Source organism: Cavia porcellus, unplaced genomic scaffold, assembly GCF_034190915.1.
Source record: "Cavia porcellus strain 051 isolate PalLab524CR breed Dunkin Hartley unplaced genomic scaffold, mCavPor4.1 scaffold_16, whole genome shotgun sequence".
In the NCBI taxonomy this organism is placed as follows: Eukaryota; Metazoa; Chordata; class Mammalia; order Rodentia; family Caviidae; genus Cavia; species Cavia porcellus.
The window spans coordinates 23946433-24083850 of NW_026947499.1; the positions used below are offsets into that span (position 1 = coordinate 23946433).

Sequence of the window (137418 nt, forward strand, 5' to 3'; positions counted from 1 at the left end):
TCCTCCTATGGCATGCTAGGCTATAGGCACTGTCCTGGAACCCAGAAATGAAGTGACGACCTCCATGTCCTCCCAAAGATAAGAGATGAGCACCCATCACTACAATACAAGACAGAGAAATGTTCTGAGGAGAGGCAGCAAGTGTCTGGAAGTTTAAAAAGGGCAGAATTTGGTTTAGATTGGACGAATCATAGAAGATGTCACGAAGGGAGTAGCATTTGACCTGGGCCTTAAAATATGGGGTGGGAGGGGACATGGAAGAGCCGCTCATTCATTCCATACTAACTTAATGACACGGAGCTAAGTTTTGTTGGTTGGTGGGAGTTGAAGCAACAACTAGAGAGATAAAGAGAGTGAGAGTGGCAGGGAGGATAGTCTGAGCCTTATGGGGCTGTGCTTAGTAGCATCTGCCCTACTAGATCTCGAGGTGCTTGGACTCAGTGCCTTATCTCACTCATTCATGACCCTACAAGTCCCACATCCCCAGCACAGCAGCCTGCACACAGGGATTGTCAATAAACATACATCAAATGCACGGATGTAAGAAATGCTCTAATATGCAGACAGGTGCTGGGGATGCCTTGGAAGGGAGAAATAAGCATAGATCATTGAAGGCTCACACAGCTTGTCTCATTTAGCAGTTTGGGAAACTGAGGCCCAAAGAGGGCACAGCCTGCCCAAAATTGTTAGTGGCATGACAGATATGGAGTACCAGAGCTGGCATACAACTCAGTCATACCCTCCCCTTTCTGGAATTAATGTAGACGTGGGCCCAAGAAATTTATAGGCATCCCATCTCCCAGATCTGTGCCCAAACTACCTCAAAACTCAAGTCTTCTAGGAGAAAGCAAAATGTTCCCTATCTCTGACCTTACCCAGAGACAGCAGAAGACAGGCAGGAAGCAGCAAAACTATTGAGGACACCTGGAAAACTTAACCCTGCTTTTGGTACCCCACTACCCCTAAAATCCACCCTGCAGCTGGGAGGCCCCAACCTTCTCCTTTATAACGAGTTTTCTGAAAGTCCCAGCAGTCCTGCCCTAGTTAAAGCTCGTCAGCTTCTGGCTTGGGGCAGGGTAGAACTGCCTTCTTTCACTGGATATGTTTCGAAGGGATTTTATTTTTTTATGTAGTGCTAGTGATTGAACCTAGGGCTTCACACTGAGCTATATTCCCAGATCCTTTTTTTTTTTTTTTTTTTTAACTTTGAAACCAGATCTAAGTTCCACAGGCTGACCTTGAACTTGCAACCCTCCTGCCTGCCTTATCCTTATCCTCTCAAGTAGCTAGAATGTCCTAGGTGTGCACCACCATTTTTGACATGGCTAAAATCTTTAAGACTCTCCCTGAGGTAGTCTTTACAGAACAGAGTCTACTCAGAAGAAAACATTACAGCCCCTGTGTTGGCTCAGCACTTTATAATATACAATGTACTTTCAGGTCTAGCTTCCCAGTTAAGGTAAGACAATGCTCTAAAGTGGGCAGATTTCTGGGCATGGTGGTGCATACCTATAATTCCAGCACTCAGGAGGCTGAGGCAGGAGGACTGCTGCAAGTTTAAGGCCTAGCCTGGGCTATTAGTGAGTTTAAGGCCAGCCTGAACTGCACAGCAAAAACTCTCAAAAATAAATAAACAAACAAGCAAATAAATAAATAAATAAATAAATAAATAAATAAATAAAAGTGGGCAGGTCAGGATCCCGCAGGCCAGGGTGTGGACTGGCCTGCAGTTGTCTGCAGAGGATACATGGGAAAACACAACAATAGTCACAGTCAGCCCACAGGAAACAGTCCCCCACCCTACCCAATGCCCTCACCCCCGAATCTAGAGCTACTCAAAATAAGAGCCCACACAAAGAACTCTCCATTCTGCCCCTTGCAGGTTCTATGGCTGCCTGCTTCTGATAATCTGATAATATGAATCCTAGATAAACAATCTGCTCACCTTCTCCGAGCTGGTTATTAAGAGAGAGCATCTCCTTCTTACTCTCACCTTTTTCTCAATTTTTCAACCCCTGTCCTTTAAGTCTGCCTCCCTGCTAGCAATCTTGGAGTCCCTCCCTGGAAAACTGTTAATGACTTCCCCGTTCCTTCAGAAGTCACCCAGGCCCACTGAGCTGCATTCAAGGCCAACTCCTCGCCTCTTCCCGGTATCCCAGAAGCCTCATCACCACTCACCCCTTTCCATATATTCTCATTTCAATCTGAGCCGCTCCCTGCTGGCCCTCAAACACACCGCTGCCCTCCTAACTATCAGAGTTGTCCTGTTTCCTCCTACCACATCCCCCTTACCCCTCAAGGCCCTAATCCCCATGCTATTCCCATAAACTTCTCCCTGATCTACCCAACGCAGCGTGAGCTCTGCCAACCAAAAGTGCCACCTTCCTGAGCCCACAATACATGGGCTCTTTTGTATTGTGCTAGGGAACATCCTGGCCCAACAGGAAGAAACTGGCCTCCAGGGTCAGGCGGGCTGGAGGTGAGACCCTTCTACTGTTTCGAGCACAGCCTGGATGGAGACTGTCCGGGAAGCATATGTGGGAAGCATATGTGGGAAGCATGTGTGGAAGTCTGCTGGAGAACAGGGATCAAGGAGGGGAGTGGGGTGTGGGTTCTAGTTTTGGAAGTTAGGGCCTCAGAGTTTAGATCCTTCTGGGAGGCATGTCTAGCCACAGGAGCGAGTGCTGGTGTGGGCTCCAGAGTCTGGGCTGTACACAGACAAGTCTCTCAGATCATGTGCCACAGTGACTATTCAGCCACCAGCAAGCGTGGGGTCTCTTCGGGCTGCTTGTCCATGCTTGCTGGGCCTTGGTGGCTGCCCTGCTAAACGGAGGGCAGTGGCTTGAGAACAGCCCCTATCACCTGTGCCCTGAGATCAGCTCTGGTGATGCCAGTGAAAAAGGAGGTGACACAGAAATCAGAGAAATGATTTGCGAGTCTTGGCAGGGTGTGGTGGTGGTACATGCCTATGATCCCAGCACTGAGGAGACTGAGGCAAGAGAATTGCTATGAGTTCAAGCCTGGACTCCATAGTGAAACCCTGTCTCAAAAAGACCAAAAAAAAAAAAAAAAGCCTTTTAAACTCTTGAACAAATATTTGTGTAACACTCATTTCCACTGGGTCAGGGCAGCGGGAACTCTCTGGAAAACCCTTGTGCTTGCAGGCAGCAGTACAGAAAGGCCCCGGCCTGATCAAGCCTCCTCCCCTCCTCCCAGCCCTGCCATGTGGGCCCCAGCTGCCTAGGTCACCTGCCTTCTCCGGGTGCCGGTGCCATGCCAGGCCCTGGGGAGGGAACTAATCCTTGCCTCTTTTCCCAGGGGCCACTGTGAGAATTCCAAGTAACACAAAGCAAAGTGGCAGCCCCACAAGGATGAGGGATCAGTATTATCTCTATTGTGGGTTATTTGTGAAGGCACAAACTGGGAAACTGAGCCTTTTCCGCTCCTCTCTGGGAGCCCCACTTCCTCATTTCCGCAGTCTATCCCAGCTTTGTGAAGACACAAATCCTCTCCCAGCCCCACTTCCCACACCCGAACCCCCGATTAAGTCCCTTACCTTCCTGGGTATCAGTGTCTAATCCCTAAGCCCTTTCTCACCAGTCTCCAGTTGTCTCAGAGTCAAATCCCTTTAGAATGAGGTGGCCCAGTTAGCTGTGAACCAAGAGGCTGGGGGCAGGGAGCTGGGGCTTCCTGACTCCCCCAAAGGGAACAGAAAAGCAGCAGCAGCAGTGTTGAAGACCCCACTCCCACTCTGGCAAGAACTGGCACAAGCCCAGAGACTTCCCTTGGGGAACGTAACCTGCCACTTCTGTTCCCACCCCCTGCAGCCAAAATGGAGCTCAGGTTGTACTGCCAGTCCCTGTGAGAGACTCAAAGCCACACTGAGACTGAGGTGCAGGCTGGTGTAGGGGTGAGCCCACCAACTCTGGGGTCAGACAACCTGGATTCGAGTCCTAGGTTTATGTTTGTATTGTTTTTATTTTTTTGAGACAGGTCTCACTAGGAAGTTCAGGCTGAACTTGAACTCACTATGTAGCCCAGGCTGGCCTCAAACTCATGGCAGTCCTTCTGCCTCGGCCTCCCAAGCACTGGAATAACAGGTGTGTACCACCATGCCCCGTTAAATCCTGAGTTTATGCCCTTGAAAAGTTACCTGACTTCAGGGCTTGAGCTTCTCCTCTAGAACATGGCAATGATAACCTGACTATCTTGTGCGGCCAGGATGAGATGAAAAGAGTTAACAGATGGAAAGGGCCTGGAACCTAGAGAATGTGGCGCTACTTTCTATTTGTATTTCTTCTTTCTTCCCCCAGCTATTCCTGCCATGCAGGCGTCCACCCACACACCACCTCTCAGAGCTGCCTTCCTGTCCCTGTGCGGAGGCTAAAGTAGCCCTGGAGCTCTCTCCGTGCCGTTTGTCTCCTTCATTTGTCACTTATCACGGCCCAGAGAGATCCTGTGGTATATGTGGTTAACTTTTACTCTCAGTTTTGAAGGACAAGAGCCATTTCCAGTCATGGCTGCTGTCTCTGCCCAGAGCCTGGGACCCAGCAGATCAGTAGAGGCCAAGACCTGATTCTCAGCTTGTCCTCAGAGGGCTGGCCAGAGCTGCCCTGCCAGCCTTCCTCCCCGCCACACCACAGTTGACAGCTGCTACGCTGCTTCTGCCTCGTGTGATCTTGAGTGAGCCTCTCTGGGTGTCTAGATGAGTGGAGAGGGATAGTGATGAACGGCAGCTAGGAGACAATCTGATTTTCTGATGTATTTTTTTACCATCTTGGGAACTCATAGTGACAAAGTGGTGGGACTTCAGGGACCACCAAGTTCTAAAAATATTGCCCTTCTTGGCTAGCCCACTCTGGCTGCCACTGAGCCCAGACTAGTGAGATCCTGTGAGCCCAGCACTTCCTCCTTTTTGTACAGAGACCAACCTGGAGCCCCAAGGTGGCCCCTCCCCCAAGGACCAGCCTGCCACCTGGTGGCAATTTGATGACATTGGCTCTCCATGTTCACTGGAACAAATACTGTGGATGTGGATCTGCCTTCCCTGCCCTTTGATCTTTTGTGTGAGCACCACCATCTGTAGAATCGAGGCATACCCCACTCTCACTTCTTCATTTTGTTTTTGAAGTACTGGGGATTGTACCCAGGGCTTTCATATTGAGTTGCCTCCCCAGATCTTTTAATTTTTATTCCTACCCTCTCACTAAGGCATTAAATTGCCCAGCTGGGCTCTAACTTGAGATTCTCCTGCCTCAGCCTCCTGGAGTGCTGGGATTACATGATCTCCACACCTCACTCTCCTGTGTTTTTATGGCATCTGCACAGCCTGGTGTCTGATCAAAGAACTTACTGCACAGCAGAGACAAAGGCTTGTGCTGGTGGAATTCACTGGCCTATGGCCCTGTCCCAGTAGCCCTTCTAAAACATCGCTCCACCCACTTCCAGCCATCACTAGGGAAGCGATTTTGTGCCCCACTCTCTCATTAACAGCTTCATTTCTTTCTAGTTCCCTCTATAACTTTGGGGGTTGAAAAGAGAGAGGAATTGGCATTTCCTCCTTCCAAGTTAGAGTCCAGCCCAGGGCCAGGAAACCTCATATTCCAAAAAACAAGCTAGTTGGAATCACAGTACTTCTGATGAAAAATCTTCCCAAAACCTTTTGTCTAAGTGCCCATGTTACAGCTGGGAACACAGCCCAAAGGGAAGCAGCTTGGCTGGAGAAGTATGGTAAAATGACAGTCCTCTCTTCTGTCCCAGAAGTTAAGTGTGCTGGGATCTGTAGACTTGGCTCCTCCCGGGGGGCCTGAAGGGCCAAGCAACCTGCCTGTCCACTCCTGGGAGTAAGTAGGCAGCCTGCCACCTAGAGGCCTCCTTGCATGTTCTGCCCCAGGCAGGGCCTATAGGTTACTTATCTTCTTTCAGTCAGTTCTCTGTCCTGGCTGCCTTCCTTCCTGGGCTTACACCTCCTGTACCCCTAGAGGCTTCCCTGGTCTTCACTGCTGGTCCACACACCCGCTATCCACCACACAGCAGCAAGGACCTGGCTCAGCTGGACCACACGGGACACCCTCCACCTCCTGCCTTCCAGGAAAACCAAGTGATACCCTGTAGGAAGATGGACCATAGGGTACCTCTGGGCACACCAAGTTTGAGGGAGCTCTGCTATGCTAATGGAAAGCCAGGATGTGGACAGGGGTGCCAAAATGTGCTCTAGGGAGGGACAAGTGTGAGCAAGCTTCTGCACCCCAGTGTTGTGTGGGCTGCACAGGCAAGTGGGCTGGGGATTAGGGAGCAAGTAGTGGAGCAGACATAGGTAGATGGTAGAGCCAACAGGCTGGCTGATGACAGGGTCATCCTTGCAGCCCTTTCACTGGGGCTGACAGATGGGCTTGTTGTAGCTTGCCATAATTGACACCAATTGTAGCGTGCCCAGTATTAACTCGTGTCCTGAATTTGACCCAGAAGAGTAAAAACTCCAGGTACAAGTCCCATGAGCAAAACAAAATCAGCTGCACCTACAAGAGAAAAAAATTAGCCTGCTCAATAAAGAAGCAGGATGCAGGTGTCAACCAAAATTAATGTAAGATTCTAGCTAAATTGTTTTTAACAGGATGTGTTGCTTTGCAGTTTTCTGCTTTAAATGCCCTGTAACCCTCCAGTTTGGGGCCACTTGGTTTGACTCTGAAATAGGGGTCTGTGTGAGTGGTCACTGAGCTCAGCTAATAAAATACCCAAATTTATTAATTTGGCTGCTTAGATTCCTATATTGTTTACAAACCCACTTCAGGCTGAGACCTTTAGCGAATGGGACTCTTCAGGCAAGGAGAGGCATCCAGAGTGCATTTTGCAACTTATAAAGAGTGATTTCTGGTATATAAAAGAATATTGGTCACATATGCAACAAACACAGACATTTAACAAAAGAGTTCCATTCCTGCAATTAGGTCACTAAATGAGTTGGTCGCTAAATGAGGAACTGTCTATAGGATGTACATTACAATATTCAGAACAAAAAAGTGGTCAAAGAAAACTCCAATTTGATGACTATGCTTTTATTTGCATAACTCTTACATGCAGTACTATAATGTATAACAGAAAAAACTGTAGGACTATTTTGTATAGTACAATCAACAAAGATTACAGTATTGTATGAACAAGGTATACTGTACCAAAAAAGAAACATCATTGAAGTTCTATAAACAAGATGTATAGAATTGTACAAAGAAAATATAGGTCATAGGTCTGAATGGCAAGTCATAAATCTGAACAATCATTACATCGGTAGGTCATTAAATGAAAAATATCTGTAAAGAATGTTGTAATGAATACTCACATGACTTAAAAGCAGCATGTTAGAACCAGACATGGTGGTACACATCTGTAACCCTAGCAATCAGAAAGCTGAGGCAGGAGGATTGCCATGAATTGAAGGTCATCCTGGACTACATAGTGAGTTCAAGACCAGCCTCAACTACATTTTGAGATCCTTTCTCAAAAAAAAAAAAAAACCTAGACAGAATGTTAGGCTGGGGTACAGCTTAGCATAGAGTGAATACTTATTGTGCATAAGGCCTTGGGCTTGATCTCTAACACTGCCAAAAAAATTTTTAAAAGAATGTACCCAACACCATTAAAACTACCTAGATTCTTCTCCCTAATTACATCCCACTGTGGTGAATTGAATTTTGTGTTTCTCATTCCTTTGATTTCCCTCATAGTTTTGTTACCTGTGAAAGCGATCGTAAATAATATAGACCATACTGCATGCTAGTATTTTTAAATTGAAGTAAAATTCATAGAACACAAAATTAACCTTTTTTTTTTTTTTTTTTTTTTTTTTTTTTTTGGTACTGGAGATCGAACTCAGGACTGCACACTTACCAAGCAGGCGCTTGTGCCACTGGGCTAAACCCCCTGCCCCAAATTAAATTAAGAAGCTCATTTAAATTCAAAAGTTCATCGGGGAATGGTGGCACATGTCTGAAATTCTAGATACTCAGAAGGCTGAGACAGGAGGATCTCAAATTCCAGGCCAGTTGAGAAACTGCCAACCTGGGCAACTTAGCAAGGCCTTGTCTCAAAATAGTAATTTTAAAGGGCTGAGATGTAGCTCAGGAGTAGATTGCTTGCATAATGTGTGAGGCCCTAGGCAAGAAAGAAAGAAAGAAAGAAAGAAAGAAAGAAAGAAAGAAAAAGAAAGCATTCAGTGGCATCTATTACATTCATAATGTGCAACCATCACCACTATGTAGTCACAGAAAGGAAACTATACTACAATAAACAGTCTCTATTCTCCCTAGTGTCCTGGTCATAAATAATGTTTCAGTCTCTACAAATTTGCTAATTGTTTTGTTTTGTCTTTTTGAGACAGGATCTCACTATGCAGTTCAGGCTGGCCTTGAGCTTTTCACTGGGTAGCCCAGATTGGTCTTGAACTCACAATGACCCTCCTGTCTCAGCCTCCCTGAGTGCTGGGATTACAGGCATATGCCACTCCGCCTGGTTTAAATTTGCTAAAATTCTGAATGTCTCATATAGAATAAATCATAAAACATGTGACAGGCTGGGCATGGTGGCTCACAAATGTAATCCCAGCACTTGGGAGGTGAAGCAGGAGGATCCTTGTGAGTTTGAGACCAGCCTGGGCTACAAAGTGAGCTCAAGTCCAGCCTGAACTGCACAGAGACACCCTGTCTCAAAAAAGGAACACCCCCTGAAATGTGACATTTTGGGTCTGAATTCTTAGTATAATATTTCCATGGTTCAAATATGCTGTAGCATGTATCATTACTTTATTCCTTTTGTAGCTGAATAATATTCCATTGTGTGTGTATTGTGAATTGTTTGTTCATTTGTTTATGGACAACTGAGTTGTTTCCACCTTGTGGCTATTATGTGTAATGCTGATATGGACACTGGGGCACAAGCATTTGTCTGTGTAGCTGATTTTAATTCTTAAGGGTATATAAGTAGGAGTAGAATTGCTGAGTCATATATTAATTGTTTTAACTTTTTGAAAAATTCCCAACAATGGACAAGGATCTAGATTTCCCCACATCTTCACCAATATTTATGTTTTTTTCTTTTCTTTTCTTTTTGAGGAATTGTCATAGTATTTCTTCCCTGATGGCCACTAGTCTCTTACTGTTACTTTTTGGATTTTTTGTACAGAGGATTGAATTCAGGCCCCGAACCATGCTAGGCATATGCTTTACCACTCAGGTGCATTATTCCCCCCTTTTAATAAATTTAAGAGGCAGAGTCTCACTAAGAAGTTGCCCAGTCTGCCCTCAAACTTGCAGTCTTTCTGCCTCAGCCTCCCGAGTAGCTGGATCACAGGTGTGTAACACCACACCTTTCTTTGTTGTCGTCTATGAGACAGGCATGTGCCACCATGTACAGGTATGCCTGGCCTTTGTTAATCAATTTTAAGTTAATTTTTGTATCTGGTGCTAGGTAAGGGTCCAACTCCATTCTTTTGCATATGGATAGGCAGTTGTCCTACCATTTAAACAGGAGACTATTCTGTCGCAGTCACGGAATTTTGTTGAAGATCAGTTCCACAGAGGTTTATTTTTGGATTATCAATCCTATTCCACTGGTTTCTATGTCTGTCTTTATTTCAGTAGCACAATGTTTGATTATTGTCATATCATAGGGTGAAAGCTTTTCTCTTTCTCCTTCTCCTCCTCCTGTTCCTCTTCCTTTTCTTTCTTTTTTTCTTCACTATGTTTTGGCTATTTGGGGGTCCCCTTAAAATCCATATAAATTTTGGGATAGGTTTGTTCCCATTTATTAAAAAAAGATCACTAACTGGCCCTGAATCAAGGCCGGCAGCTTCCTGACGCTGTTGGTTTCAAGCAGGAGCCTAAAGAGATGTCTTTCTATGGTCTGCTGGCCATTTCAGAACTTGAGCAGTAAAATGGCCAATTCATTAGACAGAAACAGCTTGACACCCTCCTCCCCGCAGTGGCTGTGAACATGGCAGGCTGCAGCGGCCCAGGACAGGAGCCACCAGCGTTTACTGGGACCTGAGCCACCCTGGGACCTGGAGCGCTAAGAAACCAAGCAACCCCTCCCCACGTGGTAAGTGGCTGTGATCGTGGCAGGCTCCATCGGCCCAGAAGGGAGCCACCGGTGTTTACTGATGTTTACTGGGAACCGCCATGCTGGGACCTGGAGCCCTGGGAAAACAAGCAACCCCACCCCCACCCCACCCCAGTGAGCAGCTATGACCATGGCAGGCTCTGGTGGCCAAGGATGGGAGCCTCTGCCATTTACTGGGACCCGTGCAATGCTGGGACCTGGAGGGCAGGGAAACCAAGCAACCCCCACCCTAGCCTGTTTTGTTTTGCTGAACTTCAACATACATGAAAGTACGAACAGCTATTTTGAAGAGAACGAGAGACTCTACGACAGCTATTAGTGACTTCCCTCTTGTCTGGTTTTGAAGATCTAAATCGCCCTCCTCATTCTGTTCAGATCAGTTTTATACTATGTTGTTTTGTATGAATTTTCTGTATGCAAAGACATGGACAACTATTTGGAAGAAAATAAGAGACAATATGATAGACAGTGAAGATCTCGGGTCATATAGCTTTGAAATTTATATCTCTTGCATTGCTTTCTTATGTCCTATTTTGTTCTTTTTTGTTGTGTTTAATTTTACCCCCTTTAAAATAAAAATTTAAAAAATTTTAAAAAAAGATCACTGGAACTTTGGTATGGATTGCATCAAACCTGTAGATTGTTCTGAATCATACTGCCAACATCCTAACACTGTATTAGTGAGATATCTTTCCTTTTATTTAGGTCATTAATTTATTCCAGCAGCACATTGTACTTTTCAGTGGACAAGTCTCTCACTTCATTGTTTATATTTATCAGGAGATGTTTTATTACTTTGGGTACTATTATAATTGGAACTGTCTTCCTTTTCTCTTCAGATTGTTTCATTTTTTTGGTACCAGAAACTGACCTCAGGACTTGTGCTTGCCAGGCAGGCACTTATGCCATTCAGTGTATCCCCAGCTCTCAGATTGTTTCTTGCTGGCCTATAAAACCAAACTGATTTGTGTGTGCTGATCTTAGAGGTCATGATACTTTTGATCTTACATAGCATGTATTATTTGGAAACTTGCATTTTTGTGCTCAGCATTCTGTGCGAATTATCCATGGCCCCAAACACAACTAGTTCATTCAGGTTTTTCTTCTTGTATGAATTCTGAAGATACCACAATTTATCTCTTCTCCTAGTTGGGCTATTTCCAGCCTTTCACAATGCAACAGTGCTGCTCTGCGTATTCGTGAGGAGGGGCAGGGATCTGAGTCAGGGCTGCACAATTATCTGTGCAAGCCTTTTATAACTAACAGAAACAAAGTCCCATCTCCAGGTATAATGATTCAGTTGATCCCATGTTGGTTTTCAGTACTTTTAAAAGATCCTTAATGTTTAGTCTATGTGGGGAATTACTATTCTAGAACATATACTTCAGAGTGGAATTCCTAAGTATGTTCACTTTCAGTTTTATCCCATACAAAATAGTTTTCCAATATAGCTATATTATACCAGCATCATCGGCAATACACATTGCTCCAATACTGTCAGACTTTTACATTATAGAAAATGATCATGAAGTAATCAAAATATTCTCCTGTTCCTTTATGAGAAAGGTCTAAAGTTTTACTTTTTTTTTTTTTTTAAGACAGGCTCTCACTGCATAGTTCAGGCTAGCTTTGAACTCACTATGTACCCTGGACCATCCTCGAACACACTACAATCCTCCTGTTAGCCTTCATAGTGCTGGGATTACAGACATGCACCACTACACCTGGTTTAAAGTTTTACTTCTCATGTTTAGTTTTGTTTGTTTTTGTGGTGCTGGGACTGAACCTAGCACCTTTGCCCTGAGCTACATCCCCAGCCTTTTTATTTTGTATTTTACAGTAGGATCTTATTAAGTCACTAAGCCCCAAGCTGAGCTCCAACTTGGTATCCACCTGCCTCAGTTCCCCAAAGTGCTGAGATTACAGGCATGTGTCAGCATACCTGGCCTCATGTTTCAGTCTTTAATGTAGATGGGGTTTTTGCTTTATTTCTTGGTGGTTAACAAAATTTCTTAGAAAAATTTACCTTTATACTGTTCCCTTTATCCATTTCCCCTACTGCAACAATGCCTCTGACATATAACAGGTTCATTCTTGTCTCATGACCAATTTGCCATCTTTGGGGGCTAATATCAGAATATCTTATTTTCTCCATGTCCCTCTTCTTCAGTAATATTTTGGCTACTGCACATTGGTAGCCAGACGAAAGTTTACAGTAAAAAGTTTTCCATTTTTATACATGTATGACTTTTAAAAATAATAAACTGTTGGGGGAAATACAGCTCACCTAGCCTTAGCCCTTTTATTCAATTGGAACCAGGTCCCTGTTGCCTCAACCTTAGAGAAAAGGGTAAATATTAGTGCAGTAATTAAAATTTCAAATTCTAGCTGGCAAGAGTGTTGCGGTGAGACAGTGCTGTTTTATGTCGCACCTACTTCACAGTTGAGAAAGTGTCCCAGTCTTTCTGCGCCACTAAGGATCGGCTTCGTTTAGCCTCGCGCCCCCAGCCTGCTTGCCTCAGTCCTCTCCATTTGCCTCCTATGTCAGCCTGTGGTCCTTTGCTTCTTGTTGTCTGAGGAGAAAAGGATGTCCAAGAAAGAGAGGGGCATGACACCGTCCTGGTCACACGATGCGACCCTTGTGCCGCCACAGAGCAAGAGCCACTCCCACTCCTTAGCCCCCGAATGTTTCACGCTCCTGGCTTTTTCGGGCTCTGATTGTCTCTCTGCCTCCCCATGCCGCCCTTTCCTGCTGCCTTCCGCGGTCTACTTCGTGCAGAGCTCCGCAAGCTGAATCACACACCCGGTGGCGGGCAAGCACCTCCGCTAACTTTCCATTCAACCCTGCGACTCGGGCCCCGCCCCTTCCCGCTCCCAGGCCGCCAGCCGGTATTCTTCGTGGCCACTAGGGGGCGCGCGCGACCCAATGTGGGCGCGGAACCACCAAGGGCCCGCCCTGTCCGGCCGCGGTCCCGCCTCTCCAGACGCCCGCCCAGTCCGCCGCGGCCTCCCAGCCTCTCCTCCCCCTCGCGCCCGCGACTCCCTGTCTTCGTGTCGCGCCAGTTCCGGCCATGGGCTCCACCGCTCACCCCGTGGGGAGGTCGCTGCCGCTGCCGCTGCCGCCGCCTCCTCCGTCGCCCCCGTCGCCGCTGCTGTTGCTGCTTCCCCTCCTGCCGCTGTGGGTGGGCCTGGCGGGTCCTGGGGCCGCAGCGGACGGCAGCGAGCCGGCTGCCCGGGTGGCGCGGGGCGGAGCCCGTGCTGTGCGGGTGGACGTGAGGCTGCCGCGGCTGGACGCTCTGGTCCTGGAGGGCGTCAGGATCGGCCCTGAAGCCGACCCGGCGCCCCCGCTGGGCGGCCGCCTGCTGCTGGTGAGCCTGCCTCTGACACCCCGGCATAGACCCGGCACCCACACCGCGCCTTGCTCCTAGAAAGGAGCCCTAACAGCCCAGCCACCCCTCCCAAGGCTGCTTTGCAGGCTTCCAAAACCTGAGATGCCCTGCTCTCCATATGCGCTCCCCAGACCCTGTCCTTGCATCCTCTTGTGCCCGACCCCATCTCCCACTACCCGCCCCCCCCCACCTCACTCTGCTCATTGATCCTTGCTACACAGATGGACATCGTGGATACTGAGCAAGAGGTGCCCGTAGAAGGCTGGATTGCAGTGGCATATGTGGGCAAGGAGCAGGAAGCCCAGTTCCACCAGGAGAATCAGGGCAGTGGTGCCCAGGCCTATCCCAAGGCCCTGGTCCAGCAGGTGCAGAGGCTTTGTGAGGGAGGGAGTTGGGGGGAAAGGTTCCCAAGTTATCTGCTAGAGCCAAGCCACCCTAAGGAGAATCCCTTGGCCTGTGTTCCTTAGGGAACTGCAGTTCGAGAACCAGGCTGTACTGTGTGAAACCAGGGAAGTGGGAGAAGGCTCCTAGTTGCTCTGGAATCTGTATCATTGTGAGAGGGGAGTTCTTGGAGGGCCAGGCAGAACTGCCTTGTGGGAACCAGGGAAAGGGCAGTTATTTGGATTGTACAGAGCAGGAAGTATGAGAGCTTTTGCCCTTGACCTCAAGAAGCTTATAGCTCTTCCAGAGGAGAGGCTTACAGCAGAAAGGAGAGCTAAGAGCAGTGGGACTGCAGGAAGTGAGACAGGTGTGACAGAGTACATGCCAGCCTCCTACCTGTCCTGCAGATGCGCCGGGCCCTGTTCCTGGGAGCCTCTGCCCTGCTGCTTCTCATCCTGAACCACAATGTGGTCCGAGAGGTAAACCAGAGAAAGCTTTGAGGGTGGGCTGTGAGGGTGAGGGAGGGGAAGGGAAGACCAGAGCCTACTGACCTCCCTGTCCCCTCTAGCTGGACATTTCCCAGCTTCTGCTCAGGCCTGTGATTGTCCTTCATTATTCTTCCAATGTCACCAAACTGTTGGAGGCACTACTGCAGTGAGTTGGGGTTTGGGATCCAGAAAAGACTGGGTCTGGGAGCCTGGGTGCTGATGCTCCCTGGCTCTCCTGCGGGTTCGGAGGACTCAGGAGCAGGGCGGCTGTCACCTGTCTTAAAAGTATACACTCCTGGGCTGGCAGTGAAGAGGTTGGGAAGATGGTAATAGGGTTGTGTGAGAACTGGAAAAATCAAGTGGGAAAGGACGGAACCAAAGCAGGCCTGCAGGGGAGATGTTTTGTGGATTCCACTGCAGGGCTGGGGTGGGTGAGTCTGGGTCTCCTTCTGCCTGTCTCCTTTGTTACTTTCCTTCCCAGGAGGACCCAGGCCATAGCTGAGATCACCAGTGGAGAATCCCTGTCAGCCAACATTGAGTGGAAGCTGACCCTGTGGACCACCTGTGGCCTCTCTAAGGATGGCTATGGAGGATGGCAGGACCTAGTATGCCTGGGAGGTAGTCGTGCCCAGGAGCAGGTAAGTGCAAGTGGATTCTGTTGAGTCCTAGGAGGGGCAAATCCTGCAGGGTCTCCTTGCCTTGATGGTAAGGGCAGCCTTTCCCACCTCACAGTCTGATGTGTTTAGTGACACAATGCAGGGGGCCCTTCATGAAGCATCTGGCTGAAGGTCATGTGCAGCCTGTCTAACCTGCTGTCATTATGCTGCTCTCCCACTCAGTAGTCTTCTTTGGCTCCCTATTGTTTTTAGGATAAAGTTCAAACTCCTTAGTCTGGCTTTTATAGCTCTTCTCACCACTTGACTTATTTTTCTAGCCTTTTCTCTATGCTCTGATCACCCTCTGCTATTTACTGGCCTCCACATGTGCTCTGGTCCTCTGCTTCTGGGTCTTGTTCATCCTTGGCCCTAGGCATCGATCCTTTTTTTCTCCATCTCCATAGGGCCCAGTCCAGCAGCACCCTCACAGATCATACTGCCTGCCTGCTTTGGACTGCTCCTCATATCCTCTGCTCGAGGTTCTCTCCCTCTGAGGAGAGAGGTTCCCTCCTCTCCCTCAGGGTAGCCCACCCTGTTTGTGTTAGGAAGCATGGAATATGTTCTCTTTGTCTATAGATTTACAAATGTTTGACATGAAGGGGCTCAAAAGTATCCATTAGCATTTCTCGAACCCTGTATCTATGCTAGGCAAGCATGCCTGATGAGCAGCCATTAGCAGGTGTCATCAGCATGGGCTTTAAATGTTCAGCAGCTTCAAATCAGGCAGACTGGGCTCAAATCTTGGCTTTAAAATCTTAGCTGATGAGGCCGGGGATTTAGCTCAGTGGTGTGAGCGCCTGCCTGGCAAGTGCAAGGTTGAATTCAATCCCTGGTACAAAAAAAAAAACCTTAGCTGAGTGATCATACATCAAGTGTTTAAGCTCTCTGGTCTCATGTTCCTCATTTGTGAGTAGGAATAGTACAGTATACATATTGAGATATATGTATCTCCCTACTGGGCATCCAATACAGATCTTTGGACAGGGTAGGGATTTGATGTAGGGCTGAAGAAAAGTCAGCTGGGGAAGAAGAGGAGCAAACCAAGGAATGGGCTTCAGGAGGCCTGAAGTTTTGTTGTTGTTGTTTTGGTACTGGGAATCAAAGCCATGACCTCCTGCTTGCCAGGCTGGTGTTGTGCCACTGAGCTATATCCCCAGCCAGGCCAGGAGTTGAGAATGTCTACAGTCTGCAGTTAGGACTGGCTGATAAGAAGGCAAAGCTGAACAGCCCTGGGCATACTGCTAGCCAGGGTGGGCCTGGTCCATATGAGTATTAGGTGGCCATGGAAGCCGAGGTGGCCAAAGGGCAGCTGCACAAGCATCTCAGCTAGCTGGCCTGATAGGTACTAGACCCTCAGCCCTGACACCTGGGCCCAGGTGCCATCCTGAGCCAGCCTCTTAGTAGTCTTTGGGAATCCAGAGCTGGATACCTATGTATCAGGAAGCTCAGACCAACGACATTCTTGATAACAAGCCCCACCCACACCCTCCTGCCTTTCCTAGGGGGCCACACACACACACACACACCCCGCCACAGCCAGGTGCACTGAGCTTGGATGTTCCAAAGCAGACTGTGCCCTGGAGAGTTCATGCTGTAGTGGCCACTCAGCAAGTCCTGCCCTGTGTCAGCCTGTTTCAGAACACAATGGTACACAGAACAGGGCAGCTGTAGTACTGGGCTCATAGGACCCAAACTGGGGAGTGGATAAGCTATAAATATTGTTCTTCTAGAGTAAGGGCTGAGCTGGTAGTGGGCACAAGAGTCTCCAGATTATAACAAAGGCACCTGAGCTCAGCCTAGGGTTTGAGGGGAGCTTCCCAGATCAGGTGCCAATACCCCAGTGAGACAGGAGGGAAAATGGGGGCAGGTGCATAGACCTCTCTCAGTAATGGTCCCCAAAATACCTCCACCTCAAGAAAAGCAATGTCTTGTAGCACTAGCATTCCCCAACCTGGTTTAGAGTAATGCCTTTTTATCATGAAAAATATTTCTTATCTCTTCCTGTCATGATGGGAGTTGAACTTTAGCATTCTTTGTTGGCAGAGAGCAAGCACCAGGAGTGCTGAAAGCTTTTAAGTGAATGTGTTTATTAGTCATAACACATCTATTGGCTGTGTGAAATAAGCTTGCCTGTGTGGGAGAGCATGTCTGTCTTACTGTGCCACGTCATTTCCTGAGCTAGTTCTTCAGTGGCCAAAATCTAGAGCCACACTGCATGTGGTGGGAGCTAAGTCAAGATCAGTGCAGTTCCCCTAGCAATCGGAAGCCCCTTGGTCATTTTACAATGACCTCTCAGTTGTGTTTCCCAATTCTAGTCCACAATTGAGCTGCTAGATGGAAGTGAGTGGCGGATAGTACAGCCCAAGAAAGCAGACCAGGAGGAAGTGCAGGATAAGGATGGGGTAGGAGCGTGCGAGACAAATGTGGCTGTCCTTGCACCAGAGTGAAGCAAAGGCAGCTGGGACAGATCCTGAGGAGGACAAGGGTGGGAAGGACAAGGACTTGGAAGAAGGAATCCAAGAGTCCACAGAGGCCTTTGATGCATGTGACTTCCCTGTTCATGGGGGTGGGTGCTCCCAAGGGAAATACAAGGAGTGGCTCCAGCACCCCTGACAGCTGCTTCCCTTCCCTAGAAGCCCCTGCAGCAGCTGTGGAATGCCATTCTGATGGTGGCCATGCTCCTGTGCACAGGACTTGTGGTCCAAGCTCAGCGGCAGGCATCACGACAGAGTCAACAGGAGCCTGGAGGCCAGGTGGGAACCAGATCACAGGAACCCTGGTACCCCCAGCCCTCAGGCCTATGAGACTGTGGCCGTCCTCTTGCCACAGGTGGACCTTTTCAAGCGCCGTGTGGTGCGGAGACTTGCCTCCCTCAAGACCCGGCGCTGCCGCCTGAGCAGAGCAGCACAGGGCCTTGCAGAGCCTGGCACTGAGACCTGTGCAGTGTGTCTGGATTACTTTTATAACAAGCAGGTTAGTGGCCTTGGCAAGACGAGCCATCAGCTGAGCTGTGACTTCCCCCACTCTATTCTTGGGCAACCTTGGGACCACCCCAACCAGGCCCTCTGCTTTCTGAGCAGGACTACAAACCAGAATGAGGTTGGGCCAGCAAGTAGAGGTTGGGGGAATAGGGTCTAAGAGGATTCAGTTTCCCAACTTAAGTGAGGGGTATGGGCCCAGACTTCCCACTTGGAGCCCTGCTCCTTGACTTGAGCCCCTCTCCCATCCCTGTAGTGGCTCCGGGTGCTGCCCTGCAAGCATGAATTCCACCGAGACTGCGTGGACCCCTGGCTGATGCTCCAGCAGACCTGCCCACTGTGCAAATTCAACGTCCTGGGTAAGTAAGCACTGGGGTGGCACCCTTAGGCCCCCGTGGCTGTCCCAGTGGCCCTACCTAATGTCTCCCCTCCCTTTCTTCCTCCTCCTCCCCTGCAGGGAACTGCTACTCAGATGACTAACTGCCCCACTGGGGATTCTGTGTGCAGGAACAGAGCCTTCCGCTGTATCCGGCCCTTAGCCTGGGCTCCTGGACAGAACAGTGGAATGGACAGGGCAGTCAGCCCTACAAGTGGAGGAAGGATGTGGGTCCCAGCATACCATGCTGGGAAGCAGCCCTGGCCAAACATGCAAGGCCAGGACCCACTAGGCCAGGGTGAGAAGTCACTTTGTGGCCCTTTTCTCCAATCTTGGGATATGTGCAGCTTCTGGGACACTGTAGAGAAAGTATGGGACCAGTGTAGCCAGGATCCCTGCAAGCTGGGGTTGCAGTGGCTATCTTATGCTTATTTATTGGGGGAGGGGTGGACTGAGGAACAGGCTGTCTGGCCTTGGGGCACCCTGGCTTATCTCTCAAGATAGTCTTTTATTTTGTTTTGTTACTGGGGGATCCAACTCATGACCTCATGCTTGCTAGGCAGGCACTTATGCCACTGAGCTAAATCCCCAGCCCTCAAGATAGTCTTAATTAAGGCTGTTATGTTAAACCCAGAGACCCCTCTACCACTTGCTGTCCTCGGTCATTGGGCACTGGGAGTCACAGACCCTGCTGCTGTCCATCTGGGCTCCCAACCCAGACCTGGCTGGGATGAGGCCTTAGAATCTACCCAGTCTTTTACTTCTTGGTTGAGCTGTGTTACTCACCAAGATACAGTACTTGAAGCCACAGGATAAATGTGGTGCATCTTCCAAGGGCATCCATTTTTTTTAAGAGTTGGGAATGGGAAGTTTTAGTAGTAAAATAAAAATGGGTATATTTTAACATAAGATACAAAGTTTATGTGCATGTTTTAAGATTTTTTTTAAAAGTTGCTTTGGGTTTTACTGCCCGTGGTAGGTGAAATTCTCAGATGACTCTTCAAAACCCCCACTCCCACTCCACCACGAACACTCTCTATATAATCTATGGGATGGTGACTGTCACATAAACCCATTATGTGGCTGGTCGAAGTCAGGGACATGAAGCACAAAGGGGATTCAATGCTACAACATTTTCTGGTGCTCACTTGAAGATGGAAGGGCCATGAGGTAAGGAAGATGGAAATGGAGACCTCAGTCCTACAGCCATGAGGACTGCATTCTGCCAGCAACCAGAATGAGCTTGGAAGATTATTACCCAGGGCTAACAGAAAGAAACACGCCCTGGATTTCAGCCTTGAACCCTAAACCAAGAACCCAGCCGTGCAGGGCCTGGACTTCTGATTTGCAGAACTGTTAGCTGACAAATGGGTGTCATGTTGGGAGAGGCCTGGGAGTCATTCAGCTGTGAGAGGGCTTCTCTCTGAACTTGGGCCAGACCATCTGCTCAAGGAGCCACCCTTAATGGCTGGCTCTCCCCTTGGGGCTGGGCTGGGGAATCCCAGCCTCTTCAAGAACCCTGGGACTTGTCAGAAGCCAGAGTTAGGAAGACTTAACAGTGCCAGCCGTGCTACATATGTGGACCCCTTGATCCTTCTCTGTAAACTTCAGTGTTCCACCACCTGGTGGTCTCCTTACCATCTTCACCAGGGAAAATGCAATAGAAGGCTGAGAGCCAGCCTGAGAAATTCTTACTGAGGAGGGCTGGGGGGTGTAGCTCAGTGGCAGACTGTTTGTCTAGCATGCATAAGGCCATACGTTTAATCCCTGGTACTAGAAAAAAAAAGTCCTCAGTGAACTTATGTTTCACAGATAAAGGGAAAATTGACGGCGCCAGGTCTTCCTTCTTGAGGACAATGACCACTGTGTGTCAGGGGTGCTTCATGACATGAGTGCCCAGCCACATGGCACCCTAGGTTGAATAGGCCCCAGGGTCTAGGTCTAGTAAAGTCAGGACTGGCTAAACTCTCCAAACACCTGGCCCTACCTTTGGTGGCCTCTTTGGTTCTGACCTTCAGGATGTACAAAACTCCTTTGTGAGTTCCTTGGTGAAAGGATTCCTGGTGCTCTTGAGTCCTTAATGTCTCCAGGCCCAAGTTTAAAGCCAGGGTGGGAGGCTGAAGGTGTCACTGTCCTCTGCCTGCTTTGGTGCACCATGAGCCAAGATCCTGGCCTTGGATTCCTTACTTGCTTCAGATGTCCTTGCTGGCCCTTCCCCAGTATAATGTTACTCTGACACGGGTGCCAGACTGTGTTCAGCTTTGCCCCTTGACCCTTGCCATGATAGTGGAAGGTCTGCCCTTCACCTGGCCCAGGTACTAGAAGCTTCTTTCTGCCCTTGATGTGTTCTCTCCCATAACCCACCCAGATGGGGCAGAAGGCTCCTCCTTACCGAGGACCCACAGTGCCAGGTCTCTGCTGGCCATGTCTTTCCTGACCAAGGTCCTGCAAAGGGAAGGAAGGACTATCCCCCCAGTTCAACCATGCTGTCAGGCCAAGAATGCTATAGGAAGATGGCTGGGGCTTTATTCCATTGGGAAGTTGCCAGCCACCTGCCCTGCAGCCCCATCTCAGCTGCAAGTTATGTGGGCCGCTCCTGGGACTGTTGTGCAGAGCTTGCTTGGCCCGGATTTGGTGAGAGTCTCTTCCTCAGCCTGGCCAAGGCCCGGATGGGATTCTGACAGATAGCAGAGTGAGTCACATCCTCGAGGGAAGAATTGCTGGGCTGCTGAGGAGAGGATCTTTGGGGATGACCTGGTGGGGTCTTGCCTGTGCTGCCCATCCTGCTGCTAGGAAGGTGCCGTCTGCTCAGGGGCCTGAGGACCAGTTTACAAGATCCCCTATAAGTGAGGGGGAATGCCACCCATCTGCCCTCCCTTGGGCAAAGCCTTGCTTACCTTGGGGAGATTCTCTGGGCCTGGGCCAAAGGTGCTGTTCTCTGGGTGCCCTTGCCAGGAATGGACCACAGCTGATCCTGTGGGATGAGCTGCGAAGAAAGCCAAGCTCAGAAGGGCCTATGAGCCCCCTCCCCACTGCAGAGAAGGTCTCACAGTAGGAATGGAGGGAGAGCCCAAACTCATACCTTTCCACTTAAGGGGCAGGGAAAGCTAGCTAGGGCTTCTTCAGCTGCAAACTCTTGGGCAGGCAACACATGTGGGAAAGTTCTGAGAAGGCTCCCAGTTGCACTTAAAGGTGCAAAGGGCTCTAGGTCTATTTGGAGCCAGAAGGCACTGAATCTGTAATATCTTCACACCTTCTTGATGTGTGGTAGAAGTTTCACAAAAGCACAACGTAAATCCACATGCCATGAGGCCTGCTCTCAGCTCTTGACAGGTTCCTCTTCTGGGGAGGGGCCTCCTCCAATCCCCTAAAGTCTACCCACACGTCTACCTTGAGGCCCCCCTGCTCGGCCACTTGACGGATTTTGGATAGCATTGACTGGAGCTGACCATTCTCCTCCTGCAGGACCCGGATGCGGATGTTATTAGCCTGTATTTGCCCCTCCATGTCATCTGTGACGTTGCCAGAGCCTGTGGGGACATGATATAGTACTTGGGACCCTGCCTTACCCAGGTTAGCCTGTGTCCAAGGGACAGACCTCAGAGGCCAGGCACAGGCAGCTGGATAGTACACTGGACCTCCCATCACATCTTCCTCCTCTTGAAGCTTTGTTCCCTTTCCCTGTTTCCCCATCTGCTGTGAAGGTGACAGCACTGTCATCACTGAATAAGAGCACTGTGTGAGCCTAGAACTCATGATGATTTGGCAAATTATCAAGAGTGAATCTTATCCTCATTGAGAGAGAGAATGAATATGAATCTTCCAAGCTACCTGTTTGGGCAAGCCAGAGAGACAGTGAGTTGTCCAAAGAGTCACAAGAATTCAGGCAGCTCTGGAAATGAGTCACAAGAATTCAGCAAGGATGTTCTTTCCTATGCTATGGGGATGGATACTTACTTCCAGCTCTCTAAACTTTGGCATGTTCTGGTTCTGTTTTCTGCTTTATTTTATTATTATTATTATTATTATTATTATTATTATTATTTTGTCTTTTTCATTTTTATCGGTACCAGGGATCGAACTCACGACTGCCTGCTTGCAAGGCAGGTACTTATGCCGCTGAGCTAAATCCCCAGTCCCTCTGCTTTATAAAAAATGGATTGCTGCTTGCCTGATAGGACAGTTGTGAGGTGACAGAAGGGTCTGCCACATTAGGAATGATGACTTGTGACCACTAAATAACAGAAAATCTTCCTGGCAGCTCTGAGAAGGGATTCATCACAGGGATTTAGAGGGCTGGGAGCAAAACTCAGAATATCTGACATCTGCTTCTGAGCCAGTGCAGGTACCTAGCACTCCTAACTATGGGGATCACAACAGCACCCTGCCTTGTGGCATGGGGAGGGACACAGGGAAGTCAACCAAGGACTGCCATGGTAAATGGTGAAGTATGTACCCTAAAGGTAATCAGACCTATGATTAGGCAGCTTTGACAACCAAGGGCAGTCACCTTACCTCTGGACTTCCATTTCCCCTCTGCATAAAGGGATGGACAACACAGGAAGCACCTGCACGCTGACTGTCCACCACCCCACTAGTTGTCCTTCCCAGCTGAACCCTCAGCTGTCTGCCCAGGCCCTCTTATGCCCTAGATGTCAAGCTCAGGCCCTTACTTTTTATTTGGGCCTCCATGGGCCTGTGCAGGTCAGGGAAGGTCACCAGCAGCCGCTCCTGCTCCCTCAGCTCTGCCATCTCCTGTTGCAGGTCCAATATGGTCAGCCGCAGGTCTGTTGTCACCTGTTCCAGGTCCTGCTTCTCCCGCTGCAGGCTCTGCAGCAGCTCCTGAGGTATGGAGAGGCTCAGACCTGGCCCCAGCATGGCTCCTGGCTCCCTCCTCCCCTGGGGACACCACCCCACCCCCAGGCACAGGATAGACATGCAGGGGCTCAGCAGGTTAGAGGCTCCTCTGCTGAAAGGGAAGGATCATCCCCACCCTCAACCTGTCCACTTGCACCTGCTGGGCCTGGAGCTGGCACTGTCCCTGGTCCTTCTCACTCTGTAGGCTTTGGAGCTGCTCCTCCATCTGGGCCCGCTGGCCCTCAGCCTCATCCAGACCTCTCTGCAGCTCTTCACGCTCCTGGTCCAGGCTGTCCAGCTGCTGAAGCAGGGCCCGCTGTTTGGTCTGCAAGGACTAGTGAAAACAGATGGGGTGTGAGGCCCTCAGGGCTAGGCCAACAGCCAGATGGGATGAAAGAGGCTACAGTATTCCTGTCCCTCTGAACCTCCGTTTATGGCTCACATCTGTGGGGAGACCACACACACCTAAAGGGGGAGAGGTGGAAGGAAGACAGCAGCAGATACACACCAGCCTGGTTTAGGCTTGGGCCTGCAGCTTGCAGACCCCACTCTCTTGGAAGACAGTTGGCTGAGCGTGGCAGCCACATCCACACACACACTCCCACACACTTCTTTCCAGTTGGATATAGTCCCCACTACAAGAATTCTGGGAAATAAACTTCTTCTTACATCTTCAGTGGTACATTAGCCAGTCATTAAAATCTACATTGCCAACATTCACTGAGTATAAAGCAGGAAAAAACAGTGGGGTTCTGCTGTGAATCCTGGCTTCATCTCCTGCTACCTGTGTGGCCTGAGCCTACTTCCTTCACAGCCTCAGTTTCCCCGTTTATGAAATGCAAATGACAGGAGTATCTCCCTCCTCTTGTGATGGCAGGGATCAAGGACAGGGCTGCCCACACAGGCTAAACCTCAGTATCTGTGCATTGGGCCTTACCTCCTGGTGGCGAACCATGCTGTCCACACGGGCCTTCTCCTTGTCGAGCTCTGTGCTGGCCCATCGGATCTGCTGGCCGGCTCCATCCAGCCGCCCTGCCAGCAGCTGTACCTGCTCCTCTAGCTGCTGCACTTGCCTCTCTGCTGCCACCCTGTGCTCAACTTCCTCCTGCAGCTGCTGAACTTTTGGCTCTGCAGGATTGAGTGAGTAGGCATTGGGGCCAGGGCAAGCAAGTAAGTCCCTGCACTGCCCCAGACCTAGGAAGGGATCCAAGGGGAGGTCCCCATCATATCTCTGAGCTTTAGTGTTCTCAGTGCAACATGGGGCTCTGGACCCCTTAGAGGGTCTGGAAGAAAAGTGTCCTTTGGGAAGGAGGTAGCACATAAGCTTAGGTGGTTGCCTGACAGTACTGGGTCACCCTACTATAGCAATCCTTCTCTTTGTCTCAGAAATGTGGGAGACAGAGATGCAAGACACTTGTCCAGCCACATCACTGGACTGAGACATGGCACAGGGATATAAAACAGGGCTTCTTACCCATGGACTGCACGGACTCCTGCTGCTGCTTTAGCTCTCCCTTGAGGTTGGTCACCTGCATCTTTAGATCATGTATTTCTGTAGCAGCCAAAAGAAAGGCCGTTCAGGGTGGCCCCTTGGCCTGACCAGGAACCCTCATTCTCAGAGCACCCTGCAGAATGGAGGCAGCTATGCTATGTGGAGAGGCCACAAAGGAACACTGAGGAGGTGTGCAGGTCCCTGGGACCTTGTCCTGCCTCTCACTGGCTGGCTGCCACATGCTGATATCTCTTTGGGCCATGATGTCCTCCATACAAGCAATGGCGAGGCTTGGGAAGGGCAGTGACTTGCTCTAACCCTCCAAGACTCACAACATAGTAAGTCCTGGAAGCTTTTAGTATTGTTGCTTTTGCCTGATAGTTTCTGTCAAAGCCAAAAAGACTGCTCTGGTGGGGTGCAGAAGCCAGAATAAGCTCCTAGAAGTAACCCTCAGTGATGGCCGAGAGAAGTGGATTAGTAACCCAGCTCTCTCCCTCTTTGAAGGGGACAACCAAGGCACACAGGCTACCCACTGTTTGCTGGTGTACCCCAGTGGGTATGAGCTCCAGCACGGAGTGGTATTCTTAATAGCCGTATCGTGTGACCCTTGGATCGGGAGGCTCAGGAGTTCACCAGTTAGACTGACACATCCTTTACTGCCTTTCTTTCCTTGCCTATTGCCCACTCCCCAGTCTATGTTTCTTCATATAAACCACTGGTACTGGTCTCATGTCACAGGGTAGAGCAGGGCCCTTGGGCACTGAGTATCTGGCTTCTGAGGTACAGACCTGCAAGCAGTTGCTGCCTGTCACACTCCCACTTGGTCAGGCACCGCTTGGATTCCTCCTCCTGCCGTTGCCGCTCACCCTGTTCCTGCCGCAAGTCCTGCTCCAACCTGCCCACCTGCTTCTTCAGGCCATCCTTCTGCCTCTCAGATTCCTCCAGCTGGGCCCTAAGAGGCCCAACAAGCTGAGAGAGAGTCCCTATGTGCTTACTGAGGCGTGTCAGGTCTTTGCTCTGCTTTTCTGCCCAGTGGCTCATGGTGGCAGCTGGTAAAGGCCTGATCCCCATGCTGTCCTGCACCAGCTGCTGGAACTGGCCCAAGGATGAAGGCAAGCTCTGGCTCTGACAAAGGCTGATGACCACCTTGCTCACTTCCCACAGGCTTCCCTGGACACTGGTGCATGCATCACAGGGCACCAAGGCTGTTTCAATGGTCTGGGAGTGGACGCTCTTGGTGTTCTCAGAGGTCCCGGCTGGGGACTTTAGGGCGGTGGGGATGCTCTGCGGCCTTTGGCAGGTCTGGTGTGAGCCTAATGTTGGAGAGGGAGGCTTGATCAACTTGGCAGTAACACTTTCAGAGCTCCCAGATGACTTGCCCTTGGCTGTGGGCTTAGAGGTAGGAGTTTCCCCTTGGTTTATCCTTTTCTGGGGTCAAGAAAAGAAAGTAAATCAGGTGAGACAGATGGGTCTGTAAGATGTCTGGTTCCCTAGGGATGTTCTATGACAGCCTTTAATACTCAGATGCTTTGGATGATATCTGACACCTATACAAATAGGAAAGAACTTTCTCCCTCTTTTCCTATGACTCAATTTACCAAACCCACCTCTGGCTTGATGTATGTGTGGTCCTGGGACAGTGACAGTGACAGCTACTGGTTAGTAGGCCCTTGCTTGCTTTCATACCACCATAACCACCCTTGGTTTTAGTTTCCTTCCCCTCCTGGTGATAGCTGTCCTTCTCCACTGGGTGGTAGTGGGGATTACAAAATAACCTGTAACAAATGGGACTCCTATTCCCCCTCACTGTACAGAGGGCCAGCGCTAGGATTTTTTCAGAGTCTCAAAGATAAGTGACAGCTCTAGGAACCTCAGACACAACGGCCAAGGCCTGTGTTTGCAACAACTATGTCATGTGAGTCCTGACCAGGAGGCTCAGGAGTTCACACCACTCCTCACAGACAGAGGGGAGCCAGGGAAGGAGGCAGTGCACAGTGATGCACTGGAAAGCCAGGGCAAGGTGTGAGGTGATCACAGCCAGGGCTGGGCTGACCCACCTGGGAGGCTGTCGGTTGACAGAGCATGCCTAGCCTCAGCAGGCTGTTCCAGAAGCATCGTACTGTGAGCCCCACAGACATGCAGGGCCCCGCAGCCTGGGTAGGAGGCATCACCTTCTCTGAGGCTAGGTTTTCCAGGTAGCTGGCACAGCTCTGAAGAAGCAACAGGAGCCTATGGGCAGAAATGGCAAGGTAGGCTGCGCCTGGGGTCAGTGTGTCCTCATACCACAAAACTGGCAGTTTCTAGCCTAGATATAAGGGACTCAGAGAGTCTCAACATGCTCTGCCAAACCGTCTTTATCACAATCTAGGGGCTACTTCCTACAGGAAGCCCTTCTTGACTCCAAGTTTGATTCAAGGGTCTCTTCTAGGCCTTCTTGGTGGCAGCACTTCTGTCTAGCTGTTCCCCAGGAAGTGCAGGCTTGGGCAGACCAGAAAGGGTTGGGCAGGATACTCCTAGCTAAGGTGCAGAATAATGCAAAGCCATATAGGTTGGAAGATGTATTGTTTGTTTGTTTGTTTTGTTTTTTTGGTATCAGGGAGCAAACTCACAACTCATGCTTGCCAGACAGGCACTTGTGGCGCTCAGCTATATCCCCAGCCCCAGGAAAGTGTACTCTATACTCATGTCTCACAGCCCATTGTGGGTTATAAAGGGTGCTTTCATACCAAGAGCTCCTCTAAGCCTCAGAGTAGTAACCCTGCCTTCTCCACCCCCAAGCAGGTCATCCTGCAAGGTCCCTGCTGCCTAGCAGGCTCTCATGGCTTTACTGGCATGAAAGATATTTGAGAACTGGGTTGTGATATCCAGAAAGCAGAAGGCTGATGGTCATGTTAACTTCATTATTGTTATTGCTGTTGCTGTTCCAGCTGTTAATATTACTTTGATTCTGCTGTTATCACCATCATCATCATCACCATCACCATCATTATTATTTTGGTAGCACTAGGGATTATATTCCCAGCCCTTTTAATCTTTTCTTTCTTTCTTTTTCCTTTTGGTACCAGGGATTGAACTCATGACCTTGCACTTGCCAGGCAGGTGTTTAGGCTGCTGAGCCAAATCCCTGGCCCCTTTTTATCTTTGAAGACAGCGCCTTGCTAAATTGCTAAGTTGCCCGGGCTGAGCTTGAACTTGTGACCCTCCTGTCTCAGTCTCCCAGAGTGCTGGGATTACAGGAATGTACATGTATTATTATATTTTGTGATGCAGGCAATGGAACCCAGGGCCTCATACAGGTGCTCTATCACTGAGCTGCATCCTCTGGCCAACAGGCCTTTAACAGACAGCAACAGCACAGAAGGGCTGCAACTGCAGAGAATTCAGTAGCTTTTCCCCAGCAGGGCTGGGAGTTGGACAAACACATCTCCTGTCTGGTCTTGTGAGGGGTAGGGGGAACAACACAAACCACAAGAAAAGAAAAAACAGCCTGGGATGGAAACACCGAGTAGCTGCTCTACAGTCCCAGATACACAGAAACCTGAGGAGCAGCAGTCAGAGCTGCAGTACCCTGGGGACCGAAAAGGCCAGGCGGCAGCTCCACTCCCTAAGGCAAACAGGATGGGACAGCATAGCACACAGCACAGTATGTGACACAATAAAAGGTGAGGGAACAGCAAGGCATGGTAGTGCATGACAGTAATCCCAGCACTGTGAGAGGGTGAGGCAGGCAAACTGCAAGCTCAAGCCTAGTCTAGGCAATTTAGCAACTTAGTGAATTTGCTGTCTCAAAAATTAAAAAAAAAAGGGGGGGGGCAGCTCGATGTGAAGGCCCTTGGTTGAATCCTCAGTACCAATTTTTTTTTTTTAAAGGTGATTAACTCTGGAGGGTCCTGAGCTGATCTGGCTCCTAACAGGTATTCAGTCCATGGTAATTATTGTTACTACATTGTTACTATCACTAGAAGGGGCTTCTGTGGCTGCTACTGCTGTAAGAAGCAAGTGGCAGCACCCTGAAATGGCCAGCTTCAGTCTAGGTCCTCACCTGTCAATGACCAGCTCCAGCAGCACAGCATGAGACAGCTGTGTGAACTCAGGGTCACCTGGTACATGGTCATAGTGCTCCAGCAGAGCCACCATGTCGAGGTCACAGGCTACACGGTCAGGGAACTTCCAGGAGGGGAAGCGCACAGGTCCGGCACGGGAGAACACATCCACAATGGTGCCCTGCAAGTCGGTGAGATCCTTGCGCAGGCTGTCCATGCAGGACTGGCTGCCTAGCAGGTGCGCCATTCCCACAGCTCCTGGGGCAGGCAGAGAGGAGCTTGGTTAGCCAGAGAGACATGGGTGTTACTGGAGGAGTCTTCGGAAACCTAATCTACCGGGTTGCTCCTTAGCAGACACTCGGCCTCGACCTTGGGAGAAGTCTTAATTATCTGGATGACAGTTTCTCTCCCTGTGAGCTCATGAATTGTCACCTATGGGACACTGGCAAGCAGGGCTGAGAGGCCTGAGGACCAGCCTGTGCCAAGTGCTGGGAAGCTCAGAGACACCCAGGCCTGGTCCCTGAGGATGAAATGGGTTCTTGTTCTCCACGGACAATGGGCTCTGACCTCACCTTTCACAGGTGCCTGCCTGTGAAGCTATAGCCATCGACTGGTGTCTGGCTCTTGAACTGGCCTGCAGGCTCCAGGGCTCATCCAGGTGCCTGGCTTTCTATCCTCACTGCAGGTCTGACCTCAAGCAGCCCTCCAGTCCCTGGAATGGATGAAGGTGACAGTGAGTGACCACAGACAGGCAGGAATTCTTTGGGGATAGGGTGGAGGCTGCCTAGGAAAGAGGGGAGGGTATTTCAGGATGGAAGAGTACAGTAAGTTATATCCCCAGCTCCGTTTTTGTTTTTTTGTTTTGTTTTGTTTTGTTTTGGTTTTTTTTTTTTTTTTTTGGTCTTTTTCCTTTTTATCGGTACCAGGGATTGAACTCACGACTGCCTGCTTGCAAGGCAGGTGCTTTATGCTGTTGAGCTAAATCCCCAGCCCCTCCCAGCTCCTTTTTATTTTTCACTGTGAACAATGAGTTACTACTAAGTTACTAAATTGTCCAGGTTGGGCTTGAACTTGCAATCTTTCTGCCTCAGCTTTGCAGAGGGCTGGGATTATAGGTTATCACTGCACTGGGCCTTGACCCTTTTGTTTTTAAATTGCCAAGGCTGTCCTCAAATTTGAAATCTCCTACCTCAGCCTCCTAAGTACCTATTACAGGTATGCACTATTGAGCCCAGTTGCCTTTTTTTTAAGTCACAAAGTCCAGTATTTATTTGATCTTTATGACAAATCTCAATCTGTACCAGACAGTATCTCAAATGTTTGAATGCCGCACGGGCTGGTATAGAGGATCAGACATGTGTGTTCCGTTAGCAAACAGGGACTGAGTATCCACCACCTGCTGGGTATGTATCAAGACTAGGGAGCTGGGAAGCTGGGCATGGTGGCACATGCCTGAAATCCCAGTACTCAAGAGACTGAGGCAAGAGGATTTCTGAGAGTTCAAGGACAGCCTGGGCTACAAAGTAAATTCAAGGCCAGTTTGAACTGCACCGTGAAACCCTGTCTCAAAAAAGACTAAGGAGCCAGTAATCCCAGCACTAAGGCAGGAGGATTGCTGCAAATATAAGGCCAGCCTGGGCTACACAGTGAGTTGAAGGCCACCCTGAACTACACCATAGCAAGACTGCCTCAAAAAAACCCACAAAACAAAACAAAGACTAGGGCAAAAGCAGGGCATATATAACTCTGTCCTCTGGGAACTAGCCACTATGTCTAAAGGTCTTTACAAACAGTAAACTTGGATGAATCAGCTTTACCCACCACAAAGAAAGCCATGTTTATTGGTATTTGTGTACACACACGAACACATAAATGTTTGCACCCTACACACACCCTGTTTTGGCAACTGTCTACTGAGGTACTACTGCCCAAGAGATTTTGTGTCCCAAAGGAGTGAAATGGAAACAAAGAAAAAAAACAGACCAAAACATTTTAGTTTCCTCCCTGGAATGGGCATCAAGGGAACAAATAAAGCAAGTGAAAAGCTCCTCTGGGAGAAAGTAGGCATAACACCTAGATTGTTAATAAGCTTGCTTATGAAGGTTTATAAAAGCCTCACTGATCTGTTCACCTTCAAATAAGGTACTAGCAACCTGGAATGGTGGTGCACACCTATAAATCCCAGCAGTCAGAGACAGAAGCAAGAGGATTGCAATTTTGAGCCCAGACTGTGCCAGTTTAACAGGACCCCATCTCAAAAACTAAAAGGGTTTGGAATGTAGCTCAATCTAAAGGCCCTAGCTTCTATCCCCAGCACCAAAAAAAGAAAACAAAATAAAAAAAATAACAAAACAAAAACACCCACTACGGGGCCACAACATAGGGCCATCTCACATACCAACTGACTCCCATTCTGGTTCAGACACAGCAGCAAATGCCAAAGCGTCAAGAATATCCAAGGTTACCTATAATCTCAGCAAACTAGGAGGCTAATTCGGGGGATCACAAGTTCAAGCCCCTCCTGGCCAATTTAGAAATTTAGTGAAATTTAGTCTGGGGAGATAGCTCAGTGGAAGGCCCTGGGTTCAATCCCTAGTACAAGAAAAAAAAAAAGTAGAGAAGGGGAGGAGAAGGGAGAGAAGGGAGAGTATGAGGGGAGGGGAGGGGAAAGGAGAGGACAGGAAAAGAAGTACAAGGTTATATTTTGTGGAGTTTTCCTGAAAACGGAAGTTATGCAGATGCATAAGTCTGAGGAGCACTTAGGCACATATGAAGTAAATGAGCATTTAACATTCTCTGTATTCCTAGGTCCTGAGCAGAACCCTCAGCCCTGACCTATACCTGTTACCACACATGTGATGGCAGTAATTTAGCCAACACTGCCCTTAGTAGGAGTAGCAGCTTACGCTACTTCCCTCTAGTACCATAGGCTCCAGGTTAAAAGTTTGACTTGCAGAAAAGAGCAGAAGCCTTTCCTCCCTTTACATTCAACATTCAAGCCCATTTTTTCTCTCAGACCTAGTACCCTACCCCACTGGTCAAGATTATGCTTACTGCCTCTGGCAAGCAGCCATTCTCTGTCTATAAAAGGAGCCAGCTGGGATAATGAACCTTTATGTCAGCATGTTATGGGGGAAAGATGCATACTCCACATCAGTCACCAGTCACCAGTGATAACCTAATCAACAGGACACGCTGACCTGGATCACTGAGTTTCTGCAGCAGGATCTGACAAAGATGGAAGAGTTGCTGTACTCAGGGCCACCTATTGTCAGTTTATGGACAAACTCTTCCCTGGTTCCACTGCCTTAAAGAAAGTTAAGCTAGAATATGAATACATCCAGAACTTCAAAATACTACATCAAGTTTTAAGAAGATGAGTGCTGACAAAATAATTCCCATTGATAAACTAGTAAAAGGAAAGTTTCAGAACTTTCCAGCCACAGGACATTTTTAATTTTTTTCAACAGTTCCTTTACTTTTTAATTTTATTTACTTATTTTAGTGGTATGAGTAATTGAGCCCAAAGACTTCACACAGAGTTACATCCCTACCCGTTTTTATTGATTTCAGATTTTTATTTTTTGTCTTTTTGAGACAGGGTCTCTCTCTGCAGTTCAGGCTGGCCTTGAGCTCACTTTGTAGCCTAGGCTGGTGTCAGACTCACAATGATCCTCCTGTCTCTGCCCTGCTGAGTGCTGGGTTACAGGTGTGAGCGAGCACACAAGGCTTGATTTCAGATTTTTAAACAGTTTCAGTTGCCCAGGCTGGTCTCAAGCTTGTGATCCCCCTGCCTGAGACACATAGAGTGCTGACATTACTGTTGGTGCCACCACGCCCATCTACTTTTTCAGCAGATGGACACACCTGCTAAAGCCACCTACATGGCAGTTGTCATGTTCTGACTTGGGATTGCTAATTGCGTGAATCTTTTGAGACACCACTGAAGGAACTGAAAACGAAGTCAAGAAGACTGACCTGAGTTCAGATTCCCACCCTGCCAACTCTGAACTTCACAATTCTCTGTACATAGGTTGCTGTAAGAAATCATTTATGATGTACTGTTTGACATATATGGTCTGGCTCTCAGTAAATGTTCAATATATTGTAGTTATCTTTTTGGCCCATCACTAACCAGAGGCACACTTCCAATCCTGCCTGCTTCTCACTCTGCTGAGATCCTGTCCTTCCTGTCCCCTCTCCTCTCCCTCTCAGCTCTAGAATGAGGACAATCAGCTTGGTGCTCCTGGCCGGACTTCAGCTTCCTTGCCGGTGAAATGGGGCATTGATAAGAGTTTCTCCCTCAAGACCCATCCCTTCCCCACTACTTCCCTCCCTCCATACTGTAGCAGGTTTATGCCACTGTTACTGTTATTAATATAGAATAATGGTAGCTAGAGCCCAGAACCATGGCTAGTACTTGTAGTACCAGCTACTCAGGAAGATGAAGCTGGACATTGCTTGGCAGACGAGGGGCAGGTGTGAAGACTGCTCTATAGGAGTCAAGACTGGGGCCTAATAAAGCAACCCAATCTGAGACAGGATGGGACCCAGAAAAAGCAGGCCCACGGAAAAGGAGTATGGGAAGTAAAGGCGTGAGCTTAAAAGGTGGGACTTTGAGGCAGTGCGCAGAAGGGGAAGGCGCTTTCCAAAGTGGGAGGTTAAGGGAGGGAGCCGTGGAAGTACGGGTCGGAGGGAGCACGAACTGGCCTGGGGAGTAAAGCGAAGTGCTGTGGCGTCCGACTGGTGGTGCAGAACATCTCACCTGTCTCCGGCGACGCCGCCCTAGGTTCTGCGTTAGGCGGGCTCAAGGAACTGCCCGTGGCGCGCCTGTCGCTGCAAGGACCGGTACCCCGGCTGCTAGACTGCTGCCATGACAACGGCGTCGCTCTGGGCCAGCCCAGGGGTGGGGCGGGAAGTACGCAAACTGAGGGGGCGGAACCGGAAGTTCGTCAGTCTTGCCTCCGCCGCAAGATCTCGCTCGGTGGCCGCCATCTTGAGGGCTCTTCATACCTTTGGTGTGGGAGTCTGTTTTAACGCTGCAGCGGTTGTCTACACTGAGGCGGGCTGGCAGCCTTGAGCGTCGCAGTCATGCCGGCCGGACCCGTGCAGGCGGTGCCTCCGCCGCCGCCGGTGATCACCGAGCCCAAACAGGTACCGCGTTCCCTGCAACTCGACCGGCAGCCAGTGCTTAGGCCTGAGCTCTCCCCTCCATCGCGGGCGCTCGGTCCTGCGGTAGTGTGCCACGGTTCTAGAGTACTGGAAGGGACTACGAGTCCCAAGAGGCAGCGCGCTTCCCATAGTATCCTTGCGAGTCCTCTGAATGGTGATTCTAAGTAGTACCAGGCTGAGCAACTTGGGCATCACCCTGGGAGGGTATTAGAAATGTAGAGTCCACCCCAGATCTAAGTAGTAATATGCATTTCAACAGGGTCCCAAGACGATCCGTTAAAATTTGAGAAGCATTGATTCACACTTCCCATTAGTCTGTGGCGGTTGGGCCCGCCGCCCCAGTCTTTGCCCAGCAATCCCAACCTGCATGGTACATTTTTGGATGTTACTTCTCAGCATCTTTAGTGGTTGCCGTAACCCAGACATAGTGCCAGCGTCCAGCTTATCAAAATGAATGAAGCACAATCCTCTGCCATAGGAGAGCTCGCAGATTGGCAAGAAAAGAGGCAGGCAACTCGTAAACGTTTATTTTCCAGACCACTGTAAATGATACAGTGAAATTAAGCACTTTAAAAACTTATCAAATCAGGTGAGGGAAAAATATGCAGAATGGTGTGGTATGACTCAAAAGTATCAGTTAAGGAGATGGTAATCTAACAAGCATTGCTTGATGAAGGTAGGAGAAGCCCACAGGAATGAGAGATAAATTGTTTTTAGAAAGATGAATAAATAGCTCACTGGGAGGTGATTGGGAAAGGGAAATGCACACTTCACTCATTTAACATTGAGGGCATCTATATGCTGATCACTGCTTTGAATTTAGAATAGAGGCAAGAAGAAGGCAGCACAACACAACGCTAAGGCAAGGGAAAGGCTTTGTTTTTCTGAGAGGCTAGACCCTTTGATAAGGGAAAAAGCTGTTGTGTTAAGAATATGGGAACTAACCATGCCTCATGGTGCACAAGTTCAAGGCCAGCCTGGGCTACAAAGTAAATTCAGGGCCAGCTTGAACTGCATAGCAATAACCTCTCTTTAAAACAACAACAACAGCAACAAAAAAGAATATGGGAACTTGCTGGGCATTGTGGTACATGCCTGTAATTCCAGCTACTTGGAAGGCTGAGATGGGATGATCACAGATTTCAGGTGAGCCTGGGCTGGGCAACTGTATGATCCTGTCTCATACATTTGTTTAGGACTAGGGATGTAGCTCAGTGGTAGAGTACTTGCCTGGCATGCATGGGGCCTTGAATTCAGTAGCACTTAGCACTTGAAGAGTATGGAACATTATGGACAATTAGATATTCCAGTGTCATTTTATGTGTTGCATAGTGGTTCAGACTGGAATGAATAAAGAGGGAAAAAGTATTCAAGGTACAGGGAGCTCCCAGTAAATAATTTGCATTTTTTGAACTCAGAGCATTGCACATGCTATGCCAGACACTATTACCCAGCTACACCTCAGACTTCTCATTTCTTTATTCAGCAAAAAGTCATTAAATATGTAGGGTAGGTAGTGCTGGGCACAGAGTTGCAAACAGGAACATCTGGATTCTGGAATGTGATCTCCCCCCCCCCCCCCCAGAGTGAACTCGCAGCCTTCTGCTTGCCAGGCAGGTGCTTGTGCCGCTGAGCTAAATTTCCAACCCTGGAATGTGATTTTTTTCAGAATATAGCTAGAGCCCCTACATCCGAATCACCTAGATATTTGGTAAAAATGCAGATTGCTGCTCCTACTGAGATAGTCTAGTGCAGGAAGGAGCTAGCAGGTTGCCCTTTTCCCTACATCCCAAGAGCAGCCAATGCCAGTGCCACATAGTTAAGAGAACTAGCTTTCTGAAGTTAAGAATTCTAACCTGAGCAAGTCTGTGGGACAAGGTCTGTTCTCACCAGTATCCTGGAGGAATTTCATAGAGATCCTGCCTCAAACCAGGGACTTCAGACCTTACTTCCTTTTCTTGTTTTCACAGCCAACTGAAGAAGAAGGATCTTCAAAGGAGGATTCTACCCCTTCCAAGCCAGTGGTGGGGATTATTTACCCTCCCCCAGAGGTCAGGAACATCGTAGACAAGACTGCCAGCTTTGTGGCCAGGTAATGTAACTTCTGCATCAGAGATAGATTGTAGCGGGAAGAGCTCAGCACAGCAGTAGCCAAAGTGAGTGTTACCCAGTCTCACAGACACTAAGAGCCTCTGTACCTAAATTCAGTCTGAGGAAATGCCTGGACAGTGGACAGTATGTCTGTGTCTGAGCTGCCAGCCTAAGGAAGATAAAGGGAAGTCCGTCATTTGCATTGTACAAAGACCAAATTTCGTAGAGTTTTAAATGCCCTATCTGTGAAGTGGAGTAAAATGCTACCTCGTCATGGTTGTCGTTGGGCAGGCCTAAGTTGATAGAACTGTGATATTATAGAAGTGTTAGCCTTACTCCTGAGCGGGATGCAAATTGTTCAGTGTTCCTCTAGGCCCTCCTTGTTGTCTTTATATAAATATCCTTAGATGGGATCTTCTTGAGGGTCACTTGACTGCAGAGATAAATATATCTCCTGGTTTAGGGCATTTAATGTATCTTTTTGACAGCCAACTGGCTGTATCCAGCCTGTCAGTCAGTGGTGGCAAACCTATGGCACCACCCCCCGGTGGGCTGTTTGTGTTATTGAAAGCTCTAAAAAGTTTGCCATTGCTGTTATAGGTGCTTGTCCTTACAATATTTTATTAAAACTCAAACTAGTTGCCACTATTTAAAAACGAGGTGATTTCACAGTAAACGAGGTGATTTCACAGTAAGTCTGGGTTTCTGGCTTCTCTTGAGTGATACCACCTTTGTACATGGAATCTATACCTGGCCCTGAGCAGATTGCTGCCCTCTGTTAGGTCACGTGCTGTGCAGCAGCCGGACCTTGACAGTCACACCCCTGAGGCAGCATCTCCAGCACTTTGCATCATTTAATAAATGTTCCTTTTTTTCCCAACCTCCTAGTAAAATGAAACATAAAGAGAGTATTCTGGTTGATCTCTTTGCACTGTGTCTGCTCTGTTCAGATTCATCTAATCACATTTAAAGGGCTTTGATTAGCCTGGGTATTGAGTTAAAAGCTGCTTGTGCTTGATTGACGATTATTAGGCCATATCAGAGTTAAGTCAACAGGTATTGTGTTTAAGATAAACATTTAATGTCTCATAGCTACCTTCATACCTTGTCTTTTTTCCTTTTCTTTTCTTTTCTTTTCTTTCTTTTTGGTCTTTTTGAGATAGGATCTCATTAGGCAGTTCAGGCTGGTCTTGAGCTTACTTTGTAGCTCAGATTTTTCCTCGAACTTACTACTATCCTCCTGCCTTAGCCTCCAAACACTGGGGATTACAGGCATGCACCACCACACCTGGTTCCTCTGCTATTTTTGAAACAAATAGGAAAAGAGTGTTGGGTAAAGAATCACTACAGTCTATCAGATTAGTTTTTATTGGCTGTTTTTACTTTTTTCTGTTTCCTTCTGGCCCTTGGCATCTTCTTTTGGATCCTTGTAATACTGTCTTGCCTCTGTCTGTCTTCTGGACTGTGTTATAAGTACTTCTCATTGTTCACGGCTTTCCTTACACTGTACATTCTTTTGCGATATATTCTGCCCAGTGGTGAATCTGGCTTAACTATTTTCGCTGCATTTTCCTTTAGAATTGTTGCCAGTGTTTCCATTTGGTTAGTGGAACTGTACAGAATCTCTTGAGTGTTTTCCAAGTTGCTTTCCAGTAGTTTTGTGCCATCTCCTGCTGCCACAAACATAAAAATGCATCTCCCCAATTTCCTAAAACAAAAACAAAGCTTATACAACTAGATGTATTTATTTTGAACTGTTGATGATTGCTTTTTAGAATTTTAAAACTTGTAAACTTGCTGTCCTCTAAGTTGTGGTAAAGGGACGGGCCAGTATTTCATTGTGAGGAAAAACCCCTGTTCAGGACTCTGCTCCGGTTCTGCTGGGACACACATGTTCTGCAATAGGCAGGAGACATCTACAACTACGTGGGCCTTTCCAAAAGGAGCTTTTTGTCTCTAGGTTGGGTCCTCCCCTCCCTGCTTTTTCCTGTCAAAAAGCTGAAGTGGAAATTACCCTTAAAGTGTTCCACCACTTGGGTTGAGTCAGAATCACGTCTTTTTCTGCTGAAATCTATTCCTTATGTTGGAAGATCTAATTCTAAAATTAACACTAAGCTAACTTAAAGCAACAGGATAACTTGGAACAGATATGCCTGCCTTCTCATCATGTATCTTTCTGATTGTTCCCAGATGTGGTAAGGTTTATGGCTTTGGAGACAACCACAGCCCTCTTTTGTAACAGCCTTCAGTTTACTGGGCATGGTGACTTAGTTTAGCAGAATTTAAATGTGCATTCACATCCTCATGTGATTTGCATTATATAAGGTGGATGGAAAAATGCTTCTCAGGCTGGGCATGATGGTGCATGCCTGTAATCCCAGCATTTGGGAGGCTAAGGCAGGAGGATCATTGTGAGCTCAAAGCCAGCTCAACTGCATAGTGAGACCCTGTCTCAAACAAACAAGAAAAGGAAGAAGAAATGCTTCTCAAAACGTGAGGTTCTAGACAGATGTGGTATCATGCTCAGGAGGCTGAGGTAGGAATATTTGCTGTGAGTTCGAGGCCAACCTGGACTACATAATGAGTTCAAGGTGAGCCTGAACTACATAGTGAGATCCTGTCTCAAGAAAAAACAAAAAAGAAAAAGAAAAGTAAAAATCCATGAGGTTCACTTGGATTGGTGAATTGTCAAATTGAGACATGGTACTAGTCAACACTATAGGATATGACCAGAATTGGCTATGAGATGCCAGACTAAGAGTTGATGACCATTAGCGTGACACATGTAGCTAATTTGGGGCACAGAGTTGCCTGCATGCTGTCTTCTGACCTCTTTAACTGACAGTGTCAGGGGTATGAAAGTCTGAGGGAAGTGATGTGTTTTGACTAGCACCAGCTCCTGGAATTGTGCGTAGGTGTATTTTGGGTGCCTCTGTGTGCAGGGATCTTAGCCAGTAGAGCAGTGGAAACCCCACAGGCATCTCCTAATACCAAGTCATTTTGAATATTTACGGAACTGCTTTTTCATAGGAATAACAGCCCCATGCCTTTCCAGGCCACTGCATAATTGAAAGAGACTTTGGAGTTGGAAATTATACCTCTAATCTTAGCACTTGAGAGGCTGAGGCAGGGGGATCATGAGTTCAGCACCAGCCTGAGCGATTTAGGGAGGTCTTGTCTCAAAAATAAATAAGTGGGCTGGGGATATAGCTCAGTAGCCCAATACCAGGTAAGCGCGGAGTTCTGAGTTTGATTCCTAGTACCAAAAAATAAACTTTTGCCATCTCCTTAATTTGGTCTTCTCAATAATACTTAAGATTCAGGAAAAAGGTGATGTTAACATTTCACATGGGGAGGAATCATGGCAAAGCTTTGCTAACTTGTACTGGATCTGAGTAAGTCAGTAGTAACATGAAACTCAAATATCTTATGTCATGCAAGTTATGCTTTCTGACTGACACACGTTATTGTAACCTGGAATCAGAACCCCCTAGGACTCTAAAAATGAGAGTTCCTGAATATCATGGCAAGGATATTTTGTCATTGTCCTGAGGTTTTGAAGGCATGCCAGTGGAGGATATGGGACATATCTGGAAAACCATCCCAGGCAGAAAAAGCAGTGCCCCACCTAATCCCTTCCCTCAGCCAGTGTTAGCAACCGGTCACCTGTATGTGCCTTACACAGCCTTACAGCTCCAAATCCCTATGTAGCAGTCTGATTGTAGGCAGTCCTTGGGCAAGGCATTAAAGTAAATAACTCAAATTTTCAGGTTCTTTTTTTTTTCTATTCCGTAGTGTCCAGAGGATAAAAATTCAGTTTGATGCTAGCACTGTATATCTTTAACACTTTGCTGATCACTCCTTTTACCTAAGAGAACTAATCTCAGCAAACTAAACAGCTTTACAGCTTTACTTAACTTTTTGTTAGTTAAGACATACTAATTTTTATTTTGAAGTGGTAATATTTATCTTTTAAAATGTATATATTTTTTAAAGTTAAGTGTTATCAAAAGAAAAAAGCCATATTCTGATGGTTGTGAAAGATGGAGAACTGGCAGAGGAATTAAAGAGTGATGGAAGTTAAGGAGGCCCCATGAGGCTGTCTGGGCCAGGTCCAGTGAAACTGATGGCACTGATTCCTGGTGTCCAGGGTCTCCAGGAGGTCTGCTGTCATGAGGGCTGGGCCCCTGTACACAGTAGATAGTTGCAAGAATGGGCCTGAAATGGGTGGTGTTCTGGAGCTGAGCAGTCACAAGGGCTGTGGGTTTAATTCTGGTGTTTTTCCTTTCTTCCAGAAATGGGCCTGAATTTGAAGCTAGGATACGACAGAATGAGATCAACAACCCCAAGTTCAACTTTCTAAACCCCAATGACCCTTACCATGCCTACTACCGCCACAAGGTCAGCGAGTTCAAGGAGGGGAAGGCTCAGGAGCCCTCAGCTGCCATCCCCAAGGTCATGCAACAGCAGCAGCAAGCCGCCCAGCAGCAGCTGCCTCAAAAGGTTTGGAGCCCAGCACCTATCTTCAGGCCAGAAGGAATTCAGTGGCAGTGAGGGGGCATATAATTTAATTTTGTGGCCTGTACTTCACAACACCTCAGGAGAGAAGTGAAGCTGTTCTCTGCATCTCCCAGAGCCAGACACTGAGGGCCAGACAGCAAGATACTGAAGACAGTCAGCATTTCCTGAGGACTGCTTGTCAAGCTCAGTGCCATTCTTTATTGACATCTCAGAATGACCATTTGACAGATGAGGAATCTGAAGCTTATTAGACACATGATTTATCCAAAGTAGAACCTTGACCGTGACATGCAGCCAGTGCTATTATGTGTGAAAGATCTCTTGCCTGGCTAAGCTGAGCAAGGGGCTGTGGCCCCTCCTTGTACTATCCTGTCCCTTCTGTCTGGTTTGCCTTCGTACCACTGTGCCTTTATTGGACTCAGATGTGTGGATGAAGACAGGAATGACCAACACATTTTGCCCATATGTAGACCTAGTCTGTCCTTTCACTGTGCTATACTTTCAGATGTGATGGAAAAGGCAACTGCTTAGCTTACAGTCAGAAGTACAGGTTCAGATCAAGTTCTAAGACTGTGTTGCAATTTAATACTCCCATGGCCTCAGGCTACCTCAGTTTGTTCATCTGCAAAAAGGATTCATTATGCCTCATGGTTCAGGTGGGGGCCATGGAAATACTTTGTATAGTGGGAGTCTCTGCACACATGGAGGCCCTACTGCATCTCTGACTTCCTTGGGTAGGATTTAATAGGCCACGTTTCTGTCTCTGCCATTGATTTTTGGCTCTTGATTTTAAGGGCAGAAGCAGAGACATAGATGGGCACAGATCTCTCATAAAGCCATTCATAGAGTGGAGGCCACAGCTGGCCAAGAAACTGATGATTTTTTGATTTAGGATTCTGTGACACCAAGTGCCACTGGTGTTACACAATTAATAGAGCATAGAGGTCCGTGGCCATTGTGCAGGGAGGTGTTGACCCTCTCAGCAGCCACTCCATTCCCATGCCTCACGCTACTTCTGCATCTTAGGTCCAAGCCCAAGTGATCCAAGAGACCATTGTGCCCAAGGAGCCTCCTCCCGAGTTTGAGTTCATCGCCGATCCTCCATCCATCTCAGCCTTTGACCTGGATGTTGTGAAGCTGACAGCTCAGTTTGTGGCCAGGAATGGACGCCAGTTCCTGACCCAGCTGATGCAGAAAGAGCAGCGCAACTACCAGTTTGACTTTCTCCGCCCACAACACAGCCTCTTCAACTACTTCACAAAACTGGTGGAGCAGTATACTAAGGTACTGGGCAGGGGCAGGGCTGGAGGCTGGGGTGGCGGGGCCTAAGAGAGAGGCATTTTACAACTGCATCCCTTTGTTGCTTATGAGCACACCATTCTCTAACCCCATAGTGTTACAGGGCAAGTATTACAAATCTCAGTTTAATGTAAAGTCTTGATTGCTATTTACTGGGTTTTTTGTTTGTTTTTTTGGAAGACCAGTCTCACTATGTAGTTAAGGTTGGCCTCAAACTCTCATGAATCCTCCTGCCTCAGTGTTGGGATTACAGGCATACACTACCACGCCCAGCCCTGTTTAGTTATTTCTTTAAACACAACACAGATGCCTTACTCTAAAGACAAATGAAACACATATTCCAACTACCCTTAGGCAGTTATGTGGCACATCATGAGGCCAGGTGGTGCCAGTTTCCTCTAGGTACATAGACATTTTTACTTACCTAGTACAGGGCCTAAAATGAGGCAAACCCCTTGTTAATGGTCTACTGTTGCCTATTTTAATCCTCACTAGGCCCCTTCTTAGCAGCCACTATTATGCCCACTTTATGCCCAGAAAACTGAGGCACAGCAAAGTTAACCTGGCCAGTCACACAGTTAGGAAGTACAGATGTGGGACTAGAGAGCTGTCACTTTCATTGCAGACACTCTGATCATAATTACCTGACTGTATTGCCACAATCAAGAACCAGTTTAAAGGGTTGGGGATTTAGCTCAGTGGCATAAGCGCCTGCCTGGCAAGCATGAGGTTGTGAGTTCAATTCTTGGTACCAAAAAGGGAAGAAAAAAGAGCCTGTATAATTAATTTAGTGTGCACACTGACAGATTTGCTGTTTGTACATATCTAGGTAAAATATGTAGATAAAATACCTTGAATATTTAAGTTCAGAGGACTTAAAGGACTTCTTTTTTGATACTTTTTTAATACTAGGAATCAAACTCAGGACCTTGTATTTGCCAGGCAGGTGTTTGTGCTGCTGAGCTGTATCACCAGCGGATTTCTTTTTTGACGTCTCTTAATTTTGTGTGTATAATCAGAATTGTAAAAATGTGTGTGTTTAGAAAAGAAACAAATCTAAAAGCTAGTAGAGCAGCTAAAATGATTGAAGATCAGTTTCTGTAAATACACAGTATCAATTTTAAATGAACACCAGGTTAATTTCACCATGTGTACTGCCTCCCTGGTGAAAGGTCCTCAGATCTATCTCTGTTCTGTTTACTTTGTTTCTTCTTAGAACCTGGGTATTGGCTTTTACTTAAATGCTTTGGTATTTCTAACCATGGAAGACTGAGCAGATAAGATTCTAGGAGTAGAGGTACATGGGAGGTCAGGGTGAGACTGAGCCTCTTTGTCAGTGACAATAGATATGGTTGGGACAGTTGGAATAACTGGCTTCAGAACAAAGGCAGCGTTCCTCTTCTCAGTAACTACATTGTCAGGTATTATTCAGGGTGCTAGAGATGTAGTAGTGAACAGAGGACAGAGAAATCCCTGTCTTGCAGAGTTGCTAATCTAACAGAGAGAAGATAAACAGGTGCAGTGTCAGTGGATGTCTGATGGTGATAAATACCATGGAGAAAAATCAGAAGACTGCAAATACAAGGAATGGGACAGATAGGCTGCAGTCCTAAATAGGGTAGTGAGGGGAGGCATTTTTAAAAGGGTAGGAGCAGAGCAGTATCATGAAAGCCTCATGTGTTGACTGTGTTGTGGGTGACCTGCCGGTGCTCATTGCTTTCTGTCACTGTTGTACATACTTTCATACTTGCTTGCTGATCCTTGTTTTCTTGCCCAAAGTGATACAGCCAAGTCGAGCTGGAATTTGGGCTCAGAATCCCATCCGCTCCCATTGCTTATGCCACCTTGCAGGCCTAGCAAGGCCTTATAGTGTGGTGCACTGACAGTTACTTTAACTCTTCTGTTTCAGATCTTAATTCCACCCAAAGGCTTATTTACAAAGCTCAAGAAAGAAGCTGAAAATCCTCGAGAAGTTTTGGATCAGGTAAATTGAATAGGATTTCTTTTAACTAGTTAGTGATAGTATAGGATCTATTGTACAGATTTTATTTTGTATTTGGAAATAGTCTCAGGCAGTACAGGTTAAGTATGCCTAATCTGAAAATGCTTCAAAATCCAGAACTTTTTTGACATGTCAACATGATGTCAACAGGTAGAAATTCTGTACTTGACCTCTTGTGATGTGTCGAAGTCAGAGTGCAGGTACAGATGGCATGCACTTATAATCCTAGCACTCAGGAAATAGAGGCATAAGAATTGCTGCAAGTTCAAGGTCAGTCTGAACTACATAGTGAGACCGTATCTCAAAAAAAAAAAAATGCAAGTGCAAGCTATGTGTAGTGGTGCATTCCTGGAATCTTAGCACTCTAGAAAACTGAGGCAAGATGATTATAGTTTTGAGCCCAGCCTGTCTCAAAGTTAAAAATCAAAAGAGCTGAGACTGTAGTTTGTTGAGAATGCTCTGGGTTCAATTCCTAGTACTGGGGGGAAAAAAAAAGGTGCACTAGGGGCTGGGGATTTAGCTTAGCAGCATAAGCACCTGCCTTGCAAGAAGGCTGTTGTGAGTTCGATCCCCAGTACTGATAAAAAACATAGGAAAAAAAAAAAGGTGCACTAAGAGTATTGTGTAAAGTTACCTTCAGGCTGTGTAAGACGTGTGTGACATGTAAATGAGTTTCGGTTTTAGATGGGGTCTGATCTCAAGATACCCAACATGTGTGTGCAAAATATGTATTCTGAAATCTGAAACATTTCAATTGAGACTTACTCACCCTATACCTTGATATGATCCAGGCACAGGAGTGGTAAGAAAGGCCTTATGGCTAAAAGGGCAGATACTGTATCTGGGTTACATGACTCCTAGCTTTGTTCTTAGCATCTCCATCCAGAAAGACATATCCTGAGCAGACCCTTTGGTGATAGATACGTTTTGAAGCCTAAGGTTTTCATAGTCAAGCAGGCATATTGGTGCTAGCTGCAGGAGGGCTTTTGTTTCTTAGGCTCTCAGACTGCTGATTCTCTTAGTTTGAGGTGCAGTCTTTCTGGAAGGTTTTGCTGCTGCTCTGTAAGCACAGAACCTCTTACTATCTTGAGCAGAACAGTAGGAATTCCCCTTGTTGGTAGAGAAGCTTCCTGGTCTGAAGAAAATGTTGACTGGTGATGCTCTGGAGATGACCTTTTGGGAAGAAACTCTGGTTCAGTTCAGCACCGTTCAGTTCTGTTGTCTCCTATCCATGCAGGTGTGTTACCGAGTGGAGTGGGCCAAGTTCCAGGAACGAGAGAGGAAGAAGGAGGAGGAGGAAAAGGAGAAGGAGCGGGTAGCCTATGCTCAAATTGACTGGCATGATTTTGTGGTGGTAGAGACAGTGGACTTCCAACCTAATGAGCAAGGTAAGTCTGAGGAAAACACCTCAAGTGGGAGCCAAGAGCCTAGAGTCATCTTAGGAGACCTCCTTCAGGTACTTCCAGAAGCATCAGAATCTCTCAGAAGGCTTTATTTAGTGTCCGTTTCCTCTCTGCTTCCAGGAAATTTCACTGATATGACTTTGCCCAAATTAAATGCAGTTCAATGTGTACTTAACTGTACCAGCCCTTGGAGAACTTGACAGACAGGGCAAACTGATGGGCCTTTGAAAAGGATCCCTGTGACTTTGGTTCCTCCTTGCCAGGGAACTTCCCTCCGCCTACTACACCAGAAGAGCTGGGTGCCCGAATACTCATTCAGGAGCGCTATGAGAAGTTTGGGGAGAGTGAGGAAGTTGAGATGGAGGTCGAGTCTGATGAGGAAGATGAGAAACAGGAGAAATCAGAGGAAACTCCTTCCCAGCTGGACCAAGATACTCAAGTCCAGGATATGGATGAGGTGAGCTCCTATATGGCCTTTGAGCTGGCCTTTTCCCTGGAGCCTAGGAGGTCTCTGTGCTGCTCTCTACTGAACCAGAAGCCCAGCTCCCTGATAAGTCTGGAAGGGAGGCATGAGCCCTGAATGAGGCAGCACAGAACCTCCTCCTAGTTCTAACAACAAAGATTCATTCACACACAAGGATATAAAAGCCATGCTGGCCCTGTTCCGTGGCCTTCCCCTAGGCTCAGAGGCCTTGCTTCCACCCCTGTGCCAGTGCACAGTTAACGAACTCTGCGTTACCCTGTGCTTTGTTTGCCTTTTGAGCTCTTAGCCCCGAAGGATCGGTAGTTCCCAGAGCTTTTCTAAATGTAGCCTACACTTCCTTTCAGACATCCCTACCCACTTCTAGTCCCTCCAAGTAGGCACTGAGTCTGCAGAGCCAATCTCTTTCCCCCCCACAGAAAAAAATTTATGTGCAGCCTGAGAAGAAAGGGCCCCTGTGTATGGGAATTGAGTTTTTTTCTCCCTCCCACCACTGCTGTCTGAGCAGCTACCATTGAATGCTGACTTGCCCCCTGCACCCTTCCCCTGCATGTTAAGTGCCCTTGGCCTCTTGGGACTGCCTGGTGCCAGCTGCTATAAATGCCTTGGGAGGAGTGTTAGCAACAGGGCCTCCAGTGCTCCCATTCATGCTGTGAGGAAGCAGCTTGGCCTGCTGCCAGCTGGTCTCCACTGGCCCAGAAGGCTTAGCACATGGACCCTGGCTGGCAGAGGCCAAGGCTTCTTAGCATCATGAAGGCTGCCAAGGCCCAATTGCAGGTAACTGTCCTGTCATCACTATCCTCTCTGAGTCCTACCACTGCTTTGCTTTTCAGGGTTCGGATGATGAAGAGGAAGGGCAGAAAGTGCCCCCACCCCCAGAGACACCCATGCCTCCACCTCTGCCCCCGACTCCAGACCAAGTCATTGTCCGCAAGGACTACGATCCTAAAGGTGGGACCTTCTTCCCAGACCTTGGACTACCCTGAAAGTCCTGCATGTCCTCATGTTTCTCAGACTGGGTTATTTCTAAGAGCTTGTAAGAGGCTTGGTAAGCCTCTCTACAGGCCTTATGATGGGAAACAGGGATTAGTCTCCATTGCCCTTAAGCCACGTACAAGGGTGGCACCAAATATGTGTCTCTACAATGAATGATGGGTAGATGAACCACCATTCTTTTTGTGTGGTTTTGTTTTTTGAGACAGGATCTCTCTGTGTAGCCTAGGCTGGCCTCAGACTCCTGGTGATCATCTTGCCTCAGCCTCCTGAGTGCTGAGATAACTGGCATGTGCCATCACACCCAGCTCTGAAGCACCATTGTTTTTTTTAACTTTAGCTGTCACCCACTGTTCTGACTCAAACATCTGTTTCTTTTTAGCTTCCAAGCCCTTGCCTCCGGCCCCTGCTCCAGATGAATATCTCGTGTCTCCCATTACGGGAGAGAAGATCCCTGCCAGCAAAATGCAGGAACACATGCGCATCGGGCTTCTGGATCCCCGCTGGCTGGAGCAGCGAGATCGATCCATCCGCGAGAAGCAGAGTGACGATGAGGTGTATGCACCAGGTAAGGTGAGGGTTCCTGGAGAGCCTTTGGCAGTGTCTTAAGTTGCAGTTAATTTGCTTCACGCAGATACAGAAACTGACAGTTCAGGTTAATGAAAGCTTTTGAAGGTCTCAAAGTTCTTCACAGATAGGCCTAATGTTGGTAATTTATCTATTGACGTGACAGCAAGATCTGGCCAAGCTAGGAATAATGCTTATTTCTATTAGGCTGATAGCTGAAGCACTCTTACCTTGGATGAGACTCATTGGTCCTTTTCCTGCTGTGTAGGAAACAATGGATAGGGAGGGGACTGCCCAGGTCAGGGAGCCAGACTTTTCATTACTGACTGGTGTGTTCTGTTCATGTGTCCCTGTCCACACTGCAATCATCCTCTCTGGTCCGGTATTTTATAACTCGGAGGGATTGGTGAGGCACTGGGTCCATAGCCTTAGTGCTACTCAGGTGCCCTTTCCTAGGCTTGGAGCCAGCCTTGTGCCATGGGCCCAACCTCAACCTTGTACTCATGGAAAACTGCTGCCTTGTTGGAAGGGCACCAGCTTTAGCTTCCCTTTCTCTCCTGCTCTTCTGTGACCCTATAAAGGTCTGGATATTGAGAGCAGTTTGAAGCAATTGGCTGAGCGGCGTACTGACATTTTTGGTGTGGAAGAAACAGCAATTGGTAAGAAGATTGGTGAGGAGGAGATCCAGAAGCCAGAGGAAAAGGTATGGCTCAAGTGGATCCATTCCTGCCCACCATCTCCACTCTTGAACTTAGTTCTAATAGGCTGTGCTCTTGCTTTCCCTTGCAGGTCACCTGGGATGGTCACTCAGGCAGCATGGCCCGGACCCAGCAAGCTGCCCAGGCCAACATCACTCTCCAAGAACAGATAGAGGCCATTCACAAGGCCAAGGGCTTGGTGCCTGAAGATGATACCAAAGAGAAGATTGGCCCCAGCAAGCCCAATGAAATCCCCCAGCAGCCTCCACCCCCATCTTCAGCCACAAACATCCCCAGTTCGGCCCCACCCATCACTTCAGTGCCCCGGCCACCTGCGGTGAGCAAGTAGCCACCCTCTAACCACTTTTTTTGGAGCTTGGCTTTTATTGTTAGGGGCCATTAGAAGAGCAATTGCCGTGGCTGGGGATTTAGCTCAGCGGCATAAGCGCCTGCCTTGCAAGCAGGCAGTCGTAAGTTGATCCCTGGTACCAATAAAAAAGGAAAAAGACCAAAAAAAAAAAAAAAAGAAGAGCAACTGCCTTGCACTGAGACCTAAATGCTAAGTGAAAGACAAAAGACCTTTAAGTGAAAGCAGGAACCTCTAGCATGATCTCCATCTGCAGAGGATTACAGGGAGGAAAGCATGTGGCAAATGAAAGAATCAGATTTGTATCAGAAAAAGACTGTGGTGCCTAAAGGATCTCTGAGGCCCGTTGGTCTGTCTCCAGGAAGCTGAGTCTTGACCCTTAACCCTTTTAGTTACTTTCAGTGTATGCCATGAGCAACTGGTAGAATCTGATTTACCAACCCCTGAGTGGGAAACACCCCATCCCTCTCTGGGGTACAGTTTCTGTTAGATATCTGATTGGAGGCCTCAGTCTTAGCACCAGGAGAATGAGTCGGAGCTTTTTACCCCCATCTCCAGAGCTGCAGGAGGCCAGTTGCCAGGTATGTGTGCTCTTGCTGTTGAGTTGGCTTCCTGAAACCTGTGTATCTGTTCCCTACAGATGCCACCTCCTGTCCGAACTACAGTTGTGTCTGCAGTGCCCGTGATGCCCCGTCCACCAATGGCATCTGTGGTCCGACTGCCCCCGGGCTCAGTGATTGCCCCCATGCCTCCCATCATCCATGCACCCAGGATCAATGTGGTGCCCATGCCTCCCTCTGCACCCCCAATCATGGCACCCCGTCCACCCCCAATGATTGTACCAACAGGTCAGTGTCCCTTGCATCCCTTTCCAGGCCCTTTGGGCAGGGGCAACAGTCTAGCTACGGTCCATAGAGCAGAGGCTGATGTTAGTGACAGTTGCTCCAGGTAGATGCCTTGCCCAGAGGCTGTGCACATGAAAAGATTTCTAAGCTGAAAGTCATAGTTTCTGGGAAAGATGGGAGGGTGAAATGGCATAGGACTCCAGAGGCCTGACAGATGCTTGTTGTCAGCTGGTACCTGCTCTCTCCATCAGTCCTGTCCATCCTTCAGTCCCCTGCTACCCAGACGGGACAGCCTCCCAGGGTCCCCTGTCAGGGAACTAGCTGGCTGCCAGACACAGCAGGGAAGGACATCTCACACTTGACTAGAGCAACCTTTGCATATTCCCCTCTCTATATTTCACCAGTGCTGGGTCCGAGGCCCTCCCCAACTCATGGGACTGCTGTTTGCTGTCTTTGCAGCTTTTGTCCCCGCCCCACCTGTGGCTCCTGTCCCAGCTCCAGCTCCAATGCCTCCTGTGCACCCTCCGCCTCCCATGGAGGATGAGCCTGCCTCCAAGAAACTGAAAACTGAGGACAGCCTCATGCCTGAGGAAGAGTTTCTGCGCAGGAACAAGGTCTGTGATTCAGAGTGCTGCCTGTGGCTGGGAATGTTTGGTTCCTGTGGTTTTAGCTTCTGGGGCCCAGCTTAGCCATGGAATTCTTCTGAAGACCTCTGAAAATACATATTTCATGTGGTGGCAGCAACTAGGGCGCAGAGAATAGGTGGTCATCTGGTGTGAACTCAATAGTGGTGGTCATCAGGTAAAATGACTCGGCTCTTAGAAGACTGTGTCTTAGGGTGGGATCCTTGTCCTGCTGGTCCCTAGGAAGGCTACTAGGGACTTCTGTGAGGAGTCAAAAATAAGCCCAGCTCCTACTCCCCTAAAAGGATTTGACCAAATCTGTTCAGTTTTGCTTCTAATGCTTTTCCTAGCACTTAAGCACTTCCTCAAGTATGGAGATAGAGCTAATCACTTCATAACATCTTCCCCATTCAGTTCTCACAATAATGCTGTGTTGTAGTCATGGTCACAGGTAGTGGCCTTAGAGCTCAGAAACTAGTAAGCTGGATAGATGAGTTGGGACCCAGGCTCAGGTCTTCTGACCTCACATGTCACATTCTTTCCTCTTGTGCTTTTTGGAGGATGTGGAGCATTTTTATCTACCTTTGTGGTCTTAGACCCCATAATCACCAGGAGGCAAGGCAAAGTCTATTTCAAGAAGAGAAATGAGTGGACTCTGGTGGTTCACGCATGTAATACCAGTACTTGAGTGGCCGAGGCAGGAGCATTGCAAGTTTGGGATCAGCTTGGATTATGTAGACTTGGTTTAAGAAAAGATAAGAGGGAAGAAACAGAAGTGAAATCTTGAAGGGGGCAAGTACTTGCCCAGTGTTACAAATGGTATCAGCAAGAGCCAGGCAAGGTGGCAGTGGGGAGACTAAGACAGGAGGATCACAAGTTTAAGGCAAGTCCAGACTACAAAATAAGACCCTGTCTCAATAATTAAAAATATATATATATCAACAAAGATTGGAGGGGAATGGTGTCAGTAATGAATGGGGTAGGGAGCAGAGTCCAGTGGCACATGCCTGTAATCTCAGCACAAATGAGGCTGAGACTGGAGGATTGCTGTGAGTTCAAGGTTAGCCTGAACTACATAGTGAGGCCTTGTCTCAAAAAAAAAGTACATTAAAAGAAAATCCAGGAGCCCAGATAGACAGGTCTATGTATGCTCTGCGGTTGTTAACCTTGGGTTAGGGTTCTCAAGAATAATAGTCAACTTCTGTTTTGCAGGGTCCAGTATCTATCAAAGTACAGGTGCCCAACATGCAAGACAAGACGGAATGGAAGCTGAATGGGCAGGTGCTGGTCTTCACCCTCCCACTCACAGACCAGGTATGGGCTGTGTCTCCAGCTGATGTCAGGTGGACGGGAGCCAAGGGGTTAGGAACAACTTCTCTGGGTAGCCTTAGCAAGAGTCAAATGATCTCTTTTTGGTCCCACAGGTCTCTGTTATCAAGGTAAAGATTCATGAAGCCACGGGCATGCCTGCAGGGAAACAAAAATTACAGTATGAGGTGAGTGAGGTTGTTCCTGGTCCTGTTCCTTGGGTCCCAACTCCTTTGTCATCCCAGAAGCTAAACTCCAGGTGCAGGATGGAGAGAGGCCTGGGCGTGGCCATCTGAGTACATGCTACAAGTGGTAATGCTGGCTGGTGAACAGTCCTGGGGTCTGGAAAATTCTTTGTCTTGATGACTAGGGTAGAAATCAGGAGCAACACTTGAGAATGTCTTGATAGGCTCCCGCCCCAGTAGTGTTGCCAGCCCAGCCTGAGATCTGCCAGGTTCACAGGCATACTGCCTTGTCTCTGAGTTTGAACACAACCAGCAATCTGAGCCTCATTTCCTTCCATAAAATGAGTCTGTTAGATGGAGTAATTTCTGAGGGTTTCCTCATTTGAGAGCTCCAGTGGGGGTTCTTCAGGGCCGTTGTCTAGGGAAATTGAGCTTTGAGCCAAATATTCCAAGGAAAAGATGGTCAGTCAGTGGGAAGGAAGGAAGGAAAAAGCATTGGTAGGAAGACCTGGAGTCTTCCAGTCTCTCTGACCCCAGCTTCCTTCAGTGCTGTACTGGCCTTGTTCAAAGTATGTACCCAGCTAAGTTGAGGGTGGGGGCACCTCAGTGATGTGCTCAAGGCCAGATGCCCCATACTGAGGCATGCCATCTGTTTTCCAGGGCATCTTCATCAAGGATTCCAACTCTCTGGCTTACTACAACATGGCCAATGGTGCTGTCATCCACCTGGCCCTCAAGGAGAGAGGTGGCAGAAAGAAGTAGAAGAGAGATTGGCTGTTGAATACCTGTTGTTTTTCTCTGCTGTCCTCCATATCCTGCCCCAGACCCAGGAGACTACCTGGGACCTCCGACATTGCCTGCGCGTTTATTCCCCTCCTACTCAGTTTGGAGATTCCTTGTCCTGCAGAATTTTGCTCTACCCTCCCACATATTGGTAAGAGTAGGAAAGCTTTCTGAGCTACTCTCTAGAATCCCTTTGTGTTAGGGCCCCTTGGGGGCCTTCATTTCTTCCAGCCCGTTAGGAGCTAAGAATGCAAGGATGGCCTACAGAATAGTTTCACAGTACCACGTAGCACTTGGCTTATAGTCTATTATGTTATTCATCATTTTGTGTCTTGCAGTGGTATGTCTTAATAAACTCTTGGACCCTTCTTATGGAAATGTTGAAATGTTCTTGTTATAGCAGCATAAGATTTGTCCCAGGCTGGGTGTGGTGACATATGCCTGTAATCCCAGCACTCGGGGTTAAGGCAGAAAGGTTGCTGCAAATTTGAAGCCAGCCTTAAACTAAAGAAGACCTTGTCTCAAAAAACATATTATATTTTTACTTCCTTTTTAAAACAGTGGTGTCCTCCGGCGATCCAGCCCTGTGTATAAAGGGCTAATAATACACAGTTCCTTCAGCATGACATGTATCACAAAATAATAAAGATAACATCTTACGGGGCTGGGGATTTAGCTCAGCGGCATAAGCGCCTGCCTTGCAAGCAGGCAGTCGTGAGTTTGATCCCCGGTACCGATAAAAAGGAAAAAAAAAAGAAAAAAAAAAAAAAGATAACATCTTAGTTCCTGGGTTGATGGGCAGCAAAGACACGTGGTGGTGAGACTTGGTGGTGGTGCCCTGCAGACCCAGAATTGCCCATCACCTGATTGGCTCAGTCCCCTGTGTAGACAGTTCACCCAAGGAGAGCACAGGAATACTGTGAAGGTTCTAAAATTGTTAAATAAATGTGTTAAGCTCATAATAAAGTGTAGTCCCTACTGTTTGAAGTACTTAATTATAACATCTTAATACTTGTGAATATTCCTATTTAATAATAAAGTAAACTGGAACAGTGAACTGGATGCCCACAGTCACACAGTGTGGTGAATGTGTGTGAAAATACCACAGTCCTGGGCCCTGAGAGGGCCAAAGTCAGGCTGTTATTTTTAGTCATGCTATCATGGGGAGATAGGCACTTCTGCCAGTGTTGAAGCAGGAAGGTGAGAGTTGGTTAGTAACCATTTCCTGGTTTTCAACCTAAAGCCAATTGCATTCTGAAGCGTGCCTGTGTTTGAAGTCCCCAAGAGTTCTCAGTGCTTTGTTTTCAGTCCCTCCCATTTGATCCTCCTGGTTGCTCCATTAAGTCTTAAGGGCTCAGAGGCATGAAGCCATTCTCACAGCACCAAGAATTCCAGACACCACAGTGCCCCTTTAAGCCAAGCTTAAAATTTTCTAACCCCAAACCTGAGGGCCAAGCAGCACCTCTGAGTGCCAGTCATGTGGCTCCACAGCAAGATGCTGGACCCCCATTTTTTAAATTTGCTTGATATGATGTCACTGCTTACCCTCTGTGACGTTGGCTCTGACCTGTTTGCTGGAAGCTTGCCCCAAGGGCCAGTACCAACATTCCTGTACCAGTCTTCGTGAAGTGGATTTCATGGTTTGGGCGCCTGTAGGGAGCCCTCTGCTTGTTCCTTCTCCATAGGCAACACTAAAAATTCCAAGCACTGCCAGGTCTCATTTCAAGAGGGAAGAAATCAGGAGACCTAAGAGAGTCCACACAAGCTCTTGTTCTGGAATGGGGCAGGGCATGGGTCAGGGCACACGCCTCCACAGACTGGCAGACCCTGCGGGGCCTCCATGACTGAGGCTGTGAGAGGAGGTCAGGAATGCTGCTTGGGGAATGTGAGTGAATGGGTTCTTTGAGCTGGAGTACAAGCAAACCTGATTTTTTTTTCCGGGAATTTCTGAAAGAAAAGCTGTTCTTGTCCACTCAGTCGCAGGAGACCCATTGACCACAAGACCTTGTGAACATTAGTGACCATAGGCCCAGCATGTATCTTGGCACTGCACTTCCTTTTTAGAGCCTGCAGCCTGTAGATAGGGTCTTGCTGGGTCTTGTTTTGTTTTTGCAGTACTAGGGATTGAACTCAAGGCCTTCACATTGAGCTATGTCCCCAGTCCTTAATTTTTTATTTTGAGACAAGTTCTTACCAAATTACTAAATTGCCCAGGCTGGGCCAAATTTGTAATCCTCCTGCCTCAGCTTCCTGGAGTGCTGGAATCACAGGCATGGGCCACCACACCCAACTGAGGGCCTTGCTGTTAACAAAGTTGCTTACACATCTTTCCATGCTTTAAAAGGTGATCTCCTGAAGAATGTTCACCCTGTTTATTTTTCCAGTGTGATGGTCACATAGCCAGCAGAGGGCTTAGGAAAATTAAAACAGCTCATCCATTCCTAGTGACCATCCTGTCTGTGTGTTCTACTAGACCAGAGTGAAACAGGAAAAAAAATGTTTCTCTTGAGGAGCCACTTGGGAAACCAGGCAGGACTTCACTTTCAGAGGCACAGTGATGTTTTCTTTAATAGATGGTGTTTTTCTTTGTTGCCTGAATTAGCCTTGGACTTCTGAGCTTCATTGATCCTCCTGCCTCAGCTCCTTGAGTACCTGGGGCTGCTATAATTTTAAAGAATTGCACCCAAAGGGTTTTATGAATTGTAGAAATTATAGAATTTCACTTTGATTCTTCCTGCTGTTTGAAATGAGTGCTTATCATGTAGCCGAAAGAAGACCACTAATGATCAGCACCATTTCACTTTAAAAATTGTGCATTAGACGCTGTATGTACAGCAGCTTGTGGTAAGCTATGTTAGGATCTATACACTGTTGGAAACACACACTGTTAACTATACCAGTCAGATATTTATTTCTGTAAAGAATTAGGCAGCTGGACGTGGTGGCACATGCCTGAAATCCCAGCACTCAGGAGGCTGAGGCAGGATGATTACTGCAAGTTGTGGAGGCCAGCCTGAACTACACTGTGGGTTCAAGTCCAGCCCAAACTATATAATAAGACCCTGTTTCAAAAAAAGAAAATAATTGGGCAAGATTAATAAATTATACTTAATGATAAATGTAGCCACACATACAAATATATAGGGCTTTTAGCTGGGTATGGTGGTGCATGCCTGTAATCCCAGCACACAGGAGGATCCACCTGGGCTATATAGTTTAAGACCAGCCTGAACTATACAGCAAGATCCTGTCTCAAAAAACAAAAAGTACAATTTCTTTAGTTTTTGTTTTTTGAAACAGGGTTTTGCCATGTAGTTCAGGCTGGCCTTGAACTCATTATGTAGCCCAGGATGGCCTCAAACTCCTATGGCAATTCTACCTCACCAGTGCTGGGATTACAAACATACACCACCAAACTACGTTGAAATATTTTTAAAACAGCAGAATATGAACCAGGCGTGATGACTCACACCTATAATCCCAGCACTCGGGAGGCTGAGGTAGGAGGATCATTGTGAATTTGAGACCAGCCTAGGCTACAAAGTGAGCTCAAGGCCAGCCTGAACTGCATAAAGAGACCCTGTCTCAAAAAGACAAAAAAAAAAAAAAAAAAAAAAAAAACAGCAGAAGGTGAGCTTCTCCCTATTATTTATCTCTTTTATTTTGCTCATTGTATGTATAACTATATATGAATATCTACATCTATTCACATATAGATATATGTGGATGTAGTGTTTCGCATATGAGAAACCATGAGATATTTGAGCTTGTGTGCCTGACTTATTTCATTTACCATGTTAAATTACATCCACTTACCTATGAATGGCTTCCAGTTATCTTTCTCTTTTTTTTGTCTTTTTCCTTTTTATGGGTACCAGGGATTGAACTCACGACTGCCTGCTTGCAAGGCAGGCACTTACGCCACTGAGCTAAATCTCCAGCCCCCAGTTATCTTTATGGCAGCATAATACTTCATTGTGTATAAAACACACATTTCCCTATCCATTACTGATGGACATATATGCTGCTTCCAAGATCTAGCTATCATAAATTGTGCTGTTATAAGCATGAGTATGTATCCATGGATATGATTTTTAATTCTTTTAGGAAGATACCTAAGGGGAATAGCTGGATCAAATAAATTTCTAGTTGCAGTGTTTTGAGGAATCTCCACACTTCCACAGTGGCTATTCTAGTTTATATTCTCACCAGTGATGTAGTAGATTCTGCACATCCTCATCTGAATTTGTTATTATTAGATGTTTTGATGATAGCCATTCTTTCTGGGGTGAGATGGTAACTCAGCATTGACATATACTTCTTAAAAACAAAAGTAAAATGTAAGACCTGGCCAGGTATAGTGGCACACACCTATAATCCCAGCACTCAGGAGTCTGAGGCAGGAGGATCACTGGAAGTTTAAGGCCAGTCTGGACTACACACCAAGACCATGTCTCAGAACAAACAAACAAAAACACCAAAAAAAAAAAAAAAAAAAAAGACCTTGGAGTGATGATCATTAACTACCTGATTTGGGGATTTTCTCTTCACTATTCTGGATCTTCTATATTTTAAGAGCAAATAAGCCCAAGGTGCTCCTGGGCCCCACAGTTCATGAAACAGGATGAGGATAAAGCTGTTCCTTATCATTTACGGAGAGTGTACTTTTGCCCTATACTGAATTCACTTAAGTCAGCAGTGTTCTTTAGCCTTAAACTGAGATAATTAGATCAGGGATAGGTATGTGACCTAGGGTATAGCCCAGTGTGAAACGTTGAACAGGAACTACCAATAGACTGGAGGCAGCTGTGAGAAGATCAAAGAGACAAGAAGGAAAAAGAAAAATGCCATAGCTCTAATGATATAACCTCTGGATCATACTGCTCCTGAAGCCTATCGTACATATACATTTTTAAAAGCTATGGAAGCGGGCTGGGGGTTTAGCTCAGCAGTATAAGCACTTGCCTTGCAAGTGTGCAGTCATGAATTTGATCCCTGGTACAAAAAAACAAAAAAACCCTTGGAACCTTCTAAATACAGTTTGTTTAAGTTTTTTTTTTCCAGTACAAAGGCTGTATCTTTGGCCCAATTTATTTTTTATTTTGAGACAAGGTCTCAATAAATTTCTCAGATTGGTCTCAAACCTGCTGATCATCCTGCCTCAGCCTCCAAGCTAGCCATCACCCTGGCACAAACGTAAACCTATTTTGAGTTGTGTTTTCTGCCACTGGGATCAAAGATCCTCAACTATTATGCTCTGGGTTGAGATAAATAAACCTTGTAAGCTTGCCTGCTCTTCGTAAGTCACTAGCCGTCAGTTGTCTACTTCTGAGATTCAGCTGTCTGTCATTACTACTCAGGCTGTGGCCCATGTTGGCAGGCTTCATGAACACATGCAAGCTGACCATTCTGTGATCCAGGGTAAAGGGCCTCTGTAAGCACCCTTGACCCAACTTAGAAAAGACCTGCAAGGATATCAGCAAGTGTTCCTAGTAAGCACCTTACCTTAAGAAGAATGTGTACAGCAGCCAGTCTGTCACATGTTCCACAATATTCTCTAAGGAGGGCTGTGTGTACAGCTCAGTAATACAAACACCTGCCTGGCAAATGCAAGGTTGTGAGTTTGATCCTCCCAAAAAACTGGCTTCCTCTAAGTCTTTGGTTTTTTGTTTGTCTGTTTTTGTGGATACTGGGAACCAAACTCAGGACTTTATGCTGGCTAGGAAGGCACTGTGCTGCCGAGCTATTTCCCTGGCCCTCTAAGCCCTCTTGTACTTTGTATTCCAGGGAACCCCTGGAATCTATGGGGCTCTCCTTTTCTTTGAGACACTGTGTTGCCCAGACCCTTGAATTCACAATCTTCCTACCTTAATCTTCCAAGTAACTGGGATTAACAGCTGTGTGATTACAGTTGTGCACCACGGAGTCATGTTTGGGACTCTCCTTTTTGATGGTGTATTCATTTGTTCGCTCCTCTCCTCTCTCACTCCTGTCTTAGCACACCATCCTTTGAGCTTGCTTCTACTTCAAATAGAAGTAGTTTTGTACCTGTGCCCTGCTTTTTGTATATCGTCTACCCAGATCCTACCAGCTCCTGCCTCTGCCCCAGCACCATCCTACTTTATGTTACTGCCTGAAAAACATTCAATGCTTGTTCATCATTTTCTCCCTCTTCCACTAGACTGTAAACTCTGTGAGTTTATTTATTTTGTTGGCACTGAGTATTCAATTCAGGGCATTTATAATGAGCTACATCTCCAGTTCTTTCTTTCTTTCTTTCTTTCTTTCTTTCTTTCTTTCTTTCTTTCTTATTTTTAGACAGTCTTGCTAAGTTGCCTAGGCTGGGGCTTGAATTTTGTGATCCTCCATCCTCAGCCTCCCAAAGTACTAGATTACAAGCATGCACTACCATGCTTAGCTGACTATATGCTCTGCTGGGCCAGGACTTCTGTGTCTCTTTTGGGAGACAACCCAGGCCCTCATGTATGATAGACAAGCATTGTACCACTAGCTGCCCTCAGCTCTTCATCTCTCTCTATTTTTTTTAAATTTTTATTTATTTTTTGAGTCAGTGTCTCACTATAGTTCAGGCAGGACTTGAACTTACTATGTAGCCCAGGGTGGCCTCAGACTCACAGTGATCCTCCTGCCTCAGGCTCCTGCGTGCTGGGATTACAGGTGTGTGCCTCCAGGCCCAGTCCTTCATCTCTCTTGATCAATAATGTGTGGCCTATTATAGGTATATTTAATAAGTTAAAGAGCTCTGGAGTTTAAAGTAAAGAAACTAATATATGCTGAGTGTTTGTTATGTCCTAGAGATTTCAGAGACATAGCTTACAGGCTCACAAGTAATTATTGACATTCCTATTTTTCAAAAGTGGAAAATGAGGTTCTAAAAAGCTTAGCAATTTTGGACACGAACGCCAACTTACTGAGGAGCAAAGCCATGAAGCTATCTCCCAAGGCTTACACTATTGATTAAATTAACTTCTCTACTACAGCGATGATAGGAAATAAAAATAAACAATAGTGAAATTTAAAAAGAAGCAAAGAAAAATAAAGACAATAATGAATGTTCAAGTATTTTGCAAACTACAGATGATTGGATACTTAGCCATCTCCATGTTCACCATGTATTTTTTTCAGTACTTGATTTTATAGATGAAAAAACAGAGAAGCCAGGCACAGTGGCATGTACCTGTAGTCCTGGGCAATTTAGTAAGATTCTGTTGCACCCCTTCAACCTCACCAAAAAAAAAAAAAAAAAAAAAAAAAAAAAGAGAAGAAGAAGAAAGAAAGAAAGAAAATAGCCCAGAGAAAAGTGATTTGCTCAATCACAGCAGAAATTTAAATCCTAATTAGTGTGATGTAAGATTAGAAGTTGTGGCATCTGGGGCTGGGGATTTAGCTCAGCGGTATAAGTGCCTGCCTTGCAAGCACAGGGTTGTGAGTTCAATAAAAAAGAAATTACAAAAAAAAAAAAGTTGCAGAATCAAAAAAAAAAAAAAAAGAAGTTGCAGCATCAAGGCATTAACTGGAGTAATGTTTATTCAGTCTTCTAGTGATGGACACCCAGGCTCCACTAATATGTCCCCACCCCACTCCCACCACAGGTGAATAAGAATATGTTTGGGATGTGAGCCAAGGACCAAAATTATTCAATCGGGGGGTTGTGGATACTTTGATTTACCGTGCTTGCAGGATGACATTTGTTCTAAATATGCCTGGGTCCTCCCCCTTTTCTGGGATAGACTCACATCCTCACGTACAGTTCACTTTGTCCTTCCTTGGAGCTGGGACCAAAGAGCCCACCACTCTAGAGCCATTGGAGATGAGCAAAGTCCTCCCAGACAGGATTTAAGACCAGAATAGCCTGTGCCCACTCCCATGTCTGCTATTGCCCTGTTTATGGAAAACCAGAAGCCCATGGAATGTGAAGACTGCTTGATGAAATCTTTAAGAATGTCTGGGCCACTAGGAAACAGCTGGTAAAATCATTCAAGTCTCAAGCTCACTGCCCCCACCCCTTGCTTTTTGTCCCTTTAAGACCTGCTTCAGATTCTGCAGCTCAAGTCCATCTTTTCTGGTTCCTGCCTCTTTCTAGGCCAGCCTCATTTATTGATTTATAGGGACCTAGAACCTCAGTTCTTTTAAATGTTATATGGGACTAATGATAGTATGTATTTAGCAATGATATCTCATTGCTAAATGCAACCAAAAATGTGGGAAACAATTTGCCAGTTCCTCAAAGTTAAGCAAAGTTACCATTATGACTCTGAAATCCCATACCTAGGAAATTCCACCTAAGGTAAATTAAAATATATGTCCACACAAACTTGTACCTATCTGGGTACACACCTGTAATCTCAGCAGCTGGGTGGGTTGAGGCAGCAGAATCACAAGTTTGAGACCAGCCTGGGCAACTTACTGAGCTCTGTCTCAAAATAAAAATGAGGGTTGGAGGTGGGGAATGTAGTTGAGTGGTAGAGTCCTTAAATTTCATTGCCAGTACCCTTTTTAAAAAAAATGCTTGTACTGGAATGATCAAAGCAGCATCATTCCTAGTAGCTAAAAATGAACACATCCAAGTGACTGTCAATGTGGCATATCCATACAATGAGTATTATTCATCACAAAAAGGAATGAAGTACTAATGAGTGCTACAATGTGGATGCACCTCAGAACCATTAAAGCCACCTACTATATGATTTCATTTGTATGAAATGTCCATAAAAAGGAAAATCTATAGTTAGAAAGTAGATTAGTGGTGACCAGGATCTGGGGAGGTTGGGAGTGACTATTATAGGAATTTCTTTTTGCGACGATGAAAATGTTTTAAAATTAGATTGTGATGGTTGCACAACTCTGTAAATATACTAAAAAATATATAGGACTGTATACTTTGGATTTTTTTACTTTTTTATTATTATTTATTTTTTAGGGCAGGGTCTTGTAGTTCAGGCTGGTCTTGAACTCAGGGCCATTTTCCTGTCTCAACCTTCCTAGTCCTGGGATTACAGGTGTGTGCCTCGCTTTTGTGTGTGTGTGTGGTAGGGATCAAACCCAGGAATGCTAGGCAAGCACTGTACCACTGGACTATACCCCCAGGCTTTTATTTCATTTTGAGATAGGATCTCATTAAGTTAACTGGGTTGGCCTTAGATATGTGCTCTTCCTGCCTCTCAGCCTCCCGAATAGCTGGAATTACAGGTATGTACCAACGCACCTTCATACTGATTATTTTTAATACATCTTCTACAAGCTAACTTAAGGCCCCAGAAGCAGTGATCAGGCAGATGTGGTGCCACACTTCTAGTCAAGGTTGAAAATTTAATCTGCTCTGGGCCCCAGGTAGAATTCCTGAACACATTTGAGTCTCCTTAGAGTTCATAAAGGAATGGATGAACGATCCACACCCACGCTCCTGGCGTCTTAAAAGGCTTAAGAAGCCGGCCTCAAGGAGGCAGATGCAGAATCCAGGAGGAAAACCTAGGCCTCCAGCCTGAGAGCTTCTACGCTGACAGCCTGAGTCTGGCTCTATCCGGGAAGGTCAGAGGATATTGTCCAGGTGAGTTCTCGCGATCAGCAGCCCTGGGTTCCTGATGACTGCTGCCCCGCCTCCTCACGTCGGGCCAGTTGGCGCCAGCCGGGGGTAGTGGGAGGGATCCAGAAGCTCCGGCCGCCATTGGGCGTGGGGGGAGCTCTCCGGTGGGCTTGGAGCTCCGCCCCCAAACTCCTGGTGGCCAATGGGCGCGACGCGTGGGCGGAGCGTTGGAGGCGTCGGCGGAGGCCGGGAGGCTGAGGCGGCTGAGGTGGCCGAGGTGGCCGCTGGGGCTGAGGTGGCGGGTGAGGCAGGGATGGCGAAGAGCAGCGGAGAGAATGGGCCGCGCGCGCCAGCGGCCGCGGGGAGCTTATCAGGGACCCGGGAGAACCTGGCGCAGGGCCCAGACGCGGCAACTGCCGACGAGCTCAGCTCTCTCGGCTCCGACTCGGAGGCCAACGGCTTCGTCGAGCACCGCATCGACAAATTCGGATTCATCGTAGGCTCACAGGGAGCAGAGGACTCGTGAGTAGAGCCGGGACTGGTCTGGGGGTCCGGACAGGGCGCGGGATCCGCGTGGGCGTGGGCTCTGGCCTGGACGAGGACAGAGTCGCCCAGAGGACAGACCGACACGTTCTGCTTTCGACCGGGACTCCCGACCCCTTCCCTCCTCTACCCCACCCCCATGCTATCCCTTCCCCCATAGACCCACCCCAGTGGGCAGTGACAGCCTACTTCCGACCTAGGTGCAGACAGGCTATCCTACCCCTTTTACCCCCATCTCCATCCTTTGGACAGACTGACCCGCCCCCAGGGAGGATCAACAGTACCTTTTTCTCATTTCGGGCCAATGACGGACACCTGGACATCTGTCTCCCTACGCACCGCACCGCTGCCACCCTAGCCCAAGGGCTGATTGTCTTTGCCACCTCCTGGAAGGTTTACAGGCGGCTAACCCCCTCCCCCATACAGATGTTCTCTATCCCCTCCCCCACAGAGCCACAGATGTCCTTGTCTCACCATTTCACTAACCCCACATCAGAAAACCCTAGGTAGTCGTAAAAAGGACTGCCCTGTCTCCATCCCATTCCAGGACAGATTGACCCTCGAGACAGCAAATCTCTGGATGGGCTGTTTCTGGTCAGTTCCCCACAAACAGTCCCATCCTGGGACAGACAGTCCCTTCTCTTGGAAGAGTCAGAATGTTCCCCTCCCCCTCAGAGGTAGCTTTCTCCATTGTCACTAGCAACAGGTAGGTAGACACTCTCCTCCCAGTACCTACATGGTGACAGCACCTCGGCTCCATCCAGGCTACACTGTCAGCTCCTCCAGCCACAGGACAGCACGGAGACCCTGTGCATGCTGTGGGGAAATGAATCCTTCTCTCCAAATCCAGATCTGGAGTGGTAGTAGTCAGGATAGCAGAGTCTCTGCACAAATAGCACACCCAGACACACCACCCTAGAACCCTCAGATGACAGATAGCAAAAACTGAGGTAGTGGACACAACTTCCCTCCAAGTTGGGCAGGCTGGGCAGCCAAACTCTGCCTTCTGGACCTCACTGTATCCAGTGCTCCCCAGGATAATTAACATGTGCAGACTGATGATTGCCTTAGGAAAGATGGAGTAGAGACCCTACTTTTATCCAAGCTGTCGTGTCACATGAGACTAGTGCTGTGCACAGAACTGACAAGCCTCCCTCTTGATGTGTCTTTTCTCCTCTTCTCTGCCTGACTGTGGCTCCCTTATCCACTGTTAGCACTTAGGAAAGTGCCTTGACTATCTAAGAGCTCCACTCCATACTAGCAACCTCGTAACTGTCTCTTCTGAAATTTTTTCCAGCTTCAAGTCCTCTCTAGTTCACCAGACCTTTCTTCCTAGGAGAAATCTAGGCTCTTCCTCTAAGGGGAGTTTCCACCCACCCACCAAATCTGTCTCCTCTAGCCCCTCCTCAGTTGTTCACAATTGGCAAAGCCAGGATTCAGGGAGCATCCTTCATTCATCCTCAACACTCTCCCAGACTTGATGCTTTGTCCCATTTTCCTCTGGGTTAGCTTGTGAGAACCCAAAGGAGATTTTGTTTTCAAATTGGAGAACAGTTACCAGAGCTCAGAGAGGGGTATGGTCTTGAGAGCTGAGAAAAAAGTATTCATTTTCATTTATGGGGTCTTGGAAGGAAGAATTCAGATTCTTTGTTGAATTCTAGGGCATGAGAATACCTACTACATGCTTATCAGGCAGGTACTGAGATCTCAGGATGCAGAGCAATATAATGTAGTGGTAAAAGGTTGGTTTTAAGAATCACAAGGGGCAAGATTGTGGATCTTTGAGCATGTTTACTGTAAAGGGCAACTATAACATTTACTTCCAACACTGCTAATAGAGGAGGGCATGTGAGTAGAGCTGAGACCTGAGCCAATGATTGGGTGAGAATGTGGTATATGAAGATGCCTAGCACAGTGCCTGGCATAAGCTGTGAGTCAGAAAATGTTAGTTTCCTTCTAAGGGCTGGAGAAATGTTGAGAAAAATGAGGGCGTACCTCTGGTATTTGTGGGCAGAGAGAGGCCCCAGTGGGAGCACCTCCTTCTGGCTGTAGTCCCCAACCAGGCAGCCAGACATCTGTCTTCCCCACCCCTCCAACCGCAAACCCGGGATGTGGCTCTACAGATGCCTTTTACATTTTTTTTGATGTCTGTAGGACTAGAGCTGAGGTGGAATCTTAGGCCTCTCCTCGCTCACTGCCTTACTTTCTTGAGGTTGTCAGAAAGTATTAGAAAGCTTCGATGTTCCTTGTTTAATCTTGTGGTTCTAAAAAAGCCGAATAAGTCTTGCCCAAGGCCAAAGAGGGGAAGTTGTGTGAAGTTTCAGGGTGACTGCCTTAAACACAGTCCCATGGTTGAGGGCTAGAAGTTCATGTGCTGTCCCAGAGAAATGGAACATTAGCACTGATGGCTGTGGCAGAGATAGTGGGGGCTTTGGTTTAAGATTAAAGGTCCATTCCAGCCACCCTGGGTCAAAGGTTGTCTCAAGAGAAGTCAGTTTTAATAGTTCCAGGATATGGAGAAGAGAGCAGATTGGAGGCTATCTCCTGCTGGTGGCTGTTTGAACTGGAAGGGATCTTAAAAGAAATTACCAATTAACTTTACTTATACAAAAGAGAAAGCAGGCCAAAGAGAATAACTTATTTAAGATCATACAGCATATTAATGTCAGAACTAGGATTTGAACCTAGGGTTTCTGATTGCCAGGCCAGAAGCTATATCTATAATCCTAGCACTTGGAAAGCTTAGGCAGGAGGGTCTTCATGAGTTCAAGGCCAGCTTGAGTTATATAGAGGAGTTCAAGGCCACACTGAACTATATTGTGAGACTGTCTCAAAAAACAGACTCTCAGTTCACCATATTCACTATTCATAAAAATGGCCCGTGGCTCCCACACGAAATCAGGTGTCTGTCAGGAACCTGTTTGCCCTAATCTCTGGCTTTGATTCCCACAGCAGTGTAGGGAGTTAATATCCCTCCAGGAATGGCCCTGGAACACATAATAGTGTGTTTTCTTTATTGGTTTATTAGCTTGATCAGTTTAGGACTACGTAGAGGCTTATTCATCTTTTTCTTCTCAGGCCTGCAGTGGAGGAAATGCTCAATTAATATTTATTTATTGAATAATTTACTAACAGACATTCCAAGTCAGAAAGTTAAGAGTGACCTTAGAGATGGCCATCACCATATGGGTAGGTAAACTGAAGCCTGAGAGTGATGATTAACCTTTTAGGACCAAAGCTGGGGACTGAACTCAGAACAGTTCTCAAGCCTTGCCCTTTCCACTTCACTCCATCTGTCTTTTGAGCCTACTCTTCAGAACATCTTTAGTGGGATGGAGGTTTCTCTACTTGCCAAAGGCAAGAAAGCAGTCAGCTAGCAAATGACCCTCTGGATAGCTTGGGCATGGGCAGAGGGATTGGCAGCATTAGTTCTTGCTTCTCTGGAGACTGAGTTAGGTGTTGAAGTCCAAGGAGGACCAGGTAAAGAGAGAGAAATGTTCTCAGCAAGGAAAAGTGGGAAGTGTGATGTTAGCCTATCACATGGGGTTAGGGAGAATGACTTGTTCAGTATCCCTTCTGCAACTTAGAGAAGGTGGTCAGGAAGGTAAAGAAGGATGTAAGTTCAATACCAGGTGCCCTGGTCCAAGGGAGATGGCTTGACAGGTGGGTCTCTGAACTTGTTCTTTTTTTCCCATGTGATTGTCAGAACTGGCCTCCTTAGGCTGGAATTTCCCACCCACCCTCAGTGTGCTCAATCTGTGAGCCAGATGAGATGATGAGCTAAGCTTTCTGGGATCCCATGGGCATTGGCTTCCTGTTAACGGAGTGAGGGATCTGAGCCAGACTTAGGGAAAAACATCTGGAACAGCTGTATCGCCTTCTTCAGTTCCCCTCTTCCCTGTCTCTACTTTTAGCCATCTATGACAGTTCTATGACTTTGGAAATCATGGAACTGGCTTAATAATCGGCATCCCTTATAGATTATTATGTGCCAGTTGAGGTGAGACCAGGGCCTTTCTGGCAAGCCGGAGCCTCTCTTTGTTTTTCTACCACTTTCTCTAGATTCTAAGTTCAGAGCATCCACTTTTTTCGAGCTATTAACAGATCCCAGGAGAGCATGGAGCTGACACTGAGCAGTCCCTGGGTGGCCTCTGGAGGAGTCAGCTACACGTGTGGGGCTGCTCTCTGTGACTCTGGACCACAGGTCTTCCCATTCTGTCTCCCCCTCTTCCGTCTCTCAATTTCAAAGGAAAATCCAGTTTGGTAGCCCTGTGGGTGTTCTAGGGCCTCAGACAAAACCTGACTTGGTAAAGGAAGGGCCAGCTTACCCGTTACTGTCCTGGGAAGGTGCCTGTATGTCCACCTGTTAGGAAACCCTAAGCTATGGGAAAGAGATAAGGCAATAGAGCCCGCTTGGTGTTTTATCCTTCCTGCATCTGGTCTGAAATAGGACCTCCAGGGGTCAGTGAGACCTGGCTTGGATCCAGCCACCCAACCAATTTACAGTAAGGTAGGGGAAAGAAAGTGCCTTGTACACTGTCCAGGCATTAGCTCTTGAACATTGAATCTCACTGTCTGTATTAGCTTGGATATGTTGTTTCACTTTTGGGGTTGAATTTCTTCCTGCCTTTTTTTTTTTTTTGGACTCAGGGTCTTGCTTACATGCTTACAGTATAATTCAGGCTGGCCTTGAATTCACTATGTAGCCGAAGCTGTCCTTGAATTTAGATGATCCTCCTGCCTCAGCCTCTTAACTGTATGTCACCATGCCTAGCTGTGAGCCTGAATTTCTTTTTTATAAACATATTTTTTGGTACCAGGGATTGAACTCATGACCTCACGCTTGCCAGGCAGGTGCTTATGCCACTGAGCTAACTCCCTGGCTTAATCCTGAATTTCTTACTTGCAAAATGGCTATATGAGAGTAGCAACTTTGCAGGGCTGCTGCAAGGTTTAAATGCACTGAGCCTGGCATAGTGTAGATGCTCAATGAACACTGGTTTTGTCTTTTCATTTTTTCCTTTTCATCTCCAGTCATGATGATGAGTAAGGCCTCAACCCTGTGAGAAAGGATCACTCCTAACCCAGGGGATATTATCCCCATTCTGTGGATGAACACACTAAATACCTGAGTAGATAGTTCGCAAAGTTTTCCACCTCATGAATGACAGAACTAGAACTAGAACCTGTTTCTCGACCCTGTGACTAAGCCTTGCTAAGATGTTAGCAGACAAGGTATTAGATCCTCATCATCCCTGAGATCCCCACACCCAGGGCAGGAGTTAGCAGAAACCTGACTACCTCCCCATCCCAATATGAAGGGAAAGGCAGCTCTTGGTGTTTTGTTTTGTTTTGTTTTTGGTTTTTATGAGACAGGGTCTTCCTATGTAGTTCAGGCTGGCCCTGAGCTCATTTGTAGCCCATGCTGACCACAAACTTGCAACGATCCTCCTGCTTCAGCCTCTTGAGTGCTGGGATTACAGGCATGCAGCACCATGCACTACTTTAAGGCAGCTAGCTCTTAGATGGTGAAAGTTCTTGGCTCTGGAAATAGGAGAAAGGCGCAGAGAGGAAGATTGTTGGGAAGGCCCTAAAGCATGGCCTAGCTTTCTCATAGGCCAGAATCTGCACTGCGTTGATCTTGGGCCCAAAATATTATAGAACACCCAACCAACTTTGATATCCAGTCTGTGCCTTTTCACAGAAGTGTTGTAGTGTTTGATAAAAAGGCAAGAATTGTGTTCCTTTGTCAGTGAGGAAACTGTGGCTTGGGGAAACCTTGCTAGTAGTTAACAGAGGAACTAGATCAGAGAAGGATCCCAGATCTTCCTACTGTTAGCCTAGTGGTCCAGCTATGCAGCACTTCCCACTTTCTTCCTCACTGTGGAGACTATTGAGCTTTCCAAACCCCAGATGCATTGCCACCAGAGCAGAGCCTTCCATTGTCCACCTGTTGTCAGTGCTGATCACTTTCTTTATCCTGCACACTGTTTACTTGATAAGGAGAAAGCCTCTTTTCGCCAACTAGTCAGTCCCTGGCCATTCTGTTGCTATTCTGTGTCCAGGGACCCTCCCTGGAAGGGAAAATGTTGTCTGGCTCCTAGTTGACAAATCAGCATTTCTGATACTTAACTTTCTTAAGAGACCCTATTTAGGATTCTGGGGGGAGCTACCAGCTTTGGCTTTCCTTGTGTCTTCTTTCTCACCTTTCCTACCCATACCCTAATCCTACTCCATTTCATGTCCTGTCTTAGCTCCTTACTTCTCTCAGGTAACTAGGCAGTAGACATTAACAGCCTGGGAGAACAAGCCAAGGGCTATTTTTGCTAGCTTAGCCATTTTAGCAGTGAGCATTTTTTGAGCATCTGCTCTGCCAGACCCTGTGATTGGTACAAGGGTTATGGAACTGAACAAGACATTTCTTCTTGCCCTGCTCTCAAGGAGTTCACAGACTGGTTGGAAATCAACCACAAATAAAGCTTTGAATGTCAAGTGATAAAAGCTATCATCGAGGTGTGCAGTTGCCTGGGAATATACAAGAGAGGGCAGCCAGCTCTGCCTACAGGAGCCTAGAAAAAAAGTGGATTTTGATCCCAGACTCAGAAGGGCATTCCATTGCATACATAGGAGAGGACCCATAGTCTATATTCCCTCCAAAAGCTGTTACACTAAGAGCAGTGATAACAAGAAGAGTGGTAGGCAGGAGTAGTAGCAAAGGTAGCTAGAAAAGGAGGTTGGGAAGAAGACTAAGGCTGGCCCTGCATCTCAGGCTGAGGCCTACTATATTTCAGAAAGGTTAGTATGGGTCTGGCATGGAAGATGGCAAAAAGAAGAGCAGGACTATTGCTGGTGAGACCTGTGGGGGAATCCAGGTGTCCCAGAGGAGTTACAGTGAGACCTGGAAGAGGTCTGGTGCCATGAAGGGGAAGATGCTGACAAATTTAGGGCTTATTTCGTGACTGCCTGCGTGGACTAATGAGGAGGTGGGACAACTTCTTACTGAGCCTGTCCTGGAGTCTTCTGGGTGTAGGGAGGCAAGGCCAGCTGCACCTTTGTCCACAGTGGGTTGCTGTTGATTCCTGCTGCTGACTAGGCTTTGTCTTAGCACTCATAGCACAGGGCTCCCCAAGGTGCCAGGCTTGGCTGGCATGCCCAAGGCACATCAAGGGGCTCTTTGTTTCTCTCCCGTAGGAAAGCAAGTTGGCTGATCTGGTTGAGGAGGGAGTAGGGTGAGTAATACTGAACTTTGTGGTTTCTGCCTGGTAAACATATTGAATGGCAAGGAGAACCAGGCTCCTCTCCAAGGAGAGGAGTGAGGCCTGAAGAGAGGCACAAAAGTTTACCTTAGGGTAGTATGGCAGTTGGGGAGAGTAGGTTTGGGCTTTGGGCACAATGTAAGTTGGTTTGGGGCAGACATATGACAGTTGAGGGCTGGTTTGATCTCATCTAATGTCTATCTTATCTGTGTATTTAGTGCTTCTGGGGATTGGATCCAGTGGCTCTTTATAAAATTTTTATTTGTTTTGGTTTTCTTTCTTCTTCTTCTTCTTTTTTTTTTTTTTTTTTTTTTGAGACAGTGTTTCGCTATGCAGTTCTGGCTGGTCTTGAATTCACTGTGTAGCCCAGATTGGCCTTGAGCTTGCAGTGACCCTCCTGCCTCTCAGCCTGTGAGTGCTGGGATTACAGACATGTGCCACCACACCTACTTAGTATTTTAATTGTGAGACAAAGTCTTACAAAGTTGCTAAATTGCCCAAACTTCCCTACGAGGCTGCAAATCCTACAGGGCAGGATTGGTCTATATCCTGAGCCTGGGCTCCAGTTGGCTGGCAGTCCTGCTGCAACCTTCCACAATGCTGAGATTACTGGCATGTACTAACACACCTGCTTTACCTGATAACTTTGTTCTTTTCTTAGAGCTGGTGCTTTGGCTGAAATGTGTGGAAGCAACTCCTACACCTATTGGAGGCAAACTTCTTAGCACTTTATAGTACTATTAGTGTACTAATAGTATATTCCTAGAGAGGAGAAATTCTAAGTGTAAATGTGGATTTAGATTAGCATGTGGGAAGGCACTTTGAATCAGGCACAGGAGTTAGGGTGCCAGTCAGTGCCAGCTTCCCCACTAACCCTTGTGGTTTGTTACTAAGGGACATTCCCTCATCTGACCATAGGGCTAATGCTGCCTGTGTATAGCCTTGTGCCAGGCTCAGGATATAGACCAGTCTTGCCCTGTAGGATTTGCAGCCTAGTAGGGAAGTCAGACATTAAACCAGTAGTTATAGGTATGGGTGGATTCAAAGGACTGTGAGGATCAAACAAGATAACTGGGTTAGGAGCCCAGTATAAACAAAGACTGCTAAACAGATCCTGGGCCTCAGCCACTAACTGGCTATGTGACCTTGAGAAATATGCTTAATCTTTCTAAATCTCAGTTTCCCCTACATATAAGGCAGTTTTAGTGGAATATCGAAAAGTTTATCAACTTCTAACATTCTGAGGTGGACCTTGGAGTATATAAAAAGTGCTTTGAGAGGTCCTTTGTGTAGTAATCACCACAATACAAGGAGTCATATTCCGCAGAAGCTGGTATTTCTAACATGCTATGGTCCTCCAGTGAAAAGACCACTCTTTGTGTGCTGAACTAGTGGCCCTCATTTTTGTAGGTGTGTGATCAGTTCAAAGAATGCTTTAATTCTCTGTCTCTCCTGATATTGGAGATTGAACCTAGGGCTTTTCATTGAGTTATATCCTCAGTTCTTTTTATTTTATTTATTTTGAGATATGGTCTTCCTGAGTTGCTCCATTTCCCAGACTAGATCCAAACTTGAGATCCTCCTGCCTTAACCCCTTAAAGTACTGAGATATAGGCATGCCCCATCATGTCTGGCTGATTTGTCTGGCGTTATAGTCTGAAGTAACCTTTACAGGAGCACTGAGAAATTGGTACTATGAATTGGACTAGGGCCTTCATACTGAGCTACCTCCCAACCATTTTATTTTATTTTGCTACGATACCCAGGGAGGACTCAAACTTGCAGTCTTCCTGCCTGAGCTTCCCAAGTGCCAGAATTATAGGTGCACTCCCATATGCCCACCTTTAGGATAAGGATTCTTGTATTCTGAGAAACTGAGAAAGGAGGCTGTACAAGTGACGGACTTGGGCCTGGCGTTTGGGACTCTTCCTTCCTAATCTTCCATCTCTGAAAAACTAGTGGCTGCTGTGTGGCCTTTCCTTATACTGCCTGGCCAAGCCTTAGGACTTTAGCCTGGTCCCAAGCTTCTACATTTCTTATTGGGTTGTTTTTCTGGCTGATTTCTTACAAAAAACGATACAGCTCCTGTCCCCGTTCTGCACATACTACCTTTTTTTAAATCTTTTTGAGACAGGGTATCGATATGTAGTTCAGGCTGGCCTTGAGCTCACTTTGTAGCCCAGGCTGGTCTCGAACTTGCAACGATCCTCCTGCCTCAGCCTCCCGAGTGCTTACAGGCATGAGCTACCATGCCTGACTACATACAACCTTTTATATATTTTCTTTTTTTTTTTTTTTTTTTGTCTTTTTTTTTTTTGGTCTTTTTCCTTTTTATTGGTACCAGGGATCGAACTCAGGACTACCTGCTTGCAAGGCAGGCGCTTTATGCCACTGAGCTAAATCCCCAGCCCCCGTTTTATATATTTTCAAGACCAGTGGAACTGGGTGGTAAAAGGCCTAATGAGGGAGTGTAGTGGGAATGGGGGGAGATTCTTATTCCCCCGCAGTATACTCTGGGCTTCAGATGTTGTTTGTCCAGAGTAAATTTTCTTTTCTTTTTTTTTTTTTTTTTCCTTTTTGATACAGGGTCTCACTTTATGTGTCATTCAGGCTGGACTTGAACTTACTATTTATTTATTTATTCATTCATTTATTTACTAAGGCTAAGTCTCACTGTGTAGCCCAGGCTGCCCTCAAACTCACAGTGATCTTCCTGCCTCAGCTTCCCAAGGGCTGGGATTACAGGTGTGTGCCACACCCAGCTCTTGAATTTACTGTGTAGCCCAGGCTGGCCTCAAACTCATGGCAGTCCTCCTGTTTTATCCATTGCCATTGCTGGGATTATTTGCATGTGCCGCCTTGCCCAGCTGATTTTTCGTAACCTATCACTTTTGAAGAATCATGCTTTGTTCCCTTTCCTCTCTGTCCTGACTCCACAAGAAAGAACCTAAATGTGAGCCTGGGAAGGCCCAGGATCAAGGCACCAGTGTACTTGACTTTGAGTCTTGCTTCTGATATTTTGTAGGCATGTGGACACTCCAGCAATAACACTGGGAGAGGGAACATTATGAGGCTTAAGAGAGATGATGTTAGGCCAGGCATGGTGGTGCACACCTGGGAGACAGATATGCGGATCACAGTGAGTTTGAGGCTAGCCTGGGCTACAAAATGAGCTAGAGGCCAGCCTAAACTGCATGTGAAAACCTATCTTAAAAAAAAAAAGAGGAAAGATAGTACCTAACATAGTATAAGGGCTCAGTGTCTGTGGCACCTAATGGCTTTTACACTAAGAATGTGCATTATCCTCTAAGGTTCACTTTGGGCCTTTGGCGTAATCGTAGGCAAACAAGGGCATCCTGTGGGCATGAAAATCTGGCTTCCCTTATGTGCTCTGCACACTCACCCCAAGGTCTTGGGGTGAGGCAGGAGCCAGGCTCACTCAACCTTTGGTCAGGAAATTCTTGGCCTGCCAGGGCTGGTTGGGAGTCCCCCTGTCAGTTCCTCATTGAGTCATTTGGAGCACGACCTTTAGGCAGCTGTGACTTTGAGAGCCTGCTCTTCCCTCTTCTTGGCCTGTGAAGAGAAAGCAGAAGTGAGAGCATAGGCGGTCCCCTGAGAGCTTCCACTCTAGTATGCAGTCACAGAGTGGGTGCCGTAAGGCCTCTGCCCACCAGGGTAGTTACAGTCATTTGGAGAAGAGACCAATTTTTGTTTTGTTTTCTTTTTGTTTCTAATTACCATCAATCACTTTCTGTGTGTCTTGTAGATAACTCATTCTAGACTTCCTATTCTGCCTCTGAATAACCCCTTCAGTCCTCCCACTGTTGTCATAATAATGCCATTCCACAGAGGAGCCTGTATGGTGCATTGGGCTTTTTCTAGTCCTACCTCGTTTAATTCTGTGAGTATAGTTATCATCGTGATCTCCATTCTACAGAGGCAAAAAACAAATTCCACCAGAGAGGCAGAATGATTTGCCACGCATGGCATAGCTTATGGCTCCGAGTTCGCTGAGTTTCAAGCCACCAGCCTAGTTGACAACACCCAGTGCTGGAGTTGGTGGTAGAACCAGAAAAGAGTAAGGTCTGGACTCGCCTCCCCATGCTGTCCTTGTTTGCTGTGGGCCTTTACTAGTCCTGGACTTGCTGAAAACCTGAGTGTTCTTTTGTTATTTTATTGAGACAAGGTCTTGTGTAGTCCAGGTTGGCCTTGAACTCATGTAGCCTATGCTGGTCTTGAATTCATGGTGCCTCCTGAGTGCTGGGCTTATAAGCCTGTGCCACCAGGCTCAGCCTGGAAACCTGAGTTTTCTCATGTGCAAAAATGGGTTGATTAGCCAGTCATGGTAGCATAGGCCTATAGTCCCAGCACTCTGGGAGGCTGAGGCAGGAGTATCACAAGTTTAACGCCATTGTGGGTAGTTTAGTGAATCTGAGACCCTGTTACAAAATGGAAAAAAATCAAACCAAAACAAAAGGCTAAGTAAGGCTATAGCTCAGTGAGAAGGCCTGAGGTTTAGTCCCCAGTACTGGAAAAAAGGGAATTTGGATAGGATTCCATCATTAGAAGATCTATCTCATGAGCTTGTTGCCAGAATTAAATGTAACAATGTTAAGTGCTGAGCTGTGTCTGGTACATAGTAACTGCTTGGTAAGTGTTATAACAGACTTTCAGTTAAGTTAATTGAATATTAGAACTGTAATGTTGTAAAAGGCCATCATTAAGCAGATCTGTGCTCAGCCCTTGCTGACCTTCGAGGAAGATCTGAAGAGCATGTCAAGGCAAAGAGGGTGTGTTCTTTATCTAGCTGTCATTGTGCTTGACTTGTGTGGTCTCAAGATAGAGGACAATATTCCTAGCTCACTGCTGAGAACGTTCAAACTAAGAGGCCTGAAGTCACAAAAGTAAAGAATTGGTCAGCATACGTTTATTGAGTGCCAAGTAGGTGGCGGGTTCTTTTCTTGGCCCAGGACGCAGTGCAGAGAATGACTGACAGAGCCCTGCCCTCCAGGAACTCAAGCCTCCAGATGGAATGCTGCCTCAGCAGAGTGACTGGCTAAGTGGGAAAACTACCTGCTCCACCAGAGTGCTCACATTCCCCAGCACGGCATGCCTTCCTAGTAACCTGCACCTGCACACACTGGGCCTTTCTCCCTAATATGTCCTTTTCCCTTTCCAGCCTGGCCACTTCCTGTCACTCTTTAGACCTCAGTTTTCAAAAAGGAGCTCCATTTGAAGTGTTCTCTAAATACCTCACCCTCACCCTCACTCTCACTTCTTGCAGCTCCTAGCACTTTTCACATGCTCTGAGTTAGCACTTCCATATGTGCTGTTTTTTAACCCATCTTTTCTCTCCTCTGTCAGATTGACCTCTTCAAGGACAGGGACTGTCTTTTATTCATCCTTGTGAATTCAGAGCCCGGAGCACACGCCAGAAGGAGATGTGTATGGCATATAATGAGGTGCCAATTGTGATGTTTCTGGAGCAGCAGGGATGATATAGAGATGAGAGATCTCTGATGATGAGATGATGAGTGGACTGAATTACAGGTGGGGGGTGGGGTGGGACCAGGAGGCCACGGAAAGGCTGGCTTTAGTGGAAGGGCAGCTAGACATAGGACTAAGGGAAAGGACCAATATGCAGGAAAGCAGCAGGGCCAGAATACCAGGGCCTGAGATTTCTATTAGAGAAGGAGGGTGATAGAGAGCCATGAAGGAGTTAGGCATAGGAAATATATAAACAGTGAGACAAGACTAATTAGGTGACTGGACATGATACTGCATGTCTGTAATCCCAGCTTTCTGGAAGCTGAGGCAGGAGGATTGTTGTAAATTCAAAACCACCCTAGCCTACAAAGTGAGCTCACGGTCAGCCTGAACTGCATAGCAGACCCTGTCTCAAAAAGACCAAAAAACCCCAAAACAAAATATAACAAAACAGAACTAATTTGGTAAGATCTATTAATAAGAACTAGCAGTTTGGTAAGGACTGGTGAGGGTGTGCATGAGTCAGGGGCCTGCAGTGAGATTGTGACAGAGGATCCAGTCATTGGCAGGGAATTTCAAGCACCTTTTTGCCTGGTAGAGGTTGAGTTTAGAAAATGTTGAAAATGGCTTTCAACAGTTGTAAGAGCAGGTGCCTTGGAATTTCGGTTGTGGTCTACACCCTTCTCTAGTTTAGTGGACAGAGCAGGGGAGGCTCTTTCTTCTTGGAGCTAAAGGAGCCATTTCTTCTGTCTCACATGGAATGGGGTGGAGCTCAACAGAGTGAAGAGTTGGGCAGAGGCCCAGGCACCAAGGCCAGTGAAGGGTGGAGAGAACCTGTTTACCATTGTGCACTGACCCAGGGCCGGAAGGAGCAGAGCCAAGGACTGCCTCATGGGAGAGAGAGGCAGGCCCAGCATTTCCCTGTGTTGGGAGTGGAGAGAGTGAAGCAAGCCAGCCTCTTACCCAGACAGGCCTGGCCATGGCCAGCCAACTCCCAAGGCAGGTTGGCCAGGCTGCCAAAAGAGATGGCAGGCTGCTGTAGACCATTTTCCTTTCTCCACATACTCATGGTATGGCCGTAGCAAGTCATTTGCCTTCTGGACCTCAGGCCTTCCAACTGTCTCTGGAAGGGATAGTCTCACTGGCTGCCCCCACAGGCCTGACTGTCAGCTGTTTGTATATATCCTCTTCTACATTGTGGTTTATGACTGTCCTAAAACTTATTTATTTATACTTTTATTCATCTTAGGGTAATGAATTTTTTTTTTTTAAACAGATTCTCATTATGTAGGTGGCCTCAAATTCACAGGGATCCTCTTGCCTTAGCCTCCTGAGTGCTGGGATTACAGGTGTGCACCACCATGACCTGCTGGGGCAGTGGACTCTGCAGGTTGTTACTCTGTGTGCAAAGTAGGTTAGCCTTTTATTTAGCTTCGCTTCTCTTTCCTGCTGGTGGTGGGATAGGATGCTTCTCCACCCTCAATGTTTTTGAATCCATGTGACCATGTTTTCTCTGCATGTTCACACCCTGATTTTCCTTCCTGTGGTGGAACTTCCTCCAGTAGCTTCATCTTCATCCTGGAAACCCAAATGTGGAAGGCTTTACTCCTGTTCTTAGTTTGGAGGGTAGTGAAAGGAATGGAATGTGACAGGACTGAACCTCTGGTATGTTAGAACATTATATCATTAGATGTTTTAGTGGCAGCTTCCACTTGAAGATTGTGTAACTGAGCAGATTACTCCACCATGCTCTATGTTAGTATTCTTGTTTATTGAATGGAGGTAATAAAAATTACTTCTGTGGGGGAATTGTATGCCTGTGTGTTGTGCTTGGCAGAGTTTTACGTGGCCAGTGTTCCAACCATGTCAGCTCTTATTGCTTCACGTCATCTTTTGTGCTACTCTCTGAGGAGGTGGCATGGGCCCAGTGTTACAGATGAGGAACTGGAAGCTCAGAGAATAGAGCTTCCTGTTTCACGGTCATAAAGTGGTAGAATAGGGATCAGAAGCCAGGAATTATGATTTGTGTATTATTGAGTAAATTATATATTCTCTTGGGGCCTTAATTGCTTCCTAGGTAAAATGGCAATATCCCTGCTCTGCCTATGTCTAAGGACTGTCTGTGGGGACCTGTCAGATAAGAAGAGATGTGAAAGTTTTATCTTAGAAATTACCCTTTATTGGGGCTGGGAATTTAACTCAGTGGCATTAGCACCTGCCTTGCAAGTGTGTGATCATGAGTTCGATCCCTGGTACCGATAAAAAAGAAAAAGACAAAAAAAAGAAAAAAAGAAATTATCCTTTATTGGGCACATACCAGGCTGAACCCCGTATACATTTATTTCTCATTGCAGGCTTATGAAATGTGAGGTATGCATTATGGTTCCATTAAAGATGAATAACTTGAAGCTTAGAAAGTCAGTTGTTTTGCTAATGGTCTACCAGTGGATAAAGCAGGAACTGGAATAGATGCCTAGGTTGGTTGACTTCACATTCCCTACTCTGTTTATTGTCTCCCAGGTTCCACCTGGCCTTCTGATGAGTGAGATAAGAGAATCAGTTCTGTGGTCTATGACTTGAGGATTTCTACTTGGGCTTATATATATATATATATATATATATTTTTTTTTTTTTTTTAAATACATTTATATTCTTTTTTTTTTTTTTTTTTGTCTTTTTTGTTTTTATCGGTACCAGGGATCGAACTCATAACTGCACACATGCAAGGAAGGCATTTATGCCGCTGAGCTAAATCCCCAGCCCCTACTTGGGCTTATATTTGTCTTCATTTGGGCTGGTGTGGAGAATAAGCCTTAGAGAAGTGGTTAGAGTGATTCTTTGGGACCAACGATTATCTTCCACTGCAGGATACAGAAGTTCTGGGCATGAGAACCACCCTTGTTGATTCTGCCAACCTAGAGAGGTTGAGCGTAGATGTCTAGGAGGACAAGTGAAGAGAAAACCTCAGCCTTCAGAACTGATTGTCCTTTTGATGTTTTGGAAGCCTCTGGTCTTCAGGGGTTTTGGAAAAGGCTAAGGTAACTTGGAACCTGAAGGATTTGGATGGGGTCCTTGTATCATGGGTCATGGCGTGGACAGCGTAACTCAGCCTAGCTCAGTCTAGGAGCCTGGCAGGTTCTGTGATCAGGTACCTCCTTTGTCTCATCTGACCTTTTCCTCCTCAGGAAATGGGAGTGGTAGCAGACAGCAGATTACCTGGGTTTACCATCTCCAACCTAGGTTTTGCTTGCCAGTGATACCTGTCCAGCCTCTTGGCCTCACTGAGCATTTACTGGGGTGATTGGAACACTAGTGGAGGGAGTCTGACTGTCTTCTAGAGAGATACTGGGGTGGGGATGGGGGGCCAGATTGAGCCACACAACAGCATCTGGAGAAGGGCCTCATTTTTCCACAACTTGCTTTGGGAGAAGCAGGGCAACACATGAATTACTGTTGCAGAGAGGAAGCCCTGTTTTAACCTCTTACTTATTAGCTTTGCAACTTTGCTTAAGTCATATAACTTCTCTGATTGTGACAAGTCTCTCATAGGCCAAATGAAAATACTAATCTATGAGGGCTGCACCTCACAGGTTATTAGAAGAATAAATAAATTGTCAAGGCAAAAGTGGCATGTGCCCTGAATAAAGAGCAAGTGAAAGTAATGATGTCATAGAGAAAACCAGATAGGTACCTGTTGTATACCTGTGAGAAGTGTGATGGGAGTTATAGAAGTTGTTCAAGATCTGGTATCTGTGTTCAAGATCTTCCACTGTGTGGAAGGAACAGTGCTGAACAATATAAACAAGTCGTAAGCAAGTAGCCATTTCATACTTCATGTCTTGATAAGTTCACAGATTAGTTTTAAAATCAGTTTTAGGAACTGTGACCAGCATTTAAAAGAAAATAAATAAATCCAGGTATGGTAGCACAGACTTATAGCACAGACTTATATATATGCTGCCCCAGCATTTACTCTAGAGGTTGAGGCAGGCATGCACCACCATGTCTGACTTGAGTTTTTAATGGTATATGGGACTTTACAGGGATATTGTGACTTAGAGAGGTGAGAAAAAAAGGTGTTCTAAGGGTAGGGAAGGTGGAGGACATGTGTGTACCTGGAAAATGAGAGTGGTCAGAGAATTGCACAGCCTCAGCAAGGAGATATTGAAAAAAAGCCAAGTATAGTGGTACTTGGCTGTAGTTCCAGCACTCAGGAGACTGAGGCAGGAGGACTGCTGCAGGTTGAACACCAGTCTGGGCTCCATAAACAAATTCAAGGTCAACCTGTACTACATAGCAAGACTCTGTCTTAAAAAATAAAACAAGCAAAAAAACACAAACAAAAAAAAAGAAATTACAGGTGGAAGATAACCAGGAAATTTTGGCATAACACGGGGAAGGAAGTTTTAGTCCTAGGAACTGTTAAATAGGATGACTTCCCTGGAGGTAATGAGGCCCCATCCTTGGCAGAGTTCCAGTATAGGTGGTTATCTAAGGCTACTGACTGTTATCAGTGAACTCGGGCCACTTTCAGGAAAGAGTGGTTTTCTGGAGGGTAAAAGAGGTCCTGACGTGAGGCGCTCCCCATGTGCCATTTGGTCTCTTATAATAGGTTCATTTTCTCTCCCTAGTATCTTGCTTATGCCCTTTCTTTACTACCAGGAGGAAGCCACCTCAGTGTTTTTACACACTTAAGTGTATTTGTACAGACCACACCCCATTCCTGATCTTAGCAGCTCCTCTTTGGGTATTCTTTGAGGATCAGTTCACAATGCAGCCTGTCTAAACATATAGGGAAAGTGAGGTTCGGCTGAGAAAGGAATTTAACTGCTATAGAAGCCATTCCTGTATCAGATAATAGTAGAACCAGATGCCTTTGGAATTCTAATAACTCTGTTGAAGAATATGTAAACCTTCTGATTAAAAAAAATATATATATATAGTGTCCAAGTTTTCAGGAGTCCATGCCACATAGAAAAGAGACATCTACGTGTAGTTAGGGTATGTGCTGAGTGCTAGAAATGGTGAGATGGTCTTCTTACCATCCTAAGATGATTAAACTCCTTTGGCAAATGGGCGTGGCAGCACATACCTATAATCCAGCTGCAGAAGGAGAATTACAAGTTCCAGCCTAACTTGGGCTACTTAGTGAGACCTTGTTTCAAAATAAAAGTTTAGGGGCTGGGGATTTAGCTCAGCGGCATAAGCGCCTGCCTTGCAAGCAGGCAGTCGTGAGTTCAATCCCTGGTACCGATAAAAATGAAAAAGACAAAAAAAATAAAATAAAATAAAAAAAACAAAAGTTTAGGAGGCTGGGGATTTAGCTCAGCAGCATAAAGCGCCTGCCTTGCAAGCAGGCAGTTGTGAGTTCGAACCCCAGTACCGATAAAAACGAAAAAGACAAAAAAAAAAAAAAAAAAAAAAAAAAAAAAAAAAAAAGTTTAAAAAGTAGAGTATAGTCTGGCATGTGTGAAGTCCTGGGTTAAATCCCCAGTACTGGAAAACAAAACAAAACTGTCTGCTGTTGAAAGAGAAACCATTTTTTTTTTTTTTTTTGAAAGAGAAACCATTTAAATGATCACATTTCCACAAAAATTTCCCAGTTTAAGGTTTTTAAACTCAAAATATCTTTTGACTGACATGTACACTTAAAGAAATGGTATTTTGTCTGTTCTAGAGAAGGTCTTGTGAAAGCAGTGGTATAGTTTAAAATCTGTAGTGTCTTAGAATTCAGGAAATACAGTCATTTGTTTTGTACCCAGCTGCAATTCCGGTTTGAGGTTTGACATTGGGGCTTTGAAACTGCCAGTGCTGTTATCTGGCATCAGTTAAAATAGAACTCATCATGTTCCTGTGTGTATCTGCAGTTAGGAGAGTACCTGTCTTGCCCTGCAGTTAGGTTTTACCAACAGAGCCAGACCCTGGGTTGAGTTGTCAACTGGGCATGTATTTAATCACAAGGAGAGAGGATTCTATAGAAACCGGCAGATTTAGGTAAAAGCCTTGCTCCCTTTGAGCCTCAGTTTCCTCATCTGTACAGTGAGGGGGTACTAGATCTAATGTTATCACAACCTTAATTGCCAGAACTTCCTGTTGATTCAATACGGGCAGCTGCTCATTTAGTTAACTAAAGATCCCCTAACTTAGTGCATAAGCTAAGGAACACTGTGGGTGGTAAAAGTCACTATGGCCTGGGGCCTGGGGGCCTTTGGTTTCTGCTCCATAAGGGTTTTGGGGCTTCCTGCAGATGTATGTTCCCTTGTAAAGTAATAGACCTCAAGGCTTGGACTTTGTTTTTCTTTTATCAAGGAGAGAAAAGAAGAGAATTTCTTGTACCTTACTTCTATCTCTAGGCAGAGAGGGATAGCAGTTTGAAGGATGGTGACTTGTGTTAATGTGTTGAGGAGTCTTATTTCTTCTTTCTCAACTATACCTCTCCAAGGCTTCTCTAAAGCCTGCCTAGCGCCCCAGATAAACTGCACTGAAGAAGAGGACCTGCCCTTTGTGTCTTGGAGGCCTCAGCCCTGCCAGGGCCCCTCCCTCTGTTCTTCTAGCCAGTAAAAGTCACTGCAGCATATTTCCTTCCGGCAGAGGGAGAATGAGAGACTCAAAGCCTGGGCCCGGCCCCAACTGCACCATGTCCTGTTCTGCTCTCGGGAGCTGCTTTGAGCACTTTCCACCCTGTGCCTCTTTCTGGAAAGTGAAGCAGGATTGAGTGTCAGCTCTGGGCTAGGTTCAGCTTGGAACTGAGTTCTTTTTCCCAGTGATTTGCTGTTTAACCTTGAGGTACTCTTTCTTGTTATCTTGTTTCTCTGAGCCTCTGTTTCCTCATGTCATGAATATTTTTATTTTATTTATTTACTGTGGTTTCTTAAGACAGGGTCTCACTATGCAGTTCAGGCTGGCCTTCAGCTCACTTTGTAGTCCAGGCTGGTTTTGAACTCATAACGATCCTCCTGCCTCAGCCTCCTGAGTGCTGGGACTACAGGCATGAGCCACCACCATTTAATTTTATAATACCATCAATAACTTTTCTTTTTTCCTTTTCTCTTTTGTTTTGAGATAGGGTCTTGCTATGTAGTTCAGGCTGGACTTGAACTCACTAAGTAGCCCAACCTGGCCTCAAACTCATGGCATTCCTCCTTCCTGAGCTTCCCAAGTACTAGGCTTATAGGTGTGTGCCACTGCACCCAGTTTGAGTACTTTCTTAATTGAAAAATTTTCAACAAAAAGCACAATAAAGAAATGTAAAATATCTGTAATCCACTACTTCAGATAATTTTGAGAAAACCATGTATATGTATGTGTAGGAGAGATGCATACAGATACTTTTTGTTCTTGTTTGTTTTACAAATCTTGGTCTATAGGCTTAAATAAGAAAGCCTATGTAAAATGCACAGGTTAGTCGTCTTCTGTCTGCACCTCAGAGTTCTATGAACTCATGAATTCCGAGATTCACTCCTTGGAAAAAACCACTCAGTTGATGCACCCTCTGGCCAAGCCAGGGATCCCCACCTCAATCCACCTGTGTCTGCATTGGATTCATCTGCCTACCTGGGGCTGGTCTTAGTGCCCACTAGATGCCACCTCCACAGGCTTAGGAGTTTGTTCTAGTCTCAGCAATACATCCTTGTAGTACACCCTTGGCCTTTGCCAAGATCAGTGCTGTCACAGTTGTGGTAGCTGCACAGTCAGTAGGTATTGTACAAATACAAGCAGTAGTGTGTTATAATGCTAATAACAGTTAACTCAGGATGGGGCTTTGAAGTGTTAAGATTTTAATAGGGATGACTTGGCATGGATTCTGGCCAATGGACTGGTGTGGGTAAAGAATGAGAGATGGGAAATGGCCAGGGTATAATTGGGGAAACTCTGAGTAACTAGTTTGGCTCATACGAAGAGGTATGTTATTTCTGTACTTGTTTGACTAGTTTTCATGTGCAGCTGTGCTCTTAGCACACGGGCCCTCTTAAGAGGCTTATTTACCAAGGTAGGCCCAAGAAAGGAATGCTTGGTTTGGTGCACAGATGTACACCCAGAGAGGCACAGTTCTTTGATACATAAGGGAAGTGGACATTTGAACCCGTTGCCTTTCTGGCCTGTGGCTTCCAGGGAGGGGGCTTGTTCTTTCTCATCTGCCCAGGGTGATTATGAGTTAGCAATCCTGAAGGGAAATGCAGAGACAGGCAGGGGGATGCGGGTCTGGCTAGGCTTGTGCTGGAGCCAAAGCCAGGGCCTTTGCTTTTCTTGGCATGTCTGACAGGCACTGCCTTCTGCTCTACAGGTTGGAGGAAGTCCCCCTGGAGGTGCTGAGGCAGAGAGAGTCCAAGTGGCTGGACATGCTCAACAACTGGGACAAATGGATGGCCAAGAAACACAAAAAGGTGAGGGGCCTAGCCTTAGGCCTTGGCAGCCTGGGGAGGAGAAGAAGTTGTTGATGGTGGGGGATTGCATCAGTTTAGAAAAGCAGAGGCTTCTTCAATTGCTATGTTGCCTTAAGTGTCCTCTATGGGCCAAAGATGGGGGTAGGGGCAGAAGCTGGCTGGAGAGCAGGGGAGAAGGTTGGGACTTGGCATGTGACTTCAGAGTCACACAGAACTTTGTCCCAGAGTTAAACTTCAAAGCTTCTTGTACTCAGTGACCCTAGTAGGCAGCTTTGCTCTAGCCCTGCAGGGAAAAGGCCCAAAATGCTAACCACCCTCAGGAAGGATCATGTAGTACTAATAACAGGTACCTTAGGAGTGTTTAGAGGATGCTTGTCTTGACCACAGTAATCCTTACCACACGCCTACTAGGTTAGTAGTGGTGGCAGACTTTACAGAAGACCTGCAGAATCAAGGACTGAACTTTAGCATCTGCCCTCTTTTTTTTTTTTTTTTTGGCACTGAGAATTGAACTTAGGACTTTGAGCTTGCCAGGCTATATCCCTGACCCTACCATCTGCCCTCTTAACTGGCACAACAGGGGGTCTCTTCACCTTCTAAATTAATTTGATGATCTCTTTCCTGTCTCCCGGCTAAAGCGAAAAGAAAGAAAATAACCTCACAGTTTATAAATAGTCTTATAAAAATTTAAACACCCAGCACCCTCTTTTTAGGCTGAGTTGGACACTAGCTCTGTCACCCTGTGGGAAGGCACTTGTCCAGCACTCTGAGGCCTGTGTGTTGGTGGTGTTGGGCAACCCTGGCAGGGCCTAGTTATGTCCTGCTGCCCTAGGATGCTGACAGTTGCAGTCCCTCTGCACAAGTGTCTAGCCCGTAGAGTCACCTCTGTTGTCCTATCATCAGGTAACACTGGTCTAGTCTCACCCAACTGGTAGTGGGATCTAGCAGAAAATCAGGGATGCACTTGGGCCCATGCTCATGTCAAACTGTATAATTTTGGCCAGGTCACTTTATCTGATCAGCTCTAGTTTCCCTGGTCAAATGGGATGATAATCCTTTTGAGAGCTGCCCCCTTGGTGGCGACTATAAGTGCTTTATGTAAAGTCCTGTGCTATGGGGGCGAGGCTCACCTAAGCCTGAGTTCTTCCTTGCTGTTTTATGTGGGCTTTGGGGCACTCATTTTTTACTTATTAGAAAATGTCTCTTTTTCTCTTTATTTAACATATTTTTAAGGTAGTTACTCATCAACTATTTTCTGCCTGACTTTAGGGTATGTTTTCTTGCCTTACCCTTCTTCGGGCTTTTCCCTGAGGTGTAACTTGTCTGTGGTGACTGGTGGCTGTCAAGGACTGTGGCATTGGCTTTTTTGTTCCAGCCTCCCTGGCAAACAGAAACTCCAGAGGGAGCTGTGGGGAGCTTCTCTGAGTATTGAGCAGCACTGCTCCCCTTTGCTTCTTGGGCACTGTCGTTAGAGTCCAAGGGCTGCTCAGCTGAGGCCTCCACTGCATGTGCAACCCAGCCTGCCCACAGGCTCTGACCCTTTGCTTCTCCAGAACAAGACCACTACAGGGCACTCTTCCTGTGCCTCACCTGTGGCCACAGCTGGCTGTGCCCCAAGGGCTCTTCTCGCCTGGCTGTGAAGGCTTGGAGATAGGAAGGATAATACTTGTTTTGGGAAGTAGTCTCAGACCCAGCACTTCTCCTGCACTCATCTATAGTCCTCCTGTGAGTATGCCTTCCTCCAAGCTAGATCCAGGACAGAAGTCTGGGCCTGAGGGAGGGTGTGCTATGGCTAGAATGCTATCTTCCCCTGTAGAGTCCTACCTTCCCAGAGTTCAAAAGGCTAGGATATGACCTCACTGAGCTGTCATCAGTGACTTCTTGTTCCAAGGTATTGCCTCAAAGACTGGTAATTACTTCTTTTTTTTTGGTACCAGGGATCAAACTCACAGCCTCACACTTGCCAGGCAGGTGCTTACCCTGCTGAGCTAAGCTCCCAGCTGGTGATCACTTCTGAGGAGAATTCAGAGACCTGATGGGAAAAGGCTGGCTCTATTGACTCTCCATCCCTAGTTCCCAGCCCGGGGCCTGAGGGAAGACAGAGCCAGGAAGACAGAGCCTCCTGGGGAACCTCAGTGGACTGAAAGTGCCCCAGGGCCTCCTGTGGCAGACCCTGTGTCACAGGGGTTTGTGATGATGGGGCTGCCCCATGCTGAGAGTGGTCAGTGTGTATGTGGGGTGCTTAATGGACATGAAACTTTGGGCTATACTGTATCCCGTTGCTAAAGCCTGCTCAGAGTGGCTTCCTTACGGTGACCGTTGTCCCACAGCAGGATGAAACTGTCCTCAGAGTCTAGGGCAGTTCCCTTCTGCTCCCTTCCTTTTGCCCATTTCCAGGCGGTCCCAGCTCTAGCTTGCCTCTTGTGAGTAGTCTGGCTGCTCTTCCCACTGCCTGTGGCCTGCCTGCCTGTCTCCTTCCTGCTTCTTGACTCTCTGACCCTTGGAAAATTTTCTCTTGTTTGTGCTCATCATCAGGAAGGCCAGGACTTTCATGACTCTTTGGAGATCTTCCAGCGGGACTGTTTGAGGGGCTTTCCAGGTGAGGGGAGGTTAGGCAGTAGCTGAGGCCCTGGGGGTTCTGTGGCAAGCATCTTTCTAGGATGGAAGGTGGAGAGGAAACTGTCACTTACTGAACATAGCCTGTGTCACTTCTAAAGGAGTCCTTTTAGTAGCTCTGTAGAGTACTGTAGTAGGTAACATCATTCTGATCTTTAAATTGATGGGCAGTGATTGACCTCAGGTTAGCTCAGGGTTCAAACTCATCAGTTGTTCTTCTCATGCCCTGGGTGCCCATCTTCTCCATCCCAGGCTAGCCTGCTTACATCAGGGGCTGAGGGAGTCTCATTGCCCACCAACCCCCTCTGCTAACATTCTGTAGACTCAGTGCCTCTACCTCCGCCTTCCTTGATGGGTCAGGGCAACTGCTTTCAGAGGCTTATTCTGCACTCAAGCCTTGGGGAAGCCAACCTCTTTGTCCATCTGTGAGAGGCCAGAGGAAGGCCAGTGAAGGAGAAAATGTACAAGGCTGGGTCCCTGTAGCCTGTGTGGTACAGGTGAGGAGGTAGCAGGGTCTCTGAATATGGAATCATAATTTTACTTGATATAGAAAACAATTTTCAATTTTTCCTTTTTTTAATCTTTATTTAAAAAAAAAAATGTTTAGGTACTGGGGATTGAGCCAGGACCTTCACACCAAACTACATGTCTAGCCCTTTTTTATATTGTGAGACAGGGTCTCATTAAGCCACTAAGTTACCTAGTCTGGGCCTGAACTTGCCATCTTCAGGCCTCAGTTTTCCAAGTGCTGGGATTACAAGCATGTGCCGCCATGTCTGGCTGACAGTGTAATGACTATTTATACAGTATTTGCATTGTATTTGGTATTATAACTAACCTACAGATAGTTTAAAGTCGTAGTGGTAAGCTTCTGGCACACATGCAACAGTGGGCTGTTTGTATCATTGAAAGCTCTAAAAGGTTCACCGTTACTGGTTTAAAGATAGTGTATAGGTTATATGCAAATACCAATCCTTCTTTATAAAATAGACTTGAGTGTTAGCAGACTTTGATGTCTGTTGGGGATTGTGGAACCAATCTTTGTGGATGCTGAGAGATGATTGCAGTTATGGGGATCCAGAATTCTGTGGCATAATTCAGGAATATCTGAGTTGTCATTGGACCAGGGGATGTGTACTCTGCCATCACCTGGTGGTAACATGTCTAATTGCAGGACCCTGTCCTCATCACAGGATCTGCATTACACAAACTGTAGTAAAGTCCTCTTTTTTCCCCCTTCTGCTTTTGCCAATATGCTCACTGGAGGCCTTCCAAGCCCTGGCAGAGGGGCTGGTCTCAAGGACCTGCCAAGGGGATGGGGTGGAGATGGAAAGGTACACCTCTTCTTTTGACTTTCAGATACGTTTGCGGTGCCAGAAGGGAATCCCGCCTTCTCTTCGAGGCCGTGCTTGGCAGTACCTGTCAGGAGGCAAGGTGAAGCTACAGCAGAACCCCGGGAAGTTTGATGTGAGTGAGTTTTCTTTCTTCACCTCACCTTCCTTCCGTATCTCTGTGATGGGTGTCTTCCCATGGCAGTTATCCTTTATGCTCTTACCTGGACTTCAGCAAGATGAGGGAGCCTCCATTCAAGCCATGACTGCTGATAGCATTGTTTATACAAAGCTTTATCCCTGAGCAGACCTCAATGAGATGGACAGATTTTCTACCCCCTATGCCAACCAGCTTTTACAAACATTCAGGTTTGCTTTCTTGGGTTCAGTGTACTGTCTTCTAGCTCTAAGTTGTCAGGAAGGGACACTTAGACCTTTTTGGCCTGTGCTCTGAGTCTTTGGGGACTTACCAGCAGAACCACAGGACTGTCTACACTGCCTGGCCTCTTGTCTTCAGGTCTTTTTCCTGACTTCAAGCCTGCCAGATACACCTTACTTGTATTGCTTGAGGGATCGTCAACCCTGGAGTGGCAGAGTCAAACCCTCCTCAGGGTTCACAGGCCAGTCAGTAGCCAGAGAGGCTGCCCTCTGCAGTCACGGCCTGCTTTTCCCCCTTTTCTCTGCTGCTGTCCTAGGCCCATGGCTAGCCAGTGTGGTACCCTCTTCTACTCATTGAGTTAGGCAACTCTTTCAGCCTACTTCCCTTGGAGAACTATAGGGAGGTGACTGGATTCCCCAGGCTTGCCTGACTTACCTGCCAGATGTGGCCCCAGGCATCAGAGTTTCTTCCAGGTTCGTGGGACTCATGATAGGCAATGAGACAGCATTGCCAGCCACCAGCTTTGTTGATATCCCTCATACTTCAGTGAACATTCTTGTCTGAGCAGAGCTGTTCTCAAAGAAGGGTGGGCAGGAGCAGAGTAGCGCATCCTAGAGTTCCTGCACTTGACGTGGTGGAAGTGTGGGCTCTTTGCTGGGGAAAAAGGGGGTCTGGTAGTGTGGTCACTGAGGGCAACACTGAATCAGAATGATTGGATTATCCCACAGAGCACTCATAGCAGATCCCACAAGAGCAGCCTTTCAACTTCAGTATTTGTCTCAGCTACATTTCCTCTATTGCAAGGGGCAAATCCTTGCCAGAGTGGGAGGCTTGGGGATTGGAGCCCCACCCCAAGTCTGTAGCTTATGTCAGGCTGCTAGAACCTAGGCAGGAGAGCCAAGAACATGGGTGACCTGGCCAGTCTCCTAGTTACACAGATCCACACATTTCCACAGTGTGGGTCACACATGGAGCGCTCTGCATGTGTGTGTGGAGTGGCATGTCCAAAGAGGAACTGGTCACTCCCATGATGCCTGGAAGGTTGCTGTGTAAGGAGATAGATTTGCCTAGAAGGCCTTCTCCATGCCCTGAAGCTGAGTGGTGGGTGCCTGCAGCAGTCCTGGGGCCTGAGGGATGGTTTACCAGCACACCTGGAAGGATTGCTTGAAGGAAACCTAGAAGCAGCAGACAGGGATGGGATACCGCCCAGCGGGGTACTGTGAAAGGGCAGTGGTGTTAGTTTGGACTTGTTTCTATGCTGCAGGGCCCTCTTGTCAACTTTTTGGCCCAGGCAACTGACCCTACCTTGGCATCCGGGCAGTTTCTACAGGCCTTAGTGACTGTTTTCCTCCTGCATTTGCTCTTCTTCCTTCCTTTGGCATACAGGACCTGGTACCTGATTTTCCTTTCTGGCTCCAGCTCATGGTAGCAGCACTGCTCAGGCTCACAGACATGGTGATTGCAGCCTCAGTCTGAGAGAAGTACACTTGCCTTTGGTTCCTGGCACCTTTCCTCCTTTAGGCCCTGTAGCTACCCCTTTTCTTTTCTCATTTGCCCATTTGTGTCCAGATGCTTTGGGTTATTGACATATCAGATAAATTCCAGGAACTGACTTCATAGGGGCTTCTCAGGTCCTGTTCTTTGTAATCACCAGAGGAATTTTGGAGGCCCTCTTTCCCTTCTGAAGCATCCCTGCACTGTGCTCAGATAGTACCTGGAAATGCACAGGACACATATACAGGCTCCATCTTGAGGGCTGCAGAGGGTAACATCTATTCCCTCACTATGAAACCCCAGTCCTTGCTCCATTCTCCAGTTCTGAACACTCCTTTTACAGAACTTACTCTCTAGTTGAGTTCCAGGTATCCTAGATCCCTTAGTTCAGTGCTGTGACACCCTACTGAGGCACGTGACAAGGAAAGGGGTTTATATGAGGTCACTTGGCAGCCAGGGCTGGTGCCTGGTCTGTGCTTACTTCATGGGTTTGTTGAGGCCTGTTCCCCAGCACCCTCTCTGGTGTCACTCTTGCCCTTCAGGCAACTTGTATGTGCTCAGTCTTTCTGCTCAACCCTCTATGTTCCCTCACATTTAGTTTTATTTCTTTTCTAAAAATTCAGACATGAATTTAGAGTAAAATATGTAGATTTTGAGTGTAGAGTTGAGTTTAGTGAGCTTTGACAAATAATAGATAACCATGTGACGACATGCAAATCAAGATACAGAACATTTCAAATGAGACAGGATTTTTCTTTTCTGTTTTGTTTTTTGATACAAGGTCTTGCTATGTAATTCAGGCTGGTCTTAAACTCACTATATAGCCAGGATGGCCTCAAACTTGTAATCTTCCTGCCTCAGCTACCCCAGTGCTCAGCTTCCCAGGTGTGCATTCCCTGCCCAGCTCAAAAGGATTTTTCTTATAGTTTTGTTTTTATAAAGGTACATATGCTTAAAATGTTCATGGACATTCAAAGAAGAGAGTAAAACTCTGTAGAAACACCAGGACCCAGAGAAGCCACTGAAGCTAATGGTTTATTTCCTTATGCGCAGATTACACACACACATGCCCCTTCCTCAAAGGTGATGCACCAGCATGGGGAGTTGAGCAGCTGAGCAGCTGGGGTTGGCAGCTCTGTATTTATACATACTTCTAGTCCCAGTTCCACCTTTTTTTCTAGCCACAGGGCTTTAGGCAAGTGACTTTCATTTGACTGTCAGTTTCCTCATCTGTGAACAGGGTGCAGTGATAGGACCTGTCTTTGGGGTTGAAGAATCAGTGAGGCCTACAGGTACTCAGCTCAGTACCTAGCCCTGAGCTGCAGAAACAGGTGGGAGCTATTGCTTGAATAATTAGCTCTCTATTTTAAGGACCAACATCATCTTCAGATACACCAAGTCCCCACTAAAGGGCCTAAAACAGTGATGGTGATCCTTAAGCTTTTGATAACGGTTTAAAAAAAAGCACCCCCCACCCCCAAACAGCTGGTTGTGGCATACGTTCATCACCACTGGCCTAAAAATTATCCAGCCACACCCAGGATGGATATTCTTGGCCACTCAGGCCTTTCTGGATCTAGAATCACCTCACAGGCTTTCCAAGGCCCTGTTCCCTTTGCTCCTTTGCCCTGTCCAAGCTTCCTCACTTGTTCCTCTGGTCCCATGATGGCACTGGGTAAACACTGCTCATGGTAGAGGGCTTCTCTGATACCTGGGGCAGCCACATCCTGCCAGGAGTGCTGCCCTGATATGTGCCTTTGCTCTTGTTTCAGGAACTGGACATGTCTCCTGGGGACCCGAAGTGGCTGGATGTGATTGAACGTGACCTACACCGGCAGTTCCCTTTCCACGAGATGTTTGTGTCCCGGGGCGGGCATGGGTGAGCAGGCTGGACCTGTGGGGTGGAAGGTAGATATAAGCCTTGTGCCTCAGTGAAGAGAGCAGATACACTGAATTTAGGGTATCTCAGGAGCCCAGAAACATCTGGGTGCCCCAAACTCCACTCTTAACATTTCTCTTCTTTGGTTTGCTTCTGATCATCTTATTAGCATCTCCTTTGATCAGCTTTTACTCCCCAGATTGCTAGAGCTGGCCTGGCATAGCCTTCCTTGGAAACAGGTTTCCATCACGGAGAAAGACACCTAGAGGAGGTTGGGTGAGCAGAGGCTATGCAGGAAGGAAAAGATGAGGTGGGCATTGGGACCAAAACAGATGCCTGGGACAAAGTTGCTCAGCAAGGAGCCCCTGCCTCCAGCTCCCAGCCTCTTCTTGCCCTGTATCTGTCTGCTGTCCTGCCCTGGTCCTGCCCCTTAAATCACCTTTAGCAGGGAAACCCCTCCCTACTGCCTTCTGATCATGTGAGTCTGTGTGTTATAGTGGGAGACTGACCCCTGATGACTACAAGCAGGTCACCTTTCCCTACAGGAAAGTACAGATTCTGAGACAGGTTTGGTCTGATGGGGACAGGAGAGGTGGTAGATAAGAATGACACACCTGTCATCACTGCACTGCCTGGTCTTTCCACAGCCAGCAGGATCTATTCCGTGTGCTGAAGGCCTACACACTGTATCGACCGGAGGAGGGCTACTGCCAGGCCCAGGCACCCATTGCTGCCGTTCTGCTCATGCACATGCCTGCTGAGGTATCATGAGCCCTGGGAATGGGGGTGGGGGCCAACCCTGTGGCAGGGCTTCATGTCTCTCTCACCCACAGCAAGCCTTCTGGTGTCTGGTACAGATCTGTGAGAAGTACCTGCCTGGCTACTACAGTGAGAAACTGGTGAGTGCTCAGCTGGCATGGGACCTGCCCCAGGCTGGATGTCCTCTGTGGCTCTTCACTCTATAGTCCTCCAGGCCTGCCTGCGTCAAACCTCTTGGACACTGACATCATTGGTTTCACACTCACTTCCATCTCTGTTCCCAGCCATTCTGGCCACGTGGCAGGGTTGAAATTCCTTCTAGGCACCACGTTTCTTCTTGCCTCAGCCTTGGCTTAAACCTCTGTCTGAAGGTTTCCTTCTCCTTCCTCTGAAAACTTTTTCCTCCATGTTCAGCCCAGGGTAGCTTTCCTTGATTCCACTAGCTGGGAGTCTTCACAGCATGTGTTCACTGAGTGTTCTTGTACCTGCCATGCCTGGGGCACTCACCCCTTTACCTCTACCCAGTGCCCATGTGCAGGGCCCCTTTTCATTCTAAGCCCATCAGGGAGCCCAACTATGTCTAACTGGCTTATGGGTGTATCTCAGCACCGTGCAGGCAATACCTACCTGATGAATGAATAAATGTCTGTCTGGTTTTGGAGCCCTTGCAGGTGGTCATGGCCATGTGGACTCTATGTCTCCTTAGGAGGCGATCCAGCTGGATGGTGAGATTCTCTTCTCACTGCTGCAAAAGGTGTCACCTGTGGCCCACAAGCACCTCAGTCGGCAGAAGATCGATCCCCTACTGTACATGACAGAGTGGTTCATGTGTGCCTTTGCACGCACCCTGCCCTGGAGCTCTGTGCTGCGTGTCTGGGACATGTTTTTCTGTGAAGGTACCAGGCTGGACTGGGGAAATGCCAGAGAACTCCCCAATAGGTCTACTTGCACTCACCACCTGTCCCCCATGCAGGAGTCAAGATCATCTTCCGGGTGGGACTGGTGTTGCTGAAACACGCATTGGGTTCTCCTGAGAAGCTCAAGGCCTGCCAGGGCCAGTATGAGACCATTGAGCAACTGCGGAGCCTCAACCCCAAGATCATGCAGGAAGCATTTCTGGTCCAGGAGGTGCGGCCCACATCTGCCTCTTATCATGGTGGGGTGGGAGGCTAGGCAACCCCCTAATGGCAAAGGTGAGTCATCTGTGCCCGGCCCATTGCTTGGCAGCCCAGGACAGCAGATGAACCTCATCCTCCTGTATAGGTGAGGGCACAGAGAGGCCACGGTTACCTGAGGGCAGGGCAGAGAGAGGCCACATTTTACAGGTCTTCTTTATTCAAGCCTTTAGGAGCTTGAACCAGTAACTGTTCCTGGTCCTGCAGTCATTGCCTTGGCTTTGTTTTCTGTTGTGGATACCTGACTCTCCAACTGTAAGGGAGTAACACGTGTGTGGGTACCTTCTCTGGGAAGCCAGGCTAGGGCAGGGATGATGCCACGGTGCAGGTAGAAGCAGGTGGCCATCTGTGCACTTACTTCACCAACAGTTGCTGAGATCTGTGGCATTATGTCCACTTTAGACATGATGAAATGGAGGCTCCCAGAGGTAGGAACACATAGGGCTCCTACCCTTACTCAGTGGCCAGCAAGTGGTGGAACTGGAGTCTGAGTGGCTGCCCTGGGCATGGGGCATGCTGGCTAAGAGTGGATGTTACCTTTTTCAAACCCAATAAATAAGATGAGTGGACCTGCAAGTTGTGGGCAGTTTCTTCCTCTGAGGCAGTGGGTCTCGTGTTCAGCTCACCAGACACTGCTCTGGGACCTGTAGCCACAGCTTAGAAGCAGACCCCCATCATTCCTGAGGCCAGGGAAGGAGAAGCCCACGTTGAAGATGTGGAGAAGGGAGAAGGTCATTCTTCCTGGGACTTATCTCTCTTTAACTGACCCTACAGGTGGTGGAGTTGCCCATAACAGAGCGCCAGATTGAGCGTGAGCATCTCATTCAGCTTCGGCGCTGGCAGGAGACACGGGGTGAACTGCAGTGTCGCTCTCCTCCCCGGCTGCATGGTGCCAAGGCCATCCTAGATGCAGAGCCCAGCCTCCGGGGTGCCCTGCAACCTTCACCGTCCATCCGTCTGCCCCCAGATGTACCTCTCCCCAGCTCCAAGGCCAAGCCCAAACCACCCAAGCAGGCTCAAAAGGAGCAGAAGCGGACAAAAGCAAGTGGGCATCTGGACAAGCTCCCAGCCCCAGGTCAAGCCACAGCAGTGACTGCTGGAGGAGATGCATGTGCTCCACAGGATGTGACCCTGAAAAACCCAGCTTCCCAGGATCCAGCCCCCCAGGACTCAGCTCCTCAGGACTTAGCCCATCACTGCTCCCAAGAGAGCCTCACTTCCCAAGACAGTGAGGACACCTACTTGTAACCCCAAAAGTGTGGACCTCCAGGGTGGGGTCTCTACACACCTACCTGGTTTGAGGACTGACACTCCAGGGCCTGCTTACCTGAGGGCCCAACTGCTTGGCCACTAAGCTGGGACAGTCTGGCTGGCCAGGGAGAAATTCTGCCTGAGCCTCTTTATTTATTTTCTCTAAGAGTGGCGCTCAGGCTGGCCCAGCCAGCACAGGCAGAAGCTAGGACCAAGAGAGTGGGGCCTCACTCAGCCCCTTCTCCTGGGGATGCTTCCTAGGGATGGGGTGCTGGCATAAGGGGAGCATGTGGGGTGCTCTTTGTGTAACATAGAAACTTGGTTTTGTACAGAAATAAACAGACTTGTGTAGAGAGCTGGTGTGCAGCTAGAGTCAGGGAGGGCTGCTGCCCTGGAGCTCAGCGTCTACTCCACACCCTGTGGAGCTCCTGGGTCATGTGTGCCTCTGAGAATGCTTTTGGCAGAGGAGTTACTGAGTCCAAGGCCCGCCTCTGTGCTGGCTCTCGGTTTTCCTCACTCCATCCCTGCTGCTCCATGTCTACTTTCTGCCATGGATTTGGGGACACTTGGATTACAGCCCACTGTCCACGCCTTGCTCCCTACTCAGCACTAAGGGAGAAAGGGTTGCTGAGGAGCTGGCTTCAGCCCCCACCCCACCCCGGGTGCCAATTAGCTTTTAAGTATTCATTCTGGTTCAGGAGCTGGCACAAAGTTTTTTGCAAGGCTTCATGAATGTCCTCATATGCTTAGGGCAGACAATGGGTGAAGTGGGGGAGTGTGGGTCCTTGGTAAAATGCTGCCTTCCATTTACTGAACACTTACCATGAGCCATGCTGGGCTGGCTGTGTGATGTGTCTGACAGGTAAAACAGGAGCTGAGGGGGACCACCCCTACAAGCAGAGCCCCACTTTCACCCACAGTCCCTCACTCAGCTTCCTCTCCTGACCAGGTGACCAGACTGTTCCATTGAGGGGCCAGGCAGATGCTTGGTCACAACCTAATGACTAGGAAGAGGGAGGACAGGGTGTCCCTGGGAGAGGCCCCCCTTCTGCTGAGGAAGCAGCTTTTCCAGTCAAACAATAGCTGCTGTTCCTGGCAGGGGACCAAGATGGGCCTAGGCCACAGGGGGAGGGGGCGGGGGAGCAAGAGAAGCAAAGCCTCCCTGTGAGGTTTCAGGCATCCCCTGGGCCTAGAGCACTGTATTCCCCTACAGTAAGGACACTGAGGCCAAGAAAGCAAATGGTCAGAGGAGACTCAGGGCAGACCACCCACTTCCTGCGTCCTGCCCCTCACTCCTGTGGCTTCCCACCCCAGTCAGCACCTGCCATGGAGGAGAAGGACACAGCCTTTGAGAAACACTCCTTCCCCTAGTCCTCCAAAGGGCAGGCCAGGATATGGCGGCTGCACAGTGTTCCATGAGAATCCCAAGAGGTCAGGGATGAAGCTTAGCCAGGCCTCCATCTATCTGTGGTGGAGGCTCCAGAGCAGGCAGGCTCAGTCACGCCTGAGGACTCCCTGTCCTACTTGGTTCAGAGCCTTGGATCTGAGGCCTAAGGATACTTGAGGCTAATCAAGGCTCTTTGGAGCATGCTTGGTCCTGCCATGGAGTCAATTGCTGATGCCTGCTCGGTCTTGGAGTTTTCTTAAACCTGTGGGAGGCTGGATAAGATTTTGGTGTCTGCCAGCTAGGGGACTCCCAGGGCCTGAAACCACCTCAGATGTGTTCAGGCCAGTTGGATTCTGCTAACCACCACAGGCTTTGGGGCAGCCTCCAAGGAAAGTCTGGCCTGAGGTCCTGAGTACCAAGAAGGCTGACTGCATGGTCCTGTCCCTCAGAGCCTGTGCCTTGAGCATTCCTAGCCCAAGTACTTGTTGGGTTGGTTAGTATCGAGGGACCTCAAGCCAGAGGCCCAGGCCACCTTTAATGCCCTCTTACTGTGTTGCTCACAAAGAGGTGGCTAGGACTCACATTTCTGTGAGGTTAGGAGCCTTCTACTTTGGACTGTGAGAAAAACGGGGCCATCCACTAAGTGCCTTCTCACTAAGTGGAGAGTTGTATTATCAATACCAATCCTGGGCACCCCTTGCTTTGAGGATACCACCTCAGTCAGCTCTGAAGGCCTTGCTCTCGTAGGGCCATTACAGCAAGGACAGAGGCACCCGAACACTGGGAAGCAAAACAGGGTCACTGGGACTGCACTGCTGGCTTTTGCCCCTCCACGCTCCAGGGGCTCGGTTCCAGTCCCAGCCTAGCTCCGGTTCTCCTCCAGGCCTTTTTCAGTCTATCCACCAGCGTACCTGAAGCACGAACAAGACCCCTGCTTCCAGCACCCAGGGTAGCCCGAGACCTGCGGAAGGGCGGAGCCGGCGAGGGGGGTATGGCACGGACGGTGCCTGGAGAACTCAAAAGGGTTAGGGTCTGGCGGTGGTTCCAGACCCAGGGCTAGTGGGTGGAGCCTTCCGGGGTAGGGCTAAGCGTTGCTGCTAGGAGCTGGGTGCATTCCTGATTCTGGGAGGAGGCGTGGCCACCTTGCATTGGTTGTGAGCCTAGTGGGGCGTGGCCATCAAGGAGCCAGATGTCTGACTGGGCGCTGGGCTAGACTGGTCCGCGGCTTAGCGGGCGGCGTGGTTACGGCCTCACGGCGGCTCCTTTAAATGCCGGGCGCCACCCCGCCACCCCGCCTCCGGTCTGGGTCTAGCTAGCGGCCAGGCCTCAGCCGCGCGATCCGCAATGGAGCTGCACATCCTAGAGCACCGAGTGCGGGTGCTGAGTCTCGCCCGCCAGGGTCTCTGGCTCTACACCCACCCGCTCATCAAGCTGCTTTTCCTGCCCCGCCGCAGCCGGTGCGCGCCCGGGTTCCGGGCGCAGATGAGGGTGGGGGCTTTGCTGTTTCTTCGAGCCGGGGTCAGAAGATTAGGAACACTGCGAGGCGGGTGGAGTGAGTTGGGGAGGTTGCCTGTCATCCGGCCGGGGCATATCCTCTTGGGCACCAGCACCTATCCGGCCCAGGGAGGCTCCCTCCCAAGGACCAGTCTAGGCGCAAACAGCGTGCAGAGAGCTTAACTCCGAGCCGCGTTAAGTGGGGGCATTGCTACCTGGCTTCTGCGGCGAGCTCCTTCCAGATGTCTCCCATCAGGTCAGAGGGTCTGGTTGAGGGGGCCCGAGGTCTGACGATCCTGAGACTGCTTCCTCGGGTGTGAGCCTTTCCTCCCTCCTGGGGGAGGGGCGGGAGGCTCCTGGGGAGGTTTGGAAGTGGAAAATAGCCCTAGATCCCGGAGAGGGGGCAGGGGAGCAGCCCATTGCTCGAGTGAGGAAATAGAGGCCGGGACCTAGGGTCAGGAATGTGCGCACCCTCTTCCTCACCCCACCCCCGCCCGTTCTTCGTCCAAGCTAAAGACCCACCTTGTCTCCTACCAGGTGCAAGTTCTTCAGCCTGACCGAAACCCCTGAAGATTACACGCTCATGGTGGACGAGGAGGGCTTTAAAGGTGGGAGTCTGGTCTCTTGTGCTCCCCTCTTCACCGGATTGTGATCAGATGCTGGAATGCAGTGTCCCAAGAGCTTAGATCTAAAGATGTGGATCTGGGTTTAAATCCTGTTCCACCACTCACACTTGCTGTGTGGCCTTGAGCAAATCACTTCCCCTCTCTGAGCTTTTTCCTCTTAGGTAAAATGAATATAATTATGGTGGTGATCCAACAGGGTCCTGTGAGACATTTTTAAATTTAAAGCCCATGAAAAGCTGTATGAGGGAGGGACACTCGACAGTCTTTGGCCAGTAGGGATTTGAGTTACATTTTCAGGCGAGTCAGAGTTCTTGCCACTGTTCCATCCCCCCAGCCCTCCGGGGTTATTTCCCCTAGTAAGTAATCTCTCCAGTGCGGGTCAGCTCCTCCTCTGCCGGTTTGGGAACTCCAGGAGTATGAGGGTTAGAGAAGGAATGCAGCAGCAGGCAACCGTCCCAGGGCAAGGTCCTGGGGGCCTCCTGCCTGCGGTTGGGTGAACAGCACCCGCCCTGGCCCCTGCTGAGGACTGGACACCAGCCTGGTCCCGCCCTGGTCCCTCCCCTGGAGCTGACATCTGGCTCCCACTTCTGCCAGCCTCATAGACCTAGTCTCAGACTAGCCAACTGGAGCTTGGCTTGTTTCCCCATTGCTACACTCTGGCCTTAGTTTCCCCGTTTGTACTTAACCACCGCGAGGCTGCAAAAGGGGAAGCGCATCCGCAGAGGGAAACCTGAGCTGATGGCGCCCCCTGGTGGTGACAAAGTGATACAATGTGTTACCCCGCAGAACAGTGGTGAGGAATAATATCATTCCATTATACAGATAAGGAAATTGAGGCTCTGATGAGGAAACAGGCTCGAATTACTTTCCCCACATAGCAAGTAAACTTCAAATCCAGGGTTTGAGTCTGGAGCTCTGATCTTTGCTGCTTCATCCATAACCAACCAGCAATAAAGCACTTCTCAGTCTTTGCATATTTGTAGGCTTCAGAAGCAGAGCAGGGGGAGTATGTCCCAGTGTCCAGACCTGGCCTTACTTTGCTAGAGGCATGAAACAGGGAAATTCAGGATCAGAGAGGGTCAGGCCCTAACTAGGCATGTGCCCCCTGCCCACAGAACTGCCCCCATCCGAGTTCCTGCAAGTGGCGGATGCCACGTGGCTGGTGATGAACGTGTCCTCTCACAGTGGTGGGGCAGTGCAGGCTGCTGGGGTCACCAAGATCGCGCGCTCTGTCATCACACCACTGGCCGAGCACCACGTGTCCGTGCTGATGCTGTCCACTTACCAGACAGACTTCATCCTGGTGAGTTTCCCACATCACGGCAGGATGGAGGGTGGACATGGGTGCTAGAGGGAGCCACATAGTTTGCCATCTGCCTCTGGCCTAGGTGCGAGAACAGGACCTGTCGGTAGTGATCCACACTCTGGCCCAGGAGTTCAACATTTACCGCGAGGTGGGCGGGGAGCCTGTGCCTGTTGCTAGGGATGATTCCAGCAATGGCTTTCCCCGCACCCAGCATGGTGAGGTCCGCACCCAGCTACTCAAATTTGGGCGGCTCTTCCTCTTCCCACGGGGGCCCTTTCCTTGCATAGGCACGACTGTGAGCGCTGGGAGACCGGAAGACCCTGGCAGCCTCTCAGGATAGGAGGTGGGGCTGTTGGGAAGGCCCAGGCTGATTCAACAGGACTCTTGCCTGGCTCAAGTTTTTCCCCAGCTGGCCACCAGAGGTCGCCCCAGCCCATGAATGTCTTTCACTTGGTGCCTTTTACCATAGCAGGGCCCAGTCCCACGGTGCATCCCATTCAGAGCCCGCAGAACCGCTTCTGTGTCCTCACAGTCGATCCTGAGACTCTGCCAGCCATTGCCACCACGCTCATCGATGTCCTCTTTTACTCGCACAGGTGTGTATGCTTAGTCTGTATATTCACCACCATTCTCTACACTCTTGCCATGTCTCTCTGCCCCTTTGTGCCCTGCCAAGTGTCCCAGGGTTCCTGGCCCATGATGTCCATGTGCCCTTCACTGATGTCCAGGGATGGTCCCGATCCTGAAGCTGGGACCATTGCTGTGGTGTTGGCAAAGCCACCCCTGAGCCAGGCTCTGGCCAGGCTCTCTGCCCCTGGGGTCCTTCATCTTTGGCATGAGCAGGACTCAGTGTGCTCCTCCCCATTTTCACCAGTACTTCAGGTGGTCAGGGCCTTGGATCTAGCAACCTGCCCACTGCCCCCAGTGCCAGCCTCTTCCCTGGGGTCTGGAGGCCGGTGGTGAGGAGACGGAGTGGGCAGGGTGCCCTGTAGAGCTTCTGACCTCCTATGCTTTCCCAGTGCCCCCAAAGAGGCAGCCTCGGCCAGCCCTGAATCCAGCTCCATCCCATTCTTTGCCTTCTCCCTTATTGAGGGATACATCTCCATTGTTATGGACGCCGAGACACAGAAAAAGTACGTGACCCCCGACCCTGGGTGGGCTACAGACGCCAGGCCAGCCCCAGAAAGTGAAAAGGCAGGGTGCAGACTCAGGCCAGCAGGTAGACCTTCCCCAGGGGCTCCCAGTTGAATGGGGACAAATGGGGCTGCCCTGCCTACCCACCGTCTGTCTGTCCAGGTTCCCCAGCAACCTCCTGCTGACCAGTTCTTCCGGGGAGCTATGGAGGATGGTGCGCATCGGTGGACAGCCCCTGGGTTTTGGTGAGGGCCGCTCCCTGTGTTGGGGGGGGCGGTACAGAAGACCTTTAAGGTAACCACAGTGACCAGTGTGGTCATTTGTGTCCCTCCTCAACCTTTAGATGAATGTGGGATCGTTGCCCAGATTGCTGGGCCCCTGGCTGCTGCTGACATCTCTGCCTACTACATCAGCACTTTCAACTTTGATCATGCTCTGGTGAGTACTGTGGGCTTGGGTAAGAGCTCCTGGAGGGAAACTGAGGCCCAGAAGGGTTAGGGTTAGGGTTATGATGAGTGGGTAGGAGGTAGTACCAGCTGGGCCAGGAAGTTGGGTCAGTCCTGGCCAGATTCAGTCTTAACCTTCCCTTCTGCCTGCTTATCCCACCCCTAGGTGCCTGAGGATGGCATCAGCAGCGTCATTGCTGTCCTTCAGCGAAGGCAGGAAGGCTTGGGCTCCTAAGGCTTGGAGGGAGCTTGGCTGTCTGTCATCCCTGGATTTCCAGAGACTTCTTTAAGCTATTATTTCCTCAATCTCTGGTTCCTACCTGGGGACCCCTTGTACTGCTCTCTGTGTGTAAGCTGCACGCAGGCACTGTTCTCTAGTGGACATGTGTGTGCACCTCCAGTTGGAGTGGGCAGGTGCTGGCCCATGCATGTCCACCCATGCAGGGGAATACGGTGCTCGGGGCCCACGCCCCAACCCCATCATTCCCTGCGAGGCCTCAGCATTTGCACAGTCCCTGCTTGAGGCCTGAGCCATTCCCTCTTGCTCCCTGGGGCCTGCTGCCCCCCAGGAGGGCTCCAATCCTGTCTGGCTGGGGTGCCTACCTGGCCAGGTGATTCTGACAGTGCCTCCCCATCCTGGGGCTTCTTAGAAAAGTATTTTTACATCTCTCTCTTCTAATTGAGTATTAATAAAGGACTTTATATTGACCTAGCCGGATGTGGTCTTTGGACATCATCTGAATCTGAGTCTCAGCCATGGCTTTCTCTGTTTGAGGTCCCAGTCTCTCCCCGTGTAGCAGAGCCTGGCTCACTGCTTCTCACTCGCCTCTCACGGCAGTGTCCTGAGCCCCCAGTGAACCATCATCTCCATGTTCCAGATGAGGAAATGAAGCTGGGAGGTGTGCTGTGACTTGGCCAAGGAGAGGGCCACCCAGGACTGTCCGCTTAGGAAATCTGGCTCCTTTCTGCCTTCCGTGCGGCTTCCAGAGTAGCCCAGAAGCTTCTTTACATGAGCAGGCCCTTCCTGCCTGGAGCTTTCCTGTGTGGCTGGGTACTACAGAACATGAAGGAGGGCCTGAGGGCACCTTTCTTCCAGCTTGCTTTCTTTTGGGTCTGGCCTGCATTCTGTCTTGATGGCAGAGAGATGGGTCAGTTCTTGCCACCAGGGCTTTCCTAGAGCAGTGGCAGAGCCCTGGCCACCAGGCTTCTCTATTCTGAGACTGGGACCAGTAGGACAGAATGGGGGCCTGGAGACCACATGGAGCCCACTCTGTCTTTGAGGGCTTTGCTCCTGGGCACGTCTGGGTCAGGGTCTTCCTCCACTAAGGGCTGCTTCCCTGTGGGGCCAGGATTCCCCTGAGCCCAGGAGGGCCCCACAGCAGATGCACTGGGGTGGGGGTGGGGTTATCAGGTGCCCTCAGTCCAGAACCACCCTGCTTGGGAACAAAGAAGGGTGTGACTTCTGTGTACTCAGAGGTTGTGGTGGCTCCCCAGAAAAGCCAGGACAGAAACCAGGCCCCTGGCAGTGTGCCTGCTCTGCTCCTTTAGGATCCCGGAGCCGGGGCTCCGGCTGCAGATCAGATGAGCCAAGAGCATGGCTTCAGCCTGGTGAGTGAGCGGGGGGAGACCTGGCCGGCCCTTCCCTTCAGCCCCATTTGCCCCATGTGCGTGGAGACCCAGGAAGTAGCTCCTTTGGCCACCCTGGGAGGGGGCTTTTCCCTGGCGTTTGTCTGTGATGAGAGTAGCATGGCCGAAGTCCTGGTCCCTCTCAATGGAGTGTAAGTGTGTGGCTGGCTTGGGAAGCGTCCTGGACTGGAGGTAGAGACTGCCTAACCTGCAGCTAGAGCACTCGGCCCCAAGTCCCACTTAGAGCAACTGATCACCTGTGTCAGTCACTGTCTGGCTTGGGTATTTCTGTCACTGTGACTACTGAAGGACCTCAGGCTTCATCCAGTCCCTTAAACCGGGTCCCAGCTTGTGCTTGCCTAGTTCTTGGGGCTGCTCATGGGCCTGACCTGAGTGCGGACTACAGGCCCCGCCAAGAGGCTAGTCTGATGCACACCTGGGCCGAGATGTCAGTGTACTCACTTGAGTGTGTCTATGTGGAGGGCTTTTAGCACTCGGGATTAATGTCTTTGGGGGTCTCAAGGCCAGGCCACAGGGCCAGACCTCACCATCCAGCACATCATAAGTACAGGGGTCCACTCAGGGTGCGCTGAGATGGAAACCCATGAGGGTCAGAGACACAGGATTTGGGAGGTCCCCCAGGAACATGGCTCAGAAGGGAAGCGCCTTTTAGGCATGTGACCCTAAGCTCACTGATGGGCCTTGAGCTCCTACAGGCTGTGGTGGGGACTCAAAATCCTATCCTCTTCTCACTCAGTCCTCTAGGGTGTCCTGGGGCAAAGGAAACCAGGGGTCAGCCTGGGCTGGGCTGGCTCAGTGTGGGTCATTCACTTCTAGGACTGGGGCGCACTGCTGGGACCCAGCCCTCGCTTCCCAGCCCTACCAGTCCCTTACTGCCTGAGCATCGGCATTGCAGAGAACCTGGGTGCTTGTCCGTGTGTGATGGCAGCTGCTGCCCAAGTGAGCCCCACCACCATCCCCAGAGTAGCAGGAAGTTGCTCTACAGCCAGTCCCGGCTCCAGCTTCTGCTGGGAGGAGGTGGCCTGGGCGGGTGGGTGTGGGTGGGAGAGAGGAACCTCAGCCGGCAAGAGGCGGCAGCCCATTTCCACTCTTTGGATCTTTTTGCCCTATGGAACAAGTGACTTCTTCCATCTTCCTCAAGACAGGGTGCAGAAATTCAGTTTCAACCCTTCATTTCCTTCCTTGCTTGCTGGGAGGGCTGAGTATTGCAGTAGCCAACGGCCCCATAGGGTGTCTTGGTCCATCATGGAGGAGAGAAAAAATTGCATGTTCTTCCAGACCCCAGGGTTCTGCTGGGGAACCCTGCCTGAGCCCAGGAAGGAGGGACAGGAGAGAGGAGCCCATCCACAGGTGGCTGTGAGTACAAGGAAGCTGTTACCCCGATCCCCTCAGCGCCCTCCTCGGTGCAGGGGCACAGTGTGCCCTGTGGATTCACACATTTGGTGTGTGAATAGAAATAATGGTAAATGTTAAAAAATTGTAATTTTATTACGGTAAAAGACATTGCCACTAATCCCTCTCAGACTCCTCCCCCTCACGTCAAATACACTTATCCCATCTGCGTGGCCTCAGCCTTCCAAGTGCTAGGATTATAAACACCAGCCACCATGTCCCCTTGTCCCATCATGTTTGCACCTTCTGAAGCAGTTCCAGAAATCCTCCTTTGTGTCTTTAGTTGCACTGCTATGGCTGCTGTGATGTTCTGAATCAGTGTTGGCTTTGGGGAAGAGCCAGAAGTCGCAGGGTGTCAGATCTGATGAATAAGGTGGGTGAGGACCCACTCGAGTGTGTTTGTTGATTTATTTTTGGTGCTGGGAATCAAACTCATGACCTTGTGCTTGCCAGGCAGGTGTTTATGCCACTGAGCCCTATAATGTGTTGATAAGCCTCTTTTTCTGTTGGATGACATTCGGCAGCAGTATTCACCATGTTTTTTTTAATCATACTGCATAAAGACATGAAAGAGGACTTCTAGAACTGCTTCAGAAAAGGGCAAGAGTAAGTGTGTTCGAAGTCTGGAAGTATTTTGAGGGGATTAATGGCAAAATGTCTTTTACTATAGTGAATTTTTAAGAATCTAAACATTTGTGTATATATATTCAATGCAGACTTTTGTTATTCTCATTTTATACTGCTAAGAATGAAAGGCAGACAGGTTAAGTGATTTGCCCAAGGCCACACAGCCAGGCACAGTAAAACCCAGTGGTCTGAAAGAAGGTTAAACATGTCTGCAGAAGCCGGGGAATTTCCCAGGGGTGGGGGTGGGGGGACACTTCAGCTGAACTCTGAGGGATGGGGAAGGTTTTGCAAGATCCCTTGCAATCCCAGCTGTCTGTCGGTGGCCAGTGGCCGAGTGTCTGCCACCAGTGGCAACGGATGCGTGGGCAGGCACGCGAGGCCTTGCCCTGGCTCCTCTCTGACCTTGGGCTAGGCAGGCTGTGTGTGTTGGGCAATTGCTGTGGTTTGTGTCTCACTTTCCCCGGCAGGGCCCCCAGGTTAGGGCTCCGGCTGGTGCTGACTCTTAAGGAGGTGCCTGGAGACTCCTCCTGTGGGTTAGTTGTGGTGTCCTGCAGCTGTGTGTGTGTGTGTGTGTGTGTTGCATGGGTGCCAGGGAGCAGAGCTTCGCTTGCAGTGAATGTCACCATAGATGAGCCTGCGTAAGCCAGCACTGTGGTGCACACCCTGGAGTCTCACCTGTTAGTCGCAGGCACAGGGCCTGAGGTAGGAAGATCACTTAAGGCCAGGAGTTCAAAGCCAATCTGGGCAACAGAGCAAGACCATGTCTCTTTATAAAAGCGCTAAAAAGTTAAAGATGAGCCTGTTTTAACAGCGATGTGTGTATGTGTCCCCATGTGGCTGTTACTTGAGCTTCTGTGGTGGACATCTGGATATCTATGGCTGTATGTGCATCTGCATTGTATGAACATCAGCTGTGACCCTGGCTCTGTCCCTGCAGGTATGTCTGTATGTGCATCTGTACATGTGCATCTCTGTGTGTGTGCATGCACACGCACACATTAGCATGAGGACCTGTGTTTGTTTGTATGTGGCTGGGGCGTTTTTATTTTGGTTTGTTTTTGTGGCACTAGAGATGGAACCCAGAGCTTCACGCATGCTTGGAAAGTGCTCTACCTCTGAGCTATACCCCTGGTCCTATTTTGAGGCAGGATCTAAATTGCCCAGGCTGGCCTTGAACTTGCAATCCTCTAGCCTCAGGCTTCTAAGTACCTGGGATTAAAAGTGCTGTACTACACCTGGCTGGGGCTGGGTTTATTTTACTAATGAAAGTGAAGGTGTGTACATGTATGGGTATCTTTCAAGTTTGCATGTTCCCATGTTCCTCCTGTCCAGTTCTCTACTGTGGACTCTCATCTGCTCTGCCCTCCCTGCTTCTCCCTAATGGAAGAGGGACATTGCTGTGCCAGCTGTCTCCCTGGTCCCCTGTGCTCTCCATGACAGTGGATACGGGGTTGGTGCCCTTATCCCCCACCCCCGGCTTCACACACCAGCCTCAGCCTGACCTCTGCCCAAGTCTCTGCTCCTCCCCTGTCTGTAGTCCCAAGCAGGCCTGCCTCTGTCCCCTGCCCACTGTGCAGTCCACCCCTTGCCTTCCAGTCCCATGCTTCTGCCAGTCTGTACCCCCGCTTTTCCAGTTCAGCCTGTGGTTGTCCTCACCTGTGTTGCTGCCCTCAGCTCCCTGTTGCTCTGCCTGGCCTCAGTTCCCTTTTCATTTGGTTGGGCAAATTTTCCCCAGTACAACCCCTCCCTCCCTGATGACGGACCCGTGCTCCTGATGTCAGTCTCAGAGACCACCCAGCTCGCACCAGCATCCGGGTCCTGCCACCCCGGTGCCTCACCCTGCGCTTGCCTTTCTTCCACAGCAGAGGGCGCCCCCTGCAGGTTGCCCTCATGCCTTATCCAGAACTGGCGCTACCTGGCCTTTGAAATTAAATTGGCCTTATATTAGTCTGCAAATAAGAGTCTGTGGACCAGCCGACATTGGGCGACTCGACAGGAAGGGGCTGGGGTGCTCCCTGACTTGCTCTTGTGCTCTGCAACCTGACTTACTGCCTTCTGGCTGCCTTGCTTGTCCTGGGGTTAATTTTGTTGTTGGTTTTTTGTTTTGTTTTTGCAGTGCTGGGGATTGAACCCAGGACACTGCCGTGCTAGGGAAGTACTCTACCACTGAGTTACATCTCTAGCCCTTGCTGTGTTTTGAAGCTTTACTTTTAGATTTTTTAAGATTTAGAATTAATTCACATAATATAAAATTAAGCGTTTTAAGCTAGTCCGGTGGTAGTCAGGCTTGTAATCCCACCCCTGTGGGAGGCTGAGGCAGGAGGATCATAAGTTTGAGTACGGCGTATACAACTTGGTAACTTAGTGGGATCTTGTCTCAAATTAAAAAAAAAAATTTTTTTTTAAAGGAGCACTGGAGATGTAGCTTCGTGTGAAGGTTCTGGATTCAACCCCCAGTACTGAAGGGAAAAGTAACCATTTTACAGTGACTATTCAGTGGCTTTTAGCACATTCACAATGTTGTAAAACATCCACTCTATCTGGTTCCAAAGCATTTTTATCATCCCCAAAGGAAACCCTGTATCCATTAAGCAGTCACCACCTAGTCCCATTTCCCCAGTTCCTGGCCACTATCAACATGAATTCTGTCTCTGTGGACTTACCTTCTCTGTATATTTCATATACACAACTCATACAACATGTAACTGCGTCTGGCTTCTTTCACTTCATGTTTTTGAGGTTCCTCCACACTGTAGCTTATGTCAGTATGTCATCCTTTTTCATGGCTAAACGATTCTCCATGGTATGAGTAGATCACATTTTGTTGACTCATTATCTTTTAAAAAAACACTTGGGCTGTTTGTACCTTTCTGCTTTTAAGCTCTGCTTTGTAGATTGTGGCGATGCTCAACACTCGGGTAATACCGTATCGTTCTGCCTTCCTTTCAGGTTCCTTCTATGGACAGGGTGACCTGATCCCAACAGGTCATACCCCACCACCTATTGCATGGCCACCGGTAGATCCTTGGACACAGCATGTATTTATGACCTGCTCTCTCCTTGGAACTGCATGATTTCTCTTTTTGGTAGCAAGCAAAATGCCAGGGTATCCCTAAGAACCCTAAGTATCCCTGAGTGTGCTCACATGCACATACATGAAACCAACACACAGTATCCCTAAGAACAAGAGGGGAAAGAAGGCAATTCTTTCCATAGCACCCGCTCCAAGTCATTTCTTTGGGGGCAGTGATTGGCAGTCTGTGAGTCCCGCCTCTGTGCCCCACCGCCTCTGTGTCCCAGCCTGCAGGCACCCAGCCTCTTCCCACCACCTCTCTCCAGCTGCTGCTCCATGCAGCAAAGCCGTGACCTTGGCTGCACTGTTGTGCCCAGGTGGCTGGCACCAAAAGAAAGTTCCAGCTCGACCCACTTCCTTCCTTCTCCTTCTCCTCCACGCCTCCCACCCATCCTCAGCCCTGTGCAGGAGAAGGGGTTCCCAGCTCCGGGTGCCAGAAAACCAACTCAATCAGCAAAGAGGAGACTGCATCTTGCCTTGTGTGGCTGGGGCACACCCAGGGTTGACTCTGATTTCAACAGGGACAGGGCTCAAGGAGATGGCTCAGCTCCCTGCCTGCGCTGGCTGCCTTCTGAGCCCCTCAGCAGGATTCAACTCTAGCCCTGAGGGGCCAGGGAAGATCTGCTTTCTGTGAGGGTTACTTCTTGGTGTCAAGAATCTGAACTTGGGCCGGAAATTTAGCTCAGTGGTGTAAGTGCCTGCCTGGCAAGCGCAAGGTCCTGAGTTCAATTTCCAGTATAAAAAAAATAAAATAAAAAAAAACCTGAACTCCCAGCCACTTGGCAGAGACATGCTTCCTGCGTGTGATGTCAGTCCCAGAGAAGGATTCTGATTGGTCCTCTCAGGACGTATAGTTACATTGCAGACCTTTGAGTGCTGTGAGGGCCAGGCTTAGTCAGGTGCCACCTCCTGAGGCACTGCAGCCATGGGCTTCTCACTGAGGAGAAAGACAGGTCTCTGACAAGTGGGTCTTCAAGTGGATCTTCCAGTCCCTTGCACATGGGGAGTGGTTCATGTATGTGCGTGTGTGCACACTTACTAAGCTGGCTGGCATAAAGCACTCATGCAAACTCACTTGACCATTATAACTTTCTTGCTGATTTATCCCTGTCTGGTCCCCAATTTATAGGTTAAATGAGGGACTGAAAAGCCACTGTGATCTGTCTTTTGTTTTTACAGAATAGCATCTTGTCTCTTGTGCTAGAAGACCAGTCTCCTTCTGTGAGGCTATCTGTGCCTTGCATGTGGAATTTATTCAGAAATGAATTCTTTAAAGGAAACAGGAAAAATGCTTTGGCTTTTTCTTTTTTAGTTTGTTTTCCAGGAAAGTGTTGCAATCTGCAATGGGTGAAAAAGCAGATCCTGAATTTGTTTTTAAAAGAAGTTATCATACAGGAAAAAGTCAGCGTCTTTCAAATCGAGGCTACCCAGAATTGGGATCACATGCTGCGGAGCACTGAGAATGGCAGAAATCAGATTTCCTTGGGAAAGGAACCAGGAGCACTGTGGGAAACGTTTATGGAAGAAGCTGATCGACCCAGCGGGAAGGCTCTGTGCTTCTGGAAAGCTTGGTGCAGGTGCACCAGATGTGGGGCAGGGATGCATCTCTGTCCTGAAGGCTGGAGTTATCGCTCACCTTTCCTGGGGCATCTGCAGCTGGCTGCAGCTGGGTGACTAAGGATTTAGCTTTCGCTAAGGATTTCTTTAGACATACTACATTTTGTGGCCCTAACCGCATACCAGAGAGACAGAGAAGAGTCAGACCACAGCATACACCCTCCTGGAATTCACAGTCTGGCTGGGGAGAAAACCCATACTTGTAAAAAATGCACACTTGCTTTTTAGGGGAGTGAGACAGGGTCTTGCTATGTAGTTAAGGCTGGCCTTGAACTTGAAGTGATCCTCCTGCCCCTGCCTCAGTCTCCTGAGTGCTGGGGTTACAGGTGTGTGCCACCATTCCTGGCTTACAAAATGCACACTTCTGAAGAGTGCTACACAGAGGGATGCTTGGTGCTCTGGGAGCCTCAGAGGAGCTGAGAATATAGGTGCAAGAAGGTCGGTGCAGGGATTTCCCTAGAGAGGCAAAACCAGGGCTGGACCTTGATGTCTGGGTGGCAGTTCAGTAGGTAGAATGTTCAGGGTGCATGTGCTAAGGCCCTGAGGTGTAAACTGACCACCCCTGAGAACCAAGGAAGAAGGGAGTGAGAAGGGGTGCAAGTGTGATTGGGGGACAGAGCCTGGTGGCATGGTAATGACTTTAACAATAGGAAATCAGGAAAATGTTTCAGGCAAGGGGGTGTGACCAGGCTGTGTGACATAAGCCCCTTCTTAGGCACTACAGTGGCAGCAAAATCCAGGAGGTGTGGGTGACCCCCCTGCCAGTTTTCTTCTGTTTTTATCAGGCTTCCAGGCACACCCACCTCGGCTCACCTGGTTCCTGTCTGCCTGGCTTCAGGCTGGTCTCCCTGGGTGAGCTGTTTTCCCCAAGCCCCTTAGGAGAGCAAGTATTTTTGCTTCCCTTGAGCCACTTGGAAACATGAGTCCTGCACAATCCCCTGGGCTTGGAGGTGGATCTCCTGGCTCTGGAGGGTTGCCTGGTGTTTCTCTCAGGATTCTGTCACTTAGGCCTCAGTTTCCTTGTTTTCAGGACAGAAACAATGATCCTGGCTCCTAAGGAGGCGTCCCAGGCTCTGCACACAGAGGATCTGGAATTGTGCTGGTGGCACCCAAACATATTAAGAATCAGATGTTTCAAAAAAGGTGTTATAGCCAGGCATGGTGGCACATGCTTATAACCCCAGAACTTGGGAGGCTAATGCAGGAGGATCACTATGAGTTTGAGGCCAGCCTGAGCTAGTGAGTTCAAGGCCAACTTGAATTACAGAGTGAGACCCTGTTTCAAAAACAAAATGAAACAAAAACAAAAGAGGTATTGTACATTGTCGTGAGAAAATTAGGACCCCATTGGACTTATTCCATTTAATACTTAGAGTTGTTTTTACTTAGCATGGTATTTCAGTATTGAGAGCCACTGAAGGGTCTCTGTTTCGCCCTTGAGGGCTGTTGGTCCTTTTGACCTGTCACCTCAGGCAGGACCTGGGCTCAGAGGGCGTGGCGGTGGTGGTGGGGCCCGAGTCAGCAAGAGGGTGAAGAGCAGGAGAGCACCTCATCTCGCCACCTAGCCTGGGTGCTTATGGTCACCCCGCCTAGCCAGCTCCTCCCCACCAGGGGCTCCTCGTGGCAGGCTGGGGGCTAAGGAGCTACAGATCTTGGTCAGAAAGCGGTCAGGGAGCAGAAGGGAGGAGTTTGTCTGTCTTTGCCATACCTCCAGACTAGGCCCCTGGAATGCAGGTCACTTACCCAATTTGGGAATTCATCACCCCACACAGGGGACACGGGACATGGTTTCCTGAATCTGTGGCCATGCCAGGCCCCAGAAGGATTTAGTGGCAGATTGTGAGTCAAGGGATTCCTGCGCCTAGGGTGACCTCTTTGAACTGGTCAATCCTTGCCTCACGCCAGAGTTTATGTAACACGGCCTTTCCCAATTGCCCTCAAACGCCAGCCTGTGACATAAGCAAATATGTGTCTTCGTCTGCCCCAGTGGCTGTTGGGTACATATTTACCAGACACCAGCTGTAGGTAACCATCAACCCACTGAATTACACTATGCTAAGAGGTACCATTTGCCCCTGCCCTGTATCTTTAAAAATTCAGATGCAATTTATTTTTTATTTTTTTTGTCTTTTTCATTTTTATTGGTACCAGGGATCGAACTCATGACTGCCTGCTTACAAGGCAGGCGCTTATGCCGCTGAGCTAAATCCCCAGCCCCCCAGATGCAATTTATGTACCATCACATTTATACAATTTGGTGGGTTTTAGTATATTTAAAGTTGTGCAATCATCACTGCTATCTAATTCTATTAAAAAAATTTTTTTGAGACAGTCTACATATTGCAGGCTAGACTTGAACTCTCAGCAATTCTCCTGCCTCAGCCTCCTGAGTGCTGGAATTCCAGGCAAATTCTAATATTTTTATTGCCTCACCCAGGAAAAAAACCCATGTCCTTTAGCTGTCACTTCCTATCGCTAGATTCCTCAGTTTCAGCAACCACTAATCAACTTTCTGTCTCTGCATTTGCTCATTCAGGACATTGTGTAAAGTGACACATACAACATGTGGTCTTTTGTGTCTGGCTGCTTTGTCTTTCTACGTTTTCAAGGTGTGTCCATGTTGTAGGGTCAGTACTTCATTCCCGTTTGTGACTCACTACTAGCCCATTGTATTACTGGGTAGGTGGCAGATTTGTTTGTCCATCTGCCACTGACAGACATTAGTTTGTACCTTTTGAAGAATGTAAATAATTGCTCCTATGGCCATTTGCAAACGTGCCTGTGAATATATATTTTCTTCTTATTAAAAAAATTTTGGGTGTATATTTTCAGTTCTCTTGGGTATTAATCTAGGAGTGGAATTATTGGTTATATAATATCTCCATTTAAGGAACTGCCAAACTGCTTTCCAGTCTCACCAGCAGTGTACAGGGTTTCAGTTTTTTCACACCCTCATCTACACTTTTTATTATCTGTCTTTGATTCTGGTTAGACTAGTGAGTATGTCATGCTATCTCATCTTGGCTTGAATTTTCATTTCCCTGATAGCTAATGATGTCAGGTACTTTTTTTTTCTACTACTGGGGATTAAACTCAGGGACTTTGCACTCAGCTGCATCCCTGGACTTTAAGTTGCTAACTTTCCCAGGGGGTGCTCAAATTTAGACCCTCTTGTCTCAGCCTCCCAGAGTCCTGGGATTACACGTATACAGCATCATGCCTAGCTTGCTGCTTTTTTTTTTTTTTTTTTTTTTTGTCTTTTTCATTTTTTATCGGTACCAGTGATCGAACTCATGACCGCCTGCTTGCAAGGCAGGTGCTTATGCCACTGAGCTAAATCCCCAGCCCCAAGCTTGCTGCTTTTCTTTCTTTCTTTCTTCCTTCTTTGTTTCTTTCTTTTTTTCTTTCTTTCTTTTCTTAAGTGGTGCTGGAGTTTGAATCCAGAGCCTTGTGCATGCTAGGCAAGCGCTCCACTGCTGAACCACCTCCCTAGTATTTTTTTAAACTTTATTTTGAAATAGGATCTTTAAGTTGTTCATGCTGGACTTAAACTTGTGATCCTCTTGGTTCAGCTTTCTGAAGCTGGGATTATAGGTAAGTGCTATTGAGTTTGGCTCTTAAGATCTTTTCATGTTCTTTTTGGCCTTTTGTGCTGATTTTGGAGAAATGTTGATTCTAATTCTTTGCAGTTATTTATTTAGAGACAAACTCACTATGCAGTTCAAGCTGGCCTTGAGCTCACTATGTAGCCCAGACTGGCCTCAAATTCTCAGCGATCTTTCTGCCTCAGCCTCCTGCATGCTGGGATTACAGTCAGGCACCACTGTGAGTAGGGCTTGGATTGTCTTTTATTATTATGTCATTTCCATTTATGCAGGGGAAACTGAGGCTCAGAAAGTAGATATGAGTGTGTCAAAGACACTGGCTCCCAAGCAGATGGAGACTGGAGCTTGACTCTCTGTACCCACCCCAGGGAGGGATACTTTCCTTCTACCCAGTGGATTCCGCCTCCTACCCCACGCCATCACAGGTCCTATCCTTGTACTTAAAGGAGCAGGGCTCCCACTTGCAGAGGGTGGTGGCCCCCAGAGGCTGAGGAACAGCAGTTCTGAGGAACCAAACCCGTCCTCTTCCTCTCCAAATCACGCGGAGCTGGCTGACGTGGCTCCAAAGGGGGGGATAGCCCGGGCCCTGTGGTTGGGTCCTATTTATACTAGCTAGGCCATGTTGCAAGCTTTTCCTGCTGGTGAGAGGGACGTCACTAGGCACTGACCTCACTAGAAATGCTGACGCATCTTCCTTCACCCTCTGCTCTGATGGTCGAGGGACCAGGCCTCTGCCCCTTTGGTCACTGGCCACTCCCTGTCCTACTATGCATCCCCTGGACCCTCCACCAATGTCCCCACTTCTTGCAGCGCTCCAACCGTGTTGCCTTCTGCAAGCTGTTATGGGCTGATTCATGTCTTTCCCAAAGCCCTGGGTGTAATTCATGATCCCTGGTGTCTGTACATGCAGCTACATTTGAAGATAGGACCTTTCGAGAAGTGATTAAGGTAAAACAAATTTTTGGGTGCAGCATAATCCTTGTGACTGGTGTCCTCGTCCAAACAGATGAGGACACGGACAGCTCACAGACCAGCGCTGCCCATGTGAAGACACAGCAAGCCCAGGCCACCTGCATGCCAAGAAGTGAGGTCTCAGAAGGAACCGAGCCCACTGCCACCTCCATCTCAGACTTCTGGTCTCCAAAACTGAGAAAATAAATTTCGTTGCTGAATCCTCCTAGCTTGTGGCATGGGCAACCTTGGTGTCTGTGGACTCTGCGCCTGCAGATTCAGCCTCCTGCAAACTGGAAATATAGTCAGGCCTCTGAAGGTTTCCCCTGTTATGACCTTCCTTCCCCAGCCCCCCCGCCCCGAGTGCTGGGATTATAGAAATGCACCAACATGCCTGTCTAGTTGTACATATTTTATACTCATAACATTGAAAAACAGAGGGTAAGCCAGGTGCACAACTGTGATCCCAGCACTCACAGCCCAGAAGGCTGAGGCAGGAGGATTGCCGTGAGTTTGAGATCAGCCTGCACTACATAGTGAATTCAAGGCCAACTTGGACTACAGAGCAAGAACTTGTCTCAAAAAACTAAAAAAACAAAATAAAAAAATAACAGAGGATAAATGGTCGAAGGGCAGCAGATTTGACAAGTCTATCAAGTGCTACATCATTTTGTGTAAGAGACACTGATGGGGCTGCTGAACCCATCTCTTGTGGTTGTCACGGGACAGCTGTCACTACATTATCCCAACTCCTACAAATGCGTGTGCAAACTATGCTTGCCTTTGTTGACACTCGAGCTGGGGGCCCACACTCGACACTCTGATTAACTCTGTGGTAAGAATGTGGTCCTTCAAATTAAACGGGTTCAGTCTGAAAGTCGCCTTTCCCGCTATGCAGCCTGAGGAGGGCAACCTCCCGCTCTGTGCCTCTGAGCCCTTTTAAGTCCAAGAGACAATACAGCCGGCTCGGACTCCAGAACAAGGTGAAGATATTTGGGAGTCCCCAAGTGTCACAGCCTGGCAGCAATAGCCAAGAGGCAGCTCGTGACTAGATCAGGCTCTCCTGCCCTGAGCCGGCCTCTGGACTTCCGGGGGCTGCACCTCCTCATTAAAGTGAGATGAGGCATCTCTCTCCCAGGCCACTATAAGATGAGATCAGGGATGTGAAATGGAGAAGGATCTTGGCTCGGCCAAGGCCCCAGAAAACAGCACTGCGTGGGTGAGCAGAGATGAGGAATTTAGTGGAAGTGACATTCTTAGGATGAGAATCCAGAACTGGCCCAGGGAGATGAGGAAGGTGTGGCGTTAGGCTTTGTGCAGTGAGCACCACGCTGTATGCAGGGAGGGCGGGGGTGTGAAGCAGCTGGCTGGGTCTGGTTTTGCCTACTATGGGATCCATAGGACCTGGGAGTGGCTGAGACCTTTACTGGTTTGTTGAATGACTACATGAATGGGGATGGGGCCAAGCCTGCAGAGCAGCCGGGAGCAGCTCTGGTTGGGCTGCCTCTGAGTTTTCAGTGGGCACTCCAGGCTCAGTGCTTCCCTGGTTGCTGCAGTCCCGGCCTGAGGCTCTGCCCTGTCTCTCTAGCCTTCTGAGTGCACAGGCCAGGGATCCTCCTCCTCCAGTTCTAGCAGATGTGCTGGGGCTGTCAGGAAGCTCCTGCAGGTGTCTGCCAGCCCCTGTGCCTCCTTGTCCTTGTTCCCCATGCCTCAGTTTACCCAGTGAAGTAGCAGGGGGGTGCTGTCTCCAAGGCGTCTTCTGATGCCTTCAGCTTTGAGAAGCAGGGACCAACCCATGATTGCTATCTTTCAGAGAAAGTGAAACCTTGTCTCCAACCGCCAGGGCAGCAGCTCCCCCTCCCAGGCTTCCCCTCTGAGCTCACAACTTCCCCATCTCCTCCGCCCCCCATCCCACCTCTGCCCCCATCCTAGCGTCGACAGCTAGTACTTGGAATTAGAGTTTCGTCTTGTCTATTCCCTTCTCAGGTTCTTTACCTTTTATGTCCACGACGGCACCAGCCCGGGGAGGTGGTGTAGGAAATGCTTTTCTTTTCTCTTTCTTTTCCCCCAGGTGGGGCTTCTCAAGCTCGGAGAGGTTACGTGACTTGCCTCAGGCTACACAGCGTGTCAGAAGTCGTGAGAACCGATCTCCTGCTTCTTTTGCTCATGTGCCCGGTTCTTAGAGCACCCCCGCTCAGAGAAAGGACATGGCTGTGGGCAGAGGGCTGGGGTGGGAGGCTGGTGGGGTGGCTAATGAAGGAATGGAGATGGGGCAGTCTGGCTGGGGACAATCTCGGGGCTGCCAGCCTGGGTCTGGCTCTGGCTCTGTGCCCAGGGCCCAGTGGTTTCCGCTCACAGATGTACCAACAGCCCCAGCAAGAGGCCAGGAAGGGCGCTCAATAAGGAAGATGTCTTGCTCCCTTCAGCTCTCGGGTGTCCTGCCTGGCCAGAGGCTCCTGGACCATGACTGGCTTGGGGCCTCCAGATGCTTGGCTCTCAGTCTCTGCCTCCTTCCCTGGGATGTGCCCTGAAGATGGCACAGCGTCCCTGCTCCCCATTTACCTTAAGAAGCCTGAAGCTGCGGTTTGCATCATCCTTGGGCGTGGGGCTGACCTCGAAGAACGAATTCGAAGAAAACAGGAGGAGGAGCATGCCCGTTGGCCGCCGTGGAAACTTTGGTTTTTGGGGTCATGTTCCCAGAAGACCTGCCCTCCCCCTTCCCCCCCACCTCACGAGGTGTTGGCCAATCGCCCCAGCGGGCATAAAGTGGCTGCCAGCCCGCGGGACTCCCAGCTTGAAGGTATCACCCCCAGCAGGCACGGGCCAGAGAACCAGCACCCAGCATGCGGACACCGCTCATATGGAGGACGCTGTTCAGTAAGTACTTCCTTCCTCTGAGCCAGCTGCCTGGTGCTGTGCCCAGGGCACCAGTGCCGAGCAAGGCACACTGCCCTCAAGGACTTGGGTCAGCCTGGCACCGGGCAGAAGGATGCTGAGGAGAGAAGTGCTGGGAGCCGGGCAAGGGGAGGGTCTGCCGAGAACCCAGCATCCCCACAGGTGCAGGCAGGGGTTACCCAGAAGGCTTCTGGGGGAGGAGAAGTGGAGGCAACTCTGGGATACTGGAGCCAGCGAGAGGATGGGTAGGAGGAGGCCGGCGCGCAGGAGGCCCTGGAAGAAGTGCGGATGGGGCAGGAAGTTGCCGGATTCGGCAGGGAAGTGAGGCAACGTGTGCAGACAGGGGCTCCTTTTTGGCCCGATTTGATTCTCAGGGTCTGGGGCAGAGGGAAAGTCAGCGGGGCCCAGGAGCCCTGGAGCCCACACAGCCACACACAGACAGCCACACCCACACGGTGACAGGTGCACGGAGCCCTGTGACATCATCCCAAGCCCTCACTTTCACCAACCTGGGGAGCCTCACCTGGAAGCCAGGCCCCAGGTGATCAGGCCAGGCTCCCCGATGGTTCCTGTGGGTCGGGTCATGCACCCTTGCCAACTCTTGGTCCCATATGATTGCTGTCACACACGTGCTGTGGGTCTCTTTCTCGGAGCCTGAAGGAAGACACCTGGGGAAGTAGCAGGGGTGCCAGCGGTTACACGCCTGGGCGCCCTGCCCCTGCACCCTTCCCAGCAGCTGGTCCTCCCCTTAGTGCCGCGGGGTTGGTAGGAAGGGAAGGATGGTGTCACTGCCTTCCGGGCCATTGCGCCACAGGCCCTTCCGACCACGTGGCTGTTGCAGCCCGTGGGGGTAGGGGACAGTGAGCTGTAATTGCTCTAGCCCCTTGGGAACTTGCCATAGGATCATGGCAACCCTGGCGGCCCTGACAGAAGGGCCCGCTTATGGAGACAGGAAAGGCTGGCTTGTGATCCAGGCAAGACTTCTTCCAGTGACTTGGTTTATCTGTCAGCAAAATGGGCACACATACTGGATGATATCTCATGTCTTCACTATGCTGACCCTTTGGGAGGAAAAGTGGACTCTCCTGGCTCTTTCTGGCTTGGTGCATAGTGCTCAGCACCATTGCTCGGGGCTGCTGGCCCAAGTGCCTCTCTAGTATACTCATCTCGGACCCAGGGTCTGTTACAAGGGGCACAGGGTGGCTGATGAGTCCTGGGGCCATGAGTGGCACTTAGCTCAGAGGTCGAGCCACCTGCTGTCAGCACCTGAGATAGGACTGGGATGTGGGCAGACCGAGACCTGGCTGAGCCTGAGACCTGCTGCAGCCTCCACTCAAAGGCCTGAGTGTTAAATTAGTTACCACCCCTTGAACCCTGTTTCGGGTCTGGGCAGTGACTCCCGGGTAAGGTAGTGGTCCCTGGGGTGTTCCTGGGCTTCCTGTCCAGTACTCAGTCCCTACCCCAGACTGCACCAAGCCCAGGACAAGCTGGGCACCCCCCAAGGCCCTCTGCAGCCCTTCTCCAGGGGACCCACCTATAGCTTCTTCACCACATCAGGTGATGCTGTCCTTCTCTGCCCCAGGTCTGGTCCTTGGACTCCTGCTCCTGAGCCTGGCGGTGGAGGCGGCAGTGGCCATGCGCAGATGCTCCGGCTCTTCTTACATGCAGCTCCTTGGCCAGCTCCAGAGCCTGGCGCACCTCATGAAGGACACCAGCTGCCTCCTGCAGCCCTATGTGAGTATCAGTCCCCTTGTGGCATCTGAGCCTCAGAGAATGGCAAGGGGTCATCAAGGGAGTGAGCACAGGAAGGACTTGGCCCAGGCCCCACTCAGTATGGACAGCATGGGGAAACTGAGTCCCTGAGAAGCTGAGGGGACGGCACAGGTTCCCTAGCTCCCACCTCATCCTGTGTCATCTTAGTGTCATCATCCTCAGGTCTCTGGTCTCCGTCTGATGGGAAGATCAGACAGGGATGTGTCAGGTCTAGTATTTCAAATGCAGCCATGGCAGGCTCATCTGTGTGTGTGGTTGGGGCTCTAGCATGCACCCTTTGATTCTCCTGTTCCCCTAGATGCGTGCCCAAGGCCTGAACACGCCTGTCTTGAGAGGATACTGCACGGAGTGCTCCAAGGCCTTCCCCAGTGAGGAAGCCCTGGGGGCGCTGAGCAGGCGTGGCTTCCTGCAGACTGTCAGTGACACGCTGGATGGCGTCCTGCAGGGACTGGCTACTCTACAGCAGAGGCTCTTGAAGGCCAAGGACTTGCCAGAGTTGCATGACACCAGGCAGAACATCCAGGGTATGAAGAACAACATCTACTGCATGTCAGAACTGCTCACTGATGACTCGGAGACAACAGAGGCTCCACTGCCTGGCCCAGAGGCAACGCCGATGACCCTTGCCCAGTACACCTTCCAAGCCAAGGTGGAGGGCTGTCAGTTCCTATGCGGCTACCACCACTTCATGGGCTCCGTGGAGCAGATCTTTGGGAAGTGGGGAGACAGCCCAAGTCGTAACCGGAGGGAGAGCCCCAGTCAGGCTCCTCACAGGGTGGCACACAGGGCCAGGCCCTGCAGTAGAACCAAGAGGCCTGTGCCCAGGGAGAAGTTGTCCTGATAGTCTGAGCAGCAGTCACCTGCGGGTGAAGAACACAGCAGGTGCTCTAGGGATGTGAGGAACTGGTGTAGGATGCTCTGTCTCCTCTCTGGGTTTCCAGATCTGCTCCCTCTGTCCCCCACCACTCAGAAGTGCACTTTAAAACAAAGTGAAGCTGCTAGGGCCCTTTCTACCTCCGCCGGGCTTGGGGGAGAGCTAGGCTGCAGTGCCCCCAGCCCGAGTTTCCCAGTCCTGGTGGGGGAGCCAGGTCAGGCCATAAGGGGCCGACTTTCCATTGATTCAGGGGTCTGATGACACAAGCTGACTCATGGCTGGGCTGACTGCCCCTCAGACTCCCCAGAGGCCCTTCCCTCTCATGACTTGTGGAGCTCCTGCCCCCAGACTTCCTCCTTTCTGTGGTGGCAGGGTTCCAAGGGGAGGTCAGGGCCCTGGCTGGCCTCCTATGCCTCATTGTTGCCCAGGCTAGACACCTGGACAGCTGGACACTTTCGGCAGCTACGGCAGAGGCAGTGCGTCCTAGAAGAAGCACTGATCTGCAGGTCTAGGGGATTGAGGCTCAGCTCCCAACTTCGTACCTGATTCTCCGAGTGACCTCAGGCAGATGATCTTACCTCAGTTTCCTCTTTGGGAAGCCAGGAATTTGGACACTGTGTTAAAGCTCCCTCTGCCTGGAAGTTTCTGGGACTCTGTGATGTAAGGTGGATATCAAATTCTCTGAAAATTGGACACACGGTGCAAACAGCCTTGGGGTATGTTCTCTGTAGGAGCTCCCCCAGCCCCAAGATGCACCAGTCTTGGTTTTGCACAGCTGACTGCTCCCTCTGGTGGCGCATTGTGGAATTTTCTCATGCTGAAAACGGCCTCCGGGAAGGGAGGTCCCAGAAGCTTGTGGGGGAATTCCTTGGAGCTGCGTGACTAATTTATTGATTTTTTTTTTTAACAGTTTGTAATGTTTCATATTTATAAGGCTTATTTATGTTCTATATTTAATGTTAATAATATTGTGCTAACATATTTAAAACATGCCTGGTTTCTAAAGCTCCTGTCTTTGTATCTTGTGGAAGAGGATGCAGGTGTGGGGCTGGGGCATCTCTAGGTGGCAAGGCCAAAAGAGTTCCTGCTTGGGGTTGGGCTGGATGCCCGTGCTCCGGCTAGGAAGCGAAGTCACATGACCTAGCTAGCAAGGGGTCTCTGGCCATGGGGACAATTCATATTTATTTATTTTTTTCCAGTACTGGGGATTGAACCAAGAGGCCTTTTATCACTGAGCTACATGCCCAGTCCCTTTTATTTTGAGACAGAGTCTTGCTAAATTGCTTGAGATTATATATATATATTCCCCTTCTATGGCTGCGTGTTGGGGATGAGGGGTGTGGGGTAGGACAGCGAGAGAGGTTGGAGGAAGGCTTGGGCTTGTGAGTCACTTGTGGGCTACCGTGGATATAGGCCTGGGGTGTATGTGCTGAGTGCAGTGTGTGTAAATGTATGTTGTGTCTGTTTTTCACCCCATCTTGAAGCCTGGATGTTGATGTGTGCATAAACACTTGTGTGTATGTGTGTGTGCATGTGTAGCTACATCTGCATGCATCTGTGCATATTCCAGCCCACATGTGTGCCAACATCTCATCCCCTATGGAACACAGATATGTCCTGTGGCCTGGAATACAGCAAGTGCTCTGAGTATTTGTGGAATGAATCGCTGTGTGAATTTATAGCTGTGCCCCTGCCAACAACACCCCCTGCCCCACACATGACACAGATACTCACAAAGGAATGGCTGCGTGCACAGGGAACAGCTCAGGGTAGGCAGGAGTGCAACATGACCCAGACAGACCTGCCGGGCTCAGAGTCTCATTCCACCCCTCTCCTACCTGTCTGGGGAACCCTGGGCCAAGGATGAGGCTCAGCACCTTTGTTTCCTTGTCTGTGAAGTGGGCAAGATCCTAGTAGATCTTGCCTGAGACAGAGCCTGTGACTTGGTATGAGCTTAAAACTGCTCCTGGAAGGATTCCAAAGGGCAGAGTTTCCATCTCATGTCAGAGCCCCTCCTTAGGAAAGACCAGTGATACATGGAGGCAGCAGCTGCAGGGGAAGGGCCAACAGAGGCAGATGAACTTGAAGTTCAATAAGCTTTATTCATGTAATAAATTCTGGGAGTCTTTTTCACTTAAAAAAAAAAAACAGAAAGGATGAGGAACTGGAGATCTGGCTCAGTGGTAGACCGTTTCCCTAAAATGTATGACTTGACCTTGACTTGGTTCCTGGCTGCCCCCACTTTCTGGAATTGGGAGTCAACTCTTGCATCAGGGGTGGTAGATGCTGTCAGATATGATCCACTCTGCAGATGGAAAGATCAGGGCTCAGAGAGTCTGGTCAGCCTGCCCAGGTCTTCAGAACAAAGTAACTGGGCTGGGCAAAGTTTGATTTCAGGCTTGATGAACTCCAGGGTGGGAGCATCCTCCTGGTCTCCCCCACCCAACCCCGCCTCTGCAACTTGGCTGACAATTGCAAGAGTCCCTAAAGACACTGAGCTCCGGGGCAAGGGTCAGACAGACAATAGACAAGCAAAAGAACCAACAGGAGCATCTGAGATTGCATGAGTTTGACAAAAATAAAGTCGAATGATGTAATATAGAGAGCAAGAATGGAGCGCTGTGGGTGGTCAGGGCTGTGTCTGGAGAGATGACGTTCGCCCCGTGGTCTGGATGACATGCAGAAGGCGTGATGGGAACAGCTAGGGCAAAGGCTCTGAGTACAAGTGAAGGCATTGTGATTTATCAAAAAGGCCCAGAGAAGGGCATAATTTTGCCCACGGTTACAGAGCATTAGTGCAAGGCTGGGGCAGAACTCTGGCCCCAGATTTCCAACTAGCAGTCACTGTGGGAAGCTGTCCAATATATTGCAGGCTGTCTACTAAGCACTAATAAAGGTCCTCTGCTGCCCTCCACTGGGCACCCTTTCCCCCTTAGCCGTCTGCCCACCACAGAGGCTCCACCTGGGCCATAGGATGGGCTCCCACGTGCACTTTCTCTGTTGACTCACCTCTCTCCTCTCCTTTGGCCTGTGTGGCTCCTCACTGAGCTCCACTCGGTGACTCTCATCCTACCTCTTCCTGCTCTGTCAAGGTACAGTTAGTCCCTGTCATTTTTTTTTTTTTTTTGGTCCTGTCAACTCCCCCCTTGTTAGCCATCAATTCAAGGGCGCATCCCGAGAACTCTTCCTCCTGCCCATAGTCTGAGACCAGAAACTTGGTTACACCCATCCCGAGGTGTTTGTGTTCCTGACTGCCTCCCACACTGGCCTGGGGCTGCCATGGACAGACCCATCTTCTGCTTGCTCCATTTGGCCCTGGCACCCAGCACTGCCTGGTACAGAGTAGGAGCTCAGAGGAGCCAGGGCAAAGGGGAAGAGACAGGCAAGTATACATCAATAAGGAAAACCAAAGCACTGTGTACATCAGGGCGCCCATCCTACAGGTGCCATCCGACGTCCTGGCTGTGCCCAGCTCCAGGTCTTTCCAGCATCAGGGGGCTGAACTCATTCATAGTTGCCCCATCCCAGCAAGAAGGGCCTTCCTCGGTCTGGGCCTCTGGGAAGCTACGGGTGAGAGCTGGTGGGTGCCGAAAGCCCAGCGCACTCAGCTTCCTGGAGTGCAATGGGAGCCATCACTGTGGTGAGCACCAAGGTTGCCCTCAAAGCAGGCAGAGATTATCCCTGCCCTTCCCTCAGCTCCCTGCTATCCAGGGGAGGTGTGTGAGCTGGCTTCGAACTGCAGCAGCACTAGTCCTCAGGAAGCAGATGAGGGTGCTCTAGTCTCTGGAAAGGGGCCTGGGACCCCACCTCTGAGGACTTGTCATCCCTGCAGTGCATCCAACGAGTCACAGCTGCAGGTAACCCCAAACCACCAACCCCAGGATGATCAATTCCCTGGAGGGGATCTACCCCCTGCCTGGCCCCAGGAGGATATGTAAGCACCTTGAAGCCAAACTCACCATCCATCCCCAAGTCCACACTTGCTTTCTTCCCCCAGCCCCACCCCAAGAGCCTCAGATTGTCCTCTTTTTCCCGGGGCCTCCCCTCTCCATGCGGATCATCAGTGCGGTGGTTTCTCTCACATTCTCTCACCCCCAGCTCACACCTCCTTTTCTCCCTGCCACGAGGCCAACCAGGGTCTGGCTTCTGCTTTAGAAATCTCACTCTCAGCACTCTTCCTCCACGACTCCCTGCAGCCCTTCCCCACGAAGCTTTGATTGCAAATTCCTTGTCACAGCACTGGCGCCCACAGATCTCAGCCTGGCCAGTTCTACCAGCTCATTGCTATATTGGCTCATGTGGTCCCCAGTATACCCCAACAGTCTGGCCTCCCACCCCCCTTCCCCTGTGATCCAAATCCTGTGTCCACCTGCCCCACCAAGGTGTTTCCCTGGAGCTTCAGGTAGCTTGCAGGGGTGCCTGGTGGAGTCTCAGCAGCCCTGGGCAGGAGCAGCTCTCCTGAGTACCTCCATCCCTTACAGTATGAACGGGTTGCAGAACCGGATCCCACAGCTTTCTGCTGTGAAAGGTCAGAGCTCTCAAAGCAACTGCTTTTTGGCTAAAGGTGAGCTGAGTCTCCACAAAGCACTTTTTCCTCGAGGAAGATCCATGCAAATAAACATGTTCCCTGTGTGAAGGGACAAGGCAGTCACACAGGTAGAACAGAGAACTGGCACCGAGCTCAGGAAGACAAAGGGATCCCAGTGTGGTCCTCTACCTGGACCCACTTAGAGCTCGTTTTGAAATTTTTTTAGGGTTATTGTTACAGACTCTCAGTCAACACTGCAGGTCATACACAGAGATTAAAAGTTCCCTGGGATCCAGGCATGATGATGCATGACTGTAATTCCAACACCAGGAAGCTGAGGTAGGAGGACTGCAAGTTCAAGGCCACTGTGGATAATTTAATCAGATCCTGTCTCAGAATAAAAATTTAAAAAGTGCTGGAGATGTAGTTGCTGTAGAGAGGCCCTGGATTCAGTCCCTGGTAACACCCCACACGGAGGCCTATAGGGAAGGGGACCGTAGGAAAAAGGCAGAGAAAGTGTCCTAGCATTTATTGTTTATCTAGAGAACAAATCCCAGCTTGACACGGTAGATGCAAGATGCGCACTTGTGTCTCCATGTCCTTACAATCTTTTACTGCTACGTTTTTTTCCCCCCGTTGCTAGTGATTAAACCCAGGGCCTGAAGCATGGGAGGTAAGAGCTCTACCAGCCCTGTTCTAGCTTAGTGTGATAATTTCTTTCTGAAGAAGCAAGGAATAAGAAAATACTTTAGACTTAAAAAAAAATGAGTCTGCTCCCAAACCTCTCGTCTTCCCCAGTAACCTGCCTGAGCTCCCGCCTCAATTTCCCTCTTTGTACAGTGAGGCTACATTGGGCCACCTCTCAGCTATAATAAAGATGTCCCAGCGTGGATGCTGATGTTAGCACTGTCCCTAAGTAGGTATATGAACAATGTTTCTTATTTTCTTCTCCCTTCCTCTTGGTTTGCCTTCTTTATAGCCCTTCTCTGTCTCTGTCCCACTCTCCACACCAGGCTGGGACCCACGATGTCGCCAGAATCCCTACTCCAGCATCAAGAAGGGTCACAGTCCATGGTCAGAGCGGGAGGCCCTGGCATGGCCAGCTAGCTGGCTGCTTCCTGGGGCGGGTGTCCCCAAGGGCTGGGCTGCCTCGGGGAGGGGCGAAGGTCTCTGAGGGACAGGGGTTGGGCAGGTGGGGCCCTGTAGCCTGGGCTGGAGGGCAGATCAGAAGGACCAGTTGGCTCCCCGGTTTTGAGGTGGGTGCTGGATCAGGGAGCTTTGGTATAAGGGCTACTATGTCCCGGGAGACAGCTACAGTCCTGTGACTTCTGGGGACAGGGACAAGGGGAGGATGGCTGTGCTGCACACGGCCTGTGGCAGGTCTGAGTCAAAACACCTAAGGCCGACCCCAGCCGGTCATGTGGAGGGCGGCCCAGTCATCGCCTTATGCTGGCCCAGGTCACCCAGGCAGGCTGGGTGCGGCCCAGTCAGCTGTGACTCAGGCCACAGTGGCCTCGCCACGCAGCCGGGGCAGGGGCATTGGGCAGAGGGACGCCCCTTCCCCACACCCGGCCTCTCCCTCTGGCCACCCAGGGGACCCCAACCTTCCACCTGTGTCAGGCAGTCTGAGGGAAATGTGCATATGACTGGGGTTCTCTACCACTGTTGTCCCCAGCCCTCAGCTTGGGGGTGGGGTAGAAGTGGGGGGAGCTTTGGGGCCACCAGCCCTGGACGGGAAGTCATGCGGGGGGGGGGGGGGGGGGCGGGGTGAGGCGCTGACACCAGAGGAGATTCAGCTGGAGAGGGAAGCAGAGGGGGCCTGGCCCCGAAGAAGATGGTGTCCCCCTGAAGACGTGGTGAATATCCTTCTGGATTCTGAAGGCCGAGTGCAGGGACAGAGAACAAGGTAGGATTCCTTGGCAGGGCAGGATTGTGGGGTGGACATCAAATTCATCCTCAGTTCGGGCAAACATCACTCGCTCCCTCATGCATCAGAGGTTAGCTGGGGGCCCATGCAGCTCTCTGGGCCTCAGGGTCTCCTTCTGTGTACTCACATTGTAAGACATGCCCTGAACCTCTCAGAGGATGTTGAGACAAAATAGAAGGGACCGGTTGTGAAAGTGTCTCACGGCCACATGAAGGATTACAGATCACCGATGGGTTAAAGGGCAGAGGAGAGAGCGCTGGACAGGGAGGATGGAGGGAGGACTGGGTTCAGATCTTGACTCTGTGTGCTTACTGAACAGTCACCTCTCTAGGATCTTGATTTCTGGATTCCCAGGGGACTCTCCAGTTCTCCTTTCTCCAGAGCAGTGGAAAGTTCTCAGCCCGTGGAGGGCTTTATCTCAGATGGGGCTGTGGGATCAGAGGGCCCTCTCCCTCCAGGAGGGGCCGCAGTGTGTCCTGGGGTGTCTCCTGCAAAGCTCCAGAGTGTGCAGTCTGTTAAGTCTTGGCCCCTTTGCTTTTGACCTGGGCTAGTGCAGGGCCTGACTGCTCTATACCTCATTTATTCTATAAAGGAGTCCCAACTGAGGAGGGACCAGCTCTCAGAGACCTGTAAGGAAGGTCCACATAGAACTCTCTGCAGGAGTTGGGTCCCTTCGCCTGGAGAGGGGGCGCCTCCTCAGTCTTCTGGCAGCAAGTCTTAACTGGAGGGGCTTACAGGAGGATGGGAGACTTTCTCTAGGCCTGTTCTGGTTCCGGACACTGGGGCCACCCGAGGCTGGGTAGCGCAGGGCTGTGGCAGGTCAGTGAGAAGCCTGCCAGTCTTGGCTCTGCAGTTCCTGATTCTTGCTGTTTGACCTTGAGCAGCTCACATCACCTCTCTGGGTCTCGGTTTGCCTGCCTATAAAACGAAGGGCATAATTCCCATTTAGAGGAGTTGTGATGAGAACTGGGTGAGAAGCCGTCCCCCGCTCCTCCCCCTAGAGCTACGCTGCTGCGCCCCCTGCCCAAGGCGCACGATCTTAGCGCCCCCTCGCGGCCGAGCCTCAGTGTCCTTGCTCCCCTCCCCCTCCAGGTGTTGGCTAGGGCACAGCGGTTTCCCGCTACCCCTCTTCGGCCAGGGCCTCCCCACCCACCACTAGTCCCAGCCTCAGACAGCCCCGCTCACTTCCTCAAATCCCCAAGGCCAGTCCTTCCTGCCCTCTCGCCCTAGGGGAGGCCCGCTGAGCGGACCGGGGGTTCTTACTGTGGGCACAGTGTCTGCCGCCCAGTGGGCAGTGGAGGGCGCTGCTGCCCGTGACTTGGAGCCGCACAGAGGCCGGAGCAAGGATTCCTAGCCAAGCCTAGCTTTCCCAGAAAACCTGGGAGGCCCTCTCTACCCCCACCCCACCCTACACTATTGCAGTCTGTGCCTTCTAGAACCTTTGCTAGATCCTTCAAAGGCTGATCTATGCAGGACAACTAGTCTCCAAGAAGTCTCACCAAGAAGTCAGGACTGCAACTCATGCATCTTAACTGTTTGGGAGTCCAGGAGAGACAAGCTGCCCACTAATGTGGTTCTGGAAAGGTGACACTTTTGAAATTGTACCAGTGAAGAGAACAAGATCAATAATAAAGGTACAGATTCAGGGCCCGCCAGGCTTCTCGGAGGGGGCGATGCCAACCTTGCAGGTTGAGAGTGCTCCTTTCCCCCATTTGCAGATGAGGTCTGGGTGGTGAGGCCACGTGCATGAGGTGGCACAGTCTGTTAAGTGGCAGAGCTGCGGGTGGACCTGATGTCTGGCCGCACCTCGTCATTTCTCTTCACAAGCAGCAACGGTAAGGTCAGTGGTTTTGATTCCCTCTCAGCTGAGTTGCTTGAAAAGGCGAGTGGGCTTTGCAAGGACACGGAGGCTGAGAGCCGCAGTCCACTGCCTCCCTGTACACTGCCATCAGCCTGCTGGCCAGAGTAGTGGCAGGGAGACCTCAATAGTTAAGGGGCTGGTGGACGCCTGTTCTCCGGACAGCCCACTGTGACACCACTGCCAGCTGTGGGTCCCACCCAGAGGGGAGGAAACGGAAATGGGGTCCAGGGGTGGGGTGGGGGTGGAGGCCTGGCTGGGCAGGAGATCAGAGCAGGATTGTGTCATGGAGCCTTGCAGCTGATAAGCAGCTGAGCTGCCTGGCCAAGCAGAAAGGACCCCTGGTGGTGACTTGTCCCAGCGACCCCCATGGGGTCCTTTGTTGTGAGCATCCCCTGCTGCCCAGACCACACCTGGACCTCCCTAGACGTAAGTCAGGGCTGTGTGGAGCAGGGAGCTTTAAACACTGTGTGACTCTGGACAAATCATTCAATTCAATGAGCCTCAGTTTCCATATCTGTCAAAGGAGGATCAAATACCTCCCGCAGAACACTGGGGGATAGGACTTGAGATCATCTGGGGTCTGGTAAACATTGCAATAATTGGCTTTTGGAGGAGAAGGGTGGCTCCTGAGGTCTCTGGGACTTGGGGCATGCCAGCCCTGTGCCCCAGAAAGGATGTGAAGCTGGGTGAAAGGCTTCTCAAGGCTTACAGTGGTCCAGGCATGCAGGGGTGGTCACAAGAGGGTTGCCCAACAGAAGCATGGGATGCCTGGGTTCTCTTCCTCTCAAATTCCCTAGGGGGTGGAATTTGAGACCCCTACCTGCTCCTGTCCCTTCCCTGACCTCAGGGAGCTCGTTTCCCCCTCTCTTCCCAGGGAAGAGGAATATCAGGTCTCATCCCCTCCACTTCCCTACCCTTAGTGATGTGACCACTTTATTCTTTTTATCTTATTATCATTGCCATGCCTGGGCATCCCGAGAACATTTCTGCAGGATTCCTGGGCACTGAGGGATAGTTTGGGGAGAAACCTCAGCTACTTACTTGACATTATCTGTTAGTCCAGTCAAGGTGGCCCCATTGAGCTGGGCTGGGGGGAGGGGAAAGAGAAGAGACCAGGGCCCTACCTCTGTGGCTAGCTTCAGGACAAGTGTGTCCATGGCTGCTTCCTGTTCTGTTTATTGCCTCCTGTTCAGGAAATCATTGAGTGACACATTCCCCACCCCCAGTGAGATTATTTAATAGCTCTGTGCTGTGGTCTCTCTTTTGGAAAATCCAGTGGGAGAAGGAAGCTGTCAGCTCGGCTCTGACATCAGCGCTGTCCCTGAGCCAAGAGTCAGGGTGGCCAGGGCGAGGTGGGGAGGCTGGGTCTGGTGGGGAGGAAACGAGTTGTTGATGGCCTCTGTGACGTGAGGCTGCCACATGGTTCTCAGGGGCGGGGGCTGGACAGTGAGGAGCAGGGATTTCTGGGATGCACGCTGGAGCACATAGAGGGACACACAGACATGCACACGTGAGCACAGGGTCAAGCCTTTCCTCCATCTAGCCTCTGCGCCCGAAGTCCTCTGTTCTATACAGACTCACTCAGGCATGAGCCTCTCTCTCTCTCTCTCTCTCTCTCTCTCTCTCTCTCTCTCTCTGTCTCTCTCTCTGTCTCTCTCTCTGTTTCTCGCTCTCAAACAACCACACAGAGGACTCACAATGTCATCCGGGGTGTGTACAGCCTGGCTGTCTCTCCCAGTCACACACAAACAGTGCAAACAAATACACCCACATGTGCACATACAGAGGGACGGGCAGAGACGTGCAAAGACACACCTAGGTGCCCACTACACGCTAAAACACAAAGTGATGTCCATTCAGACCCAGTCAGATAGACAGCTCAGGCTGCCGCCAGCCTCATGGGACTCCCAGAGGTGCTTCTGGACCTGGGCTGGGCCACTTCCTCCTCTCACGCCTACCCTTTGGTGGGGATGAAGCGCTCCGGCTAGAGTGAGGAAAGGGCTGCGGCTGTCCCGGGTCTCCCCCAGGTGGTGCAGCAGGAGGCAGGGAGCCCGGAGTCTGAGGCTGGAGGGAGCGGTGAGAGGCTGGGCACTGGCAGGGGTTTTGTAACTGCACAGGTCTCTGTCCCCACTGTGGGTACCTGCTCCACACCGTCCCATCTTGAACTGTGGCACCTCTGGCCCATTCCTGAGTTCGAACAGGTGGCACCTGAGGTGACAGGAGCACCATACTACCAACTGCTGAGTGACCTTGGGCAAAGTCGCTCAGCCCCGCTGGCTTTTATCACTAACACCAGCGGCTCACAGTTTTGACTGCAACTCACAGTAAGAAACACACTGCACCTTGCTACTGGAAGATGAACGCACTGATACAGAGAGACACGGGGCGGGGGTGCTTCACAGAAGAGTGCCTGCCCTCTCTCTGGGTGATGCCAAGTGATTCTGCGGTTCCATTTCCTTTTTGAAAGTGCTGGCTCAAACTCTCTAAACTGAACCCATGATCCACTAGAAGGTAGAGACCTACAGTGTGGAAGCACTGCTCTCCTCTTTTGCCTGTGATAATCTCAGGCTAGAGGTTCAGAGGTTGGAGGATTTAAAGTGTTCACCGAGTCCAAATGCCACCACCTTGAGGCGCTGTGATCAAGGAAGATGGGGACTCATCCTACAGGTGGAGATGTCCAGGACAGAGCCCAGGCTGGCTGAGACCTTGCCCTCTGTAGTGCCATGGTCAGCTGTCTGGTCATCGGCAGGCTCTGTGGGTTGCTGCTTCCCTTGCAATTTCTATCAGAAATGAAGAAAAAAAATGCAGTCACTCTGATTCACCTCCAGGGGGTTGATTCCTGACGCAGAACCAGTCGGGAAATGTCAGGGTGATGCTGGAGGCAGCTGGCAAGAGGCCAGAGTGGCTTCTGGCTCCTCTGTGGCCCTAGGGATTGTTGCTGGTCACTGCTAGAGATTTGGCAGGGTGAGGGCAGGAAGGGGTAGATTACAGGCCCAGTGTGTCTGGGTTTCCTGGGCCACGGTGGGTGGGTGGGGGAGGTTCTGCAGATATCTCTGCTGAGGCTGAGGGGCTCCCCAATGCTCTAGGACCCATGCCAAGCTCCCTGTGCTTGGATGACCCCTGCCCTGACTCTCAGACTGCTCTGCGCCAACCTCTACACCCAGAACTGCCTCAAACTCCTGACCTGGGATGGGGTTTGAGTCCAAATGTTCAGTCCTTTATCTACATTTTCCAGTTCATGTCCTCAGGGCAACCTCATTTGGTGCTGAGGCATCCTCCTTATCAGAGATCTCCTAGGGGCTCAGAGAGAAGTCAGTTGCCCAGGGCAAGAGAACTGGTTTGTGGTGTGAGTAGGATTTGAACCCAGGTCTGCTTAGGTGTAAGGCTACTCTCTATCTGGCACTACTGCCAGCCCAGCCCTGTTCTGCTGAAAGCTGACCTGCCCACATCAGGTGTCCACATGGCTCCATGGAGCTGTAGGGTGGCCACAGGTGGTCACACCCTCATTTCTCTAGTATCAAATAATGAGGTTTTTTTTTTTTTTTTGCCTTTTTGGACAGGGCACAAATTGCCAGGGCTTGCCAGGAATTCCTGAGTTTCCCCTGGCTACCTGTGCCCAGCCTTGATCCTGGGAAACGCTCTCTGGCTACTGACTCCCCAACCCCTCAGGCCCACCTGGGAACTCTGTTCTCCTTTCCTAGGTGGAAACATTTAGGGCAGGGGTTAAGGCTGGTCTAGTTTTCAGAGAACTGAGATCAGGGCCAGAGAGGAAGGAGGAGAAGGGGAGGGAGGAGGGGGCTGGCTTGGGCAGTGGGGTTACTCTGTATCTGGGTCACTGGTCTTGGGGAATTCCCGATGCCCAGAGAACTGCTTACCTGCTGAGTAACGGCTGCTGGCTGCCCACGCAGGATGCCTGGCTGAGAGGGCAACTCCCTGCCACCCTGTCAGTAGCCACTGCCATGCAGCCCTCTCTTGAGTGCCCTGGGGCCCAGGAAAGAGACAGACAGGCAAGCAAGGGGCTGGCCCCCACCTCCACATCCTGGAGGGGGGCTCTGCAGGGGGCGGCTGGTGATTCAAGCCCCTCTGAGCTGAGCTATGTCCCCATCCTTTCAGATGGAGCCTGGAGGTGAATCAGCTCCTGGGGGTGGTGAGGCCGGTCAGCAGCTGCCCCAGCTCAGGCCTTGTGGAGGAGCACAAGGACGGCACCACACTGCCATGCCAACCCTACCTGCTCCTAAAGCTGGAGGCTGTGGACTGCACAGGTGTCCCTTCTTCCTCCCGTTTCTGCACTTAGCCCTGGAGGGTGCCAAAGTTTCCTCATCTGTAAAATGGTGACAAGATGCCTTCCTTCCTGGGGATATCAACACAATTCATGCTGGGATGTAGAAGGCTTGCTGGGTGCCTTGTACCACCCTGAACCCTGGGTGCTCCCAGAAATCCCCTGTGTAGCTGCCATCCTTCCCATTTCACAGATGAAGAAACAGGCCGGCAGCTGGCCACTTCCCCCAAAGATACACAGCTCACAACCGGCAGAGCCAAACCTCCAACGTGGTTATGAATGAGGCCAAAGTCCACATTTCAAACCACCAGCCTTCCACACCTCCTTTCCAGGAGAGATTTGGCATGCACAGCTTTTGGAAAATATAAAATGCTTTCAAAAAATACTTAGCATCTACTCTGGATATCACCCCAAACAGTTGCTGCTACGAGTCCAGATGAGTAGCAGACCCCATCCAAGCCCACAAAGATTGAGGAACAAGATAGTTATGGTGACTTAAAACAAAGGCCAGCAGCAGCATAAGTCCATCAGAGGAGATGGGGCTGAAGGGACTTCGAGAAGAGCCAACTCCTGCTCCCAAAGGGTGAGGTGTTGCTGCAATTGCTGGGGGTCATGCAAGCCAGAGGCCTGGATTCCAAATCGGCCTCTACTGCCAGCTCTTTGTGTAGCCTTAAGTGGCCTTGATTGAGTGTCTTTGCCTCCTGAACCTCAGTTTCCCCCGTGTGAATAAAAAGCAGCTGTGACATTCTAGGAGAGACCTGAGTATATTGGGTGAAAATTGGCAGAAAAAGAGCTGGTCTGACTACCTGTGCCAAAGGGCATATGACAGAAGCTGACCTGCTCGCTGCTTGGAGACAGGACGGTACTCCAGGCCCTGCCCAAACTGAGGGGGTTCCCATGTGGGCCCTCCTCACCCGGAGGCTGGTTGAATCCATAGCAGGCCCAGTCAGTAGGAGCAGGACAGGCTGCAGATGAAGTCACAGCTGGAAGGGGCCAGGCCGGGGCTGCTGCCACTCCAGGGTGGGGTCCAGGTCATGACCCTGGAAGCAGGCAGCCAATGAGGGAGGATGCCTTCCGTGAGGGAGCAGGGGGAAAACACATGTGTACACACACACACACACACACACACACACACACACACACGCACACAGAGCAGCAGCAGCAGCAAAGAGGGAGGAAAGAAAACAAACTCCGGCTGCAGCCACGTTGCAGGCTCTTCACGGACACTCGACTTCAAGACCTTGTCCGGCTTCTCCCCCAAGGCCCAGCGCAGGTGGTCCCCAGACATGGACAGGAGGGGGAGGCTGGGCCTGGGGTGCTGAGGAGCCCAGAACACTTGGGGAGCATGGACAAAGTCAGGTATTGTGAAAGGGAAAACTGAGGCACGGGAGAGAACCAGTCAGGGCTGGAGTTAGTGGGCCTGGAGCCACAGGGCAGTGTAAGGCTTGGAAGTCCCCTGAGAAGGATGTGGGGCCGACTTTTGGCACAAGGAGGGACAGGTGGTGGCTTCTAGGAGCATAGGAGCCCCTACTGGGAGGTTCAGATTACGGGGGCAGGGGATTGATAGATTGATGGCTGCCACAAGGCTGCTCTGGTCAGGTGGATTTGGCATCCAGGTTTAAGTGAGCCAGGCCGGGAGCGTGAGGGTGGGACCAGAGGCTGATCGGGAGTTCCTGCATTCTGAGTGGTCACATCAGTGAGCTGCAGTGTGCTAGGATGTGGGGCTGCTGAACCGGGAGGTGCACATTGACTGACCCCAGGGCAGGGGGACAGGAAGAGTAAGCAGCAGCTGGCGCCCTCTGCGGCACCCCAAGAAAGAGACATAGTGTTGGGGGAGTGCCAGACTGGCTCTCCTTCCTCCTCCTGCTGGGAAGTACCAGCTGGGAAGGGCAATTTTATCACTCCACATGAGAAGCTGTGCCAGGAGGCCATGGAGGAGCCTGGCTAGGGCATGGGGTGTGTGAAGGAGGGGACAACAGCAGCACAAGGGCTCATCTTGGCAGGACTGGGGGAGGAGTTGGGTAGGTCCAGGATATGGTAAGAGCCAGGAGCTGGGGGCATAGAGAATGGGTAAGAGGGTGGGCCAGGGTCAGGCAAGGCTGCAGGAGTTCCCTGGACTTGAAAAACTAATTCTCCATCCTGGGTCTTGGGCCCAGGTCAGACAGGAGAGTTGGGGTGGTGTCCCCAAGGTAATGAGACACCTCTTGGTATAGAGGGACCTGGTAGCTTTAGGGACAGCATGGCCCCAGATGTACTGTGTTGCTTTATTTTTCTTTAGTCTGCTTTTTATTGAGGAGGAGTCCCTCTGCTCTTTTTGCTCTGGTCCCCACCATTCCTTACTGCCCCTCAAGTGTTTGCCAATCTACTTGCCCGTGCTGGACACCAGAATGGCCTCAGAAACTCCAGAAGCACATTTGGAAGCCGCCATCATTTTCTAAGACTGACCTCAAGCAGGTTCTGGGGTGCCTGCTATTTCTGTTTCCCCAGCCACCGTTTGCTATCCCAAGGAAGAAACCTGGGTGCGATTTTGCCAAACATCCATTGGTCTCTGTTTCAGGTGACCCTTTTAGAATGGCAACGCTGATTCGCTTTTCTCAGAGCTCCTCCCCAGACTATCCCCCAAAAGCAGGTCACTGCCCTCCCCATACCTCCTAGCCCCTTCCCTAACCTGATATGGGTGTAGGCAGAGCAGGTGTACTGATGGCTGTCAGGGGCCTGACTTCCTGGGACCCTGGGTGATGGGTTCCCCTGGGAGCCCCTCTTTGGCCAGTGGCAATGGGCAGGTTGGAGAAGGCCACCTCTTAGGTGGCTTCCAGCGCCCACACTCAGTTCTGCTTTATTACTGTCTAAAGTCCACGCCAGGCCCCAGCCCCTCTTCCTGGAAGCTCCTTCTCAGCCAAACCTGCCTGTGTCCTCCCACTGACCCTTAAAGCCCCCATCAGGGACCACAGGCATCAGCCTCCACCTGCCTGTCCAGTCTTGCTACCTCCCCATACTCAGGTGAGTCAGGGCCATCTGGGCTGCCTCTGGTTGGAGGGACCCCCACTGAGGGCCTGGGGGCCCATCCCCACCAGGCCCACCTTCAAACAACGCCCAGGGCAAGCCTCTCAGGAAAACCACAAGGCTTTCGTGCTTTTGACGACTTCATTATAATTTTATCAATCAAATTCTTAGAAGAGGGAAAAAAATCTGCCCTCCCCACTCTCCTCCCTCACTTGTCCCACCCCCCTTCACTCTCACTTTCTTCCATTCATAATTTCCTATGATGCACCTCAAACAACTTCCTGGACCGGGGATCCCGGCTAAATATAGCTGTTTCTCTGTCTTACAACACAGGCTCCAGTATATAAATCAGGCAAATTCCCCATCTGAGCATGAACCTCTGAAAACAGCCGGCATCTCAGGTCTCCTCCAAGGCCCTCTGCAGTTCAGTCCATAATGAAGGTCTTGGCAGCAGGTAAATCCACCCGGCCCGCGCCGGCTTCCGCGTCCCCGCGTCGGGCGCGGCGGAGCTTGGGGCGCTGGGCGAGCACCCGCGGGCCGCCTCCCGCCGCAGACGCTCGGACACTTGGGGCGCCCGCGCAGCCCGCCAGGCCCGCCGGAGGCGCTGGGAGGCGACACATGGTCCGGGCTCCGCGCGCCCAGCCCTCCGGGCGGCAGGTTGGCGCTGAGCACGGCCCGGACAGCCTCCCTCCTCGCCCCACCGTCCTCCTGCGCTGCTCTTGTCTGTCTGCTTTCTCCAGGATTCACTCTCCCTCTTCTTTTTCTTTCTTTCTTTCCGCTTTCTCTTTTCCAACTGCGTCCCGGGCTGCTCCCTGGGAGGGGCGCGGGCGGCCGAGCAGCTTGCAAACTCCGGCTCGGGACGGGAGCAGGTGCTGCCTCCAGCTGCTAGCGCCTGGGAAGCGTGAGGTCTGCGCTAGGTGAGATGGGGGTGTGGGCCCTCTCCCCCCGAGTCGTCCTGACACCTCCACACGGCCCGGGGATGCTGGGAGGAAAAGGGGACCCCGGAGAAGTGAACTTGAGGCTCTCCTGTCCCCGCAGAGGATTTTGCCGGAGGGCCCCAGCCTCTCGGGTCGGCTGGTCTCAGTGCCTGGGACCCTCAGGCGCTTTCTGCTGGGGCCCGAAGAGGCCGGTCCGGGGTGCATGATGGTGAAGGGGTTCAGGCGCCCGGGGGGAGGGTGATCGGGACAGGCCCAGACAGTTCCCCGCTCTCCTGGCACCTTTCACTTTCCTCCCTCCCGGGCCCAGCTGCCCGCGACCTTTTTCCTTTTTTCTTTCCTGGTTGCACCATTTCCTCTCCGTTCCCAAAGCCAGGTGGTCCTTGCCCTAACCCAGGGCCTGGGACAAGGGACAGCAGACAAGAGGGAAAAGTGAATGGGTTTTGGAGAGGGAGGTGGGGCACTGGGAGTGAATGGTAATTTGGGGCTGTAAAGTGGGACTGGAAACGTTGGGGTGGAGTTGAGGGTCCCGGATAGGGAAGTGGCCACACTGGAAAGAACGGAGATGGTGGAGATGGGATGCGGATAGCAGAATTAGGGGCAATTGGCTCATGAAGCCAGAATTAAGTGGTGGGTTAGAGGAGAGTGTCAACAGAAGCCCCGCCCTTGTCCCCAGGGGGTCATTTGAGAGATTTGGGCTGAAATGGGCCGGTGAGTATGAGACAAGGCATCTGGACCATCCTGGAAGGTGGGAAGATAGGGATCTCCTCCTCCTGGGAAATGATGCCTCCCGGCCAGAGGGCAGGAAGCTTGGAATTTTCACCTTCCTGAAGAAAGGGGTTAGACAGTGGTGCTGGCCCAGCTTCCAGCTGGGGGAAGGCCTTCTTCCTGCATCCTTGCCCAGTCACTAATCCGGGAGAGAGCAGGGACAGGTAGGAAGGCAGAGAGAAGCAGAGCTAGAGATCTGCAGACAGACAGACAGACGGAGAACACAATGTAGGGAAAACGAGAAATGGCCAGAGAAGCCAGAGCAGGAGACAGAGGGCAGAATGGGAGAGTCCCCCCCCCCCCCGTGCACCCCTTGCTGACTCCCATGCAGTGTGCCATGCACCCCAAGCTGCCCTCCTGCTCATCTCTCCTTCTTTCTTGTTCCCAGGAGTCATGCCCCTGCTGCTGGTTCTGCACTGGAAACATGGGGCAGGAAGCCCCCTTCCCATCACCCCTGTCAACGCCACCTGTGCCACACGCCACCCATGTCCCAGCAACGTCATGAGCCAGATCAGGAACCAACTGGCACAGCTCAACAGCAGCGCCAATGCCCTCTTTATTCTCTATGTAAGTTACCCTGTGGGGTACCTGGGCAGGAAGGGCTTGCAAATGAGTAGCTGACCTTGGCTAGAAGAGAGCCCAGTGGAGCTGGAAGGAGGCAGTGAGAATAGGTTTGGTTACCCCACATCCAGATTCCACCCCTTCCTCCCACACCCCAGGCTCTAGGACTGGAGGCCGCTTTCGCAAGGTATCACCAGTGTGGGGCAGAGCTGGGATGAGGAGGAGACCTGGCCCTTCTAGCCATGTGAGAGATCAAAGGGGAGTGAGGCAGTGCGTGGAGCAGGAGACAAGGGGGCCTGCAGGTGTCAGGAGGGACGCCCAGGAAGAGGGAGAGTACGGTGGGTGAAAGTGCAAGTGTGTGTGGTGTACCTGCTGAAATGTCACCAGTGAGACGCCACATTTTCCTTTCCTTCCCTATATGGTCATGGCGATGACGGTGGCAACCGCTTACACGGTCTAGGTCAGTGGTGGCGAACCTGTGGCCCACGTGCTGCAGTGGGCTG

At 49.5% G+C, this 137418-nt stretch overlaps 7 protein-coding genes, 1 long non-coding RNA gene and 1 other non-coding gene across 22 annotated transcripts in view; 7 read left to right on the forward strand and 2 right to left on the reverse strand.

Moving 5' to 3' along the window:
- The first annotated feature begins 9816 nt into the window (after positions 1-9816).
- Positions 9817-9953, forward strand: LOC111754010 (small nucleolar RNA SNORA2/SNORA34 family). Its single transcript, XR_002788747.1, has one exon. It is a non-coding gene; the product is annotated as a small nucleolar RNA SNORA2/SNORA34 family (small nucleolar RNA).
- Positions 9954-13080: 3127 nt separating this feature from the next.
- Positions 13081-22421, forward strand: Rnf215 (ring finger protein 215). Of its 3 annotated transcripts, none has more exons than XM_063225955.1 (9): positions 13082-13478; positions 13721-13864; positions 14288-14359; positions 14449-14534; positions 14850-15006; positions 17658-17777; positions 17854-17997; positions 18259-18361; positions 21844-22421. In XM_063225955.1, exons 1-9 carry the CDS (start codon positions 13182-13184, stop codon positions 21864-21866), a joined length of 1146 nt encoding a protein of 381 aa, XP_063082025.1. In that variant the 5' UTR covers positions 13082-13181; the 3' UTR covers positions 21867-22421. The 3 variants fall into 3 exon arrangements, with proteins under 3 accessions (XP_063082026.1, XP_063082025.1, XP_003478063.1); XM_003478015.5 differs by lacking the exon at positions 21844-22421 and adding an exon at positions 18460-19295 and having other exon boundaries at positions 13084-13478; XM_063225956.1 differs by lacking the exons at positions 17854-17997; positions 21844-22421 and adding an exon at positions 18460-19295 and having other exon boundaries at positions 13081-13478.
- On the reverse strand, positions 20880-33689 carry Ccdc157 (coiled-coil domain containing 157). 5 transcript variants are annotated; one of them, XM_003478016.5, is made up of 12 exons: positions 33536-33689; positions 29343-29482; positions 28770-29028; positions 26785-26956; positions 25516-26155; positions 24710-24787; positions 24173-24363; positions 23393-23569; positions 23052-23220; positions 21769-21908; positions 21276-21364; positions 20880-21194 (listed from the first exon to the last, which is right to left on the reverse strand). In XM_003478016.5, exons 3-12 carry the CDS (start codon positions 29015-29017, stop codon positions 20960-20962), a joined length of 2139 nt encoding a protein of 712 aa, XP_003478064.1. In that variant the 5' UTR covers positions 29018-29028; positions 29343-29482; positions 33536-33689; the 3' UTR covers positions 20880-20959. The 5 variants fall into 5 exon arrangements, with proteins under 5 accessions (XP_003478064.1, XP_023416707.1, XP_063082023.1 ...); XM_023560940.2 differs by having other exon boundaries at positions 20986-21194; positions 21828-21908; XM_023560939.2 differs by lacking the exon at positions 24710-24787.
- Positions 33690-33737: 48 nt separating this feature from the next.
- On the forward strand, positions 33738-52486 carry Sf3a1 (splicing factor 3a subunit 1). Its single transcript, XM_003478319.4, has 16 exons — positions 33738-33924; positions 35913-36034; positions 40329-40536; positions 41581-41838; positions 43763-43837; positions 45093-45243; positions 45522-45715; positions 46573-46690; positions 47115-47300; positions 47881-48002; positions 48089-48334; positions 49005-49212; positions 49669-49823; positions 51045-51146; positions 51257-51328; positions 51986-52486. Exons 1-16 carry the CDS (start codon positions 33862-33864, stop codon positions 52085-52087), a joined length of 2382 nt encoding a protein of 793 aa, XP_003478367.1. The 5' UTR covers positions 33738-33861; the 3' UTR covers positions 52088-52486.
- Positions 52487-61881: 9395 nt separating this feature from the next.
- On the forward strand, positions 61882-94561 carry Tbc1d10a (TBC1 domain family member 10A). 2 transcript variants are annotated; one of them, XM_003478321.5, is made up of 9 exons: positions 61882-62174; positions 83223-83322; positions 87298-87405; positions 90915-91021; positions 91669-91783; positions 91855-91920; positions 92487-92676; positions 92754-92908; positions 93730-94561. In XM_003478321.5, the coding sequence occupies exons 1-9, from the start codon at positions 61966-61968 to the stop codon at positions 94201-94203; spliced, it is 1524 nt and encodes a 507-aa protein (XP_003478369.1). In that variant the 5' UTR covers positions 61882-61965; the 3' UTR covers positions 94204-94561. The 2 variants fall into 2 exon arrangements, with proteins under 2 accessions (XP_003478369.1, XP_012997585.1); XM_013142131.3 differs by lacking the exon at positions 61882-62174 and adding an exon at positions 81531-81724.
- Positions 94562-96813: 2252 nt separating this feature from the next.
- Positions 96814-101307, forward strand: Castor1 (cytosolic arginine sensor for mTORC1 subunit 1). 6 transcript variants are annotated; one of them, XR_010039722.1, is made up of 9 exons: positions 96814-97050; positions 97625-97695; positions 98829-99016; positions 99102-99234; positions 99489-99615; positions 100039-100238; positions 100316-100398; positions 100497-100591; positions 100766-101307. XR_010039722.1 is itself a non-coding variant. In XM_005007267.4 (9 exons), the coding sequence occupies exons 1-9, from the start codon at positions 96938-96940 to the stop codon at positions 100832-100834; spliced, it is 993 nt and encodes a 330-aa protein (XP_005007324.1). In that variant the 5' UTR covers positions 96819-96937; the 3' UTR covers positions 100835-101307. The 6 variants fall into 6 exon arrangements, 5 of the variants coding, with proteins under 5 accessions (XP_012997708.1, XP_063082027.1, XP_005007324.1 ...); XM_005007267.4 differs by having other exon boundaries at positions 96819-97050; positions 100039-100152; XM_003478018.5 differs by having other exon boundaries at positions 96819-97050; positions 99492-99615; positions 100039-100152.
- A 12196-nt stretch (positions 101308-113503) lies between these two features.
- Positions 113504-115626, reverse strand: LOC134470677 (uncharacterized). Its single transcript, XR_010039723.1, has 2 exons — positions 115507-115626; positions 113504-115317 (listed from the first exon to the last, which is right to left on the reverse strand). It is a non-coding gene; the product is annotated as an uncharacterized LOC134470677 (long non-coding RNA).
- A 627-nt stretch (positions 115627-116253) lies between these two features.
- Osm (oncostatin M) lies at positions 116254-120058 on the forward strand. The gene is made up of 3 exons (XM_013141526.2): positions 116254-116388; positions 117989-118140; positions 118478-120058. The coding sequence occupies exons 1-3, from the start codon at positions 116355-116357 to the stop codon at positions 119018-119020; spliced, it is 729 nt and encodes a 242-aa protein (XP_012996980.1). The 5' UTR covers positions 116254-116354; the 3' UTR covers positions 119021-120058.
- A 14295-nt stretch (positions 120059-134353) lies between these two features.
- Positions 134354-137418, forward strand: part of Lif (LIF interleukin 6 family cytokine) — a 6760-nt gene continuing 3695 nt past the window's right edge. Inside the window, exons 1-2 of one of the 2 annotated variants that reach the window (XM_003478323.4) lie at positions 134354-135568; positions 136743-136921. In XM_003478323.4, the coding sequence (XP_003478371.1) occupies positions 136748-136921 (174 nt within the window). In that variant the 5' untranslated portion in view covers positions 134354-135568; positions 136743-136747. The remainder of the gene's footprint in view (positions 135569-136742; positions 136922-137418) is intronic. The other variant, XM_063225958.1, reaches the window with a different exon arrangement.

What these genes read in the sequence shown, in the direction of transcription:
- Rnf215 (XM_063225955.1), top strand. Translation starts at nt 13,182, where the DNA reads ATGGGCTCCACCGCTCACCCCGTGGGGAGGTCGCTGCCGCTGCCGCTG. An exon ending in GTAGTCGTGCCCAGGAGCAG is followed by an intron (nt 15,007 to 17,657) that starts GTAAGTGCAAGT and finishes TCCCTTCCCTAG; the next exon opens with AAGCCCCTGCAGCAGCTGTG. An exon ending in GTGCAAATTCAACGTCCTGG is followed by an intron (nt 18,362 to 21,843) that starts GTAAGTAAGCAC and finishes CTCCTCCTGCAG; the next exon opens with GACCCGGATGCGGATGTTAT.
- Osm (XM_013141526.2), top strand. Translation starts at nt 116,355, where the DNA reads ATGCGGACACCGCTCATATGGAGGACGCTGTTCA. An exon ending in CATATGGAGGACGCTGTTCA is followed by an intron (nt 116,389 to 117,988) that starts GTAAGTACTTCC and finishes TCTCTGCCCCAG; the next exon opens with GTCTGGTCCTTGGACTCCTG. An exon ending in GCTGCCTCCTGCAGCCCTAT is followed by an intron (nt 118,141 to 118,477) that starts GTGAGTATCAGT and finishes CTGTTCCCCTAG; the next exon opens with ATGCGTGCCCAAGGCCTGAA.
- Castor1 (XM_005007267.4), top strand. Translation starts at nt 96,938, where the DNA reads ATGGAGCTGCACATCCTAGAGCACCGAGTGCGGGTGCTGAGTCTCGCC. An exon ending in TTCCTGCCCCGCCGCAGCCG is followed by an intron (nt 97,051 to 97,624) that starts GTGCGCGCCCGG and finishes GTCTCCTACCAG; the next exon opens with GTGCAAGTTCTTCAGCCTGA. An exon ending in TGGACAGCCCCTGGGTTTTG is followed by an intron (nt 100,399 to 100,496) that starts GTGAGGGCCGCT and finishes CTCAACCTTTAG; the next exon opens with ATGAATGTGGGATCGTTGCC.
- Sf3a1 (XM_003478319.4), top strand. Translation starts at nt 33,862, where the DNA reads ATGCCGGCCGGACCCGTGCAGGCGGTGCCTCCGCCGCCGCCGGTGATC. An exon ending in TGATCACCGAGCCCAAACAG is followed by an intron (nt 33,925 to 35,912) that starts GTACCGCGTTCC and finishes TTGTTTTCACAG; the next exon opens with CCAACTGAAGAAGAAGGATC. An exon ending in CTTCCAACCTAATGAGCAAG is followed by an intron (nt 45,244 to 45,521) that starts GTAAGTCTGAGG and finishes CCTCCTTGCCAG; the next exon opens with GGAACTTCCCTCCGCCTACT.
- Ccdc157 (XM_003478016.5), bottom strand. Translation starts at nt 29,017, where the DNA reads ATGGCGCACCTGCTAGGCAGCCAGTCCTGCATGGACAGCCTGCGCAAG. An exon ending in CATGGAGGCCCAAATAAAAA is followed by an intron (nt 21,909 to 23,051) that starts GTAAGGGCCTGA and finishes ATGTCCCCACAG; the next exon opens with GCTCTGGCAACGTCACAGAT. An exon ending in GCCCAGAGAATCTCCCCAAG is followed by an intron (nt 21,195 to 21,275) that starts GTAAGCAAGGCT and finishes ACTGGTCCTCAG; the next exon opens with GCCCCTGAGCAGACGGCACC.
- Tbc1d10a (XM_003478321.5), top strand. Translation starts at nt 61,966, where the DNA reads ATGGCGAAGAGCAGCGGAGAGAATGGGCCGCGCGCGCCAGCGGCCGCG. An exon ending in AGAACCCCGGGAAGTTTGAT is followed by an intron (nt 87,406 to 90,914) that starts GTGAGTGAGTTT and finishes CTCTTGTTTCAG; the next exon opens with GAACTGGACATGTCTCCTGG. An exon ending in TCATGCACATGCCTGCTGAG is followed by an intron (nt 91,784 to 91,854) that starts GTATCATGAGCC and finishes TCTCACCCACAG; the next exon opens with CAAGCCTTCTGGTGTCTGGT.